At 38.2% G+C, this 144,179-nt stretch overlaps 2 protein-coding genes across 7 annotated transcripts; both read left to right on the forward strand.

Moving 5' to 3' along the window:
- The first annotated feature begins 788 nt into the window (after positions 1 to 788).
- Positions 789 to 79,985, forward strand: FAP (fibroblast activation protein alpha). Of its 5 annotated transcripts, NM_001098001.1 has the most exons (27): positions 884 to 1,093; positions 2,321 to 2,502; positions 2,834 to 2,918; positions 20,183 to 20,281; positions 21,453 to 21,547; positions 22,466 to 22,540; positions 25,010 to 25,062; positions 28,827 to 28,899; positions 29,596 to 29,716; positions 30,637 to 30,791; positions 32,885 to 32,988; positions 34,784 to 34,919; positions 39,192 to 39,236; positions 45,677 to 45,781; positions 45,880 to 45,950; positions 48,557 to 48,610; positions 50,328 to 50,452; positions 55,235 to 55,282; positions 61,083 to 61,181; positions 61,641 to 61,710; positions 62,452 to 62,646; positions 68,323 to 68,377; positions 75,960 to 76,059; positions 77,198 to 77,262; positions 77,745 to 77,817; positions 78,078 to 78,151; positions 79,586 to 79,985. In NM_001098001.1, exons 2-27 carry the CDS (start codon positions 2,497 to 2,499, stop codon positions 79,685 to 79,687), a joined length of 2,283 nt encoding a protein of 760 aa, NP_001091470.1. In that variant the 5' UTR covers positions 884 to 1,093; positions 2,321 to 2,496; the 3' UTR covers positions 79,688 to 79,985. The 5 variants fall into 5 exon arrangements, with proteins under 5 accessions (XP_010800270.1, XP_010800271.1, XP_059748643.1 ...); XM_010801968.4 differs by lacking the exons at positions 77,198 to 77,262; positions 77,745 to 77,817; positions 78,078 to 78,151; positions 79,586 to 79,985 and adding an exon at positions 76,820 to 77,191 and having other exon boundaries at positions 789 to 1,093; XM_010801969.4 differs by lacking the exons at positions 68,323 to 68,377; positions 77,198 to 77,262; positions 77,745 to 77,817; positions 78,078 to 78,151; positions 79,586 to 79,985 and adding an exon at positions 76,820 to 76,907 and having other exon boundaries at positions 790 to 1,093.
- Positions 79,986 to 101,146: 21,161 nt separating this feature from the next.
- Positions 101,147 to 111,547, forward strand: GCG (glucagon). 2 transcript variants are annotated; one of them, NM_173916.3, is made up of 6 exons: positions 101,165 to 101,244; positions 104,452 to 104,552; positions 106,013 to 106,174; positions 108,425 to 108,562; positions 110,278 to 110,421; positions 111,071 to 111,547. In NM_173916.3, the coding sequence occupies exons 2-6, from the start codon at positions 104,461 to 104,463 to the stop codon at positions 111,075 to 111,077; spliced, it is 543 nt and encodes a 180-aa protein (NP_776341.1). In that variant the 5' UTR covers positions 101,165 to 101,244; positions 104,452 to 104,460; the 3' UTR covers positions 111,078 to 111,547. The 2 variants fall into 2 exon arrangements, with proteins under 2 accessions (XP_005202460.1, NP_776341.1); XM_005202403.2 differs by lacking the exon at positions 111,071 to 111,547 and having other exon boundaries at positions 101,147 to 101,244; positions 110,278 to 110,425.
- Positions 111,548 to 144,179: the final 32,632 nt, after the last annotated feature.

Here is a 144,179-nt window from a genome sequence, read left to right on the forward strand (position 1 = left end):
CATGACTAAGCAAAAGCACACACACATACACACAGACAGTTGCCAGGCTTGTAGAAGAATGTAAGTTTCCTGAAGACACAGACCATAGCTTATTCATAATTATTTCCACCCCCTGGCTTATTCATAATTATTTTCCCCAAAAAATGTTAACTGGATGTTAACTAACTATATAAAATAAGGATATATTGAGTTTCCTTAATGTTTAAAAAATGTTAGCATTAGAATTTGCATTTTGACTCTAAAAGGAGAAAAAGTCAGTAAAGATGCTATAATATTAAAAGAATGTTAAGTTATTTTTGTGGGAGTACTTGTTTGGATGAAAATTAGAACACTTACACATTATCTCAAAGGGATGGATATGTGTAGTTCTGTTATAAGCACTGTATCCCTAACTCCCCTTTATTTCTGTAGTCAGTCTCATTTTTCTTGAAACCTTTCAAACTAGTCAGAATCTTCCAAAATTTGCAGTTTGAATTACCCAACCATCCAAGGAAAAAACAAACAAAATTAAAGAAACATGTTTTAGCCTCATATTTTCCCTTCTCACTAAAAGTTTCAATCAAAACTTTTTCTTCTTAAAGCACTCAGATTTCTTCTTAGATTCTGTCAAATGAGTTTCTTATAGACACCCACACTTAACTGAAGTCCTAAGTGGTACCCAGGCAAGTCACATGTCAGTACATTTTTAATTGCTAAAGCCAAGAGTAACCATTTTAATTATGCCCTAATCATTTACTACAGTCAGTTCCTCTTCAGGATGTAAAGTCGTGGAAATAACTCACTAAAAAGCACTTGGAGACTTTGGAGCCTTGGCAGCTGGAACAGAACTTCTGAGAATGCGCTGTGTGAACTTTCCAAAGAAGGCAATACATGTGAGAGGACCCACATGGTAGCAGCAGTTCATTTGGAACCTGGCTGGTGGCTTTTAGCTTGAATTTGAGGATTTCACAAGCACACGGAGATGCCTACATGTATATAGCACAACTTGGATGTTTATCTCAATGATTGCTCCAGTTTGCAAAGAGCTGGCCCCATCAACTGCAAAGGAGGGAGGGCCGCCTCTCCAACCTGGGGTGGCTACATCTCGCTGCCAGTAAGTGCTTCATGACTCATTTTCCTCAACAGAATTTTCATAAGGCTGGAATTCAGGGAGGGATGTCTGGAGAATGTCTGAAAGGAAGTTCACAAGCCACTGTCCTGCGCTTTGCTGGAGAAAACCTTCCATGGTAGTCAGACCGGTTGACTAAAGCAAACAGCAAATGATTTCAGAAACATTTCCTCATTACTGTTCATGAAAAATCCATGAAAGTTCACCATGAAGTTTGTTTTAGTCAGGTTGAGACCCATGAGTGGGGGAAAAAACACACAGTAGGTTAACAACTGTATTTATGAGGAACAACAGAATCTATCCAAAGGAGTTCCATTGAAGCAGCCAACATACACTAATAAACTGGTATGTGTGTGCATGTGGACGTGTGTGTGTTTTAATTCAGACTGATGTCAGATGATGTCAGGTTGACCGATTGATTGCTTGGGATTTATGCAAATTTAGCCAAAATGAAATTATACATATGACTTACTTCTTTTTTCAAATGCTTTTTATTTATTTTAAAGGCTTTATAATTACTGTTCTCTCTCAGAATATATTCTGAGAGGGAAGCAAAAATATCACTTTTGCAAAGCCATGTTCATTCTTTCAAAGGTCTGCTGGTAAATTATTCTTACTGATCTTTCCATCTTTCTGGCCTGTGCATACACACCTAACCCATACTAAATTTCACCAGATGGCATTTTAATTCTTTAAAGTAAAGCAGTCGTGGGTTTAGACAGTTGAATTTTTAAACTTCTGTATTTACTGAAAGTGCATATGGTGCTATATGGACAAAGAAATTGTGCTGAAAGAAAAACATTTCTGTCTGCAGTACCTCATAATCTCCCAGAGAAAGAAAAATTGCAGTAACATGGAGTCTGTCTTACAAAATCTTATGTGGCTTTAATCTTCTTCCTCTGCTAAAAGTTAGATATATGTATATTATACACACCTTAAAGTTATATTTTAAATTCTTCTTTTGGTTGCAAATAGAAAGGTTATCCAAAACCCCATGACTTTCCAATATGATTCATAAGTGATTTCTAGAAGAAAATGAAACATAAACCTAAACTTGTTAAAAAAATATTTTAAAAAAACCTCTGTATGTCAACGTAAGCAGATGTTGGTGTAGAATTTACAAGGATAAGAAGGCTATAAAACCTCCCTTGAGCCACTCACAGTTCATTTCAAGGCCAAGAACGCCCCCAAAATCTGTTTCTAATTTTACAGAAATCTTTTGAAATTTGGCACGGTTTTCGAAAGTCCGTGGAAAGAAAAAAAAAAAACTTGCCCCAGCTTCGACTTCCAACTACGAAGACAGACCTGCTTCTTTCAACGGTTTTCACAGATCTGTTGACCCACGCTCTGAAGTCAGAATTAGCTAACTTTCAAAAACATCTGGAAAAATGAAGGTTAGTATATGTAGCCTCAGATACTGCTAAATGATGGGGGCTGGCTGAGTTGAGCACAATCAAGAGTTTTCTGTTGTTTAGAAGGTGAGGATTTGTACATAAGTATGTACTTCCTGGAGTGAGTTAGGATAGGGGAATTGTTCTAAATATACTGTGGAAACATTTCTCCTTGCAGGGCTGGAAGAATTCCAGCAATTATAGCCAGATCAGTGGAAGACAATCAAAAGCTTTATGGGGAGGGAGAAAGCGGATTTAAATGTAAACAAAATCTTGCCATTTCTACTATTTAGCAGAAACCATTCATATGTCTAATTTTCTTTATTTTATGTAGACATGGTTAAAAATTGTATTTGGAGTTGCCACCTCTGCCGTGCTTGCTTTACTGGTGATGTGTATTGTCTTACGTCCTTCAAGAGGTAAGAATTTTCTCTATTTTGCTCGGTCTGCCTAGAACAGTTTGGAAAAAGCAGTAGTGCATGGTGACAAGAGATTGAACATTTCCTAAGTGCTTATTTTCCAAAGTAACTCTGTTATTTCTAAGAAGACATATAAGCTCCCAGGTATGTTGTTGAGCAACCAGAATCACTGAGGAATTGAAGGCATAAGTAGCAAGAGATTTCCAGTATTACTTCTGCAATAGAAAAACCCGAGCACTCTCTGTAACACCCCGACGTCTCTCCAAAATACATGCTAAATTCCAAGCTTTGACAGGCCTTTAGAGACAGTATTTTTAACTAACATTGCTTTTCATTATTGGATTGCCTCATGGAAAGTAAAGATGAGTAAGAATGGAAAAGTTAAAACAGAATCTATGGAAATTTTTATTATGAGTCTTTCCAAAAATTTAGGGAGGCAGTCAAGAATAGAGATCTCAGGAATAGCTGCATAGAAAAAGTGAAATTGTTGTTCTAGATGCAAAAGCCAAGAAAATAAAATTAGAAGACTAAATATTATTAAGCAAGCTTTATGTTTAGTTTTTAAATTGACCCTTTTTAAACAGGCTTAGATAACATTGATCTCACTTTGCTGAAATTCAGGAGACTGATGTTGGGACTAGTTTGGATTTAAATTAAGACTTTGTTTATAAACCTTTCTGTGATATCAAGGACATAGGTTTTTATGAAACTATGTAAAGAAGCTTACGATCTAAAACAGGAAAAATGTACAATAATAACATGTCTAGCTTTGGAGTCTAGGGAAAGGAAAAATGTTTGCACCAACATTAAAAGCTTATGATAGCTTGTGATAACTTATGATAGCTGAAGTGGGAAATACCTCTGGTTAAAAGCTAACTGACAATAATGGAAGAACAGTGGCAAGCCTTTAGCTGAAGAAAGTGTGAGTTCTGAATTATTTATTGCTTTAAAAATGAAATATAGGAAAATACTTTGAAAAATTAAGAATGCTCATGAGATTTTCACAGAATTGCAAAATGAGAAGGTTAACCAATAAGATAAAGGCAATATGTCTTCAGTGTAGATCTTCAATACTCATTCCTCTCTGCGAGCACAAGATTATTCTGAGGCTGTTGATTGAAAGAGATTGTGTGAGTCTGTATTTTTTGTACTTTGTCAAGTTAAAATTGTTTTCAGACCAGTGTCTCACCTCATTTTGGGCCCATATTTTCCTCAAAGCAGCAGTGGTCAGGCAGTGCATTAAGTCCTATCCTATTGATTCCTTGAATGCTAATACATGCAAAAATAACACCTAATTTTTAAAGGAAACTCCCCAATACTTGAAATGGACATTTTGCTCCATCAGAAACAAATGTGCGGGAAACACAAGTGTGTGGATTTTAGGGGGACTAAGATCCCACATGCTGCTCAGTGTGGCCTAAAAAAAAGTCAAGGAAAAGTATGTGGATTTTATGGCGAACCTGCCTCCATGTCTAGAGGCAAGGGTGAGTTGCATTTGCACTTTGGAATTTGAGTCATTATTTCCAGTAAGAAATATATGACAGTTATAGTATATAAAAGTGAGAACATTTTGAGAAACTTAAAGACCCACTTACCAGACACTCGTTCATTTGTTTGTTGTTTAGTGGCTCAGTCATGTCCGGCTCCTTGTGACCCCATGGATTGCAGCAAGCCAGGTTTCCCTATCCTTCACCATCTTCTGGAGCTTGCTCAAACTCATGTCCATTGAGTCAGTGATGCCATCCAACTATATCATCCAATGTCATCCCCTTCTCCTGCTTCAATCTTTCCCAGGATCAGGGTCTTTTCCAGTGAGTCAGCTCTTTGCATCAGGTGGCCAAAGTGTTGGAGCTTCAGCTTCATCATTGTTACATATAAACAAATGAAGTCCCACTCGTTAGTCCCACTCAGTTAATTGAGTTTCACCTCTGCCCATCATTGTGCTAGTTGGGGAAATAAGGGTACTGCATTTAGACTTTCGTCTGAAAGCATGATTAAGAACGCAGTATGGATGCTCAGTCATTACCACCAGTGTGGGATCAGGCATTCACTTAGACCACTGGGCCACTTAAATCACTAGGTCTAAGTGAAATAAGCAGAGGAAGGGCTTTTCCAAGGAGAGGGTAGGTCCCAGGAACATCAGTATGAGAATTAAAAGAGCTTTGGGGGAATTAGGCAGGATTTTAGGAACAAATAGGGTAATGGGGTGATAAAATGAGAAAGATCCATCTAGCTCACTCACATAATCATAAAAATAACAGATAACTATTTGGGGACTTCCTAATTTTCCCATTTTTTATTTTTACCCAATGAGAAACACGTGTGAGTTCCCACACCTTAGACTCAAGCTGTCCTCATTGGCCTCAGCTTACTCCCCTCCAACCAATTCCTTTTCTTTTCTCCTGTGTCTATTTTTTCTCTTGAGGTTCTTCCCAAGCATCATTCCTCTTCCTATGTGAAGATACAACCACACCAAGAGTAGAAAGTAAGCTTCTCATCTTTCCCTCATTTTCACCAACCCTGAAGACAAACACAAGACTTTTTTATTTAAGAGATATGCAGAAGTGACAAAATAAAAGCCAGACAAGCAAAAGCTAGAATTGGAAAGTAACAGAGGCTCCAGAATTTTGCAAGTAAATTCTATATGGCCTTGCTTCATGATTTACAGTTTCTGAATTCCTGAACATTTGTGAAAGGACTTAGGGGAGCTATCTGCACTTTTCTTGATTTCAATTGAGTATAGAGTTCACTACATGAGCAAACACTCAATAAACATTAACTATTTTTTTTTCTAAAATTGCTAACATTTTGTGGCAGCTTAATAAATGGTAGCAAGCATCTTATTGTGTTCTCCATCCTAGTTCACAAAGATGACAGCTCCCTCTGTGTGATGTATTTTTTTTTTTTCTCAACAACGCTCTTCTTAAGTCTGAGAGTAGGGAGCAGTTATCCCTGAGTAGCACCCATGTTCCTATCCTCCACCTTTTTGGATCAGAAACAAATTTTTTCAGGAATTTTGGTTGCAAGGCAAGGATATTGGCAGCTGTAAGGCAAAAGCAGGAGAGAAGAAATGAAGAAGAAAGGAAAAGGAAGCTGAGGTGGATGGGAGTAGAGACTAAGGCTGAGCGAGGGAGAAAGAAAAGAGAGATTATATAGTGTGGAGAAGTCGGGTTCTTCTGGGCAGGGCCTCCAGTGCCTGCATTGAAAGGAGCTCCACCTTTAGCTAGCGTAGCTTCAGATCTCCTTGAAAGCCTCTTGTCGACTTCTGCATACTTTTCCTTTTATTATTTTTTTATTGTTGGTTTTGGCCTGCAGTATTTTATACAAATTTGCATTAGTTGTCAATTTTTTTAAATCATAAGATTTCACATAAAAATATAGATTTTTTTTTTTACTTCTTTTTAAATATTAGATCTGACAACATTGGGCCCATGGGGATAGTTGACTCAGAAGCAGGTGTTGTCTTTAGGTTGGCAATGCATTCTCCAGTTTGCTATGTACCCCAATATAAAATAGAAAATGGAGAAAAACTTTCAGTTTTATTTGCATAAAGTAACATATTCACTTACAACATCTACTTGACTCCTATAAACACTTGGATTTTTAACTCGTGAGCTGAAGAAGTTATAGTGTTCCTCTTATGATTAAAAATAACCATCTACTGAATTAGAAAAAAAAAAAAAACAGAGATTAGCATCCCATAGTTATCCATTATCCACAATGCCTAGTCCACTGTGGCTTTTGGATACTTTGGTTATTTGTTCAACAGTTATTTATTGAGTACATTCCAGATACCAGGCACAGGTATATGGCATGAATGAAAATTCTCTGACCTTACAAAAGGACAGTCTGACAATAAACAAGTAAATAGTGAATTAATAGAATATTTAAAATTTGTAAAAGTGCTACAGAAGACAACTGGAGTGGGGCTGTGTTAGACATCCAGGGTTGCCATAACAAAATATCACCTGGGTGATAATAATAAAAAACAAAATAAAGCCTGGGTGGCTTGAATAACAGAAATTTCTATTCTCACAGTTCTGGAGACTGGAAGTCTCAGATCAAGGTGTAACTGGGTTTAGTTTTTCTGGGGGCTTCCCTCCTTGGCTTGTAGATGGATGCCTTAAGCTTTGTCCTCACATGACTTTTTCTCTGTGTATGTGCTTTCCTGGTATCTCTTCCTCTTTCAGTAAGGACACCACTAGCTTCATCAGATTAGGGCTCCGCTGTGTGTTCTTGTATAATCATAATTACTTTGTTAAAGCACCTATTTCCAAATACAGTTCCATTGAGGATTGGAGCTTCAATTTATGTATTTTGAGAGGACAAAATTCAGTTCATAACAAAAGTGGCTAGGGAAGGCTTCTCTGAGATGATATTTGAGCCAAGACCTAAAGGACAGGAAGGATGCAAACTGGAGGCTAGATCCTCACTGCAGAGGGAAATGCAGATACAAAGTCTCTGACGTAGGCAAGTACCTGGGAAGTTCAACCTGTGCGGCCAAAATTATGTACCCAATGAACACAGGAAAAAAAAAATGTGCATATAGACTTATGAGTATACATACACATTTATAAAATTTATAGTGATTGCTTGCTTAGGTAAGTAATAACCTTATATAATTATTTCAGAAGGTAATCTGAATTCACAGATGATTTAGACAGAATATGGATCAATATTTTATAAAGACAAGTATCATTTAGAATGCCTATATTTTCAGCAGAAATCCATTGTTATTGTTACTATTATTGTAACTATTACTAGTACTGTAATCTCAACAACAATTTTTTGTAAAGTAAGATATATGTGAGACCAAATTATCATCAAAGGAGATGTGAATTTGTTTTTAAGGCTTAAAATGTTCCCAGTATCAACATTCAGAACTGTGAAACAGAATATTCACTGTTCTTTTGGAGGAAATATGGGGAAGTCTAAAGGGCTGAATAAAAGATTCAGAAAGTTCATGGACCTAAAAGAGTTTTTAGTTGAGTGTAAATATCAGCCTTGCAGATTATATTTCTCTACTTTGCTCTTGGATTTTAAAGTCACAGAGGATGAATCTTGGCAAATTCTTTTTGAGTTTTGTCAAATTCTAAATAATTTGAAAACAATCCAAGTTTTTGGATGATTCCCATATTGCAGAGGAGTTTACCTGTCTCTGATTTCCAAAGTGAATTGTGTTACAACTACACAAGAATTTACAGTCATGCATACACCTTGAAAAAACAGGTTCTAAAGCTCTAATTTGGAATATGAAATCAAGGCCAAAGGTTTTTTTAACAACAAGAGACAGTCAAACTGAGCCTTAAAATCTAGGAACATGCTAGGGTAAATTAAAATAATATTTCCATGGGATAATCAATATTAATGAGTCTTTTATTTACTTATTGCTTATTTTATGTAAAGCAAAGAACTTACTTTTTATTTCAGTATCCTTGTGAATTAACAAAAATTATGTAGTAAAAATGGAATAGCTTACAATCCTTATTAACCTTTATCCCTGTGAATAATAAACAAATAGAGTTGCTTCATATCTAAATTAAAATTTTCTCCAACAGATTATGGTTTTTATACTTGGTAGAAAAACTGATGAGATAGTACTCCTTAAAGGAACAGGTTAGAAAGACTGTATATCAAAAAAAAATCAGACAACTTAGATGAAAAGAACAAATTCCTGTAAAGATAAAAACTACCACAATTCACTCAAGAGTAAACAGAAAACCTGAATAGAACTATAACAACTGAGAAAATTGTTTTAATGATTTTAAAACTTCCCACAAAGAAAACCCCAAGCCCAGTTGACTTCACTGGTAAACTCTAGAGAACATTTTAAGAATTATTACCAACCCTTCACAAACTCTTTCAAACTATAAAATAGAACACTTATCAATTCATCTTTAAGGCCAGATGCTGTGATACCAAAACCATACTTCTTTACATTACAAGTAAAGAAGTTACAGACCAATAGTAGTTACAGACCAATATCTATTATGAATATAAATGGAAAGACCCTCATCATCTACTAGCAAGCCAAATCCAGTAATGTATAAAAAGGATTATTCACCAAGATCAAGTGAGATTTATCCCAAGAATATAAGGTTTAACATCCAAAAATCAATTACTATAATGAGTTATATTAATAGAAAAAGAGACCAAAAAAAAATATGGTGATTTCAATAGATACAGAAAAAGGATTTAACAAAATACAGCCCCCTTTCATTATAAAAACACTCAGCAGACTGGAAATAGGAGGAATTTCCTCTATCTGATAAAGGGCATCCACACACACACACACAAAATCAGGGTTAATATCACACTGGTGAAAGTCAGTGCTCTTTCCCTAAGATCAAGAATAAGATAGCATGTTAGTTCTTATTTCTATTAAATGTCTTATTGACAGTTGTATGGGCTTCCCTTGTGGCTCAGCTGGTAAAGAATCCACTTGCGATGTGGGAGACCTGGTTTTGATCCCTGGGTTGGGAAGATCCCCTGGAGAAGGAAAAGGCTACCCATTCCAGTACTTTGGCTTGGAGAATTCCATGGGCTGTATAGTCCATGGGGTCGCAAAGAGTTGGACATGACTGAGAGATTTTCTCTTTCACTTTTTGGCAGTTGTATCCAGGGCAATTAGATAAAGAAAGAAAGAAAAAGTATCCAGATTGGGAAGGAAGAAGCAAAACTATATTTACAGATGACATGATCTTGTTTATGGAAAATCCTAAGGAATTCACTAAAAAATAGTGGAACTAACAAGCAAGTTGAGTAAATTTGCAAAACACAAGATTAATATATATAAATCATTTTCCTATACATTAGCAATAAATAATACAAAAAGATATAAATAAATGAAAATAAATCCTATATTTATAGATCACAAAACAGCATTTTAAAGAAGGCAATATTCTCTAAATATGTCTGCAAACTAAATATGACCCCTATCCAAATCCCAGACCATACTTTCTGCAGAAATTTATAAGGTGATTCCAAAATTCACATGGAAATACAAAGGGTCAAGAATAGCTATCTTGAAATGGAAGACTGAATCTGCCTGCACTACAGGTAGATTCTTTTCTCACTGAGTCATTAGAGAAGCCCACAGCTTCTGGGAAGCCAAAGGACAGACATATCCCCTAAAGAAGATATTGTGCTTGTTGCTGAGTCACTAAGCCGTGTCTCTTTGTGACCCTATGGACTCAACATGCCAGGCTTCCCTATCTCCTAGAGTTTGTTCAAACTCATGTTCATTGAGTCAGTGAGCCATCCAAATATCTCATTCCCTGTCACCCTCTTCTTCCCCTGCCGTCTTTATTTTCCAGCATCAGGGTCTTTTCCAATGAGTTGGCTCTTCCCATCAGGTGGCCAAAGTATTGGAGCTTCAGCTTCAGCATCAGTCCTTCCCATTAATTTCCTTTACGACTGGTTTGATCTCCTTGCTGTCCAAGGGACTCTCAAGAGTCTTCTCTAGCATCACAGTTCAAAGTCATCAATTCTTCAGTGCTCAACCTCCCTTATGGTCCTACTCTCATGTCCATACATAACTACTGGAAAGTAAGCAATAACTTATGAAGAGACTCAACATCATTAGTCATTAGAAAAATGTAATTCAAATTCACAATGAAGGGATTTCCCTGGTGATCCAGTGGTTAAGAATGTGGGCTTTCACTGCAAGGGGCCCAGGTTTGATCCAAGGGAATTAAGATCTTGGGTGCCAAGAGATGTGGCCAAAAAAAACAAAAAACAAAAAAACCCGCAGTGAAATACTAGAAATGAAATTGCAGGTGTAGCAAACAGATATCCATTACAGCCTACCTAGTGAGACATAGCTTGGCCTTGGAGGTTGTAGTAGAAATAGAGAGGGTAGAGAGAGATTTTGGACATAGAATTGTCAGACCTGGGTGCTACACAAAGGCGGTAAGCAAAGAGGGAAGGCAAAGATAAATCACGGGTATTTGAATTGAACAACGAAGTGGATGATAGTGCCATTGACTTGGAGAAATCTGGAGCAGCAGGATGGAATTCCTGTTTTTCTGAGCTTTAGACATACTGATTTTGAAGTGCTTGTGAAATACACAAGTGGAAATATCATCTAGGATTCAAAGAAGAAATCCAAGTAAATTCAATAAAAGTTACATCACAATTTAAAACAGAGATTAGAGGAAGATGAGATGGCAAAGGAGACCGAGTGGTCCTTCAAATATAGACCGGGTTTACTTTCATCTTCAGGGTCACCAAAACATTTGTCATTTAACACCATATGGAGCTAGTGATAAAGAACTCACCTGCCAATGGAGGAGACTTAAGAGATGAAGGTTCAATTCCTGGGTTGGGAAGATCCCCTTTAGGATGGCATGGCAACCCACTTCAGTACTTATGCCCTGAGAATCCCACATAGAGAAGAGCCTGGTGAGCTACAGTCCATAGCATTGCAGAGTCTCCCACGACTGAGGTGACTTAGCATGCACGCAAAGTAGTAAAGATCACAGGGTATGGTCAACATAAAGCATAAGAACATGGTGCATGCATATATTCTCAGTCACTTCAGTTGTGTCCAACTCTGTGACCCCATGGACTGTGGCCTGCCAGGTTCCTCTGACCATGGGATTCTCTACGCAAGGATATTAGAGTGGGTTGCCATGCCCTTCTCCAGGGGATGTTCCTGACCCAGGGATTGGACCCGCATCTGTTATATCTCCTGCATCGGGAGGTGGATTCTTTACCACTAAGCCACTTGGGAAGCCCTTACTGCTCTAGAGATCGGGGGGGGGGGGGTGGGGGGAAAGCCCCATTTAACATAGCACAAAAATAATATAATACACAAAATGAACTTTTAAAAACCTGACAATTCCTTTGAATAACTTATATTGTTTAGTGTTATCTACAGAAAGAACCTTGCAATATTCTTTCAAAACCAAGAGCTACTATATTTTTCAGTGAGACGTTAAAAGCTTTATAGCAACCTCTTTGCTAATATTTGACAAAGATCAAATTGTCTCATTTTCTCTTAATGTTCATTTTGAGGTATAATTATCCTACCTCCCCTTGTGTGCTGTTGGATTTTTGTGTTTGTTTTGTTTTGTTGGTGTTTTATTACAGTGTGCATTCACTTTAAATCAAAAGGTAGTGGTAAAGCGCCCAGTCTCTAAAATCAGATGGAGCTGGATTTAAACCCCAGCTCTGTTATATATTAGCAAGTTATTTTAACTCTCTAGTTTCCATTTCCTAATCTTCAAAATGGTGTTGATAATAGTACTTCTGTATCAGAGAGTTGCTGTGAGCGTTTCATAGGACTATACATGTAGAGTGCCCCATACATAGAACTTAGTATAACACTTTTTGTTACTGGTCTAAAGCTACCACAGTCCCATTTCTTCAAAATTGTCAGCCTTTGCCCAAATGTAATATTAGTTTTAAATAGTTTGTTCCCCACCCTTTTATTTCCAGCATTTACTCCTGTGGTGCTCACGCCAGAAATAAACATGACTTGATGCGATGGCTGGACATACTGCCTATTGAGGACAGTATCATTGTAGAGCAAGCAGAGAGACAGATGCGGTGTGCTTGGAAGTCCATGTCACTCCGCTGAGATGGCCTCATAAGCATCAGTTTCAAAATCAGTATGAAAGTGAGAACAAAAAGACCTACCAGCCATTTATGAGCCCACTATAATAAACCATGTTTTCTCATTTAGTTTATGATGAATATTAGAACTGACATCTGATGTCTCTGCTCTGACAGTTATTGTCAGTTTTTCAAGACTAGAAAATTAAATGACAAAAACAGAATCCTAATAAAGAATAAATACAAAATTTTAAGAAAGAATTAGGAGAATAGTGAATCATTACTTGTGAATTATTTCTGTGAATTGTAATTTTTTGGATTAGTAATTGAAATAATTGCCATCTTTGTTTCACTAAGTTGAAAATGCAAATAATTATTGTTAATTAGAGTGTTTAAGCAGTGTATGAGTAATTGTAAAGATGAGCCAAATTGACTCTAAGGGCACTATCAGGAATTAAGTGTTAAGCGAGTGTCAGTTACCAGTGGAAGAATGATACGCTCTCAGAATTCATTTATACTTCTGCTCAACTACTTTGAGTTTAAAAATTTCAGATGGCAAAACTAAACTTTCAAAATAATCAGGAGATTATAATTCAATATTAAAACATTATTTAGAAAAAGTAATGAAAATCCACGCATTCAATTTTTTAGGTGACTAGAACTTGTTTGGTGTGATTGATGCCATAGTGATGCATTTTATACTGATTTACACATACAAACACAAATAGAAGTCAGCAGAGAGAACGTACCTAAAGAAGAATCCATCTGGCGATGAGCAAGAGGACTGAATAGAGACATAAACATTACAAGAGACTTTGAACATTCCTTGAAAGCCATGATCAACATTAGCTGTGGGGAGTCTGTCCATGAGATGTAAATTGCTATGCAGGCCAGACCCATCCACCTACCAGGAGTTCATAGGCTGTGAGAAATTCAACTGATAGGTACAGGAGAACACTGAACCAAGTAGATTCAGTGAAATCACTAAATTTGGATTCTTTGAAGAAGACTCACCAGTGGGCCTTGAACAAAAATGAAAATCAGGGCCTTATCCCTAATTCTGAATCAGTAGATTTGAGATAAGAACTAGGAATCTGTTTTTCAAACAAGTGCTCCAGCTAACTCCAAGGACAAAATTTTGATATATTTTAAAATGATGTCCAGGTAGAAGAGTTTATATATGAAATTTACAACATGGACAGGATGGTAAAAAGTAAGGGCAGGTATATCTTTGGGGGAGGATTAGTTAAAAAAAAAAACACACACACCTAAAATAAAATCTGTACAGTTGATTTATTTTTTCATTCGACAAATATTTATTATTCTTTCACTATATGCCAAACACGGTCCTAGCTGGTACAAAGAACCAGAGATTAGATTGGAAATTCTAAGTACATGTTTTATAACTCTTAATATGTGATCTAATCCATCATCTTAGAGCAGGTACATTATTCTATTATGAACGTGTGGTCATTTTAAGCAGAAAGAAAAGAATGCCTAATGTAAATTTTCCCCCATCTGATTCAGTAGAATCAGCCCGACTTCAGGACAGGCTGACACCTTTTGACCCCTGGCTACACCCCATGCAAGGTTAGGAGTAATCACCTATCCCAAAGCTCTATTTCCCCTATTTCCACAAACCCTATTTCCAGATAAATACAGCTGGCTCCTCTTGATGTGTTCAGTATAACACCTTATCTCTTCCTGAGTGCTGGTGAGGCTTATTATCATTATGATAATTAGCAGTATAATTAATGCATATTTAAATTGTTTCACAGATATTGAGTCAATGTGACATATGTTAAGTTCTCTAGATCATTAGCATTTATAGCTACTATCAGTTCAGTTCAGTCGCTCAGTTGTGTCTGACTCTTTGTGACCCCATGGACTGCAGCATGCCAGGCTTCCCTATCCATCCCCAACTCCCGGAGCTTATTCAAACTCATGTCCATCAAGTCAGTGATGCCATCCAACCATCTCATCCTCTGTCATCCCCTTCTCCTCCCACCTTCAATCTTTCCCAGCATCAGGTTCTTTTCCAATGAGTCAGTTCTTCACATCAGGTGGCCAAAGTATTGGAGTTTCAGCTTCAGCATCAGTCCTTCCAGTGAATATTCAGGACTGATTTCCTTTAGGAATGACTGATTGGATCTCCTTGGGACTCTGAAGAGTCTTCTCCAACACCACAGTTGCATAGCTACTATGCACCCATTTAAAATAAATGACTGGCTGAGAAGTAATATGACATATACCCTTACTCTCACATAACTTTCCTGGATAATCTAAATTAGAGGTTACAAAGAGTAAATAACTAATCCTTGATATTTTCTTGAGAAATCTGATAAGAATCAGCATGATTGTTAATGTTAAAGGAAAATGAGTAGGAATTTTAAAATAATTTGAAATTCTTATTTTTTAATAAATTTTATTTATCCATATGTGTGATATCAGTACTAACTGTACTTATGATCATGATTGGACTATTTCAGTTATGGAGCCCTAGGATAACCAAGATGTTCCAAGTATAACTGATGAATTCCATTACATTAGAATAAAAATTAACCTTTATATACTAATAGCTTAATCTGAAACTACATTTCCTATATTGTCAGGGGATGTTCAACTTTAAAGAATCCAATATGTTGCACTTTTTTTCCTTTGTGTGCCATTTCTCAAGGATTCTCTGTTCCTTATCAGTTCCTATTCCAGGAACAAGTAGAGCTGGATGCAGTTCTCAGGACTGAGATCATGGGAAATGGTACCTGCCTGGATTCCTCTCAGTGGCTCCCTTCAATGACTTTTCAGTGTCAGCAACCTTGTGTGTATTAGACTATCCATTTTCATCCTTTGTAATGACTAATTACTTTACTAAAGATATATAACCTGCATTTCTGCTAATAAAATACCCTTGTTCCACTAGAGACCCCATGTCGTTCTTTCTCTCTCTCCCTCTGGCTAATTCTCTGGAGTGCAGAAACCTGCTGAGCTCACTTTCCTGCCCGGGCTTTCAAGACCTCTTCGAGAGGATGCCCTGTGCCTCCATGAGTGGTACAAGCCCTGTCCTAGGGCTTTATTGGTTCTCTGCGTAATCCAGGGAATATTAGCCTCTTTCTCTCTTTTGCTTTCTTATCAGCGACTCCAGACCACCAGGTTCCGGTCCATTAAAGGACCGCAACACTACATTGTGATTTTGTGTGTTTGTGCTTACTCAGTTGCATTCAATTCTTTGCAACCCCATGGACTGTATGTAGCCCACTGGGCTCCTCTGTCCATGGGGATTCTCCAGGCAAGAATACTGGAGTGAATTGTCATGCCCTCCTTGCTGTGATTTTAGTAGATATTTTTTTTAAATCTCAGTGACCAAATTAGTTTGTAAAACACAGATCAAAAATATTTATTTCAAGAATATGATGAGCTATAACAATAACAAAAGCTAACATTTGTTGACTGCCAAGCATAGTTAAATGTTTCACTTGAATTAGCTCATTTAATTTAACCTTCTATAAAAATGAAGACTAATTATAGCTAAGAACTTCTCAATTAAACATAATTGCAAGTAAGGAAAATTATATTCAAGGATACTTAAACAGGAAAATCTATTATATAAGTCATTAGCCATAATCAAAGCATTATTCATGCTAGACAAAAAAGATGTCACCAAGATTATATTAATTTATTGAATTAATAACTAAAAAAGTTTTTAAAAAGCAGTTACCTAAGTTTTCTTGGTATTCATAGTACAGGGATTCACTAAGGTAAATTTTTTTCATCTGTAAGTTCAGTATTGTAAAGACACAAATTAAATATATCTCAAAAGAAAATAATTTCCACTTTAAATAGTACTAGAATTTTCCCTTGATTATTTAGAAACAGATTGCAATTTACTCTTGAAAGTTAAATAAAATCAAATTAAAATACTTAGCAATTATACTAATGCTATTGTAGTAAAATGGTATTTTATTCATTGAATGGGAATTACCAAATCAGTGGTATGAATTTTGTACAAGATCATTTAATTAATTAGAAGCACTTTCATTACAAATAATTGTATAGCATGTAGAACTTTATTTAGGATACAAAGTACCTGTACAAATGTGATTATTAGAATAATCTAATTTCATTCATTAAGTTATTTAGTGTCTGGTTGCAAAAGGGTTCATTAGTCACTCATGTTCTTCTAGCTACCAGGATAATGTTTAGTAAATTAAGATAACTCATGGTCCTAATAAAAAGTTGGAGCATACTTACTTCAGTGTGAATCAGTTAAAACCTCCAAAAATGCTATTATCCAGTTGGTCCCTTGGACCTTATCATATGGCAGTTTACTTATGTGATTGTATAGTTAATAGAGCATATTTTTTCTCAAATCCCAAAATTTAAAGTGGTAGACCTGGAAAGTATTATCAACATTTTCTAGTCTGGTCCTTTACATTATAGGTGAGCAAGCTCTGATGCCAGAGATTGTCTTACCCAGTATAGGAAATTGGTAGTAGAAACATTCTGTAAAGAAGAGGGCACAGATCTCATCCATCCACCCATCAATCCTTCATTTCATGTATTCATTCATTCAACAAGTATTTATTAAATGCCTATTATGTTCTAGACCCTGGGGATATGGTGGTGATCAAAACTAGACATGGTCCCTGGCCTTACATGACTCTCTTGAGAATACAGTGGGAGGTAATGAAATGTGAATAAAATAATCACTCAAATGCATACAAGATAACAAACCAAGACAAGTATCCTTTGAAAGGGGAACCTGACCTATGGTACTGTATAACAAGGGAACCAGACCTAAACCAGGGGGTCAGGAAGGGCTTGCTAGAGGACGTGGCTCTTATTAAGCACAAAGGGCTGAAAGTAAGTTATAAGGAGAAGGGAGAAGGTGAAACGAGGTGCAATGGCTCTAGAGAAAGAAGTAAATATTTGAGGAACAGAAAGTCCAGCATGTTTGGAATCTAGAAGTAGTGAGAGAAGGGCAAGAAAGGGCTGGAGAGATAGATCATCCCAGATCAGCCAGTGCCTATTGTCCAGACTAATGGTTTTGTTCTTTATCTTGAGAGTCTTGAAAACGTTGTGGAAGAGTTTAGCAGGAAGATAAAGTTAAAGCTCATCTTTGACAGTTTTATTTTTACATGAGCAAATACCAGATTTGTATATCCTATCCAGGGCATAGGACACTTTCCTACGTTTTGGTTCTATAAGTGATGGTCTGGAGAAGGGGTAAGATAGGAGAAATGGAGGACAGGAATATGGATGTGAAGAAGGATTGGAAGTTGGTCACCATAGTTTCTGGTGTAGCAGACCGTTGCCAGGCTCTACAATGAATTTGGTCTGAGAATGGAAATCACATTTGAAACATATAATTGTCTTGGAGGGTTCAAATACACCTGAGTTTTGCTTGTGGTTTGCGAACTACTTTAGATTAGTTTTTATATGGAAAACCTCTACTCTTGGAATTTCCAAGGTCAATTGTATAGATGATGTGGTTTTCTTTTCTTCTGGTCCACTTTGTCTTTATAAAAATCCCTAGCCAGGATAAGAAATTATCTGCATTCATTAATGTCTCTCTTGAGATGTCTGAAGGTAGGGATTCTGGCTGATGTCACCTGACCAATTGGGATGCTAAAATACATCATTTATAAGTCAATAGAAATCTAAGTCAAGCATGTGTGAGGAACTACAAAGAACTGCTTAAAAGACTGAGTTTTTAGTCAAATGTGCATGGGCTTCCCCTGTGGCTCAGTGGTAGAAAAACCACCTGCAATGCAGGAGCTGCAGGAGATGTGGAGCCGATCCCTGGGTTGGAAAGATCCCCTGGAGGAGGAAATGCAACCCTACCCAGTATTCTTGCTTTGAGAACCCCATGACAGAGAAGCCTGGTGGGCTACAGTTCATGGCGTCTCCAGAGTCAGACACGACTGAAGCAACTAAGCATGCGTGGTCTGCAATCTCAGTTTTGTAAGACCTAGAGTTGTTGGAGCCTCATCTCATCTTCCTTCTTAAAAACCTCTATGACCCACCTCCCAGAATATTGGAAATAAAAGCAAAAATAAACAAATGGGACCATATTAAACTTAAAAGCTTCTGCATAACAAAGGAAACTATAAGCAAGGTGAAAAGACAGCCTTCAGAATGGGAGAAAATAATAGCAAATGAAGCAACTGACAAACAACTAATCTCAAAAATATACAAGCAACTCCTACAGCTCAATTCCAGAAAAATAAATGACCCAATCAAAAAATGGGCCAAAGAACTAAATAGACATTTCTCCAAAGAAGACATACAGATGGCTAACAAACACATGAAAAGATGCTCAACATCACTCATTATCAGAGAAATGCAAATCAAAACCACTATGAGGTACCATTTCACGCCAGTCAGAATGGCTGCGATCCAAAAGTCTACAAGTAATAAATGCTGGAGAGGATGTGGAGAAAAGGGAACCCTCTTACACTGTTGGTGGGAATGCAAACTAATACAGCCACTATGGAGAACAGTGTGGAGATTCCTTAAAAAACTGGAAATAGAACTGCCTTATGATCCAGCAATCCCACTGCTGGGCATACACACTGAGGAAACCAGAAGGAAAAGAGACACTTCTTGTGTACCCCAGTGTTCATCGCAGCACTGTTTATAATAGCCAGGACATGGAAGCAACCTAGATGTCCATCAGCAGATGAATGGATAAGAAAGCGATGGTACATATACACAATGGAGTATTACTCAGCCATTAAAAAGAATACATTTGAATCAGTTCTAATGAGGTGGATGAAACTGGAGCCTATTATACAGAGTGAAGTAAGCCAGAAAGAAAAACACCAATACAGTATACTAACGCATATATATGGAATTTAGAAAGATGGTAACAATAACCCTGTGTAAGAGACAGCAAAAGAGACACTGATGTATAGAACAATCTTTTGGACTCTGTGGGAGAGGGAGAGGGTGAGATGATTTGGGAGAATGGCATTTAAATATGTATAATATCATATAAAAAACGAGTCGCCAGTCCAGGTTCGATGCACGATACTGGATGCTTGGGGCTGGTGCACTGGGACGACCCAGAGGGATGGTGTGGGGAATGAGGAGGGAGGAGGGTTCAGGATGGGGAACACATGTATGCCTGTGGCGGATTCATTTCTATATATGGCAGAACCAATACAATATTGTAAAGTTTAAAAATAAAATAAAATAAAATAAAAAATCTCTGAAAGTTCTTCACTGCCTGAAGAATAATGTCTCTGATGTTCAGCGTGGTCTCCTTCACACTTCTCAAGTTTTTCCCACAACATGTTCCTTTCGGGCAATCAAACTACTTCTCTAAGCCTCATCATTCTCTCTATAAAAAAGGAAATAACACTGGTAGTCATTAGGACAAAAGTTAATGGTGCTGGTGGTAAAGAATCTGCCTGCCAGTACAGGAGACATGAGATGTGGGTTCAATCCCTGGGTCAGGAAGATCCCTTGAAGGAAGAAATGGCAACCTACTACAGTATTCTTGTCAGGAGAATCCCACGGACAGAGCAGCCTTAGTGGGCTACAGTCCATAGGGTCACAAAGAGTAGGACGTGACGGAGCATCTGATCAAACACACAAAAAACAAGGATTTAGCAATGGCAGATCTTTTCTTTATATGATATCTGAGAGATATCTGAGTTATTAATCTTCTTTTAAGTAATGATATGTTTCCTCCTTCCCCAAAGTTCACAACTCTGAAGAGAGTACAACACGAGCACTCACACTGAAGGATATTTTAAATGGGACATTTTCTTATAAAACATTTTTTCCAAATTGGATTTCAGGTAAGTGAATTATTTTTTACATTTTTTTAAATGTGTGATTTTAGTGTTTTTAGTGCCAGCACATCTCTATTGTAACATAAGCCACCTTAGTTGAAATGGATTAAAAGAGCAATTATTTAGATAAGTCAAGTGGCCACCAAAGCATTTTTGACAGAACTACTTAGACAGGATTTGCTCAATAATAATGATGCCAGTTGTAGTTTTAGCAGAACAGTAAAATCTGAGAATGCATTGTTAGAATAAGCTGAGCATAGGCTATAGCTTTTCAGAATGGGAAATAAGCACCTATTTAAAAGAGGTCATGAGAATTTTACAAAGAGAAATTCCATTGTTAATCTAGATAATCTAAGAAATGAACAGATCCTACCCTGAAGACAAATCCTTTAAGGGCCATAAAATTGATATTTGCATATAGTTTTTCAAAATAGTGTGTTGTTAAATGAATCTAATCAAACAAATGGTAAGAGAAACTAATTGTGTACATTATAATTTATATCCAAAATGCCACTAAAAATTGAATATTTTTTTCTCTTTAGAAAATAACATGCATATAAATAGGTTTTAAACTAAGTCAAAAACAGCCTAAATGGAATGTGTGTATATATATATATATATATATATTTGCGAAAGAAACATGCCATTTTAACTAGTTTATTCTCCTTATAATGAATAATTGAAAAAGACTCTGATGCTGGGAGGGATTGGGGGCAGGAGGAGAAGGGGACGACAGAGGATGAGATGGCTCGATGGCATCACCAACTCGACGGACATGGGTTTGGGTGAACTTCTGGAGCTGGTGATGGACAGAGAGGCCTGGTGTACTACAGTTCATGGAGTCCCAAAGAGTCGGACACAACTGAGCGACTGAACTAATTAATGCAGAGAAAATCCAAGTTTATTCCTAATCATCCTGAACTGGTAAAATAAGGCTTCTACTGGTAAATACAGTATTTTTGTATAAAGTAGAGGAAAGCATCCTTTCCTGTCTTCCACCATCAACGTACTGGTTTTTTTTTTTTCCAACTTATTTTAAATTTGACAAAGCAATGTGTAGTGGACAGAGAGGAAAAAAAATAGTCTGTCTATAAAATAAGAGAGGTGTTTCTTTGTTATAAATATATTTCTTGCTACGGGAGATCATTTCAAGTTTTGTTTTCCTTCTTGTTTAAAGGACAAGAATATCTTCATCAATCTACAGATAATAATGTAGTATTTTATAATATTGAAACAGGAGAATCATATACCATTTTGAGTAATACCACCATGGTATGTATCCACCATCATCTTCCTCCTCAAAAACCTCTGCCAGCTCTTCACTGACCAAGGAACAGAGTTCAAACTCGGAGCACTTGATCTGGACCCAACTTGCCTTCTCAGCTGTCTCCCACCATAGTTATCCTCCAATTCTCTCTTCTAGTCACACTAGGTTACTATCCTTGCCTCCTCAATTACTAGCATTTTTCTTCCTCTGTAGAACTGGTATCCCGTGAGATAAGAGGTACAAACTCAGTTCTTCTGGCCAGGCAAATTGAGTTCAGATCCTCGCTCTCATTTACTAGTTATGGGGCCTTGGGGTTCCACATTCTACCATCCTCACTGTGCCTCAGATTCTTCTTCTGCTGAGTAGGAATAATAATACCACTTTGGGTTAGTATAAGAATTAAATAAAGGAACATTTGAAAGTGCTTAGAACAGTGCTGAGTAAGAGCTCAGTGACTAGTCCTATGGTACATACGCACACACTGCTCTGTCCTAGACCCTCGGACCTCCTGCTTTCTCTACCCTCAATAGCCTAGTAATCTTTTAGTCAAGCTTGGCTGATATTTCTCCTTCTCTGGGCAACTAATGATCCTCTCATTTGCATTTAATCACTTCTTCCTCAAAATTTTTGCAGTGTTGTATTTACCTCTCTCTTATAAAACTGTCTAAATTATAATGTTATTTATTTACAAGTTTAATATTATAAGCCTCTTAAAATCACAAAGTGTATCTTATTTATCACACCGTCATCCCTTAAAGTGTAGTAAATTTCTTTGTATATGGTAGGTATTACCTAAACTTCTAAAAAATTACTTTTAATGTATATGTGGCACTATATTAATGATATAATATTCTCTTAGAACTATAAATGTATATGGCTCTGTTATTTTTTCTGTATTCTAATCAATTTCTTCATAATTTCAGAAAAGTGTGAATGCTTCAAATTATGGTTTATCACCTGATCGGCAATTTGCATACCTAGAAAGTGATTATTCAAAGGTATTGGCAATTTAATTTGGATTTGTCTGATTACATCTCCTATTAACCCACAGACTGGTCTATAAAAGAGGAAACAAAAGTCTCTTTATCTCTAAATATTTGAGAAATTAATGCAATTCTAGTTGAATCCCCAAAGCATAACAGTAACATACAAGTAATTCAGAATTTGGTATTCTTGTCTGGCTATCATCAAGTATTAAAAATTACTTTCATGCTGAGGGAAAAATTTATTTTGGGGGCACTGATATTCATCATAAAAATGTTATTTGCCATCATAAATCACTAGTCAATTCTCACTTATTTTAACCTTTTAAATATTTATTATTATTGAAAATGGAACTATCACAGTGTATCTTATTTAACTCACTTGCTCAAGCACAATAATATACAGTCAGTGGTTAGACCACAGTTTAATCTGTGTCTTTGAAAGCCTAGTGTAGTGTAGCAGTATCCATAGCTGGACTGTTTAGCCTTACTTAATTTCCCCTTCCTGGATGAGGTTGTGGAGGGAAGATAATCAACTTATTTTTTTCTACTTTTACTGGCAAAAGAATTTATTTCAAATTCAACTTCTAATAATTACTTTGAGATCAAGAACCTTTTGTTTTAACTGCCATTTTTCAAATTTAGTTGAGATGCAAAACTCCCTCAGTGCAGAGAATGAAAAGTCAAGCTTGCCCCTCCTCCACTGTTCTGACAGCTGATTATTTTCCAGTGGACCCAGGTCTTGGTCACCTGCAATCTTCAGAAAGACATGTTTCAACATGCTGGAGTTTCTTTGCCAAAAGGTTGAAAACCCTTTAAGAAATAAAATCCAAAATAATACTTGATTTGTTCACTTAACTACAGTACAGATGCATGTCAGGAAGCAACAGTTAGAACTGGACATGGAACAACAGACTGGTTCCAAATAGGAAAAGGAATACGTCAAGGCTGTATATTGTCACCCTGCTCATTTAACTTACATGCAGAGTTCATCATGAGAAACACTGGGCTGGAAGAAGCACAAGCTGGAATCAAGAGTGCTGGGAGAAATATCAATAACCTCAGATATGCATATGATATGACCCTTATGGCAGGAGGCAAAAAACTAAAAAACCTCTTGATGAAAGTGAAAGAGGAGAATGAAAAAGTTGGCTTAAAACTCAACATTCAAAAAACTAAGATCGTGGCATCTGGTCCCATCACTTCATGGCAAATAGATGGGGAAACAATGGAAACAGTGACAGACTCCAAAATCACTGCAGATGGTGATTGCAGCCATGAAATTAAAAGATGCTTGCTCCTTGGAAGAAAAGTTATGACCAATCTAGATAGCATATTAAAAAGCAGAGACATTATTTCGCCAACAAGGTCCATGTAGTCAAAGCTATAGTTTTTCCAGTCATCATGTATGGATGTGAGAGTTAAACTATAAAGAAAGTTGAGTGCCGAAGAATTGATGCTTTTGAACTGTGGTGTTGGAGAAGACTCTTGAGAGTCCCTTGGACTACAAGGAGATCCAACCAGTCATTCCTAAAGGAAATCAGTCCTGAATATTCATAGGAAGGACTGATGCTGAAGCTGAAACTCCAATACTTTGGCCACCTGATATGAAGAACTGACTCATTTGAAAGGACACTGATGCTGGAAAAGACTGAAGGTGGCAGGAGAAGAGGACCACAGAGGATGAGATGGTTGGCTGGCATCACTGACTCAATGGACATGAGTTTGAGTAAACTCTGGGAGTTGGTGGTGGCCAGGAAGGCCTGGTGTGCTGCAGTCCATGGGGTCAGACACGACTGAGAAACTGAACTGAACAGTACAGATAAACAATGAAAAAAGAGCAGTTTTCTTTTTTTCCCGGAGGAATTACAGCTGTATATCTTTTATTTATTTTTTCAATATCTATTATTAAAAAAAAAACTATGCTCAAAAAAGCAAGCATTTTACAAGAAACTATATGATGTTTAAAAATAAAATAAAATTTAAAAAGAATAAATAAATAAAGTGAGTTTGATACATTGATGACAAAAAAAAAAAAAGAAACTATATGATGGAGAAAATTAGCTTTACCCAGTTTTATGGGATATTATAATTATTACTCAGGTACAGGGTAATCCTTACAGGACTTGGGAATTGTAGTGATTTTACTTCAATCAAGGTTAAGTAGAAAGGGAACAAATTTAGAATACAGAGTGTTAGAGAAAAGCTTTTTATATTAAGAAATGTCTTTGGATATACTTTTTATGGAGTAAGGGTTGAATCACTGCTGAGATTAGTTCTGGAATTTGGATGAACAGCACAGAAGTCTACAGTAAAACTCTTTAAATGACACTCATTTGGAATTGAAACATCTCTTTCCTAGTGCTTTGTGAAAACAGTTCTTTTATAATTCTGAACCTTGAACTGAGTGATCTATGATTCTACCTTATTGACCTGAGCCTCTTGTGAATCATAATTTGTCTTTGCCTCTTTTCTTCCTGACAGCTTTGGAGATACTCTTACACAGCAACATATCACATCTACGACCTTACAAACGGGTAAAATGTCATGTCTTTTTATTAACACAACTTTAATCTCATATAGAGCCTCCAGACTCTAATTTGAGATTGACTGTGTTATCTTATTTCTAATCTTAGTTTCTTATGTCTTTATAATAAACATATACCTATGCAACTTAAGAAATTCAAAGAAATATTTCCTTGGAATATTCACCTGTTTTTATTTGACTGATATCTTACATTTTTATACAAAACATAGTTTTGTTTTTCCTACTTTTGAACACCTAATTATAAATTTCTAGTTTATGAAAGTAAACATATCTATAAAAGTACCAAAAATGCATGGGAATGATACATGGGGAGAGGGGCTCCTTCAATGGAATGAAGCAGAACAGAGGGAAATGTAGCATTTAATCTAAATTTAATTAATTTTATGCTGTTTTTAAATGTAAAATGTTAATATTTTTAATTTAGATGAGTAAATTATCATCTATTATATTCTTTTCTGTATCTCTGAGTTTAATTTTTTGAAATATTTACAGCTTAAAAAAAATTAAAAGAATGAGTAGGTAGGCAAAGGACTGAGGGAGAGAATTTCTGACAGAAGCAACAACATGAAAGACCTAAAAAGAAAGGGAGAGCACAGAGTGTTCAGGAAATTCAAAGTAGGTCAGTTGAGTTGAAATTGGAGGAGGGCATGCTTACTAATAGGAGGTGGTGTAAGGTTGGGAAGGAATTGAGGCCAGAAATCATGCGCCAAATAATAATAAGGAAACCATTAAGAAGAGTTTAGTTCTCATCCTGATGACAATAGGGAATCACTGAATGGTTTTAAATGGGAAATGACATGATCAGATTTGCACTTAAGAAAAATCACTCTAAATATGGGCAATGAATTGGTTTAGTTACTCATCTTAATGTGATATCCTATTTGCTGTTATATAAAAGGGAAAATAATTATACGGCTTGAAAAGGTATTAAAAATCTTACAGCCTATTTCCTCTTTTGTCCAGTAAAAGCACAAAAGTTTAAAGACAACTATCTTTCTACTTCTTTTAAATTCTTTCTACTTCTTTTAGAAAAGAATAACTCTGATCTTCTTAAACTGTCAAATTAAGAAATAGGATCTGCTATATAATGTAGACTCTAAATCCATCCAATACACTCTTGAGTCTTTTCCTCTGTATCCCCATTGTTACCAAAGTCAAGAAGTGTTTATTGAGCAACTCTTAGATGGGCTTCTCCAATGGCTCACTGGGTGAAGAATCTGCCTGCAATGCAGGAGACAGAGGAGTCAGTCCCTGGATAGGGAAGATCCCCTGAGTAAGGAAATGCAACCCACTCCAGTATTCTTACCTGGAAAATCCCATGGTCAGAGGAGCCTGGTGGGCTACAGTTCAAAGGGTGGAAAAGGATCAGACGCAAGTGAGCTCAAGCACAGACGGCATATGACAGGGAGACACAAATGAGTTTGAGGTGGTAACCCTATTACCAAAATCTTTAGACTAGTGAAATGGAAACCTTACCCTTTCAGTAGACTTTCTCAAGGCTTTAATCATTTCCTTGTTTTTCTTTTAATCATTTTAAAGTTCTCCAAGTCCTATCTCTGTGGAGGTTCACCGAATTAAATAACATTCCAAAAGAAGATGACAATACTAGTATTTTAATCATGGTTTCTATAAACTTCATGGCCTAGAAGCATTTTAAATATTTAGCTTTTGTGCAGTGAATTTAATCAAGCCATTGTCTGTTTGTTTTCCTGCACAACTATCTAATTTGCCAGATTGTTTTTTGGTCAGGTAAATACACCATAATTTAAGGAGTGAAGAATGACAAATTTGTTGAAATTCAAGGCAAGACTGAATATCATTCATTCCAAGTCTTCTATGTGCCTCTGAAAATTTTATTTAAAAAATCTACCTTAGAGAAGATGAGGATAGTTCTGGTTTCAAGCAAGGGAAGGGTAACTGAAGAGATGAAAGCCTTTGTAAAGAACCGTCCTCCATTTTCTCTCATACTGTAAAACAGACAATGGCTGCTGTGGTGGCTTGCCAGCTGTGAAGAGACTGTGGGCTGAGATTTTCAGCTTGTCTGCATGATTGCATAGATGATTCCATGGGATATGGAAACCTAAAGCAATGTTACGATGTTAAGGTAACATGGACACTGATTTGAGACAGAGCAGTAAATTGGGGCAAATGTCTTCTCTTCTGAGACATTCTTTTTCCTCTGCCCTCCTATGTTGATCTGTTCCGAACATTCTAGTGGCCTGGTGCTTATAAAATGCCTTCTACGATCAGGATCCCCACTGCAACACCAACATTCTTCCTCTGTGGGCATCACTTTTTCTACAGTCAAAGCTGATCTGTCCAGTGCCGTGTTCCCTCATTGTTTGCTAGGCCACAGCATACTTTATGTTTGCTAGGCCGCATCATACTTTGTGATGTAGTAAGTTAAATCAAGGTAACATGTGTTATAAGTGTTCACAAGAGTCCAAACTTTAAAATTATGGGAAAAATAGAAACAGCAAGCCTATGTCAGGTTGGAGAGATGTTTTTGGAGGGGGCAAACAAGGAGTCTTCCTTCAGATGCCTCACATTATACCTTGGAGGCAGGTCTTGTTTTGCATCTCCACACAAGCATTCTTGATGAAACTATTCATTTCAAGAAGATAATAGTCAAAATTTAAACAAGACATCCTATGACTCTAACACTTATAAAAGTCTGAACATATTCTTGCTGAAGAACTACAAAGTCTCCATGGTGCAAGTCAGTCAACTGAGTATTTGCAGGATGACTTAAGCATCAAAGTGAGATTTTGGGCCAATAGTATATTTGAAATTGGGCTTCCCAGGGGACGCTAGTGGGAAAGAACACGCCTGCCAATGCGGGAGACATAAGAGATGTGGGTTTGATCCTTGGGTTGAGAATATCCCCTGAAGGACAGCATGGAAACTCACTCCAGTATTCTTGCATGGAGAATCCCATGGACAGATGGAGGCTGGCAGGCTACAGTCCATAGGGTCACAAAGAGTCGGACATGACTAAAGCGACTTAGCGCACAAGCATGCATATTTGAAATTTCCCCATGGGTGGAGGACTTTCAAGCTTAAGGCATACTGCCCAGTATATGATCTGTTTTTCAGTTTAGCTTGAGATCAGATGTTCCTTTCCTTTTCTGATTTCAAGTCAGATCCCTGGGGAGATTGTCAAATGGCATCTTATTTTCAAAAATTTGAAATGCATATGCATTCACAGGGATGGGGGTTGTGAATGAAAATGTGGAAGAGTACATATTAAACTTTAGCACAATTATAGAATTTCAGAGCTGGAAGTCTCTTCAGCGACCATTTCAGCCTGGTGTGTACAAATTTTACAGTTCTGAGGGTTAAGAGACTTGAGTTTAATGAGGGGTCTGCCAAGAACTAGCAATGTTATTTTTTAAAAGTCCTATCATTTCTCTAATCTTAAGTTTATTTTCACAAGACTAGGGAGATTCAATTAGATAATTTCTAGAGGTATTTCCACTTAGTCTATAAACATTTAATCCATTCACCTCAGTATAAAAGGTCAGAAAACTGAGATCCAGAGACATTAAATGACCTGTGAACTAGTTAAGAACTGCAACTACTGCCCCATGTCTTCTGTCTCATGTTATATCACATTCTTTCTATAGGTTTGCAGAAGCATAGATGATGATGCATTATTTTTATTTTTTTAAATTTTTTCTTTTTATACCTATTATTTGCACTGAACAGCAAAATTCATTTATTTGTTTTTTTTCTTTCTTTCTTTTCTTCCAGGGAGTTTATAAGAAGAAATGAGCTTCCTCGTCCAATTCAGTATTTATGCTGGTCGCCTGTTGGGAGTAAATTAGTAAGTGTTTAAATTATAGAAGTGTTTAATCATTTAAATAAAAGAGGAGCCATTTGATTTTGGCCTTTGTTAAATTTCCCTGCCTGAAAAAAAATACATTTATGACTATTTTAAGTGGTTAAAAATGGGAAGAGTTTAGATAAATTGAAACCCATCTGAGAATTCCGCAAAATCTCAAGCTCATGGATAGACTTCTTTAAATATCGCAGTCAAAAACTTTATCCTCATACCCAGCCAGAATGCGTTGTGCCAGAAAGCTCAGGAAAAATATGGTTTTCACAAGTTTCCCAGACTAGCTTCAGACAACATGAAATTTTGTCCAAGCTCTTATTTAAGGACTCTAAATAAAGATTAGATCTGGCTAGCTATTAATATTCAGAGATTTATTTGACTTTCTGTTAATATACACAATTATTTATTTACTTAATAAAAGCAACTAATATAATAGCAGACATTATTCTTTATTTAATATATAGACTTTAAAATCATAACTTTTATATGTTAAAAATCATAATGTTAATGTGAGTTGGTTGGTATTTTTTGACCTGTTAAAATGGTATCTTAGTTGCAAGTCTTTTCATATCTGGATTATCACTCTTTTTAAAAGTATTAGGTGAATAATTAACACAAATATGCAAACTTTATTGTGTTTCTTATGAAATTTCTCCTTATTAACTAACTTACCACCACTTCTAGGCATATGTCTATCAAAACAATATCTATCTGAAACAAAGACCAGAAGACCCACCTTTTCAAATAACATATAATGGAAAAGAAAATAAAATATTTAATGGAATCCCAGACTGGGTTTACGAAGGTACATCGTATTCTTTTTCTTCTGCTGCGGTTAGGCTTTTAATTGAAAATAATCACACGCATTTAGTAACATTTAGATGAGTGGTATGTTACTGTGATGAGGGTGGCATTTCTGAAAGCTGTTATCAGGTTATGAACAGGACGTGCATATTCTGAAAGAACGAAATCTTGTTATCAGACTGGTGGAATTTATTTTCATGAGCATTATAAAGCAGTAGTAATAATTTATATTCTAAGAAGTATATGGTCCTTAGAAGCAGTGTGAGTATATTTTTCTCAGGTTTATTTTTTCTTGCAAAATAAACCTTTTATCCAAAACTAAAGAGCTGTCTATATTATTGTGCAGGAAAATTTTCTTAGTTCTCAATGCTGTCATGAATTTTGTCCTCTTTCTTAGTTCATGTAGGATCCAGGACTTAACTGGACTTTAAAAGGTCTTCTAGTCCTTGCCTTTATTAAAAAAAAAAAAAAAAAGATATATATATATATATATATATATAAACTAAATTAACTGGTTTTTTTTTAATATTCCTAGAACAGAAAGTTAACTTTCAAATTTATGTTGCTCTGTAGTATAAGTATGGTTTTCCTTGTCTTGGCTACTTTAGATGACTATAAAGAAGCTCCCCCCAATGGGAAAATTAATTATTGTTGAGATTTTATTTTAAAAAATACATTCCTGATTAATGTCAATTCCCTAGTACACTAATTGATGTTTGATATAGGGTATAAGGTTACACTATTCCTCTATACCCAGATTATTCATCTTTTGATAACCAAAGCATGATATATATCACATCCACATTATTAAATTATTTCAGTTAATAAATGGCTATATACAATGTATTTTGAAGTATTTACAATTATTTTGAGTAAGCCATCTTAGTAACTAATAATAATATGCTAGTATTTATTTTTCAGAGGAAATGCTTGCTACAAAATATGCTCTCTGGTGGTCTCCTAATGGAAAATTTTTGGCGTATGCAGAATTTAATGACACAGAGATACCAGTTATTGCCTATTCCTATTATGGTGATGAACAATATCCTAGAACAATAAATATTCCATACCCAAAGGTATGTGGAATACTTTTAGCAGATGCTTCCGTTTCCCTGCTGTCAAAATGAGCAACCAATACCGTGAATAGAGGTGGGATCAACAAGTTTGGAGAGCTTCTTATCCTTGTGCATTGTAAGGCAAACATTGTACTGTGCTCTATTATTTATGTGGACATCTGTTGCTTTGGACATCTGGTTGTGCTGGATGAAGTAGTCTTTGCAAAATCCATTGCAGTCTTTGAAAAACATATGGTCTAGATCATGGAGGAAAAACAAGCTTAACTTAATTTTAATTTTTTTCTTACTTCATGCTCCAAATTCAGGGTAAAGTTCTGTTTTGCAATTCCTTCTGAATTCTGATCTAAATGCAAACTAGAATGGGAAATTAAGACGTTGAATGTGATGTTCCTGTCAGGTCAAAGCAAGTAGGAGTTATGGTCTTTTCTGGACATTTATAGCGACTTCACTTTCCCTTTTCCCTTTCATGCATTGGAGAAGGAAATGGCAACCCGCTCCAGTGTTCTTGTCTGGAGGATCCGAGGGACGGGGGAACCTGGTGGGCTGCCGTCTATGGGGTCGCACAGAGTTGGACACGACTGAAGTGACTTAGCAGCAGCAGCATGGTAGTTTAAGTTTATAAGCCTAGGTTCTTCTTTGAGGGAATTAGGCATGCTGTGAGCCAATGTTTCTTACATAAACATTCTAAAATTCTTAGCTTATGTACTTCACATGCAGTCCCACCTCTCAAGAGAGGCCTCCTGAAAATAAGAGGCCTCATGAAAATAAATTCCACCAGAATGGCCATGTCACAGTGGAGAAATGTCGTAGTCTGAGTTAATTTAGAAAGGAAATCTGAAAGATCAAATCACAAATTCTCCTCTGGCATGAGAAGTAGAAGTGATTTTAGAAGGTAATTTGTTCTTAAGTCACTATTGTTTTTCCTTGCCAAAGGGAACCCTGTTATAGAGGTCCCTATATTGACAAAGATGGGAAGGACATGCATAGACACAAGTGGATTCTGAAGCAAGTCAAAGTGGCCATAGTGAGAGAAATAGAAATTCCAGATAGTCTAAAATTTATATTAAAAATCATATGAGAAAAGGAAATGAGTATGGGGGAGGGTGTCTGTTTAGGTAGAAGATCCTTCAAAGGCTGTGTATTAAATCTGAAAGCTGGAGGTATTTGGAAGTGAGAGGTATGATCCTTGGAACCCAAAAGATGGAAAAGAACTTGGATCTTTAGAAGGTTGTATGGAGCAGGAAGAGATGAAGAAACCCAGACGTCAGAGCAACTCACACTGACAGAGAAGTCAGGACCCAAATTCTCCTGTTTCTTTGAAGCTGAAGCTACTGAACATCTGACACTGGACTGAGAAGTGAGGCAACTATATATATAGCCTATATGCCTAATTTTTGTGGATTTAAATTATTTGACAATTTTAAGGATCTCTTTTTCTGTGATAAAATAACAGAACTCTAAGAAGATATGTGAACATGAACTACACTGCCATGTAAACCTAGGGCATATGCTAAGGCAAAAAGCACAAAGCAAGAACAGTGTAAACCACATGACATTTTATTTTGGGGTGGAATTTTCCTAATCTGGGGGCATTGAAAGCAGTAATAATTTAAGCAGCTACTAGACTGTTTGGTAATTGTCCTAGATCAAATTACAGAGTAAAAGCAAAAAGTATCTTTCATTATTTATTCTTTACACTCCCTTCCCCAAATCAAGCTCCCTCTGCACTCCCCTTGGCACATGGAGAAATTATTACAATTATCCTAATAACAATAATAATAGTGTGAACTATCTGTCTTAAAAGTCAGAAAAGAGAGTATCGATTATGGAACTGCATTTTTAAATCCCTAATAGTTTTCCTTATGAATTAAAGCTCCCATTAATCACTAAGAGTATGTATTTTCACTCTGGCTGCACAATATTTGTAATTACACTGCAATGAAATTTGTAAACGTTATAATTAGAATGTTTTCAACAGTAATATACCTAACAATTACTAGCTTATAAAAATACGCCTAAATTCCAAAAGTGTCTTTAAAATGTTGGTGATAATTAGAATTTTGTGAGTTTATCTATCTCCACTTTCTTTACAGGCTGGAGCTAAGAATCCTGTTGTTCGGATCTTTATCATTGATGCCACTTACCCTGAGCATATAGGTCCCAGAGAAGTGCCAGTACCAGCAATGATAGCCTCAAGGTATATTTATCTCTGATGCTCCCCACCTTTTAAACTGAATTTTAGCACTGAAATTTCTTCATCAGGGTTTACATTTCTTTTCTAGCAAGTTTGCAATGACTATTGTACAACAAAAATAAATAAATAAATTAGCATGCCAAGCTAAACACATAGCAAAATTAAAATTCACAAATAAGTTTTCTAAACTGATGTGAACATACTAACCCTTGACATACATATAAAGATGACCAGAGTACTCAGTCTAAGTGCTGCTTCCCTTGGATATGTGAGTGTAAGCTAGGGACAAACAAGGAGATAGTAAAATTTATGCATGCTCTCAGCTTGGCTTCCTTCAAGTCTGGCCTACTTTTTCCCAGTGTTTGTGGATCATGCTTATTATATGTGCACCTCAAACAGGAGAAGATAAGCCAACCCCCTCCAAATATTAGTGTTTTTCACTAGGATGCAGTCTATTTGAAGTGTCCTGGTTGTAGCATTATCTGTTTGTGGATGAACTGCAGGCAGACCTGGACAGAAGCATTTTCATTTCTGTGAAAGGTACCAGCATGGTACCCATTGAGATCTTGTCTAATTGATCCTGGTCATTCTGGTTGACATGGAAAACGGGGAGGGGTCCATAAGCCCTGTCTGGCTGGCATCCTTACTCCTTCCTATATTCTCTCAGAACAAGGCTTGACTCCTCTTCTCCTGCCTCAGCAGGTAGGTCAGCCAGGGCCAGATGATTGATTAATAGGAAAAAAACACCTCATCAGAGGCCTCTGCCGGATTTTGCCAAGGTGAATCCACTCTCGGATAATCATTCTTTTTTTTTTTTTCAATTATCCATTATTCCCCACCCTAATCTGGTTGATGAAAACTGGACTAAATATATCTGATTTTTTTATGCATCATTCTCCTCCAGAGGCAAGTGGAACAAAAGAAAGCATCATTTGTGCATCCGTAATATACTAACTATGTAATAATATCTAACATTTTTTGAGCACTCACTATGTTGTATGTATAGTTTGTAAGCACTTTAAGCATTCTTAGTAAATCTTTACAGCAACCTTTCATACTGGTAATGTTATTATTCCCATATTATATAGAAACAGAGGCACAGATATGTTAGTCAAGGTAGTATAACTAGTAGGAGATAAAGCCAGACTCTGAACCAGAGATCCCTTGTAGCTCTGTGATTCCTTTTACAACAAGGTCCAACATTTTGTGGTTTATTTACATTGTTGTTACATTCACCCTCAGAGCCAAGTAATCATTGCTTCCTTTCACCAACATCCACTTTGTGCCAAGCACTGTTTGAGTTACTTCGCATACACTATCTCTGATTATTATACTAACCCAAATTTCAACCCCTGACCTGTAGCTAAAACAGCTTCCAACACAAACCTGCCTGGAAATAAAGGTGGTCTTTTATCCACTTAGCTCTCTGTTAATTAGTTAAAAAGTGAAAACTTGAGTTCAGCTATGGAAAAATAGGCAATTTAATGCTTTTGTCCTATAAGTTGGCCAATAACTTTGGCCTTGTGTATTAATTTTTTTCCTAAGATATTAAAATCCCAACTGGGGAGAAAATTCAATTATAAAATCATTCTATTAGATCAGTGAACTCTTATATGTTCTCTAAAACTTAGCAGGTGTATTTAAATTTTTAATGTTTAAAAGAATATTTTGCCTTCCTTACCTGTGGCTTAAGTGTTTCAGAATAATAAAATATGTCCTTTAGAAAACACAAATTAAGAAATTATTTGAATGTGATATTGATTTATAGTTGTGACTTTCTGTTTTGATTTGTTTGCAGTGATTATTATTTCAGTTGGCTCACATGGGTTACTGATGATCGAATATGTTTGCAGTGGCTAAAAAGAATCCAAAATGTTTCAGTGTTGTCTACATGTGATTTCAGGGAAGACTGGCAGACATGGAACTGTCCAAAGGTATGTTGCATTAAAACCACAGAGGTATATTTCTGAAGATAAAAGTACAAGAGTGGGGACTTATCTATAGCTAATATTTTGTATTATAAAGCAGAATTACTGCATTCAACTCCTGATTGCTTTGCAAAAAACACTATTTGAAGGTTCGTTATTTTTATTAAACCAGTAAGATACTTTTTGTTTTCTTGAATGACTGTGCATTGAAACTGACTAGAGAAAAAGATTAAATGACAATGCCATACTGGGAAAATCAGGTATCTGGTTTTGAATTAGGATGGAAGTCCATCCTTTTAAGATTATAAAATTGTCAGTCCAAAAAAGCAAAATAATGATGATAAAAATAAAAGATGGGTCCATTAAAGAAGTAGATGTGTTCTATTCAAAAGAATTAGAGAAAAATGCAAATGGTGATGTTTGCATTTGCAAATGCAAACGTTCTATTCAATGTCAAAATTGAAAAATAAGAATTCCAAAGTAAACAAATATTATCAAAGGAAAGCCAAACACTTCTATTTGAAAATCAAAAGTAGGTAACTGAGAATGATATGAAACAGCTTTAATTATCCTGCTATCCTGTTATCTTTGCAGAATACTCAATACTGTGCTAATTTTAGGGAGAAAAAAACTAGGCACAGATTTATTGTTGAGTTTTAATTGTTTTTATTGCTCAAATCCAAACATAATCTGTTGAATTAATGAGTCAGAAAGCTACTTCTCCAATCGGAAAGCTTCAAAATAGGCCTGTTCTTAAGTACTCATATTAGAGACTAAGAAACACAAAATGTTTTCTTTAAATAGGAAATTTGATGGGTACATTTCATGAGACATCTAATTATGAAGAAATGTTTCATTAAACCAAATATAGAATAAACCTATTTTATAAAGTAAGAAAAAAAGCACAGAGCAATCAAAGTAAAACACTAAATTCCATCTAGAAATTAGGACATTATGTTTTGCAAGAAAAAAGTCATATGAATCTGTTTGGAAATATATCAGGACTATAATAGTCAACATTACTCAGGCTAAAAATATTTTTAAATCACTACTGTGTCTGTAAGAAGCTTGACTAATTTTGATGGAATATGCTAGAAGCTTATTTTTATCTTATTTATGTTTTGATATACAAAGCAGGAAGATTTTTGGCATTAATGCAGTGTCATAGGCAAAAAGAAAAGATAGAATAAATTTAATTTTTCTAGGTAAATAGAAACAACTGGATGAATATATTGTTAATATCTTCATTGAATCTCAATACTAGGAATTATTGATTTAATTATATTAGTTTATAAGATTGGTCATTTAGATAAAATTTTTAGCTCTTAAAACTAAGCATTTAAAACTATAATTGCTTTGGAATTTGAATTTCTAATTTATCAAATCTGAGACAACTTAATCCAAACTGACAGAACGTATAAGATGCTCATTCAATGAGATGTGGAATTCCCTGGAATATAAACTTTAGTTTTATGGCCAAAATCAATGATTAAGTTTAGAATACCAGGTTTGAATAACCTTAAAATTTCAAAACAACTGCAGTTTCGAAATAGTCTGGTAAACACATGGAACATATTTTTTAGATTTAAGAACAATAGAGTTGAATTTTCCAGTAACCATACTTATGACTGATGTGTGTGTGTGTGTTTAGTTTTGAAAACAAACAACATTTAAGGTTAAGAGACTTGGCAACACTTTATTCATGTTGGGAGTCATACCCAAAATAAGCAAAGGAAACTGGCAATAATTACTTGTAATATAACTGTATTAATAAATTTGTAGTTTGAGGGAGGAACATCCTTCATCATATTATTCTCTGCAAGAGAATTAAAATTAATTTTATCTTAATAGCTAGAAATGAATAAAACACTTCACTCTATTAAGTCTTATCTTATTTTTTCTGAAACACTGGCCTATCCCTATAAGAGAAAATCCAAACTATGCTTTCAAATTTTATTATTCTTTTGCTTTTTATGACAATACACTCTCTCATGTTTCTCTTTCTACTTTACTGTTTCTTTCTAGCTCTTCCTCTTCTGACTTTTCTAGAAATCTTATTATTCTCCAAGTTAATGCATTTAACCCCTCCAAAAGTTCAGCAGGTTAATACAATAGGTTTGCACATTCATGTAACCATCTAATAGTGAGTCCAGGTAAGTGGGTGAGGAAATGAGTGCTCTGCTCCACAGAGTCATTCAGGAACCCAGGTTGATAACATTTCTGTCTTCATCCAGTAACTTCTAAGGATATTCCAAGGTTATTCAAAGCTGGTCATCAACATCCAGCTAGGGAGTGAAAAAAGAATGGAGGATATGTATGAAAGGGTTTTGTAGGTTAGACATAGAAGTAGCATGAGTTACTTTTGCTCAAAAGCTATGGGTTAGAACTTACACATGACCACATCTAAGTGGATGGGGGCCTGGGAAATGTAGCCTACCTGAAGTTCTAGGAAAACCAGGAAGTAAATGATTGCTAATTATCTTAAGTCTCTATTCCAACACTCTGTTACTCTCCTAGGTGATTTTTATCTAATGCAAGAAAGTTTCAATTACCACTTGACCCACAAATTCATTCTGAGGATTTGAACTTTTATGTATCTCTGGCTACATCTGCTCTACTCCACCCTCACTACCACTACCCAGATTTGGGTCTTCAGCATCTTTTTTCCAAACATTACAACGTCGTTGTTTAGTCACTAAGTCGTGGCTGACTTTTTTTGTGACCCCCAAAGACTGTAACCCGCCATCTGTCTTACATCTGTCTGACAGATGTAAACTCATCTGTCCATGGGATTCTCCAGGCAAGAATACTGGAGCGGGTTGCCATTTCTTTCTCCAGGGCATCTTACTAACCCAGAGATCAAATCTACATCTCCTGTATTGCAGGCAGATTTTTTACTGCTGAGCCACCAGGGAAGCCTCCCACTATGTTACCCACTTCTCATCTATTCTCTTATCATGTTCACAATTATATTTTTCAAATTGTGATTTTGAAAACTTTCAAAGGATTTATTATCCACCGGAGAAATCCAAATTTCCTAATTGTGGCATAAAATTTTCTCCAAGATTTTGCTGATGCCCCTACATTCTCCCTTATCTTCTAATTCTTTCCCACGGTCAGCCCTCACTCAGCCATACTGAGCCACCTGTGGTTTTCTAAGCTAGCCTCATCTCTATGCTATTTATTCCATCTAGAATACTTTTCATTTAACTGTTTATAAAATTCTATTCATTTTTAGGCTTGTTAAGTATTTGTTCAATAAATTTGTTGTACTATCCTCAGTTCAGTTCAGTTCAGTCACTCAGTCGTGTCCAACTCTTTGCGACCCCATGAATCGCAGCACGCCAGGCCTCCCTGTCCATCACCAACACCCAGAGTTCACTGAGACTCACGTCCATCGAGTCAGTGATGCCATCCAGCCATCTCATCCTCTGTCGTCCCCTTCTCCTCCTGCTCCCAATCCCTCCCAGCATCAGAGTCTTTTCCAATGAGTCAACTCTTTGCGTGAGGTGGCCAAAGTACTGGACTTTCAGCTTTAGCATCATTCCTTCCAAAGAAATCCCAGGGCCGTTCTCCTTCAGAATGGACTGGTTGGATCTCCTTGCAGTCCAAGGGACTCTCAAAAGTCTTCTCCAACACCACAGTTCAAAAGCATCAATTCTTCGGCGCTCAGCCTTCTTCACAGTCCAACTCTCACATCCATACATGACCACTGGAAAAACCATAGCCTTGACTAGACGGACCTTTGTTGGCAAAGTAATGTCTCTGCTTTTGAATATGCTATCTAGGTTGGTCATAACTTTCCTTCCAAGAAGTAAGCGTCTTTTAATTTCATGGCTGCAGTCAAGTATATACCAAAAATAAGATTCAGTGCAAACTTTAAGATTTCTAGATACTTTATAAGATTGAGGAAAGAAAAAAAAATTAACCTAAATTCCACTGGGAAATGCCTTTTTACCTAAATGACAACGGTTTGGTTTGTGGTAGGTCTCCATGGATGTTGTTATAATTCCAGTCACTGACTTGTGGAAAATTTAACCAGAATTATGAATTATTTGCAATAAGACACAGCCCTCAGATCATCCTTATGTACGCAATAGTGATGTTGCATACGATTTTGAATCTAGTCATCTTCAACTCAAGTGTATAGTTGGTTGACTAACAGTAGTACACTCTGACCAGCCAGCTTAACTTGTTCAACTGTCCAGAGTAAAAAACTGTCCTCTTAATACTATGTTTCATTTGATCTTTTTTTTTTTTTTTTTTTTTGCCTCTTAGACCCAGGAGCATATAGAAGAAAGCAGAACTGGATGGGCTGGTGGAGTATGATTGCTATCTTTTCCTTATCTTTTAATTAAATTCTCAGCTATTAAAGGACTATTTGAAATGTATGCAAACTGGCACTACTTGATTTTATAGAAAAATAACAAGGTAAAAAACACAAAGGTAGTGATCCCTTCAGCAATTTTGTGCCAGACAATTTTAATGTCTATATATCTAGAATTCTATTGAGAATGAATCATATACCTCATGTTCATTTCTTAACTTTTTCAACCAACTCTCTGATATCTATAATTAGTATTGCTTCTTTAAAAATGTAATAAATATCATTTTTCAAAAGGGAACACAACCCCTGATTTACTTAAAATAATCTTGATAACTTTTAGCCATTTGAATCCAGGGAAAATAATTACATTTGGTATCCTTGGTTTAGAGACAACCCTACCTCTCATTATATTTTATATAAATAAGTGAGTAGATTAATTTCATACATACCCATATTTATTCTAGTTTTTAAGTAAAGTGGTATCAGTTAGGGAAGTGTGTGTTTTGTTACAGTTTGTAATCATATATATCTGGATTATTTTGGATAGATTTATTCAGTGATTTTTAAGGATTTTTGTGTAAAACTAAATCGTGTTTTAGGAAAACATCAATTGTATCTTATATCTTATACGAAGAACACAAAATAAGACAAATAATAAATGAATATTGTAAGGATGCTACCATTTATCACAAATATGGCATTGAATTCAACTAACATTTGGGTAAAAAAAAGAAAGACTACTTCTGAGATTTGGACACATGCAAAGAAAAAAGAAACTCTTATATAGTTTAACACATTAACCCAAGACAAGGGACAATAAAGAATTCAGAAGTAAATTCTGAGATGATAAGTCTTATAAAAATTTAAATTAAGATGGAGAGTGAAGTAAACATCTTCAGGTATTGAAAATTATTTTTTGTATACTTTCCTAGATCCAGCAATTTTAGCTTACATATATTTACTTTCTATCTTCAGTTAAAGATACTTCAGTTTTATTCATTTGGAGAATTTAGTTGTGTTAGTCGCTCAGTCTTATCCAACTCTTTGCATCCCCATGGACTGTAGCCCACCAGGTTCCTCTGTCCATGGTCTTCTCCAGGCAAGAATACTGGAGTGGATGGTCATTTCCTTCTCCAGGGGATCCTCCTGACCCAGGGATTGAACCCCAGTCTCCCATATTGCAGGCAAATTCTTACTGTCTGTGCCACCAGGGAAGCCCCTAACTAGAGAATAGTTATTACTTTATTTTTTTATGCAGGTAAATGTACATGGGTGCAGGCTAAGTCACTTCAGTTATGTCCAACCCTATGGACTGTAGCCCATCAGGCTCCTCTGCCCATGGAATTTTCCAGGCAAGAATACTGGAGTGGGTTGCCCTGCCCTCCTCAGCATGCTCATAAAATCAGCATCTCTTATGTCTTCTGCATTGGCAGGCATCATCTTTACCACTAGTACCACCTAACAAGGTAACAAGGATAAGTGTGTAATTCAGAAAAAAAAAGAAAAAGAAAATCCTATTTTATTTCACTCTTTAACATTGTATAAGTAACAGGAAAAAAGAGAAGAAGTCAGTGAAAGAACAGGATTTTCTAAATTTTTTGGATTCTAGGTCAACCAGAAGCTTGCCTTCCAGAAAGGTAATTCCTAGATCAGCATTTGAAAACTTGAGAAAAGAGAAAATTTTAATTTATGAGTTCACTGTCATTATAGAGATTTCCTATAAAGACTGAGAGAGGAAAGAATACTTGAAAATATCTTTAGTTATGTTCTCCATGATAATGATATAGCTAGAGTTTCTATAAAGTAATATGAATGATGTGATTTTACAAATAGACAAACCATGATACCAGCAATCTTATCAAAGACATGATCTTAGGAATCCATACACATTTATTCTGAAAATACTGGCACCATTCAGAACACTCTGAAATGCTTTAAAACACATCTTTTGAAATCTGTTTATAAGCAGGTTGAGAACAATTTTATCTTGTAAATTTTTATAGTCTGTATAGCATAAGTCTTGTAATCCCAGCAAACAATAGCTGAATGAATGAATGAATTGACTTCTAAAGTTTTAGAACATTGTTTAAATACCCTCAGTGGAAGCACATACATGCCCTTTGAGGGAGAATGAGGTCTCTACATTAAATCAAAAATCATGCCAAAATAAATCTAGTGAATAAATGAAATATGCATCTGCAAAATATGATTTTACACTAGATCATTATAGTATCTACAGTTTTAGAATTCTAATGGAAAAAATTAGTTTTCCTGTGTACTAATCTCAATTTCTCCAAATGTATCCAATAGTCATTAACTTTCTGAATATTAGAAGAATTGTGGAAAATTTTTTGAAGTGAGTTTTCAAGAGTAAGTTCACACTTCCCCAAGGCAGCTATTTTCAAGGGGGCCATTCATTAGATTTTATAAGTCCTGACAAGCTTTTTGGAGTCATGACTTTGTATAGTCATAACTCATATGTCATAATGTGCTGCATAGCTTCCTTTGACCCATAATCAAACCAGTGGCTTAATAAAATTACCCAGAAATAACCCAGAAATATTTGTTTTTCAGACATCTGTTCAAATAATATTTATGAGGGTTTTAGATAAAGTGTATAGGCTAGTCATATTAATATAAATTTAAAGAGCAATTTTAGACCAGTTTTTCCTTTAGTATTTGTCAAAGAGGTTTAAAATGAAAAAGGCCTTCAGAGATCACCTATGAACTAGAAAAGAGACTAAATGACAGTTAACCTATTAATTCAGGTAGAGAACTAGCAAATACTTCCTTGAGAACTTTAAGGAAGTTCTTAAAGTCACTTCCTTTTCTTCCGCATGAGATATTGTGTCTTAATTTGGGGGAAATGCTCTAATTTCTTCTTTGGTATTTTATCAGAAAAATAACAACAAATTCACTTAAAAAAATTTTTTTTTTTTGTCCTGTGGAGAGCAGACAAAAAAGGAAGATTTAATCAAAGACTCTATTAATAGTATTTAATCACTAAAATGTGAAGAACAAATACTAAACACATAATGCTTAGAATGCAAAGCCACATTTAAATCATTTAAAAATAATTAAGCCATACACCGCATCACATTTGAGTTGTTGGTGAAATCCTATGGCTTAGATAAATGGATGCTCTACTTGATGCCTGAAAGTCTGTGCCTTTGACTAAATGTGGGCTCAGTTTAGGCATCAGCCTTCCATAAGCAGGTTATTTACCATCTGTGGCAAAAAATTAACTGGTGTTACATCATCTTACCTTCCAAGAAAAAATTTTCAATGACTTTGTAAGTAGAGATGAGGAGTTTATCAGTACATCTAAGCATGATAAAGGGAGCTGTGAGGATGTCTTGTTAAACTGAGGACCACCTAGTGACATGTGGTTATCTAGGGCCCAGGCGTGACTTGCTGCCGGAGCACTTAACTCAGGATGCATTATGGATCTCACTCTGGCAGTGTGAATGCGGAAATATTTTACACTCTCTTTACCTCACCCAAGTTACCTGTTCATCTAAAGCATCTGTCTTGGATGTGTGCAATTAAAGGAGAGAAGATAACAGTCTTTGCCTAACAAAAATACTCTTCCTGTTTGCCTGATTCCACTATCTTGAAACATAATGTTCTGCCCTCTTACTTTCTGTTTTCAATGAAAATGAAGTTTTCTATTTTAATCTGGAACTAAGCCGTTTTTAGAGTTCCTTAACTCTCTGCAGATGTAAAGTGAGTACTTTTTTCACTAAGGTACCTTATAGTATTTGTGACCCCAGTTCCATTACAGTGGTTGAGAAAATGTGGAGCCAATTTTCATCTTTCATCTTGATGGGGAGAGGGAGACACTGTAAAGTATTCAGTAATAAGGAATCACTTGGCTAAGAGGGTGAAGCCTCGTTCTAAAATGAAAGAATGATTTTTCAGACCACTACTAATGAAATTCCTTCCACAAAATTGCAAATCAGAATTTCCTATTCAGGGGCCTCATGGCTTTCAATTTCAATGAGTCAATACCCAGAATCCTGCCAGAACTGGTGTTATGATTAGTGTCTCATGTAAGGAGACAGAAGTTTCTCATTATTCCATTTTTTATTTTATTAAAAACATCAATTTTATGCCAAAGAGATAAGGACACCATATTAGTTTCCTAGTGTATCTGTAAAAAAATTACCACAAACTTGGCTTAAAACAACAAAAATTCATTCTTTCATCATTCTGGAGGCTAGAAGTCCAAAGTCAAGGGGTTGATGGGGCCATACTTAGATGTCTCCAGGGAAGAATCCTTTCTCACTTCTTCCAGCTTCTGGTCTCCTGGCAATCCTTGGCCTTTCTTGGCTGGAGCTCCACCAGCTCCAACCCCTGCTTTCATCGTCACATGACCTACTCCCCTGGGTCTCTTTGACCCTCATCTCTTCTGATGAGGACACCAATCATTGGCTCTAGGGCCAACTTGGATCCACTATGATCACATCTCAGTTCTTAACCTTGATTACACCTTGAAAATGCTATTTTCAAATAGGTCATTATCCTACTCTGAGCTGTTATAACAATGTATCCTACACTGAGTGGCTTATAAACAACAGAAAATCATTTCTCACAGTTCCAGAGGCTGGAAGTCTGAGGTGAGGATGCCAGCATCGTCAGGTTCTGGTGAGAGCTCTCTTCTGTCAACTTCTTGTTGTATCCTCCATGGCGGAGAGCAGAGCAGGGGGAGGACACGCTCCGGTAATTCTTGGAAATGGGCTAATCCCATTCGTGAGAGCTGTACCCTTATGACCTCATCGAATCCTAATTACTTCCCAAGGCCCCCACGTCTTGATACCAAATACCATCTTAATAGGGGTTGAGTTTCAATATATGAATTTGGGGGAACAGAAACATTCAATCCATAGCAGTTATCTTCTGGGTTAGGTGGAAAAGAATTTGGGGGACACTAGTTAGACCCCTGGAGAAGGCAATGGCACCCCACTCCAGTACTCTTGCCTGGAAAATCCCATGGACGGAGGAGCCTGGTAGGCTGCAGTGCATGGGGTCGCTAAGAGTCGGACACGACTGAGCGACTTCACTTTCACTTTTCCCTTTCATGCATTGGAGAAGGAAATGGCACCCACTCCAGTGTTCTTGCCTGGAGAATCCCAGGGACGGGGGAGCCTGGTGGGCTGCTGTCTATGGGGTCGAACAGAGTCGGACACAACTGAAGCGACTTAGCAGCAGCAGGAGCAGCAGTTAGACCCCAGAGATACCACATCAAAAAGTTACATTTTAATATCATTCAATCATAATCATGACTTTTATTAAAAAACATTATGTCAGATTACACACAGGATCATCATTAAAAATACTTACAACTACTTCCCTTTGCTGTAAAGTGTGTCCCGGCAAGATGAGTGTCAGCAAATTAGGTGTTTGTAGCTGAAACTACTGGTAGTCTTTTGATTGTTGTTGCTTGGACAATTGTGAAGGGTCTGAATGTTTTAACACTGTCATGTGGAAGCACTCTTGCTAAGAAATCTAGTTTGGAATAACTTGCGGGAATATCTACTCTGTATGATGTAGAATAGATCTTTCCTTATGGAGCCCCTTCACCATGCTACCGTCCTTCCTCCACCCAATGACCAGGATAAAAATGGAAACCAGCAAATGTACAATGAGTCTCTTTTTCTAATGGGAGAAACTACTAGCTAAAATCTGATGTCAGGACATTTACAGGACTTTAATTATCTGTACCTTTCAGGATGCTGAGTTGTAGCTTGCTCTGTTCAGGACACACTAGACCTGTGGCAGAAACTCCTTAGGTTCTTCAGCAATTCCCTACAGGTGGTGAGCATGGGCCCTGGGAAGAGGTCAGAGGTGAACAGTGAGGTTTGGTCTGTTCCCTAAGCTCAAGGAGTACACCTTTCATTGTCTTGTTATTGGTTACATTTTTCTCTCAAGTCCAGAAGTCCCTTTCTGCCATTAAAAGCTGTGACTAGCAGTTTGTGATATTTTAATATTTAAAATGTCTTTATTGCATCATCAGTATTAGGTGCTTGATATCAAACAAATCAAGAATTAAAAGAGGCTATCAGCATTCAGAAAAGTCACATTTTGGTCAAATATAACATTTTGAAGTTTGACTTAGTTAAACATCAACATTCATTTGTGAATTTTTTTTAACTATGTCAAACCACATAACCTCAGAATACAGAAATTCAAACTAAGCAATATAAACCCAAGGATATGTAGTAGCAATTAAGCAGCAGTTGGAATGTATAAGTGCCTGTTAGAAGCACGAGAAAAGCTGTCCATTTGAAAGGAAGGAATCTAGGGTGTGAGTGTGGGAAGGAAGGGGAGGCAAGACTTTGTGGTTCCGATACTTGTAACTACACATGGCTTTTAAAAAATCAATCATTTTAGTTTGGTTTGTTTCCTGAACATAACCTCTGTTCATTTCTTTCAGTTCTTTGTTTCAACACCAGTGTTCAGCCATGATACCATTTCATACTACAAAATATTTAGTGACAAGGATGGCTACAAACATATTCACTATATCAGAGACACTGTGGTATGTTCCTTCCAAGATTTATCTCCTGAAAGATCATTCACTTGAGGTTGCTCAAATAACGCTCAGCTTCACACAACATAATGTTTGTCTTTTTATAGGAAAATGCTATTCAAATTACAAGTGGCAAGTGGGAGGCCATAAATATATTCAGAGTAACACAGGATTCACTGTAAGTATTGCATGAAGCTTGATGCACCATTCAGGTTTTAATTGGCACTGATGGATGGATGAAATCTACAGCATCACTGCTTTCAGTTAAGAGCATTTTTGTTACTTATTCTAAAGTGTAGTTCCGACAGCTGTGGTTTCATTGAATTACACATTCTTTAATAATTAGTCAACACAATTTCCTTTTTTGGAAAGAACATTTAGTAGGTGGTAATTTCTCTTCTGATAGTTGGTATATAATTACATTAAAAGTATAAAAGTTTTAAAATAGTAACTGGTCCTAAAGACAAATTTTCCCTCTAGCACTTGAAGCAATAAGCTAGATTCAGAAGTCCATGAGGGCAGCCCCTTGATAAGAAACATTCTTGCAGTGATTCATTGTTGTATACATTTGAGATTATTATCTGTAATAGCTATTATTGATTAAGTGATTGCTGTGTACCACATAATATAAAGTAGAAATGATAATCCCAGTTTTACAGATGAGAAAGCTGATACTTGGAAATTTAATTAACTTGGGCAAGGCTACATAGTTAGTGGTAGAACTAGGATTTAAACCTAAAATATATTAAATCTAAGATTCTTATTATTAACCTCAACATGGGGCTTCTTTCTTCTAGGTCTTTCCTTTTCAGTCCATCTTAAATAGATGGCTAAATAGACCATCTTAAAATAAGCATTTTTGATCAAACATTTCTAATCAAGAATGTGTAGTTTTTTTTCCCCTTTATTTCTAATAAAGTCCAAATCTAGGGCACTCTCTTGTAACTTCCCTGCCATTAGCTTGAATTCTAAGAGCAAAAGAGGAAGATTAGTCCAGCTTCACTGGATAAAATTTGTTTAGAAACCTGTTGCCAATCCATGGAATTCTTTGAACTGTCAGCAAAGGAGTTTAGCCATTACATGGAGCAGCCATTAAAACTGCCCGTGTAAGATGAGTGACAAGATAAAACCTAATGGGAGATTTCAGGAATAATATATTTAGGAGGTTGGGGAAAACTGAAGGCAGAAGAAGACCCTGGTATGGTCATAATCTAGGCCTGAGGGGACTGAAGCCTGAACTAGAATAGTGGCAATGAAATGCAGACGCTGAGAGAAAACTATGTCTCCATTTTTTTAAATCTTTGGAACATGGGATAGTGCCTGGCACAAAATAGTTAAATGAATGAGAGGAAGGGCAGACAGACAGTGAAGAGAGACAGAGGCTGAAAAGGTAAGTCAGTGGCTGTGAGGGAAAAGGGAAGGGAAAGAGGGAATGTGGACTCTGTTCTAAGTGTTAGAGACAAAGACAATTGAGAAACCTTTGACATAACAAAAAAACTATAGGAGGCAGTTTGGAAAAATCTGAGTAGTTTATTCACAGGTAGTTTGAGATGATGTGGGAAAAGCGAGTATAGTGATGTTTGGAGTCCTATGAAGTCAGTAAGACATTTAGGAGGATGCTGGTTTAGAAGGTAAAGTTAATAGTAGGAATCAGGTGTATCCTGTTGCCTTTTCCTTTTACTGGGGGTTTTCCCAGGTGACTCAGTGGTAAAGAATCCACCTGCCAACGCAGAAGACACAAGTTCTATCCATGGGCTGGAAAATCCCCTGGAAGAGGAAATGGCAACCCACTTCCGAGTTCTCACCTAGAAAATCCCATGGACAGAGAGCCTGGCAGCTACAGTCCATGGGGCCCAAAGATTCAGACACAATGACCGTGCACACTGGTGCCTTTTACTGGGAATAACAAGGTTGTTGTTTCAGTGAGGATATACAAGTACTTGGGTGAATGAAAAGTTCTGAGAATTAAAAATAAGAAACCAAACCTAAAACTTTTAACATTTTATTGTGCTCTTTCTAAAAATTAAATGTCAGTTATTTTGTTATATTCAGATGAACTCACAGAGGAGAAAATCATGCCCATTAAATTGGATTTCCCACTTTGTTAAGACAGGTTAGAACTGGGACCGAGATACTTAAGTAACAAGCATGCTCTCTTGTGACTTGTTTTGCTTCTGGGTATTTAGCATGCCCCTTTGTGTGGTATCCTTGGGTAGATGAGTTTCCTGATTTATAAAAAAGTGATCTACTGTCAGTGCTTCTGTAAACTAAATTCAAAACATTCAAAAATCATAGAAAAAATTAAATAGTATAGCACAAAGAAATCAGTAAACTGTTAATTATGGATTGGAAAGAAGTGATATTAATCAAACATCCTAGCTTAACCAAAAAAGAGTACTCAACATAATTTAATATTTTGCCTATAATTTATACATATATTTGTGTAAATATATTTTATATATGTATAAGTCAGAGTACATAAAATTCAGAAGTATGAACAGCAACAGTTTGTGTACATAAGCGCCAATTAATTGCTTCATTCCATTAAAGTTGGACTATATTGTTTACTATATATGAGGATGAGATGGCTGGACGGCATCACTGACTCGATGGATGTGAGTCTGAGTGAACTCCGGGAGTTGGTGATGGACAGGGAGGCCTGGCGTTCTACGATTCATGGGGTCGCAAAGAGTTGGACACGACTTAGAGACTGAACTAAACTGAACAATTCTATCACCATTTAGCCATCAATAATTATCTGGTAACTTCTGAATGTATTTTCAGGTTTTATTCTAGCAATGAATTTGAAGGCTACCCTGGAAGAAGAAATATCTATAGGTAACTTATGTCAATTCATTCTAATATTTTTATATATTGAAATTTGAATAAAAATCTATCAGAGTCCTCAGAATGTATAAAATATTTTTAAAAAGCTGAAATGTAATAAAATTAATTTATGAATTAAAATATTCAGAGAATGTGTATACTACATCACTATAAAAATATATGCCCTAACATACTAGCTAACCAAATGTTTTCAAAAAGAAAAATTAAGGAATTTTAATGCTGATGTAAACATGGCATTAAACATTTCAACTAAATTTAGAGGTAATTGAGAAAATTCATGTAACCCTCGTTCATCAAGTTACTGCTGTATACCATGCATTGTGTTTATTCCTGTAATGCGTGATTTCTTTTAACATGACTTGCTTTGAGACTATTATGATTAGAAGGAATTCATCTCTGTTCATATGGTGATTGGAATAGTGCCCTGAATAGTCCCTTCTGGATATGGAAGTGAAAACAATAGCTTCCATGGGTTGGTGGTCTGCTATAGGCCTTGCACATTTTTATCTGCTTGATACATGTAATTTCATTTAATCACGACAACAACTCTATGCAGTCAGTGATGTTGCTGGGCCAGGATTTATACCTGGGCATTCTGAACTTGACCCCTTATTGCTAACTGCCTACCTAATGTTTTCCAAGATCACACCAAAATATAAATGTGATTACTACTAACTGTAGTGAGAAAATAAATTTTTCCTTCTGCTGCATTCCTCTGTTCTCTTCTGGGTCATAGCTTTTCATATGTTGAGAAAAATCCCCCTCTGAGGATAGCAATGACTGATCACCCTCTACCATGCTCAAGGCAAGTCGGGGCAGCAGTAGAAGGAACACTGCAGTGGCCACAGGTACACTTACCAGCCACATCAGGACTCCACCTCTGGCTGCATCCTGGCATAAAACCACCTGGTCCTCCCCAAATGAGACTCTGAGGGTTTGGGGTAAGGTCTGGGAGTTGTATGTTAAAGCCAACTACTCAGAGAGTTTCCCCAGAGTGGTAGGTACAGGTTGGCTTGTGTAGGGCCATTTTGAGGGGGCATTTCCAAGAAGAGCTTCCATGAACCCAGATTTCCTGCCAAATAAAATGAAAGGCATGAGATCTACTGAGAACCATGTTTGTTTGGCTTTTTTCCTCCCCTTCTAGATATATGATAAGGACAAGAGATCCCCTTTTTGGTGATACTGTCAAATCTTTATTGTCTGTTTTGCCATGGGAGCACACATTATAGGAGGTATTGAGAAAATTCATGTAATACACATTCATTAAGTTAGTACTGTATACCAGCCATTGTATTTATTCCTATAATGTGTGATTTATTTTAACATGACTTGCTTTGAGCAGATGGGAGAGAGATGGTACATGGGACATGAAAGAACTATGCATTCTCAACCACTTTGTAAAGTAAGAGATTGATAGCTATGAGAAGTGACTACCTCGCTCCCATTTGAGGTGCTAGATATTTCTCCCACCGCCAGAAAACCGCCGAGGGCTTCTCCCTCAACGTCTGTGCCTATTCAGGCAAAGATGGATTGAAGATCAGATAAATCAAAATACTGTGATTCTCCCTTTACTTTAAATGATGTTGGCAACAGAAAAATAGTGAGCTTGATGTTAATATGTAAATCAGTCATTTTGCACAGAGTAGTACATTTTGATAAATACAATCTCAAAATTTCAGCTTTTAGTTTTATTTTCATTTCCCTCCAGAATTAGCATTGGAAGCCATTCTCCAAGCAAGAAGTGCATTACTTGCCATCTAAGGAAAAAAAGGTGCCAATATTACACAGCAAGTTTCAGCGACTATGCCAAGTACTACGCACTCGTCTGCTATGGTAGGTAACGGACCTAACACACGCTCTACCTCCTCTGCCTCTTTCCTTGTTCTTGTCACCATTATCTGATCAATCCTTAGCTACAGGTTATTGAGCACCTGTTATATGTGAGGACCTTATCTGCCTTATCTTATCTAATGCTTACGGGAAAAAATGTAAGGAGGTTAGGAAGGTATTATTATCTCCATTTTTTGCAGTTGAGGAAACAGACCTTTTGTAAAAGGTCCACACTGCTGGTAAGCATCAGAGCCAGATGGGAGCAAGAGTTTCTTGGCTGTAAATCCCAACCTCATACCCACCATGTACCACAGCACCATGACGTTGTATTGTGAGAGCAATATCATAAAAAGAAGCATCCTCTGATAAAATGGTTCCTGGACTTCAGCCCCATTTGCTTGGAGAAATGACAATCTCCTATAGCCAGGGAAAGAAATCTGAGCTGTTTGTCTTGGAGGCCAGCAATTCTTTGAACTATAGCTTCCATGGGTATGGAAAATAAGCTTTTGTCACCTAGTATATCCTTTCTGAATTTGAGAAACATGAAAAGTAATTCATTCAAGTATTAAAAAAAAAAAAGCCCATAAAATATACCAGATGTTTCTTGGTTGTTTAGGTTACATGTCCATTTAACAAATAATTTCTATCCAGATAATTTTATTTTATGCATAACCTTTCATCTGTATCTTGAACGCATAGCAAAGCTGGGTTAGGCAACCAATAAATCATTGAGATATGTTAGGTCCTTGCTAGTCATTATGGGGATTTTGGAAAACTGATCTGAAACGTATCTACCCCTCCATTCTTTGTTCTGACACCCCTTCCCCCACCGCTATTAATCCCTGAGTTTCCCTGAGAGTTCAGGGTGGACAGAAAACAAAAGGGAGTTATTACAAAACATAATGCCTTTCTTATTTCTGGTGTCAACTGCTGATATTCAGGTGGGCAGCTCAGAATATAAACAGAATCTCTGACTGATTTCAATCCCTGCTCAGTGTAGAGGACCCTGAGGTTCCCTTTACTTGCCAAAAGAAAGGTTACCCTGACATGCCACTTCTTCAGTCCAATCACCTGGGCCCAGACCCTCACCCCAGCTCTTTTGACTATGTGAAAATGAGTAAGCATTTTAATTCAAATGCTCCCTTCAAGATGGCACAAGATACCACTTTAATACAACACTTTCACAAAAGGTTTGGTCTGTGGCATCTCTGTAAAGTCAAAAGATTGTTGTTCATGACCATATGTGCTGATTGTGGCTACAGCATTTCAAGGTATACGTTAAATGTCCCTCTCAATTTATGTGCAACATTTTTCATCCCAAGCTACGTATTCGTGCAGCATATATTGAAGCTTACATGCCAGGCACAGGGTATCATTGAAATAACTGTCCTGAATCATCTGGTTGTCTATTTTCTCTCCTGGAGGCAGAATAAACTTTCTTTTCATCTTTATATTCATAAGGCCAAAAAAGAATGGTTAGTGCATGATAGACGTAGAATGTTTGTGGAACGAACTTAGGTAACTAGGGGAGATCAAAACATTGCTGCCTTTTGCAAAGCACACCCCAAGCCTCATTTTTATGCTGATATTTGTTGTTGTTCAGTTGCTAAGTTGTGTCTGTCTCTATGCAACCCATGGACTACAGCAACACCAGGCTCCTCTGTCCATGGGTTTTCCTGGACAAGAATACTAGAGTGGGTTGCCAATTCCTTCTCCAGGGGATCTTCCCGACCCAGGGATCAAACCTGCATCTCCTGCATTGACAGAGAGATTCTTTATTTCTGAGCCACTAGGGAAGCCCTTTATGCTGATATATTTACTGATAAAGACATCAGTGACCCTACTCATACAAACACATTTATAGTTTATGTATTCTGCATTTGTACAGTGCTTTAATGCTTTTTGAAAGCACTATACCACTTCTTAGTGTCTTCCTAAGATCTTCTTGAGCCTAAGTACCCCCTGAAGAGTAAGAAATCAAATACTAATCTCTCATCAAAAGTTGGTGAAAGACTCCTTTCTGGAACTTGAATCGCCTGACTTTTCCACACTCACTCTTCCTCGGCAGTATGGTAATTTCCCATTTAGCAAAAAATATACTGTGTGGGAAGCATCACATCGTCTGGTGTTTTTGAAGCTCCAGTAAAATGAGTCACTGCACCATCATAGGAAAAACCTTGAAATCTTCCCCTTTAGGGCTAAGAGTAAAGCTTCATTATGTAACTTCAAACTCTCTGAGAGAGATGGTGAGTAAATCCCAGATAATAGGACTGAAGTAGGTAAAATCATATTGATGATGCTAATGGAACAAAAGCAGGGCAAAGAATACTCTGCCACTAGGGCCACACCTTCAGGCCACTTGTGTCAAGGGCAGTCGGTCATTAGTTTGTCTCATAGTTTGGACAAAAGATATATGCTAGTTATCCCTACTGGAACTGCACACCTATGAACATCCCATAAGGTGGGTGCTGTTTGACTAAAGTTTAGAAATTCAGATTCATGTCTCATTTTCTTCAGTTTAGTTCAGTTCAGTCGTTCAGTCGTGTCTGACTCCTTGTGACCCCATGAATCGCAGCACACCAGGCCTCCCTGTCCATCGCCATCTCCTGGAGTTCACTCAGACTCACGTCCATCGAGTCAGTGATGCCATCCAGCCATCTCATCCTCTGTTGTCCCCTTCTCCTCCTGCCCCCAATCCCTCCCAGCACCAGAGTCTTTTCCAATGAGTCAACTCTTTGCATGAGGTGGCCAAAGTACTGGAGTTTCAGCTTTAGCATCATTCCTTCCAAAGAACACCTAGGGCTGATCTCCTTTAGAATGAACTGGTTGGATCTCCTTGCAGTCCAAGGGACTCTCAAGAGTCTTCTCCAACACACAGTTCAAAAGCATCAATTCTTCGGTGCTCAGCCTTCTTCACAGTCCAACTCTCACATCCATACATGACCTTACATGCTAACAAAAATTACAATGTGTATTTGTACATTTTAATAATGTTGAAGAAAATCTAATCAAAATGAAAATCTCTGAAATTAAATTCTATAAAATTGAGACTCCACACAGTAAGTATTGCTGGTTTTTGAGGGAGCCTAATAAATGATATCCTTTCTCCTCGCTCTCAGGTCAGATTGAGGAGTCAGGCAGGAAATCAAAATATAAAGGTTAACTGGAAAGGTTAACTGCCTATAAAGGTTAATTGGAAAATGGGACTAAGACCCCAGAATCACAATTACTCATACAAATGTGGGTGTAACCAGACAGCCTCTGGCTTCGCCCGTGGGGCCTGCCACTTTTAACACTTATAGCACACTGAGAAGCAAGTCAAAAGCATCTTCTCTGTAGGCCAAAAGATGTCAGGTGCAAGGCAGAAGAAGGAACTACTCACATCCAGGGTTTCTAATAACTTTACAAACATATTTCTAGGTATTATTTATTCTATAGTTCAAGTAATAGTTTTTTTTTTTAATATTTACAGATATTGTTAAAATGACCAATTTTTGGACTTCCCTGGCAGTCCAGTGACTGGGACTCCATGCTTCCGCTGCACTGCAGGAGAGAAAAAATTAGATCCCTGGTTGGGGAATTAAGATCAAAAAAAAAAAAAGAAAGGGGGCCAATTTCTGCACAGAGAACCTGAATTCCATGTCAAAATATATGGTGGACACTGGTTTGCCACTCAGACCTCCTACCTTCAGGACTGAGTCGTCATTTCTCCAGCTGCTGAAAGAGCTGGTGGCTAAAAGCTTACAGCTGGGCCCGCTGCACCCAAGCCAGAGATCACTTGTCTCTCAGGCCAAAACCAAGAATCACTCCATTCTGGGAGATAAAAGGCAAACTAGTTGGTTCCATTCAAGACAGCGCCAAAGGCCAGCCAGCTCCAGAGCTCCCAGTGAGGTTGGCTGAGGTCTCTGTTGTGACTGCATCCCGCCCCACTTTCCCTCAGTACCCCCCCTTTTTTTCTCTTCCCCCACAGCTGGGATCCTAATACAGCACCCCAGACGAACTTTTGGTGCACAAAACAGACCTCCTTCTAGGTCTGTTTCATAGGGAATGTGTCCTGTCACAGCATTTTGAACAGGAAATATTTTCTGTATAAATTAATTTCTGCCTATAGCAATTAAGGGGGCTTTCCTAGAGAACCAGCTGGTAAAGAATCTGCCTGAAATGCAGGAGACCCGGGTTCGATCCCTGGGTCAGGAAGATCCCCTGGAGAAGGAAATGGCAACCCACTCCAGTACTCTTGCCTGGAGAATTCCACGGACGGAGAAGCTGGACAGGCTGCAGTCCATGGAATTGCAAAGAGTCGGACACAACTGTGCGACTAATTTCATAGCAATTAAGTGAAAGCAAAAAAAAGTTGCTGAGCTCAACCTACCAAAATAAACTGAACATTGAACCAGGAAGCAAAATTGAAAATATAATCTGAGTATTGGTGAAGTTAAAGACACAGCTAAAACTGGCCCATACAGCATATCTTCCCAGAAGGCCATTTATCACTGCCGCTTCCCATTTGTGTAATTAGATACTGACTATTTAGGATCACTCTTGGAAATATATACAAGCAACTATTCTCCTATGACTGTTCTTTGACTGGGCTCTGGTCTCATGTATTGTTTGAATGTAACTTAAAAGGGAATGTTTACTTCTTTATGGGAGAAAAAAAAATAGTTGCATAATTAAAAGAGGTAACTGAGCTTGACAGCAATCATAAATACAACCAGCAATTCTTACTGAAAGCTAAATGTTATTTGAAAGCTAAGCCATGCTTTTGTTTCATCCTCTGCACAGGCCCAGGCCTCCCCATTTCCACCCTTCATGATGGCCGCACCGACCAAGGTACTGTCTCCTACATGCTGTAGTCTTAAGAAATCCTGGACTCTTGTGACACTAGAGAAAGCAAGACAGCTTTCCCACACCAGCAAGGGGAACAGTGACATATAGCTTATTGCATAGCTTTTGATTATATTGATCAACCTATTCTTTGTCAAACCTGACCAGATGAAAGTTTATTATTTGCAGTAAGAACCTGGCATAAAGCAGATGAGTTATGTAAGACGAATTAATCCTGTCTTCGCCAATCACCCTTATAAAAACACAGAAGCTTAAAATTGGAAGGAAACTGAAGATTTTTAGTACACTCTCCCTCCCAAATAAGAAGGCCTGTTTTTTTTTTTTTTTTTTTTTTTTAACATCCCGAACTGGAGATAAGTTCCGGATATAACTCCAGTTCGAAGCAGAGGGTGACTATCATGCTAGCTTTTTTGTTTTAACAGCTACATCACACTGTTGCCACGTATGAGAGCCCTGAAATTTGGAGGCTCTTTCCATTTGCAACTGCTATCAAAGCAGATCTCCTCCATCCTGTATTCGTGATATTGGTTCAAAAATAGTTCACAGCTCAAAGATGACCATTTTTACTCTCGACGGAGATATACAAGTGTATAATTGCCCTGAGACTCTTCCTGCGGTTCTCTGTTACCTTTTGATTTACTATGAGACATTGTGGGGTTGAAGTTGATGGAATCTAAGGGCAAAAAGGGACTTCAGCACTCAAGCCTGTGATTGTCCTTGGACAGCTTTGGTGACAAGTCAGGAGACTGACTGCTTTGGAATTAGTTTGGCTGCCAGCTCAATGGCCTACGCATAGGTGAAAATAAGGCAATGAGGAAAATCAGAGTCCATTCAGGAGCTCAGGACAGGACAAGCATTGAAATAATGAAACTGTGAATTTAGTTTCGTTTTGAAGTTTTGGGGGTTTTGTTGTTTTTTTTAACCTTGTGTCTAATAATGAAATACTTTAAAGAATAACAGATTGTATTTCTGAGTTTGGCTCATTTCAACCTTCAGTGAGAGAAATTTTAAAGCAAGACTAGTTTCAAATTTCTAAGTCTTTGTTTTAATGGAAATCACCATAAATGTTTAATTCTCATTTGTTCTCAAAAGAGAACAGAATCTCTGATTTGCATAAAATAATCTTGATAACTTTTAGCCATTTGAATCCAGGGAAAATAATTGCATGACTGCAAAGTAAAGGTCAGCTTCTCTTTTTTAATGAATTTCCACTTTCTTACTATTCTTCTCATATTTCTGCTAGATACCAATTTTTGTACTGATTACAAAACTTTTATCACCTCATTCAGTACTTACAAAATAGGTACAATGTTCATGTGTCTATATATGTTATACGTATTTACATGTTTTTAACTCTCAAAACCAATGAAAATTCTTTTATAGTGCAGTTCTGCAAACTTGCCCCATGATGAAATTCTCCAGAGAGGTTTATTATAAATATAGGTTCTCAGGCCCGCCTCCAAAATTCCAGTTTAATAAGTCTTATATTGGGCTAGGGAATCTGTATTTTTAATCAATTACGAGATAAGTTTTAGAGTAGCTTTTCAGAGCAGATTCTATGTCTTCTATTTATTTGTAGTTTCTCTTTGCATTTGGTGCCAAAATTTTTCATTCAATACACATTTATTAAGCACCTATTAAACCAGGCACTTTGCTAGAAAATACATCCTAAAAGTGAACAGATATTGCATTAGAGATGGTCCTGTTCTCAGGAGATTACAGGTCAGTGGGGAATGCAAAAGTGTGAACAGACAGTTACAACACAGTGGGATTAAAGTATTAAGATAGGGAAAGTAGAGATTCATGAGAGCATATTAGCAGGGCTCCTCCTCTGGAATAGGGGATTAAGAAATGTTTCCTAATGATGACTACGTCAATCTTAAGACTCATAAATATAAGGGAGAGGTTGATGCTGTTTGGATGTCTAACTTGGTCAAATGGATTCACAATGATGCTTTTTCTTGAAATACGGGACCCACACTGGAGAGAACGTATTTGGAGAGGTGATGAATTTTGTTTTGAATATTGAGTTTGAGGTGCTGATGACATGTATCCAAAAGGAGCTGTCCTGGAGTGACATACTTTTGGATCTGGATGTTGGAGGATTAGTTTGAGTTGAAGATAACTATCGGAAAGTTATTCATTTATGGAATACCTGGTTACTTTGTGGAAATGGATAAGAGAGCAGAGTGGGGAAAGTGAGGGTGGGCAAGGGTAGTAAAGAATGAGCCTAGAGTAAAATTGTGCAGAACACCAACATGAGAAATGGAAAGAGAAAATGAACCTATAAAGGAGACTGAGGGCGGAGAGAAGGAGAAGGACACCCTTGAGAGTATGGACTCATGGCATGCAGGGGAGAAGAGGATCTCAAGAAAAGGGAGTGCTCGACTGTGTCAAGCACTTCAGAGTGAAACAAGACTTGCCCTAAATCAATGAGCTTAACAAAGTAATGATGAGCATTAGCTTAGTCAGAACAGTTTCAGTGGAGCAGTGGAGGTAGAAGCAAGATTGAAGTAAATTTAGGTTTGCATAGGAGGTAAGTAAATAAAAAGAGACTATTTTCAATAGGTCTGACTGATGAGTGGAGGAAAGAGGTGAATAATCCTGGAAGAGATTGATAGAGGTTTAAATTAGCTTTTGAAAGCTGATAAACATTTGAGAATGGTTGAATGCTGATGGAAGAAATGTGGAGACCATGGTTGAAGACATAAAGGAGTGGATGTCCCTCCACTCTGGGTAAAGTGGAGTCCAGAGACAGGTGAGGAAATTAATCTCTGGCCTTGTGATGAGAGACAGTGAGGAAATTTCTGATGTAATTCTATGAAAGTTTGCAGAAAATAGGGCTTTCCTGATAGTTGAGTTGGTAAAGAATCCACCTGCCACAGTTTGTAGAAAACAGTGCAATGGCTATATTTTCTCTGCAAAGTGAAGTAAAGTCATTGGACAATAACAGATAGCACTTGACCCAGATGCTAAAAAAACATAGAAGAGTTGACACTTGACATGGAGGACCCATTTGAGGCTTAGGAACTTCAGACACAGCAGATTTTCATTAAAATTGCTCAGCTGATTGAATAGCCTTATTTATCAGGTTTCCTGAAGATTCTTCACATAATTTAATCAATGAATAATATATCATAGTTAACATGATTTTAACAAATAAATCAGATGTGATCTATCATTCTTACACCTTGATTTCATCATAATGAAGAGTCTCCAAATATACGGAGAACACAACCACATATCATGTATTTGGTACTGAGCATGCTGGGCATCGAGTATACAATGATGAGTAAAAGAAGGTAAAAGGTATAGTCTGGGCTGTATCAATCCTTGCCATATTATATACTTCCAAGGCAAAACCACATAGAGAAGTCCAATTGCAACTCCTCCCTCTCTTCACAGCCCTATGAAATTCTATTTTGCTCCATGAGGTAGGAAAATTGCTCATCTACTATCCATAAAGATGCAACTCTGGACTGTAGAAGCATTAATAATCTTTTCTATTCAACTTGTCATTTCAGTAAGTCCTTAACTGGAAACAGACTAGAGAAGGAATCAAGGTCAACCCAATCAGGCAACATCCGTGGATTGTCTCAGACTTCCAGCATCTGTTGGCAAAATGATAAACATGGTCTAAGTAAATATTACAGCCACTCTGTGTGCTTGTTCCACATAGATTCCCTTTATCCTTGACAGTTCCACAATCAGAACCCGCACACAGAGAATGAAGGACTGGCTCCATTGTACTTAAGAACTGAGTATTCATTTAACTCATTTTTTTAGTTTTGAGTTTTTAATTGAAATATAGTTCATCTACAATGCTGTGTTAGTTTCAGGTGAATAGCAAAGTGATTAAGTTATGTATGCAAGCTAAGTCACTTCCGTTGTGCCCAACTCTTTTCGACCTCGTGGATTGTAGCCTGCCAGGTTCCTCTGTGCATGGGATTCTCCAGGCAAGAGTACTGGAGTGGGTTGCCTTTTTCTCCTCCCAACCCAAGGATCAAACCCACACCTTTTACATCTCCTGCATTGGCAGGAGCATTCTTTACCCCTAGCACCACCTGGAAAGTCCTTAAAGTGAAAGTGAAATTCGCTCAGTTCTGTCTGAGTCTTTGTGACCCCAAGGACTGTAGCCCGCCAGGGTTCTCTGTTCATGGAATTTTCCAGGCAAGAATACAGGAGTAGGGGCCCATTCCCTTCTCCAGGGATCTTCCCGACCCAGGGATCAAATTTAGGTCTCCTGCATTGCAGGCAGATTCTTTACCTTCTGAGTCACCAGGGAAGTCCATATATATATATATATATATATATTCTCTTTCATATTCCTTTCCATTATAAGGTGTTACAAGATACTGAATGTATTGATAGTTCCCTGTGCCATACACTAGGTCCTTGTTATTTATCTATTTATACACAGTAGTACATATATGTAAATCCCGGCCTCCTAATTTATCTCTCCCCATCTCCTGCTATTCCCTTTTTTAGTTTTAACTTTTAAATTGCCACAACTATCTCTTTCCTGATGGATTATCCAAAGTTAAAATGAAATGTATTATGTATCTTATACAACTCATACCAAAACATCTATCCTTGTTCTAAGATTAAATGTAACACGTTGGAGCAAAATGCCATGAGTACATGAAAACTGAGAGTTAAAAGAGAAGTGGTTTGGCAAACTTAGTGTAGTTACAAGTACTCCCCCAGCTCCCCATCTTTAAGGACCACTTCTTTAAAAAAGCACAAAAACAAGGAGTCCACAGGCCTGCTGTATCTCAGAAGTCATCCAGACCCTCTTTTTAAAAATAAAGCTACAAACGTCACTTATTATTCAAAAACCTAACTTTTCTCAGGAGATCAATGGATTTGTTCAGTTAAACAGCAGTTTTTTAGGAGATCTTTTCCAGGTTCCCCCTTTGAGAGTTCTCTTTAGGAGTCTTGGGTTGGTTCAGATGGTAAAGAATCTGCCTGCAATGCAGGAGAACCAGGTTCACTCCCTGGGTTGGGAAGATCCCTTGGAGAAGGAAATGTCACTCCACTCTAGTATTCTTGCCTGGAGAATTCCATGGACAGAGGAGCCTGGAGTGCTACAATCCATGGGGTCACAAAGAATCAGACATGACTGAGTGACTAACACTTTATGATGAATGACAAAGATCATAGTGTGTATATATGGTTGTCCTACTAAGATATATAACTACCTTGAAAGAAAGGATTTGAAGGAATTGATTGCACAGTAATTTAATTACAAAAAAAAAAAAAAAAGAATATCCTATATTAAGCAAGTACAGCAGGAAGAGTTTAAGAAAGAAACAGATATGAAAAAATCACAGACTTAATATTTGATCTTGTGCACTGAAGATTTAAAAACAAACTTTATAGCTATATACTTAATTGCTTTAAATATGAAGTATCAGCAATATGGATTTTATTTCTACCACTTTTGTTTTAGTGAATATTTTTTTCAAAATGCTACCTACTCAGGGTACTTATTAAAAAAAAGGTTGAACACAGGAAAATGTGGCTGAAAAAGCATTGTTACTTCTGTGATTCTGCTCAAAATGTGTTTTGATGCCATCAGGGTCAGTTTAGGAGACAATGATTGAGGTCTTTTACAAGGTCATCCCTGCTTTAAAGCCTGTATTAAAAATCTGCTTGTCAATATGAAAATCCTTAAGCAATCCATATACCATTTCAGTTTCATGCATAGTAAATTCAAAGACATTTTAAGAAAGAAATTTTTTATAGAACTTCTATTAATTAAAAATGAACTTTTTTTTTTAAGAAATTAAAATCCTGGAAGACAACAAGGAATTGGAAAATGCTTTGAAAAATATTCAGCTGCCCAAAGAAGAAATTAAGAAACTTAAAGTGGATGATATTAGTAAGATCTTTAAAAACTTCTCATGAATAAATATGAAGCTGAGCACTTATCTTGCTTTTTAAAAACAAAATTGTAGGGTAAATATTATAGTACAACCCTATAATATTACAGGATCTTAATTTAAAAGTCTTACTGTAGCAGTAAGGTTTTATGAAATATCTTTCATATGTTTGTGAATAAGGTTGATATTTTTTCTATAGCTCCATTTCAACACTGTTTTTTTTAAAAGTTTATCTAATTTTAATTTTAGAATGCATGCTTCTAGAAAAACAATAGTTCGATATTTCTAATAACTTGTAAATTAGACAAAATACATAATAAAAATCAAGAAAAACATAGTCTTGATTCTTCACAATTTACTAATTATAAGTTGATTTTATATTATATATTATTATTAAAGAAAATAAATAATGCTGAGTATAGTGGAATGAAGATTTTTCTCTGTTTTTGTTTTTCAAGCATTGTGGTACAAGATGATTCTTCCTCCTCAGTTTGACAAATCAAAGAAGTATCCCTTGCTAATTCAAGTGTATGTAATATTTTCTTTGGTTTAAAAACTATTTATTGAAAGCATGCTGTATTAAATACACATTTGTGAGATAGAATGAACCATTCTCCTCGGTAACAGTTCCTATTGATGCTGTTTTATATATTCCCCAACTAATCAGAGTAAATAAAATATGGCTATTTAAAATAGCTTGAGAAAGTTTTGAGATTTTTAGATGGACTTGCTTGCATTTGCTGTTTTGAATTTCCTTTGTGTGGCAAATTGCCTAATGTGTCAGAATACCTTTGAGATAGAGAAATTGCAGCCAAAAAAATATTGTAAATCATCTTCACATCTTATGTAATTGAGTTAGAAATGAAATAAGGGAATGGAATACATTTTGTGGAATCACACCCCAAATCAGTGCTGACCTACACACAATTTGCTTAAAACACCATGCATTTTTTTTAGTATATCTTATGCCTGCTTTTAGCAAGTGGCAGGTGGCAGAAATGACGAAAAACCCACACATATTCCTTGAAATGCCAACCCTAGATGTATCCGTTTTGGGGAATAGGAGGGGCTGTGTCCCAGAACAACTTCCTTGTAGCAAACCTCTGGGAAAAGCCTGGTCCTCTCTTGATTCTGAGCCAGTTCTAATGCCGCTGGTATTGAAATTTTATCATACAAATGTACTGGGAAATACTAAAGGCAATTCTTGGCCCCGATGGGAAGTTGAGTTTCACAAAAACATCAGAGATTCTCTTTCTTTTTCCCCCTTAGGTATGGTGGTCCCTGCAGTCAGAGTGTAAGGTCTATATTCGCTGTTAGTTGGATATCTTATCTTGCAAGTAAGGAAGGGATAGTCATTGCCTTGGTGGATGGTCGAGGAACAGCTTTCCAAGGTGACAAACTCCTGTATGCAGTGTATCGAAAGCTGGGTGTTTATGAAGTTGAGGACCAGATCACAGCTGTCAGGTGAGCGCCTTCTCATTCAAACAGAAACTGATGTCAGCAAAAGTTATGCAATAACTTCTGGGTTTCTCCATCCTTAATGCCTTAATGCTTTTTGTCTGTTTTCCTAACATCATCTAAAGCTATCATTAATCATCAAGGGATATTTTTACCCAATATGAGAAAAAAATTATTCACGGAAAAGAGTAGAAAAATAATTCGTAGTGAAAGATGATAAATACTCTCTTTCCATGGTTTAGTCATTCTAATAGCCTTTCATTAACATGGCTCACAATTAACAGAAAAATTTGTATAACTCTAGGAATGGTCTGTAGAAAACCGGACATCTGAGTGCTCAAGCCTTGTGGATTCTACCTCATAAATTCAGAAATGGCTCAAGATTTCATCGGCACTAAGCACTTACAGATATCAGACATTCATTTGTAATTAAACTATCATATTAGCAAGAAAGTGTTTTCCTACTTTCACTTGACCAAAAAAAAATTATTTTATGTAATGGAAATTACATTATGAAAACATTTAGAGGAAATACAGATTTATAATCTTACTTCTTCCCAATTACATTCTCAACCACAATTTATGGCTCAATCATTTCTTCCTGAAAAAAAAAAAAGAAAAGAGTCACCAAAATTGTTCCTAATTTGGAAGCACTGTGCAGGATTCTTCTGGATATTTCTTATAGCTGTCAGGTTTCTGTTATTATGGTATGAGTAGGTGACATTAGAGAATAGTAGCTTGTAAATGTAAAAACTAACAGTCTGATTGCACTCTTGGTCATGGATATACGTGCATGCATGACAGCTAAAGGTCAAACAATGCTTCACAGAAAGAGCAATTTAGAAAATTAATTAGTATGTTTCTTTTATCATCTTAATATCACTAATGGTTATTGATTTCAGTGTAGCACACAGAACACAGACTGTATTTAACAAATAGGAGCCAGGCCCAGACAACACTTTTCTGTATTTTTTGTCTCTAATCAAAGCAGAAGAGTTTAGACTCACAAGTGATATTTTTTTAAAATAGAAAAGTAATCATATGCTTTTAAACTTTCATTCTGTGGACACTAATTACACACACACACACACACAAAAACCATTCAATTAAAAGCAAAGTCTATTTGGATAAAATCTAACAAATTAATAAGTAAATTATTAAATAATGTTACACAATCTGTAGGCATTATTCACACTTAACTTCTAGGAGGCTCTGTCTTTCCTACTCACCCAGATTTTTGGCCTTTCCACTGTTTCAACTTTTTTGAGAGATACTTCTGTGTGACAGAGAGTCATAGGAAAGGTAATTCAAAGAAAAATCCCAAGATACAATGTCTCATATAAGACTATGGTATGCCTTACAAATATTAACGCAGCTATCAGCATTATAGACTTAATTCTTTTTTGGCTGTGTGTCACACTTGTTTGTATTAAACCATGCAATAAAACACCAGGGACACGTAATTATGGGACAATATCAAAGGACAGAGCTGTAAACTGCGGTTTATAATTCAACTTTCCAAAGTTGGTAGAGCTAAAAAGTGATTTGTTTGGTGTTGATTAAAAACAATCATTACCATCATACATCATTGTATGTTTGTGCATTTATTTATCACCAAAAATGTGGCATTCAAATTTAAGAGGAATACCTCAAGAAACGGAAGAGATAGAATAGATAACTTCTGAAAGTTTTTCTTTGGATGAATTGAAAATTTAAACCTGATATCCATGCATTGACCTTAACATAAATTGTTATTTCTGTTCAACACATAGAACAGGAAGCCACAAATTCTATTGATTTTTCACAATAACATAAATGACGCTTAGAACTGAAATGAAGATTGGACCAGAGGCTGTAACTGTCTACCTTTACCTCCTCTGAGCCATTTTTGGATGGAACCTGAAGAAAGTTTTTGTACTGTAGATCAGACATATGTTCACTCATTGACTCAGCCATTCAAGAGCAGGTGAAGTAGTATATGCAATTACAATACTCTGTATAAAATCATGCAATTTACAATCTCAGCTTTCAGTGCACTTGCAGTTTCTGAAGAGAGAATAAACCACATGGAGCTTTCTGTATTTGCCTCAGTGAACAGGGGTGTCTGTGTGGCCCATGCAAAGTGCATCTGCAGCAGTGGAGATGCCAACTGGCCTTCACCTTGCTTGAAGCCACTATTCTGCCAAAGTACAAGGGAGGCCTGGAAGCCTGATGTTTTGAGAAGACAAAAGCTAGAGAATAGATTCATAGTGATAATTCTGGAAAGAATTCAATCACATATTTTCCAGAGAAATATTTTAGGAATCAGACCCTGAATGTCTGACCTGAAGACTTGGGATTGTAATCCCTCTATGGTAGCCCTCCAACTCTTGTTGCTGTCTTTCAGTCACTAAACTGTGTCTGATTCTGCAACCCCACCAGGACTGTAGTCCTGGTGGGGTTGCAGTCCCCAGACCGTAGTCCACCAGGCTTCTCTGTCCATGGTCCTCAAATTACCTCTTCCTGCAAAAAAAAAAAAAGAAAGAAAATGAAATTTGTTTCCTTGAATCTCTTAGCAAATGCAATCAGGCTAAATTTTTTACATAGCAAAAAAATCATATGTACATATTTGAAAATACTAGTAAATTCTAGTCAAGGTTGAGAAATAAATTCAACGAAGCAAAGCAGGGGGAAAAAAAGCCCTACAGCTGCACAAATTTTGAATGCCCCAAAGGAAATGCATTTGAGGTCAAAGCTTAAGTAAAACTGAGACCTATGTTCTTCAGTCTCCTTTGCAAGTGGTACACATGCAAAGTGGTACACATTCAGTAGTTACAGGGTCAAATCTGTTCATTTGGGGTAAGTTCGGCACTTTAGACATTCCCACAATTTTGAAACTTTATATAACTTCAGGGATAGTGGTAAGAAAGAATTATATGAGAAACAATATACTGTTATACATGATACCAATAAAAACATTTCCAAAATAGAATAATAATCAATCAATAGGGTTTCAAACTGATCTTTAGCCTAGGGTTATTTTTAAGAGAGAAAATTTGTAATGTCCAGACCAGTCTCCAAAATTAGAAAAACATGCTTTTTCCCCTGTTATTAACATTTGTTGATTTAACTACATTATTGGCAGTATTTCTGATAACCCTCCTGAAAGCTCTTCAGAATTTTGGAGGTAAATTTTATAAAGCTTGGTTGGTCTCAAAGTGCTCAGATTATCTAGCTAACCTTTAACCTAGTCTTGCCACATTAAGTGTTAATGTTTCATTTCCATGTTAACTATTGCGCTATCATTTCCTGTAAATGTCATCCTTTTGGAATAAACCTAGGAAGGGAGCTGTTAAGAATTTCCTGTTCCCATGTATCACCTGTTATTTGCTTTTACCCCAGATGCAAGGCAATATGATTGCTAGCTTCTGGGAGATCATAAAATCATGATTGATTTTATGGCTTCGAACTGGCTTCAAGCACTAGCAGCAAGATTGCTTTGTTTGGTTTTTTGTGTGTGTGTTTTTTTTTTTTGACAAAGAAAGTGAACCTTCTTTTCTTCCATTTGGCTTTTGAAGTTTGTGGGCAAATTGCCAAAATACCACAGTTGACAGCCCGTTTTCTCTACCTACTGTGAACAAGCATCCACACAGGTAGCAACTCTCCGATTGCTACTGCATTTCTCCCCTGAAGACGCCTCAGTGTCCTTCAGAATTAGTGTCGAGTAAGCTGTGACTGACGGGGCTTCTTCCCATCTGTTTGTCCCGGGCATCTGCCCAACTCCTCTGTGCAGCAGAAACGTGCATTTTGAATACATGCAACGAGCAAAATGGTTGCTGTGAAATCCCTTTAAGAAATTCCATTATTCAACTAACGCAAATCACTCCATTCTAGTTCCAGAGAAGAATGAGGAAGGACATTAATGTCACTTAAGGCAACCAAAAAAAAAAAAAGTTTTTCTGGTCATGAGTGTCACTTTGGTCTCATCCCCTTCTTTTCCTTCACTGTCCCATCCAGGCCTCTGTAATGGTTCATTCACTTTGCTTTTTTCTTCCACTGCTTCTGTTTCTTTGAGAGTTTCTTCTATCAAAACACTCCCTAAATAAATCACAATGGCTCTCGAACACCAGCCTTCAGGTAAGCATGGAGTAAATTAGCCCAAAACACTCTTGCTTTGCAGCAATGCACTTAGATTTCTGAGAGTTTCCCAGGACTTTCTGAAGGTCACCATTAAGCATGGCCCTTTGCTCCTAAGGAGAGATTTGTCTTCACACTTGATTTCAAATGGAGGGTCTTTTGTGATGGAGCTTGAATGAATCATGTTCATATTCTAAAAGATACATGTAGTTGTCCAAACCATGATAAACAGAGGGTATCTAAATATGATATGAGAGAGGGATAGATATTTTTCCATGGATGGATGTGACCAAAAATGAGACAGAGATTACAATGTGTGCGTGTGTACTAAGGCTTCAGTCGTGTCCAACTCTTTGCTACCCTATGGACTGTAGCCTGCCAGGCTCCTCTGTCCATAGGATGCTCCAGGCAAGAATATTAGAGTGGGTTGCCCTGCCCTTCTCCAATTATAATGCATGTCAACTTAAATAAAAGGTTAAAATGAGGCAAACTCAAAATTGTTTAAAAATGAGTTTATTCAGGTATAGCAGAGGAATTGCAGTTCTAGACTCACAAACTATTTTAGCAAGCTATAGGCCAGTTCATTGAGGGTTTGGGATAGGCTGTATTATAGGCAGGGAATATAAGGAGGGAAGAGTTCAGTGAGACTCTGTTAAAATCAAAAACAGAGACAAACTTTGACTACTACCTGGGCAGATAAAACTAGTCCCATCACACAAAGCTCAATTCAATGTATTTTGAGGAACTAACCTGACTTGGGTTATTTCTTGTTCTGGTCTCTGGAAACCATAAGCAAAACTTTCCAAGGTTGATATGAGGCCAACTCTCTATCATTTAAGAAAATTTCAGTAATATCAGTTTTCTGTACATCAGGCATATATGGAAATCAGTCTCTTGCAGTCCTGAGGGCACTTGTGTGTGATTTTCATTTTTATTTTTCAGTCCCATTTTAGATTGAAATTCTTTCACATTAACACGTAAGCAAACAAAATCATAAGAAATTAATAAAATTTAAAACAGGAACAACAAACCCTTTTTTTTTTTCCCCCAAAACTTGCAGATTTGGAAATTTGGTTCCACTCAAAATACTATTTCTTCTGGTGTTACTATGAGCCTGTCTCTCTCTCTTTTTTACTTATAAATAATTTAACTACATTTAATATCAAACTCAAAAACAGGTAGCTGTAGTCTGAGAACCTGAACTAACCATTTACTTCTTCAGTGCATTAAAAAATTATTTCCCCTTTTGATCAATATTCATTTGCTGACTATGAGCTTCTTCACCTGAGCCCCAAGTAACACCAGGACAATTAGGGTAGGAGGCCTTACAGCCAGGAGAGTACTACTCAATAGATGTACCAGAGAGTTTAACAGCTCCTTTTATCCTTTGCAGAAAACACAATAATATTATTTTAATTATTTGTAAATGCAACCTTATTATGCATGTGTTTAAACAAAGAAAATGTAGCATTTCTATTAAATCTTTGGATTAAATATGCTTGTGTAATGAAGTAAATGTCATGTGTACACACTTAAAATTCTAAAAATTTGTTTCTTTTACTTTAGAAAATTCATAGAAATGGGTTTCATTGATGAAAAAAGAATAGCCATATGGGGCTGGGTGAGTTGTTTTATATGTTTTATGCCTGTTATTTGGTTCAGCAATCATCATTTTCTAAAGTGTTCGCTTATAAGATTTCTCATGAAATGTTAATGTTGCAACATAATTTGATCTGTCAATGGAAACAGTCAATTTGGATAATCTGGGCTTCAAAGTGGTGGCTTTCAGCGTTTGTTCCTTTTTTAAAAATCATTTTGTTTCTCCTTTGTATAGAAAATTAACTCATAATTGATACTCTTTCACTTAATTTCTGCTATTAGAGTATATAAAACTAAATCATATTTATCAGAAGTTTAATTCCCTTTGTTTTTTTAGAGTTAACATATTTCTTTTATACCTCATCATTTCATTTTAATGAAAAGCTACAATAAAGTTGAAAATTACAGGAAATTTCAAAGTATAAATTCCTTAGGACCCAGTCTATCCTAGTCATATCTTGGCTATTTGATTCTTATTTTTGTAATCAAAATTTTCCCCTGAACTAATGTTAATTTCTGCTAACTGGAAAGAAATAATTATTTATTACTAGTTATAGGTCGTGGAGATCATTTCTCAAGTTTGAGAAACTATACTGGTTTTCTAAATACATACTGAAAAAAAGTGGCGACATTTACCAGTCTTGGGCAATAAAGTCACTGGAAAGTTCAGAGAATTATGGGAAAGAGTTTAGAATCGCCTATTATAAATTATGATAATCACCCTTCAAAGATTTCCTGTTTCACGTTTTGGTCTGAATTTGTACATTTGCAAGTCAATTTGCAGCCATTTGTGCTTGGGTTGTTTTTCTTGGCTGTTTTCTGAGAGCGGCCTGCACAAGATGGAGGGAATGAAACCCAATATTGAAGGGAATCTGCAGGATTCCTCTCAGCTCAGTGACCAGATGAAGAGCTGTTATGAATTTGTAAAAAGTTTTTACTTCGAGCCATTTGGTCCTTCTTAAAACTATCAAGTGTTAAGTATCAAAACAGAATGGAATTCAAATGGGTGGAAATAAATGAAATATTTTATACTGAAACATTTCAGATAAGACTTTTCTTACCATCCATTTTTATAAAATTTCCTAAAGTAAATTCTTGAAAGATTCACATTTTGAACTGAACCCTTACATATAATCATGAACATTTCTTTCAGAGTTTCACTTTGCTTTTACTTCAGGCTTTGAAATAACCATAAAGTGAACCTTTAATTTCATTTCTAGAACATTCTAGGTTGAAGTACTTTGGTAGAGAACCACATATGTAGATGATTTAAGAAACCCACTCATCACATAAAGGAGAGTGGGCTTTATCCATGACTCTGTAACATGTTTCTCTTCTTAGTTTTCTGTTTCTGTGATCATTATACTCTATTCCTCCTTTAAATGTTGGTGTTTTTCTGGATCTGGTCTTGATTCTCATTGTTCTTCACTTTCTTGGGGAAATCCACATGGTTTCAAAGACGAGGCCAACTGCCAGATGCCTGCCACTAGCCCCCACCTCTCTCTTCTGAGCACCACATTTCAAATGCCCGCTGATCATGTTTCCCAAATGTCTTACCGAGGCCTCAAGCTTAACTTGCTGAAGTTAAACATACTACGTTGGTGTTGTTCAGTCTCTAAGTCATGTCTGACTCTTTTGCTGCCCCTTGGACCATAACCTGCCAGGCTCCTCTCTCCATGGGATTTTCCAAGCAAGAATATTGGAATGGTTGCTATTTCCTTCTCCAGGGGATATTCCCAACCCCAGGGTTGAACCCGCATCTCCTGCATTGGTAAGTGTATTCTTTACTGCTGAGCCACCAGGGAAGCCCTAAACAGATAATAGTCTACTTTAAAACAAATCTTCATCTTTAATAAGGACCTTACCACATACCTGAGCTTCCCAGGTGGCTCAGTGGTAAGGAATCTGCCTATATACTGCCTAAATACCTGTGCAGGAAACACAGGTTTGAGAAGATCCCCTGGAAGAGGGCATGGCGACCCACTACAGTATTCTAGCCTGGAGAATCCCATGGGCAGAGTGGCCTGGTGGGTTACAGTCTATAGGGTTGCAAAGAATCAGACACGACTGAAGCCACTGAGCATGCACAGTGTATACCAAGTCACCCAAATTCATAACTCTAGAGATGCTTTCAACTTCTCCAGCTCCCGGACTCCAATATTCTATTGATTAGTGAATTCTGTCAATTCTGCCTCCAAATATCTGAGTCTATTCTCATCATCCTCACTGACATTATTTTAGTTCAAGTTTCTTTATATGTAATTTAAACCAGAGCTTCTCAAACCTTAGCTTATATAAGCATCACCTGGAGAACATGTTAAAGCAGTTCCCAGGGCCCTCACACCAGGGCATCTGATTCTGTACTCCAGAGTGGGGTATGAAAGTCCACTTGCATGGACCATAGGCTGGGAGGTACAGGTTTAAATCTTGCAGTTGTACCTTAACTAGCCTCCTTGCTTTAGTTTCGTAAGCTCCAATGTTGCTGATGAAATTATTGTTCTAAAACACAACTCTTTCCATGTTGCTTTTTCGTTTATATTGCTCATATATATTCTAGGGCTACCTGCTGACTTCAGCCTAGGGCCCAAACACATTTACTTGCATGCAAGGCCCTTGACAATCTGATTGCAACCTACTTTCTCAGTCTCATCTCCCTCTACTTTTCCCCAGACCTTATAAATAATTTGATTTGTCTGTTCCCATGAGTCAATCACGCCTGTTCAATGCACCTCAGTGGCCATCCTCTTCTTCCATGCCCCATGTCTTCCTCTCTCCAAAATGCAAAATTTCTATTTATTCTTTTAAGACCCAACTCAGATATGACCTTTGTATGCTCCAATAGCTCTTTATTACTGCTCTTATAGGAATTACCATTTTATCTTATTTGTGCATTGTTTTCTCTCACAAGGATGTAAGCTCATCAATGGAATGGACTTTGTTTTTCAACTTTGTTTCTCAAATGCTTAGCACAGTATTGGCCATCTCACATATCTATGAGGCTGTTTAAGCTGAATTTAATCCTGTAAGTTAACGTACCTCCAATGTGTCGTACCATGAAATTTGGGGGCAAACGTTCTCTGGTCTAATAATTTGGTAAATTATGAAGTCTATATAATAGTGCATATAGGTTCCATGAAGAACAGTAAAGAAATCTGTTAATTTTTTTTAATATAGTATTACCAAAAAGTATTTGATTCCATGGATACCTCTTTGAGATGTGGTCTTGAAGTCAATAGGGAGTGAAACTGGAGTCTTAGAAAGATACTTTGGCTGCAGAATGAAGAATAGCCTGATCTTGGGAGAGGGAGTGGTTCAAAGGAGTAGGAGGGATGTAATATTGGCAACAAATACCAAGGGCCTGAATTTATGCAGTGAAGAAAGGGGCAAAAATAGGTCATAGTTTTGTGTGCTCTTTTATAATATAATAAGCAGACATCTATGGGAAATTGGAGAAGGGAAAGAGAAAGATGTTGAGAATGACCATTTGGGTTTGTCTATCTATTACTGTGTTCTGTAAACATCTGTTTCCACAAAGTATTAGATACCTTTCTAAACTGAGAAATACACTAAAGCTAACTATACAATTTTTTCTTTGGCCAGTTGGTCAGTAAGTTACAAATCATACATTTCCCTCCATTATCCAGATTAAGAAGGGGAGAGAAGACATTTTCATTGTACCTTTTCATTTTTCTGGCGCACAAACCAAATTCTAGTAGCCTGGATTTTAGCTACTTAATAGATATGTACTATGCACTATGTACTCAGCCCTGTGCTTAGGAAGTGTCTGTTATGACAGTGGTTTCTGACCTGGCAATTTTGCCACTCAGGGGACATTGGCAACGTCTGGAGACACTGGGTTGTCAGAACTGGGGGAGCACTACTAGCATCTAATGAGAAGAGGCCAGAGATGCTGTCAAATGTCCCACAGTGCACAGGACAGCCTCCAACAGAAAAGAACTATCCAGCCCCCAATGTCAATAGTGCCAAGGTTGAAAAACCTTGATTTATATGAAGAAAAATTAAAGCAATTATTCTGACAATTGAAGAGCAGCAGGGGTTTTGCTAAATTATTAGAATAACAACCTCATTCATGGGCTTTGCTTTGTTAATATAGACCTAGCCAGGTGGTGTTGAATAAGCATTAGTTCGTGATTTAATCTTAGTTCCTTTCTCTTCCAGTGACTAATTATAAGCAATTTGAATTGCTATGTGTGATCAACGATGTAAAAGTAGGACAAATGCACCTCTATTGAGACTATATTAGACTGAATTTAAAACTTCCCAACAAGGTTGCTCTAATGTAGGGATATAGAGGAAGTGGCTTGTTGTCAGATGTCCTGCGGTTGAGTCTCAGCTCCGCTTACTCTAAATTTATTCTGAGCCTCAGTTTCCTCATCATGAAATGCAACAATAATTTCCCCCCAAATCACTGTGAGAGTTAGATGAGTTAATAGGAAAGTCATATATTAAACAAATATTGATTCTATTCCCAATGTGTTTCAGATTGCATCATCAGTGCTAGGGGGGACATTCATTAACAAGATGGACAAAAATCTCTACCTTTATCAAGTTGGGAATGGTTGGGGAGCAAGGCAATACGCAAGAAAAATAAATAGCACAGATAGAATGTTAAATAATGATTGATGAAATGGAGAAAAGCAAAGCAAGAAAGGAGTAAGGAGCGTCATACAAGATTGATGCAGTTTTAGATTAGAAGGACAGGTGAGACATTTATTTATTTATTTATTTGAGTTAAGACTTGAAAAAGGAAAGAAGTAAGCCATGCCAATTTTGGAGACAAGAAAATTCCAAGCAGGGGGTGGTGGCATTTGCAGAAGTCCTGGGGCTAGATCATGCTTGGAGAGTTCAAAGAACATTAAGAGAGCCAGTGAGCAAAGAGAAGTGGGATGGGGGAGAAAGGAGACAGAGCCTGTAGGACCACAAAGACTGTTGCAATGACCTTAGCCCCACAAATGTTAACTAGTTATTATTATTGCCTGTAAGCAAAATAGTCCAGTCCGATTTATAGCTCCCATCAGAATACTATTCCATAAATCCCTCAAAATTCTGTGCCGTTCTAAGAAAGTTTTTAAAGATATCCTCCATTTAAACAAAATGGCAAGGCATCTAAGTGCAAAGGACAAAATTCTAGAATTCTCATGGCCAATCTGCTCCGTGGGTTCTTTTCTTACTGCATCCACCCACTCTGCCTTGGAGCCCCACCCATGGGAGAACAGAAAAAAGTCAACTCGGGTGTTTTTTTTTTTTTCCTCTCTTTATTTCTACAATAGAAACAGCTTTTCTAAGCTGCCTGAGAATTTAAAGTACACCTTCTTTTGTTGTGCTGCTGCTATACTAGTTTTGCTTTTACAAATTTCTGGAGACAATGTGTTCATATCGAAAAGGTGACGATTTTATTCAGATACCACACTCTTATCTAATCAGTGAACAAATACAGATTAATATTTTTATAATTTCTAGGATTTGGGACAGAGATGTTCAAAACCCTTTTTACTATATGCAAATGCTCTAATTTCAAATATCATTCTGTGCTTTTTTGTGTTATGGGGCATACAAGAGGAAAAGCAGAACCCAGTATTATAATTTGCAGTGAACGTACTTTTCCAATAAAACCGTAAACAATCAAATTTCTAAAGGACTCAGGCTTACTCTACATGCATTTAAATCTAAAATTAAGAACAAAGAAGAAATCTTTCATTTCAGTAATAGTTGTTGCTAACCTACTAATCCAAACAGATTATTTTTATAAGTAAAAATTTGATCCTGATGAGAATTTTCACTTATCAAAATGATTTTAAAACCCACATTTTCCTTCTGTTTTTAAAATATATTTTTCCTCTATTAAAATACGTTTTAGTTCTCCTCCAAGTATAATGAAAGGAGGCCACGGTATAATTGGAGCTGCCTCTTTTAGTCTGTGTTTTGTAGCCAAGGGTCCTCAGTAAGATTCCCTGGAGATGGAAACATAAAACTGTAAACTAGTTAGAGCATTCTTTTTCTAACAATTGAATTCAGCAAGAGGGTTTAGCTGATCCCTGCGGACCATGTATTTCGTGGATTAAGACTAGACCCCGGCCACTGACCTGCTGCCTGATTTCACCCTGTCTGTCTGCTGTCTCTCCCTCGCTCTGTAGGGCTCTCACTCCCACCCTGTCTTAAGACTGACTTTTCTGTGACAAAAGATGATATGATCTCTCCTGACCTGAGGGCAGATCATTCCCAGAAGTTTGTGGTAATAACAGGGCACACCCTTAGTTAGAGAGCCATATTGTCCTCTTTTGATTTGTAGGGATGTCCTGTGTTGGGGCAAGAATAATCACATCCTAATCTAGCACAGACATTGGTGGGGGTGAGGGTGGGTTTTGACCAGGACACTGCTTAATCCATGTGCCAAGAGGAAGCATCTCTCTCCCAACAGGTAGACAAATTTGCCTTCTGGGGGAAGATGCAGCTTTATTATGAAGTTCTCTGTTCATTTTTTCATTTTCAGGAAAAGGTTCAAATTTCCAAGTGACACAGACACACATCTCCTTCTGTTATCAGAGTCACATTTCTGAATCACCTACTGATTCCCTGGTAAAGAAAAGTGATGAGTGCGAAACCTGCTTCAGACTCTGCAATTTGTATCTCCTTTTGTGTTTGTGTTCCCATTAAGTTGAGGTAGTAGGGGCAAGTAAGATTTGTTAAGGCACCAATGGCTTTTCCCCCTTTGAGCTGCTATGCCAGAAATCCTCAAAACAGAATACGTGTATACAAACTCTGGCCATCTCTTCAGTTCAGTTCAGTTCAGTCGCTCAGTCGTGTCCGACTCTGCGACCCCATGAATCACAGCACGCCAGGCCTCCCTGTCCATCACCAACTCCCGGAGTTCACTCAGACTCACATCCGTCGAGTCAGTGATGCCATCCAGCCATCTCATCCTCTGTCGTCCCCTTCTCCTCCTGCCCCCAATCCCTCCCAGCATCAGAGTCTTTTCCAATGAGTCAACTCTTCGCATGAGGTGGCCAAAGTACTGGAGTTTCAGCTTTAGCATCGTTCCTTCCAAAGAAATCCCAGGGCTGATCTCCTTCAGAATGGACTGGTTGGATCTCCTTCTCTTAAACTACACAAAAGGTTCTTGTGTCATTCCCTTGACGTTCTCTTTTGAAAACAAATTAAGTAAATACACAGATATAAGTTTTGCCTCACATTACTGTTGTACATTGTGGAATGTATCTTGCTTTTACATTTGGAAATGATCTTTTTTGTGTGCACTTTTTAAGAGTACAACTCTGCTTTTGCCATAGCAAGGTCCTGGTGGAAAAACACAGAGGCATGGGTAAAGAAATTTTTGCAGAAAAATTGCAATTGTATCTATCTCTTAAACTGCCCCCTCCATATTCTGATCAGCACACCAAGTCTTTGTAATTGACTAGGATGAAATTGTTGGAACTTGCTGCCAAGAGTGCAAGATAGACATTTAATCTACCCAATCCATATTCCCCAGCTCCCATCAGCACTATTGTGAGTAGAATCATTATACAAATATGTTGGAGAGTTTAGGAGAGTGAATCTGGGACTGACTCCTAACAATGTCTCCACAGTCCTATGGAGGTTATGTTTCATCGCTGGCCCTTGCTTCAGGAACTGGTCTTTTCAAATGTGGGATAGCGGTGGCTCCGGTCTCCAGCTGGGAATATTACGGTATGGAAACATTTCATAAATGTTGCTGCAAAAACATTTAACACATAATTACTCTATATTTAAGGTTGCTAGGAAAACAAATTATGCAGTAAAATTCACCCCAGCATCACTGGGAAAAATATAATCTATAAATGAGGTTGTTTATATGATTCATTATAATCATGTTGCAACAATCAAAGAAATCTTAAGACGAAAAAGGACTCTTCCAAAACCCAATGAATGTTATTCTCTCCTAGAAACCTTGTGCCCCCTGATAAACCAAATCTTTAAAAATCGGAGCTAACTCTGTTTTTGCAGACACACAGGTGTAGCCAAACTGGCTTTTAAGCAGTTCTTAGGGAAAATCAAGCCAAGCCAAGTAATTCACCACCACACAATAGTTTGCAGCTGCCTGATACATTACTCCAGAAGTCAAAGAAACAAAAAATTTGTTCGAGAAGTATACCTTCCATGTGTGCCTATTTTTATGATTAACATCAATGCAGGATGACTATTTGGAGTTAATTATAATAAACGCACAAAAATTAGCTTTCATTAGATCCTCTTCCCTGTGTTGAGGTGAAAATGAGGCAATTGTGACTTGGGAATCTTTATTCAGAGGAAACTATCCCAAATTAAGAGACCAGTGAGAGTACTAGAGGTGGCTGCATTTGTGATTTCTTTTAAAATATAATGAGGTCATTCCTAGCTCAACATTTCCCCCATCAAAGAACTTTGGGCAGAAGTGAAAAAACTGAAGAGCTGTCCTTTCTATTGTTAGGTGCTCCTGTTTCCACAATCTTCTCCTGCATCTCTTCTCCAGGCTTGTTGAGACAACTAGCAGAGCAAATGACTAGGGTGGAGCATCACAGAAAGGAAAGCAAGACCTTTCCTCAGCAGCTCCCCCTGGGAGACTAAGGAGCTGGCTCAGACAGTAAAGAATCTACCTGCGATGGAGGAGATCAGAGTTTCAATCCCTATATTGGGAGGATCCCCTGGAGTAGGGAATGGCTACCTACTCCAGTATTCTTGCCAGGAGAATTCCATTGACAGGAACCTAGCAGGGATGCAAGAAATCAGACATGACTGAGAGACTAATACATTCACTATCCAGCCTGAGTTATCACATGCAAACCTCATGCTCTTACATATTTTACAGCATCTATCTACACAGAGCGATTCATGGGCCTCCCAACAAAGGATGATAATCTCAAGCACTATAAAGTAAGCATTTTCTGTTTTATATATATATGAAGTATATATAATAATATATTTCATATGTGCTAAATAATTGTAAAGCAGTCATTCAGAGTTTACACTGCTGCTGGGTCCACAAGCAAATATGATGATCTTTTGTCAGCTGTAAAACACCTTACTAGAAGGAATTAACTCCCTTTGGATTCTACTTTTTCTTTCCTCATCCTCCTCCCCACCCCCAACCCCTACACAGCTTGAGCGGGCATCATTTATGCCTAAGGTCTCACTCATATGTAACATATGACACATAAACTTTCAGTTTTTCAAACTAAGAATCAGATGGAAGTAATGCAAATGATGATGAAAATGTGTTGCTCTGACTCTTAAATATTTATCAACCAAAGCAATACATAATTTCAGTATTGGTGCTAAGTCCATTGCACAATGATTTAGCTAGTTTTCTATTAGAACTTGCAGCAACTAAAATGTTAATTTTTCCCCTTTTCCAGAATTCAACTGTGATGGCAAGAGCAGAATATTTCAGAAATGTAGACTATCTTCTCATCCACGGAACAGCAGATGGTGAGGTTTAAGCAAGACTCTTACACATAAAAATACTGAGCCAGCATCACTTTGTTTAAGAAACATTAAGCATCCTCCTATGCCTGTGCTCAGGGTCAGTACCTAAGAGTCAGGGACATTTCCATAAGCGAGTGTGATTACTCGCTGCTGACAATGTCAACTGCATGACTAGATAATTGTTGGTGTTCATTTCCAGGCAGTACATTGTCACTCTGCTTTCTGGTATTTAACAGCACTTTAACTCTCTCTCTTTGTTGCAGATAATGTGCACTTTCAAAACTCAGCGCAGATTGCTAAAGCTCTGGTTAATGCACAAGTGGATTTCCAGGCAATGGTACATAATTTCATTTTATTCAGGTTGATGGCCTTAGACCCCTAAGCTAAAAGGAGGACTCTTCTTCTTCTTCTCTTTTTTTTTTTTTTGCTAAAACCTGACAAGAAGGCTATTCAATAGAGTAGGCAGAACATTAGCAAATGACTCTTGGATCTTCCATGAACTCCCTGAGGGACACTAGGCAAACCACGCCACCTTTGCTGACCCCAGTCGAGTCATATATTAAATAAAGGCATCCACAAGATTAGAGGCTCTTCTAGCTCAAACATCCAACAGTGCTATGGTCCTACATACTGACTGCAGCTTCGTGCTTCAAATCCCTGTAAAACCTCAAAGCAGCCAGAAGATTCTGTGTATCCAGTAAGAAGCCATCACAGAAGGCTGTCAGAGACCTCAGAGGCTCCCAGAAATCATGCGGTTCCACTCAGAGCTAGAGAATCCTTCTATCTCTGTGTTTTCTATGCCTGACATGCGCTTGGCCCACCACAGAAGCTCATATTTTCACTGACTGAATGAATGAATGAGCTAGCTGTGAAATCCAGTTGCTTGAGGAGTGGGAAATGGAGACAGAGAGGAAAATAAGGCAAAATCCAAGTCGAGGGAGACAATCCTTGATGGTTCCATCCCCCTTCTCCACTTTTCCCTCACTTGCTTATGTTGCACAAGAACCTAGAAAAGGAAACCCTCCTTCTTTCAGAAATTTGGCTTCTTAAAATAATTTACAGAGGGTGAGGTGAGACTTTTCTGGTCTTTTTTTATCCCCTTTACCATTTTTTAAACTGTGACTCCTAAAGTGCATTCAACTCATAAGAATATAGTATTACATCAATAACCACTAGCCAACTTTATTCAGTGAAAATCATCTTACTGGCATCTCTCCAGCAATAAAATTTAAATCCATAATACCATCTCCCTGTTTTTTTTTTAATAATACTATTTTTAACTCCTATGAAGGATGTTTATGGTTATACATATTATGGATTTTCTACAATAGAGAGGAATTAGATTCAGGGGCTAAAAGCCTCATGGAATTTTTTAGCTAGAAGGCGCCTTAGAGGAAGTGAAATCCAACCCCCTCATTTTTCAAATGAGGAAACCAAGCTCTGGAAATTCAAAGTAACCAACACACCACCCCAGTTCTGGAACCCAGGCCCGGAATCCCAGGGTGCTGGCTGCTGTGAGAGCTCAACCACCCCAATGCGATCTCACATATAGGTTTAAAAAATATGAAACAATGGTGAAAGTTAGTAAAAGGGCTTTAAATCTTCTTGTTCTTCACGTATACATGTAAATTATTTTATTTATGCAAGTATTCTTAGGTATTTCAATGGTAATATTAGAAAAATTACCAGGTTCTGAGAGCACAAAAAAGTCAAAGCCAGATGCACTGTGGGGTTGCAGGAATAAAATAAGTTTCTTCCCTTTGTGTTTCAGTGGTACTCGGACCAGAACCATGGCCTATCCGGCCTATCTACGAAGCACTTATACACTCACATGACCCACTTCCTAAAGCAGTGTTTTTCTTTGTCAGACTAAAACAATACAGATACAAGACTGTATCACAATCTGAACACTTCCTATAAATGCCTCAGACCGTTTACTTGTTTCACTCTTTATGCTGTTAAATGTTGGTATAAACAAACACACGAATGTTGTTCTGAAGGCTGACAGAAGATTCAGAGGACTCAGAAGTTCAACCTAAATATTGTTTACATATTCTGGCACTCTGTGAAAGAAGAGAAAAGGAGGCCCTGCCTTTTGCTTTGGACACAAACAGTGTTTTGTTACCTGTTCATTTGCAGGGAAAAGAATAAAATCAGAAGTTAAAATGCTATTATTTTCTCTGTGTTCCTTCCTTTCAGGTTCCAGTTTCTATCAGAGAAAGAAATGCTTGTGTTAAGCAAATGCTTGAATAATAGGGTGGTCATGGAGGAGAAGAATCTAGAAGCAGTTTGGGATTTTTGTAAATAGAATTCCAAATGCTGGAAAAAAATAGCTCAGAGTGTGCGAAAGCATTGTTCAGAAATCAGGTTGGCAATACATTTTGTAGAGGCACCCTGACGTTTGCTCTCTGTGCTGTCCCTCCAAGAAATGTTTATTAAATTTCTCCCAGAAGATTTCTTATTGTCAAAAGCATTTGATAAAGATAAAGTCAGAATGTTGAATCCAGGCTCCTTTTAAGAAATGCTTCAAATTTGGAAATGTTCCTATTTTAGATTCCTTTTTAGAATGAGTAATGGTAACTGTTTTCAGATTGCTACGCCACACCAAACTAAATAAAACAAAAAATTAAACAAAATGGACATCAATAGCTAGAGAAGGAAAATGTTACGTCTATGAGATTATTTTGGGGTTTTTGTTCTATAAGTTTATTTGAAAAAGAAAAAAATACCAGAAGTACCATAACGTCTGCAATCCCAAAGGCAACGCTCTGCCAGGAACTGTCCCTGTCAATTAGAAACACAGCTAGTGTGCCATCTCTGTGATGACCATAGAATTAAAAAGGTCCACACCAGGTCACCATAAGATATCTCTTATATGAATGTTGAAAGTATCCATGAAACCACCGCTGAGGGGATTTTCATTGGCATGGTTTCCAGCATTGGATTACCCTGGATGATTTCTCCCCACCCTTGGCTTGATCCTGCCCAGTGGTAGACAGGAGACCCTCAACCTCTGTCAGGCTATGTAACTATAAGAGGCATGGAAACTTACAGCTCCAAGGGCCCTCAAAGGTCATATACCATAGCATCTTCTAGAGTTTTCTGATCTTTCTTAGTCCAGAACTCTTTCTCCTATGACTTTCTGAAATCATGCTCCCATTCAGGTCACAGAGGCCCACCTCACCTGTCAGGAAGGGCACGTTGTGGATGTCAGGGGGCCTGAGCAACACCCCTACAGATTCAGGACTGGCCATAGCCCCTCTGCACATCTACGCAACAGCTGATGCTCTGAGGGTCAGAGGGAAGCTATTGCTGTTGTCTTTTCTTCCACAGGGAGCAGTCTGCAAAGCAAACCCAAGACATTTCTGCATAATTTACTCCCCATTTGCTCTCTACACCTAGGAAATGAAGAATAGCCAATAGTCATTGCCTGACACTCTATCAAGGGAGATACCAGGGCAATTACAAATAATAAGGAAGTCTTATTACCTTCACTTATTTTCTGTCTTTGTGAAATGTGTGAAGCTGACATTTAATATCAATGTGCAAAAAGTCATATCCAGTCTCAAGCCTTGGCTCCCACTACTGTAGAGGTAACTTCTATAAGACAGGTTGCCATTTTCTCCAAGTAGAAATCTCTAAGGATTCTCCATGGTCTGTGAAATAATATTGTGGATATTCGATGTAGAACATTGTCATCATCACAGAAAGTGCTATTCAGTGGTGCTGTCCTAGAGGAATCTTCACAGACCATATCTTGGAACATAGCATATTGCATAGGCTCGCCAACTGGTGAATGATTGACCAACTCAACTCTGTTCATGGGAGACTCAGGCTTTCTACATCACTGTTAATGCAACCTTCCCTAACTCCTCAGGCAGAATTATGCAGCAGCTCCTTGGGACCGTGTGTGTTTATGTACTTATCTATCCATTCAAAAAACATCTGTCCAGTTTGTCTATATACCGGACACTATGCAAGGCTTTGAGGACGTAGAGCAGAACAAGGAAGCAATGAGAGTGACAAGGTTATTTTGTAAAATTTTTTTTTTAACATTCACATTTTGTACAGATTTACCAGATTTTTCTTTTGGCTTAGAAAATAAGAGGTACATAAAGTACAAAGATTTTAGTAGAAAATACCAAACTAAAAGGGATAATTAAACATCTTATCATTTCTATTTGCAGAAAGTGAATCAAAATAACAACTATCATTTGCCACACTTTATTCTTGCATATGGGATTTGGGAAGGAGGATGTCCCACCATATTAATTCACCCTACAGGGTATAATAATCTTTCATACATTGCAAACTCGAGATTTTCCTGCATTCATTCAACAAATGCAATTGCAAGTCCCTGATTTAGGTACTATAGGTGACCTTCTCCCAAAAAAAGATATGTATGTTAAACAGTATGCATATCTTTATGCTATGCTATACTAAGTCACTTCAGTCGTGTCCGACTCTGTGCGACCCCATAGATGGCAGCCCACCAGGCTCCCCCGTCCCTGAGATTCTCCAGGCAAGAACACTGGAGTGGGTTGCCATTTCCTTCTCCAATGCATATCTTTAGGCAGAGCTTAAAGTCTGTAAAGATAAGAAATGATTGTAACTACATTGCAAGTTTAAATGAGATCAGGACTCTGGGGGTGAGATTCTTGTATGTGTTAGAGGAAAACCATGAAAAAAATGATGCCATTTCAAAATAATCTCAAATTTTAATCCTGCCATGCTGGCTTTAGAGGTATTTCAAGAGGTTTCAAAATTCTGAGTGACCATCGTATATTTGTTAGCATGAATGAGAAAGAAGCAATAAGAAAATGGGTATCTTACTAAATTTGATACAAATGAGGGAACCTTTATTGAGGCTTAATTTTTTTTCAAATCTTCTTCAAAGTATGACATGTATGATTTATTTCCTTCAATAAACATTTTTTGAGTACCTATGTTATGCACAACAGTATTCTGTGTCCTGCAGGGGTTACAAAGATGAGTTTTTGTGACAAGTTCTCAATTTCTAGACTGTTTCAGTGAAGGCGACTTAACGAATCTGATTTCCCCAACATTTGAGCATTTTTCAGAAACTGACAGATCTTTATGCAAATGTTGTTGCCAAGCTGTTTGTAATGGTGAAATTATACTTTGACAGTAACTCTTTAAAATACATTAAACCCAGCTAAGGTTTTCTTTGAAATGTTGCCAATTAAGTGACTTTAATGAGCTTCTTGATGGTAATGTAATTAAAATTCAGATGTTCTAATTGTAAAAAAAAAAAATACAGTTCTGGGAAACTTAACAGTAAAATAAGCAAATGTGAAATGAAGTAAGGCTAATTTAAATGGTGATTATGTGGTCTTCTGAGAAGATTCTACGAAAACAATGCTTTCAATTATCCTGTTTGTAAAGAAGAAAGATGGCACCTAACAGATATTTTAAATGTATCCCGTAAAGTAGATACTTTGAGTTTATCTAATAAGACAGATTAAAAAATTCTGAACACAGGCAGTCATTCCCACCTTGTGAAAGAACTGCTAAAACACTTCCTTGGTTTTAGGAACAGGTATCCTGGCAATCTGAAGTGAAATAATTTCTAATTCAGGGAGAAATTAGTGCCTGAACCTTACCAAGCTATTCACGGGGGAATAGATCTGGCTCCTAGTGAAAGTCTCTACTGACCACCTGCTCAGATTATTGGCATGCAATACTAGCATGCTGGTCACAGACACTTCTTTTTGACACACAGGTAATATCGTTGGCAAGCTAGAGCAGTATGATTTCATTCTATTGGCCTCTAATAAATACTCCATTACTTTATCCACCCACTTGAAAAATGGCCTGACAACATGTGAGTGAAGTGAAAGTTACACACTCGTGTTTGACTCTTTGCAACCCCATGAACTGGAGCCTGCCAGGCTCCTCTGTCCTTGGGGATTCTCCAGGCAAGAATAGTGGAGTGGGTTGCCATGCCCTCCTCCAGGGGATCTTTCCAACCCAGGGATCGAACCCAGATCTTCCTCACTGCAGGTGGATTCTTTACCATCTGAGCCACCAGGGAAGCCCAACTATACTGGAGTGGGTAAACTATCCCTTCTCCAGGAGATCTTCCAAACCCAGGAATCGAATCTGGGTCTCCTGCTTTGCAGGTGGATTCTTTACCAGCTGAGATACCATGATTTACAAATATTCTTTGGTGCGGCATTACATCTTTTGCTCTGTGGTTACAGAGTCCATATTATGTGCATAAGAGGGAGGGGTAATCAAGCCAAGATAATGCCACCATCGTTTGACAGTTCATCTTCCTTCTTTCGTAATTACTGTTTATAGACCAGCAAAGACAGGAGCATCTTTGCTAACCATGAATTAATAAGGTTAGGCATTTTTTTTATGTTATAGAAAGCAAATTGTTGAAAGAAATGTCTTAATGAAATATGTAAAAATATATAAAAGTTATTTCTTTGCTAAAAAGCTACTATCTATTCACTCATGATTCAATTTGTTATGGAAACATCCTTTCTGATAAAAGACATAATAGAAAATTTATATAGGTCAAAAAATTTGCTTTTATCACACTGACATTTTGCTGAATTTCCAGCTTTAAGGGACAATGTTTTACTATATGCAAGTGCTTTTTATACCAACAGGAGACAATGCTGCTCACTTTGCAAAATTGCCTTCCTTTCAAATGAATTGGCTCACATGCCAATTCTTTTAAAGATAATATGTTCATTGTAACTTATTTTAGAGGTAATTGACTGTAACAGATTAGGGCACAAATACTAAAGTTAGATTACCTGGTTTGAATCCCAGTTCAGCCACATACTAGCTGCCTAACTGTGGTCAGCTTTCACACATTCTTTCTGCTTCCTCTTCCTTACACGTGAAATGGGGGATAATAATACTTCCTACCCCATGGCATTTTGGAGATTTAATTTAGTTGCTATTGATACAGTTCATAGTGTCTGGCATATAGTAAGTATTTGGTAGGAGTCTGCCTAGATACATAAAGTAAACCACTTTTTAGTTGGCTTCTTCAGTAAATTAATTCTCAATAAATTAATAGTTTAATCAGAAACCAATAATTTCTTCCCAGTATTAGTGAGTTTAGTAGAAATATCAGAATCATTCATCAGTTAAAAATGAATTTCTGTCTTTTTCTGAATCAATACGGCCCTTTAAAAAAAACCAATATGATGGGGAAACTCATCGACCCTAATGAATCATTTGACAATAGTAATATTGTCAATATTTGACGGTAGTAACGAAAACACCTTTGGGGAAAGCAGACCACCAAGGAAAAGTGTGCTTGAAGGACACAGACAGTTCCCTCAGCCAGCTTCACACACAGCCACAAAGCACCACACCATTCCTTCCATTCTGGTTCTGTCCTCACCTGCTGCCCTCCAAACGCCACACACCAAGTCTCCTTGCTTTTATGCAGTCCAAACTCATTCCTGTTTCAGGGCCTCGAATGTGGATTTCTTGTATTTTTCATTTGGCTATGTCCTTGCCATCTAAGTCTCAGGCCAAGTATCACAACCTTAGAGAGAACTTCTCTGGATTCAACAGTCACTGGATTTAAAGTTTCTTCTTCCACAGCCAGACTTCCAATCACAACATCTAACTTTGTTGGCTTGATCGCACATATAACCATCAGAAATTTATATACATATATGTTTGGAACCTAGTTCTCCTACTCAAATATAAGCTCTCTGTTAGCAGTGACCTTATCTGTGCACCCAGGAACTTGATAGCCTTTGGAATAAGGTGGAAGGATCTTGATAAACCATTGCTGAACGAATTTCTACATTTTGCAGATAGAAAGGCCTATGAAACTAGAATCCTTATGTGTGATCTCACAGTGGAAACAGATCTCACCCTTTCTGGAAATGAGCGTGTAATAGAAACTTGTCTTTTCCCCTTCAAAGTGAAGGAAAAAAAAAAAAAAAAAATCCCTGAGTTGCAGGTGATTCACAGTCAGGAGAATGCAGGTAGGGAGGACATGAATCTTAGCCAGAGAGCTAAAGAGTTGGCCTTTGGAACAAACATTAATTGGCTTAGGAAATAGAAACCAGCCCAGTGCATTGTCCTACCTCCAACTCTCACTGCCCTTAGATGACACCACAGACCAAGTTTAGCACAAAACGTTCAGACTGAAAAAAGTCATAGAAGTCTCTGGAATGCGATCGATTATTTTAGCATCTTTCACTTTTTTTAAGTATTTTTAAGAATATATTTTACTTAATAAATATATTTTAAGTACTAGTGGTTTCTTTCACATTATAAAACAAGCATGTTTTACACTGTTTCTTTCTCCTGATCAGATAAATCATAAGTTCAAACCCAGAACGTTTGACTGGTTGGTTCTTTTAAATTCAAATTATAAACATGGAGTTATCAAAAATAAGCCAAACAAATATGTCTTTCAAAAGTTGTAAATTAAAGATCATATTTTTCTAGTTGATCATTCAACATGGGTGAATTGAACTTTCTAGGGTCCTATTGATACAGCAGAGTATGGCCTTGTATATCTGCAAAGCTGCCAAACAGAATCAAGACAACTGAATTCTAATTCTTATGATTTGAACAAGCTCCTTCTTTTCCTGAGTTTCATTTCTCTCTGTTTACCACAGTTACTGGGCTAAAGCCATGGTTTGTAAGTCCTAAGAATTAGTCTGTATTCCATTAGGTGATGGTACAAGGTAATTGCTAAGTGCTAAATCATATTCCTAAAACTGAGACCCATAAATTGGACAACTGGAGTCAATCTTGTGTTTTAATTCATTCTTCCCTCCCCTGGATCCTATCACCTTCTGGGATTAAAGTAGTTACATTTAGGATTTTTGTTTCCTCTCAATATAGATCTCTCATGGTCTCTTTTCAGGCTCTACTTGTAGATATGGGGTGAGATAATGATGCTTTATTATTTTTGGCCACATGGCACATGGGATCTCAGTTCCCCAAACAGGGATTGAACCCATGTCCCCAGCACTGGAAGCATAGAATCTTAACCACTTGACTGCTAGGGATGTCCTTTTTTTTTTTTTTTTTTTTTTTGACGAAAAATCTCATATCCCCTAGAAACACTGAGATTGAAGTGTTCTGCCTGACTTGGATGATGAAAGTGAAGTCAATGACCCAACATGGCACTTTGATTGGTGCTAATACAGTATAATGGCAGAACTAAAGAGCCTCTTGATGAGGGTGAAAGAGAAGAGTGAAAGTTGACTTAAAACTCAACATTCAAAAACTAAGATCATGGCATCTAGTCTCATCACTTCATGCAAATGGAAAAGTGGAATCAGTGACAGATTTTATTTTCTTGGGTTCCAAAATTTCTGTGGACAGTGACTGAAGTCATGAAATTAAAGGACACTTACTCCTTGGAAGGAAAGCTATGACAAACCTAGACAGTGTGTTAAAAAAGCAGATACACCATTTCACGGACAAAGGTCCATAGAGTCAAAGTTTTTCCAGTAGTCATGTATGGATGTGAGAGTTGGACCATAAAGAAGTCTGAGCACTGAAGAATTGATGCTTTCAAATTGTGGTGCTGGAGAACACTCTTGAGAGTCCCTTGGACTACAAGGAAATGAAACCAGTTAATCCTAAAGGAAATCACTCTGAATATTCATTGGAAGGACTCATGCTGAAGCTGAAGCTCCAAGAGTTTGGCCACCTGATGCGAAGAGCTGACCCACTGGAAAAGACCCTGATGCTGGGAAAGATTGAAGGCAGGAGAAGTGGGCAGCAGAGGATGAGATGGTTAGGTAGCATCACTGACTCAGGGGACAGGAATTTGAGCAAACTCTGGGAGATAGTGAAGGATAGAGGAGCCAGCATGCTACAGTCCATGGGGTCACAAATAGACATGACTTAGCAACTGAGCAACAGCAACAACAATATGGTAATATTCACAAAGGAATTGCCATGACCACTCACCATCTTCCTTAGTGAGATTGATTTTATATGAATTAAATTGATAGTTGAGAATCTTGTATTGGACAAGTGCAACAGATGCCTTGGAGTAGAGTTCTGCATCTCAACCAACTGCTGAGGTCAGCTAGGCAATCAGAATAAATGAAGCAAACCAAAGAGGGGGTGAGCAGGGTCTCAGTAACCTAAGGATGGGACTCAAACAAGCTGGTATGTGCTTCTAAAAGGATAACCAGTACTGACTCAAACTGTTGCTAGTGACAATATGGGCCTATTATTTCCCAACTTGATTTTTGTCAAGAGAAGCCAGAAAACTGAACTGTTAAGTGTAAACTCTCTCTCAATTTTGAACCCTTGATAACTAATTTATGAGTAAAGAAAATTCGTCTGTGTGCCAGATTTGGTCTATGAGTATTAATTTCTATTTAAAGTAATAATTTAGTTGCCTATTTTTGAATGTCAATTACATATCAAGTACTCCATATACATTATTCCACTTAATTCTCCGAACTGTAAAGTTATAATTTTAAATTAAAAAATTAAAATATGTGTATTTCTTATTAGGAAAATTAAATCAAGTTACAGAGTCCACTGAATATTCCTAAATTCAAATCTGCTGGGCCATGGTCTTCCTACAACTCCATGGAACAAGGACAGTGCCATTTATCAGGTATTCCAGAGGAGCAAGCGGAATACCTTTTCAGGTGGCTTTGTTACATATTACTGCCATCAATCAATGTTCAATATAGATTATCAATAAACACAACCCTAGTGGCAGGCCCTCAGTCACTGTTAGAATTTAAGTACAGTTAATGGAGTAGCCATTAAGTGACTGCTTAAATAAACATTGGTAGGGTGGCTTGGAAAATGGAGTATGGTGCCCCTCTCTATAATTCGATGATTTCTACAGTGTTTCCATCTTGTTTCTGTCCCCGGCAAAATTTTGTGTATGTAGAGGAAAGCCGTCCAATATGTAAATCCAATTCGTGACTGGACTTAAAATGTCGTTAGCATTCCAATCTCCCCATCACCTCTCCTCCACTCATCAGTATTTCTTCTGGATATCTTCTCTCTGCCGTTACCCCTGCTTTGTATCTTCCCACACCTGTCCTCCTACCAGCTCCCACACTATGGCCATGGAGCCGCAGAAGGGGGCAGAACAAGGGGGAAGCTCCTAAGAGACCACACAAGAATGGGCCCCAAATTGGAATCGGGTGTATCTTGCCAACAGCACTCAGGCTGCCAAAGCAGAGGCTCCAAAAATAAACAATGGAAGTCTAAACCTGAGATTTATTCCTTCAGATTAGGTTTTTAGAAAAAAAAAAAATGGAAACTTCAAAGTTCCATGAAAATAAGCATTTTCTCTCTCTCTTGTTTTTAGTTAGTGGCTATCAGTGTATGTTTTAAAAAAAATATATATCACATGGGCCTCCAGGTTGCCAAAGCACCTTCAACATATCCGGAGTACTTTTGTTATTTACTTTCTCAAGTTACAGTATCAGGAGCCATAAAACATTGTTTACTTAATCTTTGGTGAAAAAGCTGTGCCTAGTGAAACCTGCTACCCTAGTATCATTTCCTTGACATAGAGTCTTTTGCATAGTGTTTCCTCTTAACAAGTATTAGTAATTTGTCATCAAAGTGTTAAAGATGTGTGGTAAACCTTATATCTTAGATATTCAATATTCACATATTCCTGTGTCATAGCTCCCAGAAAATAAGTAAAGTCATGGAAACTATGTCTGCAACTGTTAATATGTATAATTTATTGAAATGCATAATCTTTTCATTGAAATTTTATTCATTTTTAAAAAAGAACTTCATATATCATATACATAGTTTGTTTATATGTTTATAAGTATAATGTACATATTTAAATATACATATGCACATATGTATATGTATATACATACATATCTATATTTTTAAGGTTCAGTATCTAGAATATATAAGGAACACTTGCAATTCAACAACACAATTTAAAAATGAGCAAAGGACTTGAATAGACATTTTTCCAAAGAAGTTATGCAAATGATCAATAAGCACATGAAAAAAAAGTTCCATATCCTTAGTCTTTAGGGAAATGTAGATCAAAACCACAATGAGATACCACTTAATACTTAGCAAGTTGGCATTAAAGAAAAGAAGTGTCAGCAAAGATATGGATACCCTAATATATCGCTGGCAGGAATGTAAAATGGTTCAGCTGCTGTGAAAAACAGTTTAGTAGCTCTCCTAAAAGTTAAACATAGAATTACCGTACAACCCAGCAATTCCACTTCTAGCTGTATAGTCAAAAGAATTGAAAACAGGTTCTCAAACAAATACTTATATAGGCATATTCTTTGCAGCACTGATTCATGATAGTCAAAGGATGGAAACAGCCCAAACATCCATCAATAGATGAACAGACAAATGAATTGTTCTATATACACATAATGAATATTATTCAGCAATAGAAAGAAATGAAGTACTGATACAGGCTACAATGTGAATGAACCTCGAAAACAAGCTACGTGAAAGAAGCCCAGACTCAAAAGGCTACTGTATGATTCCATTTTTATAAAGTATTCAGAATAGGTAAGTCCACAAGACAGAATGCAAATTAGTAGTTGCCTGAGGATGAGAAGACACTGCTTAATGAATAAGGCGTATTTTCTCTTGGAGTGATTGAAATGTTTTGGTACTAGGTGGAGTTGGTGGTTGCGCAATATTGTGAATGTACTAAATGCCACTGAATCGTTCACTTTAAACAGTTTGATTTTGTCATACAATTTAATTTCAATAAATGATTTAAAAATCTAGTTTAAGAAACTCCATTTGTAAAGATTTTCAGCATAAGTAACATAATAATTATGACATCCTTTCTAGAATCAATAGACTCAAGTTTTTCATCTAAGAGAAGAGTATATTTCAGGAAATTAGGCTCTTGGATACTTTATAAGTATTTGTTTTGATTCATCCTCTTTGCTGATAAAAGGAATATTCCGAATCTCAATTTAAAAACTTAAAATTTGTTATACTTATTTAACTGCTTGTCATTCACACTTCCATACCTCTGGACACAGAAGAGAGGAACCCATAGAATTCACTCCCTTCAGTCATACCTTACACCTTATGAGCATTCAAAACACTTAGGCTTTCCAAATACCAGATATTCGCTTCTCTGCATCTTAAATTCTGTTCTTCCAACTTCCTGCTCAACTGCACTGAGCATAGCAGTTCTTCCAAAATGACTTTTTCAAATAGCCAACCTCAAGCTGCCTCCTACTTTGCTCCTCCCATTCTGTTTTCACATCAATCTACAGAAAACTATAAGAACAAGCTCTGTTTGCCAAGACCTGTCCCATTTCCATACTCTGCTCTCAATCCTATGCTCTTTCAGTGTTCCAGCTTCTTCAGCAGAAAGTGAAATCTGTAGCTGTTGAAAAGGGTGAAAAGTCAATTGGGTGACATCTCCAAAACTCATGGAACTGATTCTTAAAAAATGAACCTCCACAGTCACTTTGGAAAGCAATTTGGCAGTCTCTCAGTAAGTTAAACATAACCCATCAATTCTACTTCTAGACTTCTTCTTTAGAATTCTAGAATTCTACTTTGCCTGAGAGAATTAAAAACAGAACCAAATAAAAACTTGCACTCAAATATTTATAGCAGCATTATTCATAATAGCTCAAAAGTGGAAACAACCCAAGTGTTCATCAATTGATGAATAGTTAAAGAAAAAGTGTTATAAACACATAATGGAATATTATGCAACCATAAAAAGCAATGATATACTGATACATGCTGCAGCATGGATGAACTTTGAAAATACTATGCTAAGTAAAAGAAATCAGATTCAAAAGTCCATGTACTGAGTGATTCTATTTATATGAGAGGTTCACAGAATAGGCAAATATACAGAGAGAAAGTAGATGAGTGGTTGTCAGGCCTTGGAAAGGGGCAATGGGGAACAACTGCTAAGGGTACAGGGATTATTTTGAGAGTAATGAAAATGTTCTGGAAGCAGACAGTGGCAATGGTTATACAACACAGTGAATAAACCAAAACTAGTGCATCAGGGAGCCTGGTGGGCTGCCGTCTATGGGGTCACACAGGGTCGGACACGACTGAAGCGACTTAGCAGCAGCAGCAGCAGTGAATCATACAGTTTTAAAATAAAAGCTAAACTATAAAATATCTGGAATTGCCAATTGTTTGTATTTTAGACCTCTTGCTGTCTTGGCCATCTGGTGGTTGTAAATGGATTCAGACAGAAGCCAAGGCAGATTCTGAGGGGGTTAGGAGATCCCGCCTGGACTCCCACCACTGCTTTGCAGAGTCTTCCTCTACAAAGGCCGTATGATCTGGATTCTTAGCAAGTGGCTTTAACCAACTTGTTTGCCTATTCTAAGCCCCTGAATCAGTATTTGTAATATAGAGGCAAAAATATTTAACTTATTGTGTATTAGGAGGATTAGACAGTGATATATTGAGAGATTTTTGCTTTTAGTAGACATTCATACATGGTAGCTATCTCTATTGTCTTAGAGGACTTGCTCCTCATCTCTAAAATATTAAAAACAATCTGTCCTTAAACAATAGAAATATTTTCAAATTATCATTATTTTCTAAATCTGTTGTCTATAATTAAGCCTATATATGAATTTCGAGTGAAAATGAAAAAAAAAAAAAGCAATCACCTAATTAGGTGGTTGGTACCCAACGAAATGAATGCCTATTACACTTTCATCCAGGTATGAAATCAAACATTGCCCTGAAATCATAATTTATACATGATTGTTTTCATTAATGTCAACTATCCTAAAGGATACATTTATGCAGGATAATTGTCCAGAAAGACATTAAATCAAATTGGTGCTTAATAAATCAAAGCAAAAGTTAAGATACTCAGCGAGTCACCTTTTTTCAATGTATTTTGCCTAGTGTTGAGAGAAAGAGGTGGAGAAAAAGGTATAAGATCCAGACTTTGACTCCTAGAGTTAGCTGATCAATGTTTATGAAAGAGGATGCTGGTGACCATGGACTAGATTTATGAGAAAGTAAGGGAGAATCAATGGCACCCCACTCCAGTACTCCTGCCTGGAAAATCCCATGGATGGAGGAGCCTGGTGGGCTGCAGTCCATGGGGTCGCTGAGGGTCGGACATGACTGTGCGACTTCACTTTCACTTTTCACTTTCATGCATTGGAGAAGGAAATGGCAACCCACTCCAGTGTTCTTGCTTGGAGAATCCCAGGGACGGGGGAGCCTGGTGGGCTGCCGTCTATGGGGTCACACAGAGTCGGACACAACTGAAGTGACTTAGCAGCAGCAGCAGCAAGGGAGAATCTATCTTTATAAAACATTAGGAAGGGGTTCACAGTTAATGCTCTGGTGTGCTCTATAAAGATTAAAAAATCTTTAATTAAAATGGAAGTGAGAAATCAGTGTTTACTTCCTTTCCTCTGACAATATGGCAACAAAGAAACAATTTACTTTTCAGCCAGAAAGAGTTAGGATGAGAACACAGTACTGAGGCCATAGATTTGTTTATGAGAGCAAAGATAAATTTGAGGGGTGATTTATTACAAAATGAAATTGTAGAAATTAATTCTGTATGTTTGAAGAATAAAATAGTGAAACAATGAATTCTTCTAAATTAGATAAAAATTCTACTTAAAAATAAGAAAATAGCCTAGAGGACTTCATAAATTAGCCTTCAGTCTATGATTATATCATTTCAATATCACCAAAAAAAAAAAAAAAACTGGGCATATCTTTACAATATATCTGATAAAATATGAGTTGGCAGCACCAGCACTGAGCAAATTTCAGGCAGGGGGCAAGAATGATTACAAGACATCATGAATAAGAAAAAGTGTTTATAACTCCATTTTGCATTTTATGCATTTTTTAGTATAGAGATTTCAAATTTTAAATATTTTAATGACTGAAGTTACTTCCTTTTACAGAAGCCTTTGAAAAATTGCAATGTTTTAATTGGTTCACATTAAACACTCTTAGAAGCTTGAGGGAAAAAAGTCTTTCCAGATGAGCAAGAGGTTGGATAAATGTAATGACATATGGTTTGTTTTTTATAGCTACAATATGCAAAAAATAGAAGCATAACACATGTATTCAATGATATATATGTATTTATACATATAAATATATATTCTGATATAAATTATGAGATATGATTATTTTGTATCAGTGTGATTTTGTTTTTCTCTTTCTTGTTCCCTTTATGAATAAAAATAACAACTGAAACTTAGAACAATTTTAAACATCTCATTATACCCAGGATCTAACGAAAGATAAAATCAACGTATGCAAAACCATGATGTTGCTTGGTCCTCTCCAACTTGTGAGCTAGGCTGTTGGAACAGGAACAGCTAGGCTGTAGGTCTTGGAACCTTGGGGTTGTAGTGGGATGGTGGGGGGCGGATACTGAGGAACTGCCTGCTGATCTTATTACAGAATTTTCTCCCACCCAGCAGGATTCCACAGAATCACTCCCGATGAATGGGTCACCAACTGTTTCTTAAATATCTCTCAGTAACAATATATCTCACATCCTTTGGCAACAACACCCCCCAACACACACTGCAGTGTTCTTCTTTTATTGCCCCTGGATCCCTGAACTCATCAAGACACTCAGGAGACTTGAAAGGCATCTGATCATTATGTGCTATATACTTAATTTCAAAAGTTTCAAAGGCTTTTGTTAAATGGCTACATTTTTTTCTTCAAAGTTAAAAAAAAATCTGAGTTAATGTAAAGTTTCCTTTCACATGCTATAGACAATTTTGGGGGGTAAGGGGGAGTGAGTTTTTTGCAGGCTCACAGACTATTTTCAGAAGATCCTTCTTATGGAGTCTGCATGCATATTGAGAGGATCACCTCTGAGAAACCAAAATGGACCTCAAACCAAAATTTTCCTCATCGGGAAAGTGTTAGCGGTCACTATTAAGCCTTTCGTGACAGGGCAGAGGCATACTCTCAAGACAGGCCTTAAAAATGGTGGAGAAGGAGCTGGGATCACTATCCCATTACCTCTGAATGGTGGTTCTCACATCCTGCCTTCATTGCAGTGGTTTTTCTGTTACCAAGACCTGGGCCTGTGCTACCTTTTTACCTTCAACTTTGAGGCCGCCATGAGTCCCTGAACTTCACTTACTTTACCCAGCTCATGTTTGATAACGAAGGGTCAAACTCTTTTACTTCCAGAGTAACTGATTGCTGCTGCTGTGCTGTGCTCAGTCACGTCCAACTCTTTGTGATCCCGTAGATTGCAGCCCACCAGGCTTCTCTGTCCATAGGGTTTTCCAGGCTAGAATACCAGAGTAGGTTTCCATTTCCTCCTCTAGGGGATCTTCCTGACCCAGGGATCCAATCGGCATCTCCTGTGTCTCCTGCATTGCAAATGAATTCTTTATCCACCGAGCCATCTGGGAAGCCCAGAGTAACTGGTGCTAATGGCCCACCCCTCCAAACTTATTTTTTTATAGTTTTGATTTAACTTTTTAGCTTGGAAACTCTGATCATGTATAAATACAATTACATAATAAAACTTCACAGTAATAACTCATCAATTTCAAAAATTATTGATATTCTGCCATGCTCTCTACCCACATATCATGCTCCTTTTTAATTTTACCATTCTTTTTCTTAGATAGAATTTTCATAAATTGAAATCACAACTCTTGGCTGTACTATTTTGACAACTGGGCATTCTTGGTAAAGCATTGGCCTTTCACAACATGGAATACTTCCACCTCCCCAGAAAGTTACCCCCAGATGATTCTCCTCTTCTGAGAGAAAACCATAATTCTGCATTTTATTTAACTTTAGTTTTGCTTCTGAACTTCTATGAATGGATTCATACTGTATGTAGTGTTTTGAGTCTAGCTTCTTTCACTCAGCATCATATCTATGACAGAGAAGGCAATGGCACCCCACTCCAGTCTCTTGCCTGGAAAATCCCATGGATGGAGGAGCCTGGTAGGCTGCAGTCCATGGGGTCCCTAAGAGTCGGACACAACTGAGCAACTTCACTTTCACTTTTCACTTTCATGCACTGGAGAAGAAAATGGCAACCCCCTCCAGTGTTCTTGCCTGGAGAATCCCAGGGACAGGGGAGCCTGGTGGGCTGCCATCTCTGGGGTCGCAGAGTTGGATACGACTGAAGTGACTTAGCAGCATATCTATGAAATTCACCCATATTGCAAACAATATCAGTTATTGTTCAGTAGAATTTCATGTTATGAATTCTGTACCACAATTTGTTCATTTTTCCTTTTGTTGATAAATAATTTGGTTCTTTCCAGCTTCTAACAGTTTTAAATAAAGCTGTTGTGAATATTTTTGTACAAGTCTTTTTGTGGATATATTTTTTCATTTCTTTTGGTTAAAACACTTAGAAGTAGGATTACTAGGTCAAAGCATAGCTGTACATTTAGCTCTAAAGCTTAACCTTTTCCCTAAGTGGGAAAATCAGTATTTAGAAGTACTATTTGTACTCTGGTCTTGTCTGGCCCACTACTCCACACTGCCTCCTACAGGTAAGCACTTTTATTAAATTCTTGTGCATGCTTCCAATTTTTAAAATTACAGTGATGAGTAAATAAATATCTATTTGTCCCTTTCTGTCTTCTAACCCACACAAAAAGGTAACCTACTATATATCCATAAACTGTCCTATTTTTACCTAACAACATATCTTAGAGTCTTTCCATATTGACTAATCATTAATAATAAACGGCTTCCTCTTTCTTTTTCTAGAAACTGCTCTATTGATGGCCCCTTATAGTACTTCCAACCTGTTTCTACTATACATATGCTGCAATAAAGAACACTGTATGCCCCCCACCCCCACCCCGCTGGCCTCCCAGCCCAGCTCCCGTTGTGGCCGAAGCCAAGAGCCAGCATGTCGATGCCCCTCCATCACTGCAATTTTGTATTTAGCTTCAAGGAAAGAGTACTTTGTGCCATTGCAGCAGCTCCCTGGGCCTGGAAGGGCCCCGCTCTCCCTCATGGCTGGGGGGACACGTGCTTGCTGCCTCTGTGCTGGCCCAGACCAAGTTGGGGAAGAGGGACTAGGCGGTGCAGTCTTTCAGTGCCAAACACAGAGCCAAGGGTCGGGGGACACCTCGTGATGCCCCAGGACTTGAGGTTGGCAGAGGTCGGGCTGGGCTGGGCAGAATCCAGTGACCTGGGCAGGAGTGCAACCCATGGAGATGTTTGGGGCAGGAACTCCAGCTCTCCGAGCCTTTGGTGGCAACACAACTGCCAAACTCATTGAGCCTATGGGCCAGGCGACCATGCACACAGACACGTGCCAGGCACACGTCTGTGCTCACGGTGAGCCCAGGCACAACTCCACCCCAGGCACGTCCAGGGAGGGATGCAGGCCCTGCACCCGGTTCCTGTGGTTCTGGGGAACCACCAGGTAGACGTGAACAGTTGACCAAAGTGGCCAAAACCTGGGCTTCCAGAAGCTCCCTGGACAGCGCACCCTTCCCAGTCCTCTGGTCTCTGTGGGCACTAATTGGGTGCACCTCAGGCTTCTGTGCCCCAGTCTTGGGGGGGGGCTTGGGGGTGGGGACAGCCCCCCAAGAACAGTTTCATTTCTCAGGATTCTCAGCTGAGAAAGAGCCAGGGACCAGAGCATAGCCCCCTCCCTCCTCGGGGGCCTGATATTTCTGGAGCTTCTAAGCTACAGAGCCCACTGGCTGTGGCAGATGGGGGTGGGGCCACCCCACCTAGACCATCTTGGGGTGGGGGTGCCCGCACCCCACCTGGCAACTGAACGAATGTTGATTGAGAGAAGGGACCGACTGCTGAGCGTGGGGTCACCAAGGCCGGGCCAGAGGCCACTGGTGGGTGATGCCGTGTGTCTGTGTCCACCCTTAACGGATGTGGAGCCCAAGGCCCAGGCGCTGTGCCCCCTCCCCGATGCTTGTGTGTGTCAGTGGGGCCTGTGCCCTGCCCCACCCACGAGTCTGCTGTGTCCACATGGAGAAGGTGCTAGTCCTGGTGCCCCCTCCCGTATGCCCCACACAGCTGTCCCCTGGAAACAAGCAGTGACCAGTCCATTCACCTCACCTGGGTCCACACCCCCACCACCACCACCTGTCCCCCGCCCCCCATGGTGATCACTGTACAACTTTTTTATTCACAAATTCGTGCTCCTCTCCCCCTTCAGCCTTCACCCTGGGGGATCGGTAACTTATTTGTCTGGATTCTTGGAGGTACCTCTGTGCATTTGTCCTCAGGTGGTCTTACGGATGTCTTTCAAAAGATGGTTATTTTATATGATTTGTCATGGAATTTATTCTAATAAATCATTCTTCTATCATGTGGCAAAAAAAAAAAAGCTTTGTACCTTCGTCATTACATATAGATGGGATAAATTTCCAGAATGGTGCTTCAGCTTTACTGGGCTGAAGGGTGAGAGGTATTTGTACTTTTGTTTACTATTGCCAAATAGTGCCTCAAACATATTGTGATGTGTTTTACTCCCATCAGCAATGCATGAGCATTCCCCTGGTCCATCCGCTTGCCACCAGAGTGCACTGTGAACCTGGATCTTTGCCATTTGCAAACATTTCAACCCAAGTTTCATGGGCAACTGATGAAACTAAACATGTGAAACCCCTGAACCCTGTGATTTTGTGAGGTGAGATCCTAAGAGGAATTTGCTACTTAATTTGTGGCATCAACTGAAAAACAAAAATGTGGAGTCTTTGTTCAAAAATTATTAAGAATTTCAAGATGGTATGAGTAGAACATTAAGCCAAGTGTGTGGCTCCATGCAATGGCCCAGGCTGAGAATCTTAAACATCATAAAAAAAAAAAAAAATCATAAAGAAAATAAGAGATCTTTGAGTAGACATTTACTTTACCTGAAAACTTGATGTATGTTTTTGCACACTGCTCCATATAATACTCATATTTTAAACGACTTACATCAAGTTAAAGGATGTTTCAGAAAGGCATATTGTAGCTATCCTGTGGCCATCCCCAGGTACTCTCCACACAGCCTGATGGGAGAACTCTAGATGACATCTCCCAGGACTTTCCTGCTCCCAGACAAGCTGTTTAATACTAGTTACATAAATATAGGGTCACCACTTTTCCTGCCTGAGTAACTGCAATGATAGGAACTGAATACCAAGTGGAGGTTGATTTTGGGACAGTCATTGGAAGAAAATCCCCTAGTCCAAGTGGCACTTGATGTTCGTCTTAATTTCTGACAATACAATGTCCATGAGGGAGCCTGAGTTCCCCTTCCAGGGGAGGAGAGCGGTGCCTTATTCAGTGGGACTCAGTGCTTCTATACTCTCAGAACGCTTGCCATTAATGGTATTGGGACCCCCAAGAATTAGTCTTGTTGGGCTGGAGATAGATGACACTAGAGGAAATTTTCTGAAAGAAGTGAGGATAGTCATTTCTGAAATAATAGAAAGCAAGTAGAGTGGAGGGCTAAAAAGGAGTTTTGTGGTGAGCTATCGGAAGAGGGGATTTATTGAGATGCCAGATGCCATGTTAAGACCCTTACGTACAGCATCACAGGGCCCCCTTCTTAGGGCTTCTCCCACAAACAAATAGCATCTGCAAAGGAAAGAGAGACAGACGGACTGACAGAGACAGAAAGAGGGTAAGAAACCTCTATTCAAAGAGGCAAATGGAAAAAAATAAAACTGAATGTCAAGCAATTCAAGAGAAATATAGCCGATATACTCATGAAGATTGAGGCCAGAGGGAAGAACAATTTGCTCCTGTGTCAACCTAATCCACAGTGTCCAGTCATTACAGTCTGTATCAGAGATAATCCAGCCGGCCCTGAGGTGAGCCACAGTTCTTTGCTCTTTCACCCCCTCTGCTGGTGAAAGGAGTCCTCAGGTCAAAACACCAGCAAGCATAGGGAGAAGGTGAAGAAAATGAGATCGGTATTTTATACAGCCGTGCTTCTCAAACTTTAACATGCACATGAATCGCTAGGAAGCTTGGTAAAATGCAACTTACTCTGTAAGTCTGGGCTTGGGCCTGAGAGTCTGCATTTTTGGTAAACTCCCAGGTTATACTGGGATGCTTGGACCACACTTCTAATAGCAAAGCTAACATTAATGATATACCACCAGCAATTACCAGCACGAATACCGCTTCCTGAGGTTACCTAATTTCACAGAGAACTGATCTCTTATGGTGTTTAAATAGCTCTACATCCAACAGTGGGTCCAATCCACAAAGGGAACTGTTTAAGTTCATTGGGAATATTTCTATAGTTGTCTCTGATTTACTCCTGTGCAAGTTTCATCATGCAGTTGATTATATTAAAGTGTTGGAATCTAGTTAGCAAAGGTTGCAAGGCTTTTGTTGAATGAAAGCACATTTTTAGTTTAGAAGATTCATTTAATCAACACTCATTTCTGAACAGGAAGCTGAGGCATAAACAGAGTATGTGACTTGACTGAAGCCACACAGCTTATTGATAGCAGCCAGACTAAAATCTAATTACACTAACACTGTCTCATGCTGTCTGTCCAGATGATTTCCCATTTTCCCGTTCCTCGAAGGGCATCAGACTCATAACTGCTAAATCCCATAGATCAATGAAGTCTTAAGTGGCAGATCACAAAGCTCAGTAATATGACATATACATAGTAACTCATTCTTTTGAAAATTAGTGTCCAGCTCTCTTATCAATAGAGTTAGCCTTTAAATATGCATTGGAAGAAAGAAGAAATATTAGACCTTGTCTTATTAGCATCACCCATCTTGGATGTTTAATCCTCACTTTGCTTTATCTTTTCTTCCTGAATCCCATTTTAAACAACAGTCTTAATTGGCATTCTTAATTGAAAAGTCTTAATTGGTATTCTTTAAAATTCCTCACGAAAATAATACAAATTAATTTCACATAACGTTGATGAGAAGATCCCTAATGTTTTGAGTGAGTGATTTATTATTTGGGTAGATGAAAGAATGAATTGATTATTCTATTAAGATAAATTCATTATCACTAAAGAGCAAAAAAGGGCTTCTAAGACCCTGAAATAAGGCTATGCTCAAAGAGGTTGGCCACGGACTATATAACTTCACATTCTTTTGTTCTGCAACCTAAAAATTCACATCAGAGTACTTAAGTGATTTTCTTTCCCGATCAAGAGTGAAGGTGAATTTCCAAACTTCCCTTTCCATTCTCAGCCAAAAAAAAAAAGCAAGAGTAAATAAAAAGTTTCCTGGTCTCTGAGTTCCCACCCAATATAAGCTTATTATGCAGATGAGCAAAGTGAGTGGGCGAGTGAAATCGTTTGTAACAAAAACCCATTATTCACAGATGAAAAATTTATATTGTCAGCGTAATATCTGCAAGGCTAAACACCACTGGAGAGTATATAAAGGCAGTGAGCTTTGGTGCACAACTACAGAGCTCAGGACACTGCACACCCAAACGAGGGCTCACTCTCTCTTCACCTGCTCTGTTCCACCTCCTGGTGTCAGAAGGTAAGGTTAATATTGAGTGATTGTAAGACTGTACATTCTGTTTAGGGTACAGTTAAGTGTTCATAAGGGGGCAAAGTATTATGAATTAAAGTGCTGTTTTTTCAACTTATACTTTGTTATTATACTACGCGAGGCAGAATTGAAATGAAAAAGTGATGTAAAATGCATTTAAATAAACTTTAACATAATAAAGCCTCAAAGCGAGTCAAAGAAATAATTCAATGAAAAGATATAAGATAGAAAGAAAAACAAAGATTCAAATCAAGGCACTTATTACAAAATTTAACTAATGAAAATTGCATTTTAAAACCAGTGGTGACATTTTGAAAAACAAATATTTTTCTTCGGATTCGATAAATGTGTATACCATTTTGAACAGAAGGCGCCTTTTAAACAGCAGAAATGTGCCCATTTAGAGAGGTTATAATAGTAATTGATCCTTACCAATGAAAACGTATGGTTTTCCAGAAAAGCAAAATCAACATCATCATTCAAATATTCAAATTTCTGATAAGGCTATCAAAAAATCAAAGTCCATGAAATCAGCTCTTTGTAGATAAGACATAGCGTATTCAGGGCAGAGAAGTAATGTCATCAGTTATTGGGAATTCTGTGGATGGAGCTGAGTAAAAGCACAGATTAATAATTACTATGTTTTGGGGACCAATAGTAATAAATAAACTATCTAAAATGTCTACATTCCAAAATGAAATTTTAGTAAATACCTTAAGAAAAAAAATCAGATGGTCTAAAGTACCTATTTAAGCTCTTAAGGACAAGGAACAATTTTACAAAGATCTTCAGGGGAGAAAATGATTTCATCGTGTTTTTTTGTGTTTGTTGGTTTTCACACCTCCCCATCAAATTCAGGATCTTAGTTTCCCGACCAGGGTCAAACCTGTGGCCCCTGTATTGGGAGCACAGTGTCTTAACCACTGGACCACCGGGGAAGTTCCATGTGGTATGTTTTCTTTCACACATACTAATTAATACCTGTGAGAAGAAATTACCTAGCCAGTTTTAAAAGAATTTATTTGGCCTATGGCCCCAGTATACTTAGGGATATACTATATAATATATGTCACCTTGCCTAGATCAAAGATTAATCTTTGCAAAAGACTTCCTATTTAGGAGGTATGATTGGTACCACATCTCCTTTGAAATTTGAGTGGAAATGTATAGGTTTTATTAAAGTGCAGACTCTCTCTGTAGGCTAAAGCAGGGGTGGGAGAGTAATTGGAAAGTCTCTCCTCACTGAATAAGATTTTGATACCAAAATGATGCAAATGTTTGCTTTCTCAAGTAGCAGTATTCAAAAATCCTTATTCTTAAATATTTCACAATTCTGTTGACTTTTACACAATGAATAAATAAAGTTTCAAAAATCAGTTATTTATTTAAATAGAAATATTCTACTGCCTGGGGAGGACTTCAAACACTGACTTCTCTATGGTTGTTTCTTATACCAGCTCTCCCAGAAACTACATGTCCCATATCTGCCATATCCATATCCTAATAGAAGACATTGTAAAACCTTTAGGGACATTACATGAAAGCAATTATAGTTTTCAGTTGACTTTCCAACAATGATGTAATCCTAAAGAGGAATGTTTGCTTTAATTTTTTATGTTTCTGAATTTTATGAATGTATAATTAAAAATTGCAGTCAAAGACCCTGCCTATATATTTGGCAAGGTTTCCCAAGTTTTCCAACTGTATAAACTGAAGCACAGAAACACACCAAATTAGTAATTGAATATTGGTGAATAAAGGGTGAACATGTAACGCCTATTGTGTTGCTTTATCTAATTGATCACTTAGTCTAAAAGGCAATATTTTAAAGGGAAAAAAAATACCACTGCAGGTATTTCCAGTCCTCATGTTTTAGTGCCAAAGAAAGATAGGAAGTATGGCTAAGATGTTAAGACAAGGTTGATAGTTTAAAAGGATAATATTTGTAAAATACTCATTTCAAACCAAATGCCATTTGCTAAAAATACTCAGTCAAATTTTTAACAAATAAGCATAATCAAACTTGGATTGAAATCCCCACTTCTCAAAGTAAATATGGTCGGATTTGAAAGAAGCAGAAAAAAGTTTACAAGAAACACTGGATTTGAGATTTTCATTCAGAAAATAGAGGTGCTTGTCCTGTGGGGTCATTCTGCCCCACACTCATGCTGGTTCCACCCCACCCCATCCACAGTACATTATCATGTCCTTGGCATCCTATGGCCTCACGGGGCATCTGCTTATGATGCAAGGTATCTTGCAACATGGTCTAGGGTGTCACTAGCAGTGAATGACACATCCTGGACTCAGTCCAATTATAAAACAACCTGGGGACTTTCAAGACTTCAGAAGCAAGCATTAATTTTCTTTATGACAGTGATCTCTTAGTTTCTTAGTTGTGATTGTTCAAGTTGCCAGAAGCATTAGTTCTTGTTGCAAATTGCTTGTCTTTAAAATGATTTTTTTCCTTTAATTTAGAATAGGTCAAAGCACCCTAAAATACCTCAAATCTGTTGGCCGCTTTATAATTACAAAGTCTAGACCAAGTTACACTATTTAAAATATAAATGAATAATACATCTGAACCGACAGCTGGTATGCCAAGTTGTAGCCTGAGGCTGCTTTAAGATGGTTGAAATGCAGTATAATGTAAACGCTTGGAAGTGAAGGACTATTAATTGAAAGCCAGACTGATAGTGGAGAGGGTGGGATCATGGATAAGGTGCCATTCAAGCTAACCATATGTAGCATATCATCTACAGTGGGTATTTGCAATGTTTATCATGGACAATTTTAATTTCAAGTCTGGAAACGAGCCTTCCAATTATTAACAGAAGTGTCCTACACTAATGAAGAAATTTCATAGTGCTGCACATCTTTTGTATTCTTTTTAGCCACCAAAAAAAAAAACTGCAAGAAAAATATATTATAATATTTTAAATTAAACTAGAAATATAATCAGAATAAAATTGATGACTAGTGTTTTCTTTCTACTCTCAATATTTACTTAGTCAAAACTGAACTGGGCACTCTTTCTGCCCCCTTCTGATGCCTATGTCAGAAGCTTTCTCCATCTCCTTTATACTTTAATAAAACTTTATTACACACACACAAAAAAAAAACTGAACTAATTCACCTGACACTTTTAATATGGTTGAGTGTCTTTATGTCTCCCCTGACTCTGTGTTTCAACAGGCAGCAAAAATGAAAAGCCTTTACTTTGTGGCTGGATTGTTTGTAATGCTGGTACAAGGCAGCTGGCAACGTTCCCTTCAGAACACAGAGGAGAAATCCAGGTATTAAATCTTTAGATTTGAGCTAACATAGCACTATGCTTATAATACAGCCCAAGATAAGTGTGACTAGTAAATAGGTCTCAGTAACTTGGAATAAATGCCCTGTACTGCTTTCAAACGTTTAAAGTATCATTGTGATAAAGGCTTTTCTGGAGTATAGATAGGAGTATGTTATTTCATAACTAAAGGAGTGGGGAATGTTGAAAAATACAATATATGGGAAATTATAGCTCTTCGAAATCTTTGACTGATCCTGTCTGTCCATTCATTACTCACACTGCATGGTAGATCATTTTAATTATTCACATCAACTTTTTCTTTTTATTTCAAAAAATAACATTGTTTCCTACTAATTGTAAAATTAGTAAGAAATTTTACATGCACATTCATGATAGACAATATGCATGTACTGTATATAAATACATCCCAGATCATTTACAGCTTTGTATTGTATTTTTTCTCTTAGCATTGTATTGTTAGATTATTTTTATAACATTACAAATATCTATTAAAAGTATGATATTTAATGACTACATACTATTTCATCTTATAAAGTACAATATTTATTTAGCTACCCCTCCTCTTTTGAATACTTAAGAGTTCTTCAAATTTTCCTACAAAAAGCCTGCCAATAACATTTTTCCTACATTTCTTACTATTTTCTGAGGATTTATTTCTAGTGGTAAAATAATTATGTCAAAGGATTTGAATGAGTTTAAATTTTTTATAATATCTTGCCAATTTGCTTTCCAGAAAACTAATACACATACACATTCCCACTGGCATTATAGAAATACTCCTCTCACAATATCCTCCCTGGTATTTAATCCTTGCTAATTTGACAGGTAAAAATAGCATCTCATTTCTATTTTGAGTCTTAATCATATTGAATATTTCCCCACATAGCCATGCCAACCAACTGTTGATTATTGGCATGTGGATTATCCACTACATAGTTTCAAATTAGCAAGTGGGCTTTTTCTTTTCTTTCTCTGAACTTTTAATTGTCTTTCCATTAGCTGCCACATAACCAGGTGATGGAGCTACTTTTTTATAGTAATATATGCAAAACAGAATTTGGAATATAAATCTGCTGCCCAAACAAAAATGATTTGGGATGCTTCACTCTTTTAAAATATTCAAGGCGTGTTGCTCTCTTCTGGCATTATTAACATAATGAGTAGATGAATTTGTTGAAAAAAGATTTATTTAATCCTATTTCAGAAAAAGAGAAGCCAGTTGAAAAATCAGTTGCTAGAGTTCCAAATCAGAGTATATTCAACTCTGGTAAAACCATGGGAATCCCATGGCAAATTAAGGTCTTTCTGAACTGCCAACTAAAATGCTGGGGGAACCTGCCTTCCAGCTTCATGTGGTTCTATATTTTGTAGAGAAGCTGCTTCTCAAGTGAATCTACTCTTGAGGAGAGATGTAGTTGCACCAATCACTGTTCTTCACAGTTCATTCCCAGCTCCCCAGACCGACCCGCTCGGCGATCCAGATCAGATCAATGAAGATAAGCGCCACTCGCAGGGCACATTCACCAGTGACTACAGCAAGTACCTGGACTCCAGGCGTGCCCAGGACTTCGTGCAGTGGTTGATGAATACCAAGAGAAACAAGTAAGAATTTAAACCTGATCGGAAATGTACACTCAAATGTATACTTAAATATGTCTAAAATTCTTCCTGACTTTCTTAAGTTATCATACATATCAAATAATGCCCATGAACTCATTTGATTCTGATGATTTTTAAGCTTGGTGTTGTTAACCTCCGTATTATGCCTCTGCATGTCCTACACGTCACCCCTTCAAAACTCTTGCTGCTAAGTCGCTTCAGTTGTGTCCGACTCTGTGCGACTCCATAGATGGCAGCCCACCAGGCTCCACCGTCCCTGGGATTCTCCAGGCAAGAATACTGGAGTGGGTTGCCATTTCCTTCTCCAATGCATAAAAGTGAAAAGTGAAAGTGAAGTTGCTCAGTCGTGTCCGACTGTTAGCGACCCCATGGACTGCAGCCCACCAGGCTCCTCCATCCGTGGGATTTTCCAGGCAAGAGTGCTGGAGTGGGTTGCCATTGCCTTCATTACCTACCCTCAAATGGGACATAGACTTTAAATAATTTTCCCAACTTTGGTCTTAGCAATATTTACTCTGTTGCCAATTTTACTTTAAAATTGAAAGCTGACTTTTGTGAAACTGCAAGGTTAGGAATCTAATTACTGACCAAAAGACAAGAGTAAATTCAACATTCTCTTGTAGGGTTCAAACTCATGACTATGATCACATTCAAAGTATCCTCTAGCCAAGTTCATCACGGTAAGAAATGGAAACAGATGCAGTCTTTTTCTTGTAGAATACAATCCAAGATACGCATTAAAATTACAGCCTAGCAGCACAGCATAAAGAGAAAAGAAGGCACATAGGAACACAAGCCTATCGTAAGGCATACATTTTAATGTTGAATTTCTTTGACAGTGTTGGGGGTTTTGCTGCATGAGGCTACTGGAGGAAATCAGCCACAAGGGTTTCACAGGGATGGTGGAATTTCACAATTTCTTTGGAGGGTGGCCCACAAAGGGAGGGAGTTATGCATGCAAAGTAGCTGAAGGAATCTAAAAATCAGGAAAAGGGAATATATTTGTCCGGATAGAATGGAGAAGGGTAGAGAGAAAGAGAGAAACCAGCAAGAAGAATTAAAGAGGGTTGTTGACCAAAAATTCGTAAAGTGGAGAATACAGGAAAGATGGTGATCATGGTCAAAGAAGACACTAGAAGTTCTTGCTAAGGATTACAGACGGGGCTTCCCAGGTGGCTCAGTGGTATTGAATCCACCTACAAATGCAGGAGACATAAGAGATGCAGGATCGGTCCCTGAGTCAGGCAGATCCCCTGGAGGAGGAAATGGCAACCCACTGTAGTATTCTAAATTCCATGGACAGAGGACCCTGGCAGGTTACAGTCCATGGGGTCACAAAGAGTCGGACATGACTGAGCTACTGAGCATGCATTGGTGAAACAGGAGAAATTACAAATTTGAAAAAATGCAAACTGTCTTCATTTCTAGAGAGACAATGCCACAACTTGGCGAATGAATGTAAAAGAATCCTAGCTCCCAGGTGGTTTCTGTTGTGTTTAAGATGAAACCTTCCAGGACTTATATATGATGGAGCAACTGACCATCTTTCTGGTCAACCCCTTCCACGGGGCATTCTGTACACATGTGAGGGTGATGTAAGGTCATTTTCTTAGCTTTCCTCACTGCTAGCCCATCATACATTTCCTTTAATTCATTATCCTGTGGTCCTTTCAATGACATTTTGTGACGCTCCTTTGCTTTCCTTTGATTCAATAAACTAACTCTGACCCCATGTGTTGGAATAGGAAATAGAAACCCACTCCAGTATTCCCGCCTGGAAAATTCCATGGACAGTGGAGCCTGGCAGGCTACAGTCCATGGGGTCACAAAGTGAGTGACCGAGCACACACACACGACCCTATATGTACAAATGACATGCTGCTGCTTTGTTTGCGAGTGGCATGGCACAGTAGATAGCCCTCACACTTTTGGACTGAAGTAAGGGCAGCGTTAAGAATTAATGATACAGACAAGCAGAAGAGGTGAAAATGGGTCACTGGGTGGAGTGAGGGAGCTTAGCCTCCCTTAATTGTCATTAGATTGCCCCCATCAATCTTCACTCCCAATAATTAATGCAGCTTTCTGATGAGTCTCCTACACACCCTCATCTCCCCAATCTCCCTCTAACCCCCCTCCACACAGAATCCAGAACCCGAAGCTGCCATTGCTTATAGGTGAGAACCATATTGCTAAAGAGACAGATCTTCAATTTAACTTTCACATTTCTTTCAGGAATAACATTGCCAAACGTCATGATGAATTTGAGAGACATGCTGAAGGGACCTTTACCAGTGATGTAAGTTCTTATTTGGAAGGCCAAGCTGCCAAGGAATTCATTGCTTGGCTGGTGAAAGGCCGAGGAAGGCGAGAGTAAGTCTGTACATTCTTATTTAATTTTTTTTTTTTTTGCTTGATGCTGAAAACTTAGATTACAGTTATCCATAAATGGATCTGCATTATGAAGCCATTAATATAGTCTCACAAAGTAAGGAAATAACTCCTGTTGGTGGGAGACAGTTTATAAAAGTCTCATCTGTTTTATCTTTGAGAGCAAGTGTTAATGATAGCATCACACAGGTTACTATTTATCCCCCATCATTAGTTGTGTTAAAATTAGATATTAATTTGCCAGTCCAGGAAACTTTTGAGGATAAACAGAGTGCTTCTGATAACTACGCCAGGAAAATATGCTTAAACTAGGACTGTCCAGGAAAACTAGGGATAAGGGAAGAGAAGAAATACTGCTGAAAACTTAGTTTCATTTTAAATATTTACATAGTTGATGTGTTAGTAAGTATTCAGGTAAAAATGTGATACAGACAGGAACTAAAGATGTTTAATGAAATGGCATTCAAAACAAAAATATGTAGAAACATTCATCTATTTAACGATGTATCCATTTTTTATGAGACTACCATAGAGATAGTCATTAAATTATTACAGTTGAAAATGAGCCTAAGACCTTTAGGTACTTCCTTGCATCTTACCACAGCCAAACAGACCCACAGACCAAACAGACCATCTCATTTTCTTGTGACCATTCTGATGACTTTGAATTATGAAAATCAAGAAATTCATGTTCCACTCTATTTTTTCTTTAGTTGTTTTGGCTGTACCTTATGGCATGTGGGTTTCCCACCCATGGATCAACCCAGGCTCCCTGAAGTTGGAAAGACAGAGTATTAACCACTGGACCATCAGGGATGTCTTTAGCAAGATTTTCAATAAGCGTATTGAGATTTTAAGGAGCTCTCAAGACAAAAAGGAGCTAGTATTGTCACTGATTTTTAAAACAGCAGCAATAAAATTTATAAAATCAATGCAAAAATAGTCACACGAGATTATTTTATAGTGTTTTAAAGAGATACCAAAAATTCTGTTAAATAAACCAGTCAGAGAAAATATCTAATATAGACTAAGGTTTAATCCCTTAAGACTGTACTTGGCAAGGCTGTTTTGATCATCATTAGTTTTATAGGATATACTATATTTTTCTGAATATGCTGCTGCTGCTGTTGCTGCTGCTAAGTCGCCTCAGTCGTGTCCGACTCTGTGCGACCCCAGAGAGGGCAGCCCACCAGGCTCCCCCGTCCCTGGGATTCTCCAGGCAAGAACACTGGAGTGGGTTGCCATTTCCTTCTCCAATGCATAAAAGTGAAAAGTGAAAGTGAAGTCGTGCAGTCATGTCCGACTCTTAGTGACCCCATGGACTGCAGCCCACCAGGCTCCTCCTTCCATGGGATTTTCCAGGCAAGAGTACTGGAGTGGGGTGCCATTTCCGTCTCCATTTTCTAAATACAGACAAATCAATAGTTTCAATAATAAGTTCTATGTTGACAATACACTAAAATCTTAGAAGCAGCTGGAATACAGAAAAGGGCTTTGTTTCAGGTTCTGGCTCTGCACTTGTCTACCTAATTCCCTTTCTGACATTCAAGTTATGAGGCTTTTTGTGGTAAGCCCTCTGTAAATAGAAACATATGGTTTTCTCAGTGACCCTTACACAGGTTACCAGTGACAGGCAACCAATAAGCATTTCTTTGAAACGTTTAACCAAGTGCTGATTTTACCCCTCCATTTCTCAGTTTCCCAGAAGAAGTCAACATCGTTGAAGAACTCCGCCGCAGACACGCCGATGGCTCTTTCTCTGATGAGATGAACACTGTTCTCGATAGTCTTGCCACCCGAGACTTTATAAACTGGTTGCTTCAGACGAAAATTACTGACAGGTGATTGTATTTTAGTTCATCCCTGAAACCATCAAAACTTTCATAAATATTATCATACTGCTATAGGTTGTTCCTACATGAAGGAGAGAGTCTTTACTTTCTTGGTATACAATGAAAATTATGAATCATTCAAGAGTATATTATTATATTTGTTTCTGATCATTACAATTTTATCCTTTCACTCATTGATTCCAAACACTTTTCCTGAGTGTTGGTAAGGGACAAGTCATTAGGAATACAGGTATGGAGATGTTAAGCTGGTCATATATTAATAATATCGCAAATTGCTGTATATGTTGAAATTATAGCACAAAGTAAAATACCAGTATATATGATATTTAAATACTTAATGCAATAAGTATAGCAGTAAAATTTAAAAGCCAAGATTAACAGGCATGTAATAGGTTGGTTGTAATTACTTTTTATAATTATCTATACACTTTATATTTCTTGCTGGGGACAAGTTAGGATAAGCCATCTGTGAAGGTAAATATTTGAAGAGTTCAAAACACAAACGGATGTATAAAATGAGAAGATGAACAGCCTTTATCAAAATAAATCATTGAAACATTTTCTGGCTAAGTTAACTATCATCTATGTATTATACTATGTTAAATAATTGTCTCTCTCTTTTTTTTTTAATTTCTAGGAAGTAAGTGTGTCATTCATTACTCAAGATCATCTTCACAATATCACCTGCCAGCCATGTGGGATGTTTGAAATTTTAAGTTCTGTAAATTTAACAGCTGTATTCTAAAGCCATATTGCTTGCATGCAAATAAATAAATTTCCTTTTAATATTGTATAACCAAAAGATTATAAATTGAATACACCATTGTCAAAATAGTGCTAAAATATCAGCTTTAAAATATGTTAATTCAGAATTCTCTTTCTTTTCTTCTGCTAACCTGCTTAGCAATGAAATTATTTCTCTGTGATATAATTTGTATATATAAATTACTCCAATCACAACATATTTGCATTATAATAAGATAAGGGGAAGGACTGGTAGCCACAGTTGTGAAATGGGAAAGAGAATTTTCTTCTTGAAACTTTTGTCATAAAAATGCTCAACTTTCAGTATATAAAAGATAAACTAAATAAAAATTTCAAGCTTCTTCATCAATGCCTGTATTCTCTCTTCTTTATGGTCCCACTCTTTCCAAATAATCCTGCTTCCTAAGTTGGTAAGCCATAAGCCAAATCCGATGCACAGATATGGCTTCATGTTTTAAATTGCTGCACAGTACTTTAATGCTTTCAGCCAACATCAAAAAACCAAGGTATTTTATATCAAAATGTTGATTTCTCATGTTTCTTGAAAAATTAGATCATCAGGCAATATTAGACCCACAAATCAAATCTCTTCTAAAGACCAGTACCAGTTGCCTCCTTCTGAAAAGTCACATGATTTTCAACTCACTATTGTGTCCCCTACACACACACACACACACCGCGCACACACACACACCGCACACACACACACCGCACACACACACACCGCACACACACACACCACACACACACACATCTGTGTATGTTACACATTTACATTCAGGTAATACACATAAGTAGCCACTTTCCCCGGCCCAGTTTATTTTTGTGTCTTATTTGCCTGGCGCCTGCAGACATTTAAGCTTGTCTATCATACCTTGTACCTTCATCTCCCTGTCCTGCAATGTCCAGTATTTTGGGCCAGTCTGGTGCTCATTGCCATGTTAGGGGTATTTTTTTGCTGTATACAGACAACATTGCCAACTCTCTTTCTCTCTTGTATTACATAGATATAATAATCACATAACATTGTATATACTTATGGTGAACAACTTGTCAATCTGATAGGGTTGCACTCTTTACACCAAAAGTTAAAACTCAAGCAAAAAATTACTAAGGAAAAGAAGGGCACTTTAAAATGCCAAGTGTTCTGAATCATAACGAAGACCTATAACAGCTGTTAATTTTTATGCACCCAATAACACACCAACCGCTTTCATAAAGCAGAAACTACATGAGGTTCAAGAAGCAATAGAGATAAACTGATAAAAGGAAATCTAAACTCTTTTCCCTTAACACAGGATAGAGTCAGGAAAGCAACAGAGACCTAAATAGCATAATCAATAGGATAGATCTCATAGGCCTAAACTGAACTATAAATTCTGATGAAAGAGGATCCACATTCTCCAAAATGCAATGGAAAAGTCACAAAAATTGACCACATAGTTGGCCACAAAGAAAACCTTAGTTATACAAAAGTTGTATAAATCTCTAAGTTTGGAATCATTCAGACCATAATGAAATTAAGCTAGAAATCAACAACAAAAGAGAGCTTAAAAATTTACAATGACTTGAAACTGGGCAATCACTTATAAATAAACCATGGATCAAAGACACCATAAAGGAAATTTAAAAAATACTTTTGTATTCTATTATAATGAAAACACAATAAATACAAATGATAGCTATAACTAAAACAGTATTTAGGAATAAAACATAGCTTTAAATGTATTTGTTAGGAAAGAGTAAAATTTGAAACTCAATAGCCTCAGTTTTTAACCTCAAAAAGTTGAAGGAAGAAAAGGACAGCAAATTTCAAAATGTAAAAGAATTATTTTTAAAAATATAGGAGAAAATAATAAAATGGAGAAAATTTGGCACTGAAAATTAGCAAAGCCAAGATTAATTCTTTGACTAGATTAATAAAATTAGGAAACCCCCAGCAAGACTAGGCGAGGAAAAAAAAGGAGGAAAAATTACAAATATCTGAAAGTGGGCCTCTCTAAAGAGCTCTCAAACAATAAAAGAATAATAAGTATATGGTACATAAAAATTATATGCCTGGTAAATTTGACAACTGGATAAAAAGAACAAATTCCTTTGAAAAATGTTACTTAAATAGACATAAATAGGAAGAAAATCTTAATTGTCCTCTGTTATGGAAATTGAATCTGTTATTTTAAAAACTTTTCCAGAAAAGAACCCCAGGCCCAAATGGTTTAACAGGTGAATTCTTCTAAACATTTAAGGAAGAAAAACACCAATATTACCTAAGTTCTTCAAAATAAGGAGCAAATAAAAAATATTTCCAGGTCACTTTATAGGACGAGTATAACCTTGATGAAAAATCTGACAAAGATTTTATAGAAACGGAACACAACAGATCAATCTGACTCATGGACATAGGTAAAAAAAATTCTATACAAAACATTAATGAATCAAATCTAGCAATATATAAAAAAAATACTACAGTACAAACAAATAAGGAGTAAGAGAAAACAGCAATATATAAAAATGAATTGGGAAACAACCATCGAAACAGATGAAATTGAAACATGTTAGACTGTTGAGAATGTCTATGGTATATCAACATAAAATATATTTGAAAACCTAGAAAAGATAGATAAAATTGAAAAGAAAGTATAATTTGTAAAAATTGACACTAGTGCAAATACAAGAGCTTAAATAAACCAATTTCATAGAAGAAATGGAAAAAGAAATCAAAGAACCATCTCGTAAAAAGTCACCAGGTCCAGATGGTTTTGCATGGAAATTTTATCAAAGTTCCAAAGAAGCTGGTAGTCACAATACTTCATAACTTATTCCAGAGGCTAAGGGGAGAAAAGAAGAAAAAAGAATTTTCAAAGTCTTTTTATAAAGAGAACATAAAATTGATACCTAAACTTGATAAAGATAGAAGAAGAAAAAAGCAGAAAATTATAAGCTAATTTCACATATGAGGCTGATTTAAAAATCCTAAAAATCCCAGAAAATAGAATTCAACAGCATATTAAAAATATTAGATAGCTAGTTGGAAGTTGCTATACAGCAACCAACACAATATTGTAAAGGAATTATCCTCCAATTAAAAATACATTAAAAAATAATACACAAGGCTATGGTTTTTCCTGTGGTCATGTATGGATGTGAGAGTTGGACTGTGAAGAAGGCTGAGCACCCAAGAATTGATGCTTTTGAACTGCGTTGTTGGAGAAGACTCTTGAGAGTCCCTTGGACTGCAAGGGGATCCAACCAGTCCATTCTGAAGGAGATCAGCCCTGGGATTTCTTTGGAAAGAATGATGCTAAAGCTGAAACTCCAATACTTTGGCCACCTCATGCTAAGAGTTGACTCATTGGAAAAGACTCTGATTCTGGGAGGGATTGGGGGCAGGAGGAGAAGCGGACGACAGAGGATGAGATGGCTGGATGGCATCACTGACTCGATGGACGTGAGTCTGAGTGAACTCCAGGAATTGGGATGGACAGGGAGGCCTGGCGTGCTTTGATTCACGGGGTCACAAAGAGTCAGACACGACTGAGCGACTGATCTGATCTGATGCTTGAATTTAGTTTATTCCAAAATTATCCAGGGTGGTTCCATATTAGAAAACCAATTAATGTAATATACCATATTAAGAGATCTGAAAAGAAAAAAATTATCATTTATCTCCACACAGGCTGCATATAAAAATATAATAATATAGAATTAAAGTGTTGGGCTTCCCTGGTGGCTCAGACAATGAAAAATCTACCTGCAATGCAGGAGACCTGGGTTCAATCCCTGAGTCAAGAAGATCCCCTGGAGAAGGAAATGGCAACCCACTCCAGTATACTTGCCTGGAGAATCCATTCCATGGACAGAGGAACCTGGTGGGCTTTAGTCCATGGGGTTGCAAAGAGTTGGACACGATGGAGTGACTACCACTTTCACTTACTGCATTACCTGTTTATAACAAATTTGTGAAAGCCAGCTGCCTAAATGGTGGCGAAGATGTGGCACTGGAAGTCTCATATATTCTGAGCGATAGTAAAAATGAGATGGTCACGTGGGAAAATTGGCAATTCGTTATAAAGTTTATATACACATGTTATATATATTACCTAAAGAAACAGATTCTTATAAACAACCTAAATACTCATCCATCCATAGGATACTGGTTGAATGAATCAAGTTGCTTCAACAAATGGACAAACTGCACAGCCACTGAAAAATGTGTGTGTGTGTGTGTGTGTATGACTTGAACAAGGTTGTTCTAGTAACTTCCATAATAGCCAAAATATTGGAAATCCAAATGTCCATAAACAGAAGAATGGACAGAGAAACTGGCATGTTCATCCAATAAAACATTACACAGCAATAAAAGGATAAATTATTATAATGCTAGCAACAATACGAATAAACCTCGCAAATGATATGTTATACAAAATTATCCAGACACAAAATAGACCATACTGCTTGATTCTATTTTATGAAGCTTAAGAACAGCACAAACTAAGCAATGATGGTAGAACAGCTCAGTAGGTGCTTCTGGGGAGGGAAGTATGGAGTTCTGAGTAGAATGGACACTGGAGAGCTTCCTAGAATGATGGAAATGCTCTATTTCATGATTAACACGGGGGTTACAGGGATGTGAACATTTATCAGATATCAGCAAAATGTGCACTCAAGATCTGTGCATGTGTGCCTAAATTATGCCTTGATAAATAAATTTAAAAGTGCAAAAGTCTATGTGAACAAAACTGTATTGAGATATTATTTCTAATTTGAAAGCTTAAAAATACACTCTGTTGACAAGGATGTGGGTACATAGAACCTTTCAAACACTGCATGCTGCTGCTGCTGCTAAGTTGCTTCAGTTGTGTCCGACTCTGTGCAACCCCATAGATGGCAGCCCACCAGGCTCCCCCATCCCTGGGATTCTCCAGGCAAGAACACTGGAGTGGGTTGCCATTTCCTTCTCCAATGCATGAAAGTGAAAAGTGAAAGTGAAGTTGCTCAGTCGTGTTCGACTCCTAGCGACCCCATGGACTGCAGCCTACCAGGCTCCTCCGTCCATGGGATTTTCCAGGCAAGAGTACTGGAGTGAGGTGCCATTGCCTTCTCCGATATGAGCATACAAATATTATTACCCCTTCTGCAGGAGTATTTGACAATATATGCAAAAATACTTACGCATTTACGCTTTTCTTCAGCAGCCCCAGTTCCAGAAATTTATCCTAATGATACATACTTAGAATAAAAATCTACCTATGTACAAGGTTATTCTTTGTTATTACTAATTATTCATTGTAAAAAATTAAAAACAACCTGAATACCCACAAAATACCCTTTGAATGAATCAAGATACATCCACGAAATGGAACTGTACAGCCACGGAATAAAGAAAAAATTTTCAATTCATAAACATAGGTTTGTTTCCAGAAGTATTAGTGTAATTGTTGGGGAGGAAAAGTGCTATCCTGTACCATTCTAAGTTCTCCTGGCTTCCCAGATCTAGGGGCTTTCCACATGGCTGAATGGTAAATGATCCACCTGCCAATGTAAGAGATGCAGGTTTGATCTCCAGGTCAGGAAGATCCCCTGGAGAAGGAAATGGCAACCCACTCCAGTATTCTTGCCTGGGAAATCCCATGGTCAGAGGAGCCTGGTGGGCTGCATGGGGTGGCAAAGTGTAGCACACCACAATTAAATTAACAGGATTAACAGGAGAAAATCAAATGTCACTTCATACATTCAGGAACCCCACATATATAAGAGGGTCAGAGACTCCCACATACATGAGAGATTCTTGGTAATAATTCTTTTACTGGAGAAAATCTCCAATCTAAATTCTTCTAGGTAGTTAAGGAAGGGACAATAGTTTCTCTTGAAGGGTCTCTATTGCCTGTAGCTCAAAATAACCCACATGCTAAAGTAGCACATGTTGGGGAGTCCTGCTCTGAATCCTTATGTAATAATTTTGAGACTGCTAGGAGAGAGACTCTTTAAGGGAATGCATCTTTATTGACTCCTGGGCTATTGTCAGTAGACTCCAAGCCTGGACTGGACAATGGCAAAAGGGTTGTTTCATGATTCGGGGAAAGCCTCTCTGGGATGCCTCCACTTAGAGATAACCAGGTCACATATGTTGATGATGGTCACTTAACATGCCTCTGCACACACACACACACACACACACACACACACACACACACACATGCACACACACATACACACTAACACCAAAAATATACTGTAATACCGTAACAACATTGCAGACGCTTTATCCAAATTGCACACTTGTTCCAAGTCCCCATGAGCTACATCTCAGAGCATCAGACACAGCCCCAGAAACAACTATTCCTCCAGAGACAACACACCCACTAGTAGAGTTAGCCCACATCATATCAGGCCTTTGGGGAGTGACTCAGGGGGCAAACAGGCACAGCATCTTCCTCACCCTGCTTCTAGCCAAAATGGTAGCAGATAAAGGCCCCCTTTGCTCCCAAACAAAACTGGAAGGCTCCCAGGTGGGGACACATGCCCTGGCGGGACAGACCTTACTGCTTTGGCAAGAGATTTTTATCACAGGGCCGCTGCCCTCTTCTGGAACTAGAAGGTACGAAACCATTCTGGTGGGTAATTTCACTAGACTCCCACTGGCTTCTCCCTCCAGAAACACTGCTTCCCGTCATGTAATCTCCCTCTTCAGCAGGGATGTGCTCATTCTGTTTGGCCTACCAGACATTGTAGAGTCAAATCAAGGTACTATTTTGCTTCCCAAGCTGTTCAGTCATATCCTACATCTAGCTAACATCCATCCAGAATGTGGAATCTTACGGAATTTCCACCTTACTGATCCCAAGTGGCCAGACTTATAGAGAGGTGGCTTACCCAGAGACATGTTCCTCAAGCTTTTAAACAATAAATGATCTCCCTAAAGGACAAATATTTTACCCCAAGTTCTAATACTGCTTAATTCCTGGCCAGTCAGTCAGTCACTCCTGGTCTCTAAATCCCTCATATCACTGACAGTCTTCTCCAAAGACTTCCCCGATGGTACCTCCAGGGAACATTCACTTCCTTCATCTTAGAGAGGATGTCACTCATGTCCAATCACAGATAAATGTTTCCCTTAACATTTTGACTTTGCCATAATCTCGCCATCTTCCACATACTGGCAACCCTACTGAGGGCGGATTGTGCAGTATGACTCTGTAATTACAGAAAAACTAAGGGAATGAAATTGTTTAGAAATCATGATTATACAGCTATAATTGGCCCACATGATGGCCCAGTACAAGCCACCAACCTCAGGTCACTGACTATACCTCACTATTCAGGTTATAAAAGCTGATTAATTAAACAAAATTCATCAAAAATCTTACAAGAAGTGGAAATTATAGCTCCAGAAGCCACTAGCGGAAAAATGTGGGGATCTCAGAGAGAGGGACACAGGCCCTCTGCCTTGTGAGTGTCAGTCACATTCAGTTCAGTTCAGTTCAGTTCAGTTCAGTCGCTCAGTCCTGTCCGACTCTTTGTGACCCCATGAATCACACGCCAGGCCCCCTGTCCATCACCAACTCCCGGAGTTTACCCAAACTCATGTCCATCGAGTCAGTGATGCCATCCAGCAATCTCATCCTCTATCGTCCCCTTCTCCTCCTGCCCCTAATCCCTCCCAGCATCGGGGTCTTTTCCAATGAGTCAGCTCTTCAAATCAGGTGGCCAAAGTATTGGAGTTTCAGCTTTAGCATCAGTGCTTCCAAAGAACACCCAGGACTGATCTCCTTTAGAATGGACTGGTTGGATCTCCTTACAGTCCAAGGGACTCTCAAGAGTCTTCTCCAACACCACAGTTCAAAAGCATCAATTCTTCAGCACTCAGTTTTCTTCACAGTCCAACTCTCACATCCATACATGACCACTGGAAAAACCATAGCCTTGACTAAACGGACCTTTGTTGGCAAAGTAATGTCTCTGCTTTTGAATATGTTATTTTGGTTGGTCATAACTTCCCTTCCAAGGAGTAAGTGTCTTTTAATTTCATGGCTGCAATCACCATCTGTAGTGATTTTGGAGCCCAGAAAAATAAAGTTTTTTATTTTTCCACTGTTTCCCCATCTATTTCCCATGAAGTGATGGGGCCAGTTGCCAGTCACATTAGGAAGTGAAATCCACATTGGAACCCAGGAATCCAGGTTACTAAGGCATCTTGGGGGTTGAGGGAACAACCTGCTGGGCTAAAGTGACTCCATCTTTGATGGTATCTAGATGCTGTGAAAGTGCTGCACTCAATATGCCAGCAAATTTGGAAAACTCAGCAGTGGCCACAGCACTGGAAAAGGTCAGTTTGCATTCCAATCCCAAAGAAAGGCAATGCCAAAGAATGCTCAAACTACCGCACAATTGCACTCATCTCACACGCTAGTAAAGTAATGCTCAAAATTCTCCAAGCCAGGCTTCAGCAATATGTGAACCATGAACTTCCTGATGTTCAAGCTGGTTTTAGAAAAGGCAGAGGAACCAGAGATCAAATTGCCAGCATCCACTGGATCATCGAAAAAGCAAGAGAGTTCCAGAAAAACATCTATTTCTGCTTTATTGACTATGCCAAAGCCTTTGACTGTGTGGATCACAATAAACTGTGGAAAATTCTGAAAGAGATGGGAATACCAGACCACCTGATCTACCTCTTGAGAAATTTGTATGCAGGTCAGGAAGCAACAGTCAGAATTGGACATGGGACAACAGACTGGTTCCAAATAGGAAAAGGAGTGCGTCAAGGCTGTATATTGTCATCCTGCTTATTTAATTTATATGCAGAGTACATCATGAGAAACGCTAGACTGGAAGAAGCACAAGCTGGAATCAAGATTGCCAGGAGAAATATCAATAACCTCAGATATGCAGATGACACCACCCTTGTGGCAGAAAGTGAAGAGGAACTAAAAAGCCTCTTGATGAAAGTGAAAGTGGAGAGGGAAAAAGTTGGCTTAAAGCTCAACATTCAGAAAACGAAGATCATGGCATCCGGTCCCATCACTTCATGGGAAATAGATGGGGAAACAGTGTCAGACTTTATTTTTTTGGGCTCCAAAATCACTGCAGATGGTGATTGCAGCCATGAAATTGAAAGACGCTTACTTCTTGGAAGGAAAGTTATGACCAACCTAGATAGCATATTCAAAAGCAGAGACATTACTTTGCCAACAAAGGTCCGTCTAGTCAAGGCTATGGTTTTTCCTGTGGTCATGTATGGATGTGAGAGTTGGACTGTGAAGAAGGCTGAGTGCCAAAGAATTGATGCTTTTGAACTGTGGTGTTGGAGAAGACTCTTGAGAGTCCCTTGGACTGCAAGGAGATCCAACCAGTCCATTCTGAAGGAGATCAGCCCTGGGATTTCTTTGGAAGGAATGATGCTAAAGCTGAAACTCCAGTACTTTGGCCACCTCATGCGAAGAGCTGATTCATTGGAAAAGACTCTGATGCTGGAGGGACTGGAGGCAGGAGGAAAAGGGGATGGCAGAGGATGAGATGGCTGGATGGCATCACTGACTCAATGGACGTGAGTCTGGGTGAACTCTGGGAGTTGGTGATGGACAGGGAGGCCTGGCATGCTGCGATTCATGGGGTCGGGAAGAGTCAGACACAACTGAGCGACTGAACTGAACTGAACTGAGACTGCTTGCCCTGAAGGAGGCGCTAGCAAGCTGCTGCTGCTACTGCTGCTAAGTCACTTCAGTCGTGCCAGACTCTGTGCGACCCCATGGACAGCAGCCCACCAGGCTCCCCTGTCCCTGGGCTTCTCCAGGCAAGAACACTGGAGTGGGTTGCCATTTCCTTCTCCAATGCATGGAAGTGAAAAGTGAAAGTGAAGTCACTCAGTCGTGTCCGACTCTAGCGACCCCATGGACTGCAGCCTACCAGGCTCCTCTGTCCATGGGATTTTCTAGGCAAAAGTACTGGAGTGGGGTGCCATTGCCTTCTCCAGTAGACCCCTGAGACCTGTGGAAATCAGCCAGGTAAACAGCTGCAGGGAGGGTGGCTGAGCATCAAGCCCTGTGAGAAGAGTTTCAGCCAGTGAGCTACCAGGTGTGGATTCTGACCCAGAGCTCACCTCCCTCTACATTGAATGGCGCCAATGGAAGTGATATATAAGGAGCTGTTCCGTCCTTATTGTTGCTGTTCAGTCGTTCAGTGGTGTCCGACTCCTTTGTGATCCCACAGACTGTAGTCCACCAGGCTCTTTCGGAGAAGGGGATGGCACCCCACTCCAGTACTCTTGCCTGGAGAATCCCATGGACAGAGGAGCCTGGTGGGCTGCAGTCCATGGGGCCGCTAAGAGTTGGACACGACTGAGCGACTCCACTTTCACTTTTCACTTTCATGCATTGGAGAAGGAAATGGCCACCCACTCCAGTGTTCTTGCCTGGAGAATCCTAGGGACAGAGGAGCCTGTTGGGCTGCTGTCTATGGGGTCGCACAGAGTCGGACACAACTGACGCAGATTAGCAGCAGCAGCAGCAGACTCTTTTATCTATGGTATTTCTCAGGCAGGTATACTGGAGCAGGTTGCCATTTCCTTCTCCAGGGTATCTTCCCAACCCAGGGACTGAACCCATATCTCCTGGATTGGCAGGCAGATTCTTTACCACTGAGCCACCTGGGAAGCCCGTTCTCTCCTTATACCATGCCTCAGATTATATCCCAGGCAGAATGGCCTCCCAGTGTAATCAAACGAGACCCATCTGGCTGGCAGGTTTGTGTCCTAATGATCCTGCTGCTGCTGCTGCTGCTGCTAAGTCGCTTCAGTCATGTCCGACTCTGTGGGACCCCATAGACGGCAGCCCACCAGGCTCCCCCGTCCCTGGAATTCTCCAGGCAAGAACACTGGAGTGGGTTGCCATTTCCTTCTCCAATGCATGAAAGTAAAAAGTGAAAGTGAAGTCGCTCAGTCCTGTCCGATCCTTAGTGACCCCATGGACTGCAGCCTACCAGGCTCCTCCGCCCATGGGATTTTCCAGGCAAGAGTACTGGAGTGGGGTGTCATTGCCTTCTCCACCTAATGATCCTACTATATATATAATCTCAGTGGGACACTCTCTGGATTGTGAAGTTGCCATTCACAAAATGTTCCTACAGTTAACCCATCAGTGTGCCCAGAAGCTACACATTACGGAGGAACTCTCCACAGAGCTGAGTCACAGATATCACACTCTCCTTTGCAAGGTACCCGTGATGATCCTATAGAGCTCACTGAGATGTGCTCAACTAGCATTAGATCCTGCACTTGTGATTTCACTCTGAGACAGGCCTCTAGCATACACACTCGGAACATGACACCAGCCAGCCAGTCCATGAGTCTCTCCCCAGGGAGGTCATCTTCCCTGGAGCTGGCCGCCACCATCCCCAAGACCCCAGAGACTCAGAGGACATAGCCCCAGCCCAGGAGCTTGCTATTGGAGATGCCAGCACCTCAGCCAACACACCTCAACTCCACTAGATATTTGGATGCCCCCTTTCTTGCATCCTCCCTGCCAGGTGGGAGATGGCTGGGTGACTATCAGCCTGGAGGATGAGTTGCAAAAACAGGTCCTGTTGGTCAGCTCAGATCAGATAGGCTTCCCCAGTGGCTCAGTGGTAAAGAATCTGCTTATGATGCAGGAGCATCAGGAGATGCGGGTTTGATCCTTGGGTGGGGAAAATCCCCCGGAGAAGGGAATAGCAACACACTCCAGCATTCTTGCCTGGAGAATCCCATGGACAGAGGAGCCTGGTGGACAATAGTCCATAGGGTCACAAAGAGCCAGACACGACTCAAGCAACTGAGCATGTGCTGTCAGCTCAGAAGACATAGATATTTTCTGAAATATCTATCTGCTTGCCTCAAGAACCATGCCTCTATCAGAACATTTGCAAAACCTAAGTTCCCCACCAACTGTCTGGCTGCACTAGACATTTTCACCTCAATGTTGTCAACCACGATTTGGCACTTGCCATCTACTTCTACAAGGATTAAATCATGTGCTGCTACAGCTTTTGACCCTCAACACCCCCTTGAAAGGAGCTCAGGGTGGAGCGCAGAAATGAGGCACTCTGTGCTCTGGGAAAAACTGGCAGAACAGGTCTTCAGACAGGATTTTTCAGGAGCTGATTTTATAAGCCCAATTCTTACATCTCTTCATATCTAGAAAAACACTAAATTCCTTCATGGTGACATCTGCTCCTCATGACTAGCAGAAACGTTCTGCAAAAATGTGCTTGATTGCCTGTGCTCCCCCTTCAACAAAATCACTCATAGATTAAACCTCCTCCCTATCTCTTTGGAGAAGTTTTCTTAGAACTCTCTGAAATGCTGTCTAACAAGCTGTAGCCTTCATTTTTCCCCAAATAAAACTTAACTTGCAACTCTCACTTGGTGTGTTTTAAGTTGGCAATGTCAAGTCAAACAATGTATTTGAAATCACGTTAATCTGAAATAAGGCACTTCCTCAAAACATCTCTAGCTTGACCTGCTTGGAGCCCAAGGTCAGGAACTTCTGGGTACTGTGTTCCTGCTCAATGTCCTATTAATAGATTACAGCCTTTCTTCCCTCCTGAGGCATCCATGAGAGACCTTGCTTCCTCATTATTCCCTCCCCCCACTTTCAGCAATACCTCCACACCCGAAATTGCCACTTCTGAGTTGAACAGTAATGTGTTGGTAAATGTTCACTGGCTCATCATCAAGGGGTTGGAGGGGGATAATGAGGAAATGCTTGATTATGCTATCTTTGTATAATGTTTTATGCAGAATGGAACATGCATGCATTCTTAGTTACTCAGTTGTATTTGACTCTTTGGGATCCTGTGAATGTAGCCCACTGGGCTCTTCTGTCCATGAGATTCTTTAGGCAAGAATACTGGAGTTGGTTGCCATTTCCTCCTCCAAGGAAACTTCCCCCAGAGATTGACCCAGCGTCTCTTCTGTCCCCTGCATGAGCAGGCAGATTCTTTTACCACTGAGCCACCTGGGAAGCCCCAGAGAACAGAGAAAATTTACTAATTGTTCAGATGGTAAAAGGAGGAAAGAGACGACTAATTAGTAGAACCAAAGAGTGGTTGTTGTTGTTCAGTCGCTAAGTCATGTTTGACTCTTTGCGACCCCTGGACTACAGCATGCTAAGATTCCTTGTCCTTCAAGTCGTTTGTTGACTGAATATTTGTTGGTTGGTTTGTTAAGATGCGATGACTTTAGAACAAATTTGTATCTCCTCCCTCCCAGCCTGTGCAGATCACATGGAAAGCAGAATTGGGAAAGGTTGGTATTCAAAAGTAGTTGCACTCTCTTCTCTTTTAAACAGAGAGAAGTGGGAGAAGGAAGCAGACACAGAGATAAAATAGCACCCTTCCTAACCTAACTGGTCAAATTATACAGGTAACCAAAAAATGACTGAAGAACAAACAACATGGGTTCAGAGACTTACCTTCACAGGGCAGAACATAAGTTTAAACAATACATTTTCTGGAAACTAATTCTAAAGTTTTGCTGTTTAGAAATGCTGTTTCCCCTAGGAAATCACAAGTTCTTGCCAAGGCAGAGTTCTCACTTTCCCCCTAATGTTTTTGAATGCTCTCTCACTTTTCCAACAATTATCATTGCATTTTGATGTTTGAAATCATTTCTATCTGACATCTGGAACAAATGCATGGCATTTCTAGGAAACTAACTTTTCATTTTTTTTTTTTCCAAAAAAAGTTACATTTAGAGTAACACATCTTCCTCGAAAATTCATGTGCTTCACATTCTTAACATTTTTATATCCCAGTGAGAGAAATAGAGCAGAGAGCAGTGGCAGGTCAAGTTGAAAGGAGATGAGCTCTAAAATCAGGCAGACTGGGACTTGCATGACAACTCTGTTGGTGAATAAAGTGGTATAATAACCCCTACTTCATGGTTATGTCTTGGCACTTAACTGAGATAGCACATTCCAAGCTCATGGTGCTGTCCCCGGCACACAGTTCAGTTCAGTTCACTCACTCAGTCATGGCCGACTCTCTGCAACCCCATGGACTGCAGCACGCCAGGCTTCCCTGTCCATCATCAACTCCTGCTGCTGCTGCTGCTAAGTCGCTTCAGTCGTGTCCGACTCTGTGCGACCCCATAGATGGAAGCCAACTAGGCTCCCCCATCCCTGGGATCCTCCAAGCAAGAGTACTGGAGAATACCAACTCCTAGAGCTTACTTAAACTCATGTGCATCATGTGGGTGATGCCATTCAACAATCTCATCCTCTGTCGTCCCCTTCTTCTCCTCCCTTCAATCTTTCCCAGTATCAGGGTCTTTTCCAATGAGTTGATTCGTAGCATCAGATGGCCAAAGTATTGGAGTTTCAGCTTCAGCATCAGTCCTTCCAATGAACATTCAGGACTGATTTCCTTTAGGATGGACTCTTCTATTACTTAAATTATTTCAAAACAGTTGATAAGAAGTTAAGGTTACCAATAGTCTAATAAATACCCACTGGTATTGTTGTGGCTTTGGATGGTGAGAACATAATACTAAACAACCTTGATAAGTCCAAAACTGGTCTATTGTATAAAATCATGAATTTGAAGACAAGCACAGATATATAAATAAAGCTGTGTTAGTTTCTTATTCCTGCTGTAACAAATTACCACAAATTTCGTGGCTTATTACAACATGAATTTATTATCTTACACTTCTACAGGTCAGAAGCCCAAAGTACTGGCAGCACCACACTCCTTCCAGTGGCCCTGGGGAAATTTTGGTTCCCTCCTTCTTCCAATTTCTTGGAAATTGACTGTCTGCATTCCTCTGCATTCCTGCCTCTTTCTCCATCTTCCAAGTGCCTCTCTCTAATCTCTACTCTTGTCATCATATCTCTTTTGCTGCTGAGCCTTAATCTCTCATCTCCTTTTTGTAAGTACACTTGTGACTACATTCAGTTGAGTTCAGTCGCTCCATCGTGTCTGACTCTTTAGGACCCCATGAAACGCAGCATGCCAGGCCTCCCTGTCCATCACCAACTCCTGGAGTTTACCCAAACTCATGTGCATTGAGTCGGTGATGCCATCTAATCATCTCATCCTCTGTCGTCCCTTTCTCCTCCTGCCCCCAATCTTTCCCGGCATCAGGGTCTTTTCAAATGAGTCAGCTCTTCGCATCAGGTGGCCAAAGTATTGGAGTTTCAGCTTCAACATCAGTCCTTCCAATGAACACCCAGGACTGATCTCCTTTAGGATGGACTGGTTGGATCTCCTTGATTACATTGGGTCCACCTAGATAATCCAGATAACTTCTGCTTTTCAAGATCTTTAATTCAATATCATCTGCAAAGTCCCCTGTTCCGTGTAAGGTTATATAGTCACTGGTTTTGGGGATTGGGATGTGACATTTTGAGGGGGCCATTCATCAGTCTACAGCAAGACCCAAGACATGTTACACAGATATGACATATAGAAAATAGCAGTTTGACAGTAAAAGGCTTGGGATTTATTGTGGAACATAATATGTGCCAGAAACAGAAAGGAAATGCTGTAATTTAAACAGCAAATATGATACTGGGGTAAGATAAGAAGAAAACTATGCTGTTTATTTACAGCTGATTTGGACTTAGGAAGAAATGCCATTACCAGTTTTATATAGCAAAGTATAGAATAGACTCCAAGGAGAAAAATTCTTAATTACAAAAATCGTCATATATAGAGGAGAAAAATGTCTTCTGAAAAATAAGTGATTTTCAACCGTTGTAGCTTGTGGGGGAGGGGGAAGGTACAGCATACATCTTAATAATTAATTGTGAAAGTAAGAGTGTCAGCCAGAGATAATTAACAGAAAAGGTTGATCGTGTATTCTCCATACTCACAGAGAACTGAGAAAAAGGAAATGGGCCAAACTGCAAAGAGAAGCTGGGCTTTTAAAAAAGGAAGTTCTTGACCATGAAGATCAGACTACCAAGGGAAGCTGTGTAATCTCCATCCTTAAAGAGCTTTAAAAATAGTATAAACAGCCATCTGCACAAGATGATTTATGCATTGACCTTCAGGAGGCGGGCCCAGATCATCTCATGAAGTCCCTTCCAAGTGTGGGATTCTATGATTTAATCAGTATGTGATTTTTCTCAGCTCCACATTTTGTGAGATAACCAGCAGATGGAAGCCACGAATTCCCCAACATCATACCAAAATCATGGTTCCTCGTACTGGTAGGGCCCGGTCAAGCTTGCCAAATTGGCATCGGTTGTAAAAATCATTGAAGGACCCACCTCAAACATTTATTTATCTCCTCATGGGTGTCTGGACCACCCATGTCCACAAAATACAGATAATCTTTATATTGATTCATGTGCATTTAGCTTTCACTTAGCATAAGAGAAAATTGCATATGTTAGAAGTATTTGTCTGGTTTTAAAATCTGAGGCAATAGCTCTTAAAAATGTTATGAAAGATTCACAGACCCCCATCTGAGCAGAAATTGGACCAATTGAACACTTTGCTCTGAAAAGACTGGTGACTCACTTGGACCTCAGTGTTTGTCACTTAAGTAACAGATACAGTTCTCTGTGTATGTTTATTTGTTCATTCAACAAATATCTGAGTGCTGACTGCATTCTAGGTTATGTACAAAACATTAGAATGCAACAGTGAGGCAGACTCCCCTCATGGATCTTTGAGTCTTCTGGGAGAAACAAATAAACAGCCCATTTTGCTGCAGAGGGATAAAAGCTATAATGGGGTTAGGAACATGGTGCTAACTTCAAAGGAGTAACCAACCCAACTTGAGGAGACTTTTAGGTCCCTTAGGATGAGATGGTTGGATGGCATCACCAACTCAATGGACATGAGTTTGAGTAAACTCTGGGAGTTGGTGATGGACAGGGAGGCTGTCCTGGTGTGCAGTCAGGTGTGCTGCAGTTCATGGGGTCAAAAAGAGTTGGACACAACTGAGCGATTGAACTGAACTGAACTGAAGAGGATTTCTGGGCTTCTCCAGTGGCTCAGTGGTGAAGAATCTGCCTGCAATGCAGGCACTGCAGGAGACACAGGTTCGATCCGTGAGTCAGGAAGATCCCCTGGAGAAGGGCAAAGTAACCCACTCCAGTATTCTTGCTTGGAGAATCCCATGGACAGAAAGACCTGGCATACTACGGTCCATGGGGTTGCAAAGAGTCGTACACAATTGAATCAACTTAGCATGCAAGAGGATTTCTGGAGAAATGAAGCCTAAGCTGGGATCTGAAGGATGAATGGGGGTTACTAGGGGAGAAGGTGGTGGAAACATATTTCATGGAAAGGGAACAGCCTGGCTGGGAAGCTTGCTGTGCCATGGTATGGGAATTGAGTGTCTTAGCATATGGCTGGGGCTTGGAGGGTAAAGGGAAGGTTGAAAGTGAATGGGAGGAAGGAGACAGCAAGAGAAAGTCAGCAATAAAGCTTGAGAGATCATGAGAACTCTAATGCTAAAGAATTGGGACTTTAACATAAAAGTAATGAGCTTCCATTCAAAGGTATAGATCAGGTTTGTCCTTTCAAAAGATATATTATGGTACAGTTTTGAATCCAAGGACAGGAAAACACTGACATTTGTTTTAGCAAAAGGAAGAGTTTCTCAGAAGAATATTGGGAATATAAGGAATCCAGGTAGGAACTGAACGTCGGAGCTGAGTGCAGGGCAGAGAGGTTAGCTGGGAGCCACAGAGCTTGGTGTGGGAGCAACGTGGTACTTCATTCATCTCCTATAGTTGCTTCTTGGAGCTTTGTCCCTTCCAAATGCTTTCTGTTCCTCCAGTTCTGTTAATGGTCACCAAAGTCTCCTAAATTGTAAGCTCTCAGACTTAGCCAGTTCTTTCTAGTATAAATCCTACTTGTCAATGGAGGGGACTGCCAGGCTCATCTTTAATCTAGGAGCTCACCTCTTGACCACAGAACTGTGACAGGGAGCAGAGTTGCATGATAATGAGGCAGCTGCGCTTCAGCCACTTGGATGGCAAAGGAGGGCTTGCTCCTAGATATGCAAGTGCTGCATTGCAGATTTATCCGAGTTGCTTTGCTACAACTTAGATGGAGTAATGGAAAGCCTGGAGGCACAGCCATTGTGGACTTGGTTACATACATGTCCTTGCATACAAGGTGGAGCTTGTATCTAAGATCCATGAGGAGAGCTGAAGCCTCCATTAATTCCAGGAACTACATAGCCACACAAGCCACAAGCCCAGAGCAAGCTTGGAACCTCCATCAAGCTCCACAACCCAGAGAACAGGTTTCTGGGAATGTGTTCATATTCAAAGATATAACTACTGGCAGGTTCTACTCTCACATGTGAATTTCTAACCAGCATGCTTTTACTCAAATTGTTCTTTTGTTTCATCGTGTTACTAAAAAAAAGTATGACAGGTTGGCATGCTTGTTCATGAATGTCTGCAACTGTAATTTCTTACAACTTAGCTTATGATCACTATATAGGCTACCATTTATAATATCCTCTGAAACAGTTAAAATCATCTTATCAGTACTGACAAAACTTTCCTTAAATTTGTGAAGTATGAACTATAAGCCTTTTTATTAATTTACCTCCCTCGTGTTTCCATTTGTTTTCAATTTCTGTCAATAGATGTTACATTAAGCAATATATATGCAGTTACCTATTTCACCACTAGATGGCATCATACATCTTTCCTTCTAATTTGATCTCAAACCAGCATTTTAGAAAAAGGATTTGCTTTTGTTTTTCCCTGTTGTTTTTCAAAGAGTTAATCGAATTATTGCATCATTTATTGAGCGTTCATTAATGTCACTATTTATTTGTAATACTATCTTTAATCATATACTAAATTTCTATATATGCTACACGTTTCCAGGCAATTTTATTATTTCCTCTGTCAATTCTTATTACAACACCATGCTGTTTTAATTACTTTAGTTTTACAATGCATTTTAATATATTTTATCACCATCATTACTCCTCAACTGTGTCTTCAACTTCAAAATCTTTTTAATCCATTAATTTATCCACATGAAATTTGGAATGATTTCATTCCCTTAAAAATTTTACTAGCATTTTTATTGGAATTGACAATAATTTGACAATAATTGTATAGGCTAATTTTTGAGGAGGTTACATCCTTGCAGTATTTATTCCTTTACACGTAATAAATGCTTCTGAACCGGAGATGCAGATAAGAACATACTCAGAATTCTTGGCATATGCATGAGTGTGTGTGTATGTGTACAGAATAAATGATTAAATAGAGAGGGACGCATTCAAATATTCTTTTTAAAAGGAGAAAAATAACTCCTCATGTCCAACTGTAGCAGATGGGCTAAGTAAATTACTGTATAATCTCAATGGAATACTTTGCTCTACCACATACAGTGATTTCAAATGATTGTCAAATGAGAAAATGCTCATAATAAAAGGTTAAGTAAATATAGTAGATGTGAAATTATACATACAACAATTTAAAAATAGAGACAGAAGGAAATAGAATCTATGCTAACTCATCCCATCTAGGAGGTAGAATTGCAACTAATTCATATTTTATTAACACTTTCCAGACTTTTCTGTATTTCCTATAGTGAACATGTATTGATTTCGTAATCAGAAAAAGAAACCTTCTAAATCTTTAAAGCAAATAGATTTCATGGAGATTTCAAAGGTATATCATTTTCTTTTATATCTATATACAGATTGATTTATTGACCAGTTTTTAGTAAAAATACTCTTGTGTTATTCAAAGTCAGGAAGTTTCCCATAGCTCAAAAAGTTGCTTTCTGTTGATTTTTTCCCATATGTTTCCCTGCCATCCCCTTAGAGACATAATCTCAAGTTGTAGGTTCACTGTCTCCAGAAAGTCCCTCCACTTCGATTTCTTTTGCACAGGTCTGACCTTTCAATCATTCCCTGAGAGCAGGTCTTCACCTTCCAGTAAGCAGTAGAAATCGGTGGGTCTCAAACTTTCTGATCTCAAGGCCTCTATATTTTAAAAAATTATTGACTATGCCAAAGAGATTTTTTTAGATTATATTTATCAATATTTAACATATTCAAAATTGAAACAAATTTCTATATATTTATTTTAATTTATTTAAATAAAAAAAATAAGGAGGAGGTTGACCAAGATGATGACATTGGGGGCTCCTTGATGCCCCTCCTCCCACGAACATGAAGAATGTATAGCTGCACACAGAGAAATCATCTCTGAATGAAATTCGAAAGCCCTGCACACTGAGTGAATTAGAAAATGCCTACATTGGATTGGGTGGGAAATGCTGAGACAAACTCTTGCCAAAAAACCTCACCCTTGGTACAGTGCATACAATCCTGAGGGAACACTCAACTCTCAACTTCTCTCTGAAGAGTGAAGAGTTTGGACCCCACAGCTAGTGCTCCAACTTTTCAGACTCTCACTTGAGAGATGGGCCTCCCAAAACTTAGCTCTGAAGGCTAATGAGGCTTGTGTTCTTGAGATGCTTGAGACTATAGCTAACAAAGAGTTCTTAAGGGACAGGCACTCACTCACTGTAGCTACCTCCCCAGGGGTCAGCACGTAAGGAGCAAGGAAAAAACACCCATTTCCCAGTCTTTTTGTAAAAGGGGTCCATCTGCAGACTTTGAAAGTTGCTGCTTGAAGGTCAGGCTTCTAATGTAACACACATCTAGGGGCTGGTGGCGATTGTCGTCAGAAGATGCATACTCTTACCACTTTTATTCAACATAGTATTGGAGATAATGATCAAGGCAGTTATTCAAGAAAAAAAATTGAAGTCATTCAAACTGAAAAGAAAAGTAAAAGCATCTCTATTTGCAGATGACATAATACTGCATATAGAAAATCCTAAAGACTTAACCAAAATATTAGAATGAGAAAAACAAATTTAGTAAAATTGCATGACATGAAACTAAATATACAAAATCAGCTGCATTTCTATACACTAACAACAAACAACAGAAATAAAATTAAGAAACAATCTCATTTACTATAGCATGAAAAAGAGTAAAATACTTAAGAATAATTTAACAAGGAGGTGAAAGTTCTATAACTTTAAGATGTTCATGAACAAAGTTGAAGAAAACACAAATAAATTGAAAGAAATTCCATGTTCATAGACTGGAAGAATTGATAATGTTAAAATGTCTATATGATACAATGTGATCTACAGATTCAGTGTAACCCCTATAAAAATGACAATGCCATTTTTCACACAAATGAAAAAAAGCAATTCTAAAATTTCTATGGAGTCACAGAAGACCTCAAATAGCTAAGGCAATCTTGAGAAAGAAGAATAAAGCTGGACACATCACATTCCTAATTTTAAGTTACATTACAAATTTATAGTAATGAAAAGAGTGTGGTGCTGAAACAGAAACAGACACATAAATCAATACGGAACAGAATACCGAGCCCAGAAATAAACACATACATATATGTTCAATTAATTTTTCACCAAGGAGCCAAAAGCATACAGTGGATAAAGAACAGTCTCTGCAATAAGTGATGTTGACAAAGCTGAATTGTCACATGTGAAAGAGTGAAACTGGATCCCTGTCTTGGACCATGCACAAAAACCAACTCAAAATGGACTGAAGACTTGAATGTAAGATCTGAAACAGTGAAATTCCTGTAAGAAAATACAGAAGGCAAGCTTCTTGACATTGGTCCTGATCGTAATTTTTTGGGTTTGACAGTAAAAGCAAAAATAACAAGTGAAGCTGCATCAAACTAAAATGTTTTTGCTCAGCAAGGTAAACCACCAACAAGAGGAAAATACTTGCAAATTACATATTCAATAAGGGGCTAATATCCAAAGTAGATTGGAACTCATACAACTCGATCACACAAAAAAACAAATAACCCAATATAAAAATGGGCAAAGGACCTCAATAGGTATTTTTCCAAAGAAGACACACCAGTGGCCAACAGGCTGCATGAAGAGGTGTTCAATATCACTACTCATCAGGGAAATGCAAATCAAAACCACAATGAGCTGTCACCTCACACCTGTTAGGATGACTTTTATTAAATAGAAATCACAAATGTTGTCAAGGTTGTGAAGAAAAGGAAATATTTTTACACTCTTGGTAGGAAAACAAACTACAATGGAAAATGCTATTAAGTTCCCTCAAAAAAATGAAAAATAGAAATACCATGTGACAAAAGGAAATTCCACTTCTGGAATATATATCCAAAGTAAACAAAACCATATCTCAAAAAGATATATGTACTCCCAAGTTCACTGAAGCATTAGTTGCAATAGCCAAGATATGGACACATTTAAATGTCTGTCAAGGGATGAATTAATCAAGAAAATGTGTGTGTGTGTGTGTATCTTGTGGTTTGTGACATGTATGAACCTGGAGGATATTATGTGAAATAAACCAGGCACAGAAAGACAAATACTGCATGTTATCACTTACATGTGGAATTTTTAAAAAGCACAAAGTCATAGGAACAGAAAGTAGAGAAGTGGTTGCGTGGGCTGGGGTGTGACCAGAATAAGGAGAGACTGGTAAAATGGCACAAAGTTTCAGTTATAAAATGAATAAAAGATGAATAAGATCTGAGAATCTAATGTATAACTTGGTGAATATAGTTGATAACACTGTGATTGTATAATTCAAATATTCTCACCAAAAAAGGTAAACATGTGAATTTATGGATATGATAACTTGATGAGGGAATCCTTTTACGATGTCTACATGTATCAGATACCCACATTGTAGACTTACAATTTTATTTGTTAATTACACCACAAGAAATTTGAACAAAAAAAGATTGTGACTGAGACTTTAGCCTCATCTGAAGTTCTGCTGGGGAAGGATGTGTTTCCCGTCTCACCTGGGTTGTTGGCAGAACTGTTTCTTGCTGGCTGTGGGTTTGGGGCCGTCCTCAGCTCCCTGAGGCATCTACAGTTCCTTGACACCTGGGGTTCCCCAAATGGCCACTTGCTTCCTCACGGGAGAGATGGAGCACGTCCAGCAAAATGAGCTTGTTTAAGAGAATCACAAATCACCTATTCCCCATTACGCTTGGCATAGTTGGTTAGTGTCTCAGATGTATGTATGGAGCATTCCTGGCTGTAGGATACATCAAATAATTTACCTGAGAGAATGAGGCAAAGTCTTCATGTTCCCTAAGACCCCAGATAATAACGAACCAGCCATGAGAAGATGGAGGTTAGGAGCATTCTGCAAAAAGGAACAGAAAATGGGAAATGTAGTTATACCTACAGAGAGACCATATTATCATGACATTATAACTTTGAGTTTTGCTTCTGTGTCTATTTTCTCTATCATCCAATGCTCTGTACAAGATATCTCAGAATCAGCACATATCCCTGGTGGTCCAGTGGTTAAGAAAACACCTTCCAATCAGGGAGCACAGGTTTGATCCCTGGTGGGGAAATTAAGATCCCACATGCGGTGAGACAACGAAGCCTACATGCCCCAGCTAGATAGAAGTCCACATGCCACAACAAAAGATTTCACGTGACGCAAGAGATCTTGCTGCAACTAAGACCCAAAGCAGCCTAACAAATAAATATTTTTAAGCAATAACAACAACAGAAAACTAATTATCTCAGAATCTTCAACATGTATTATACAGTAGACAATCAGCAAATTTACTTAACAAAAGGGTGAACTTTTAAATAAATAAATAAAAATTTAAACTAAACTCATTGCAAGTTAACATAAATAACACATTTTTATGGGGGAAAAAATCCTTTATTTTCCAAAACAACAAAAATATAGTTACCAAAATGTTGTCATTTTCCATGTTTTGAAATTTATTTCATTTCTAGCTTAATATAAACCAGCTGGATTCTCATGTCTGCTTCTGAACTCAATCTGTTGTGCTCTCATACATCACATAGCCTCTGGAAAACTCCACTGTAGAGTCACAAGACAAAAAGGAAAAATGGTTAGTGATTTCTTAGTATCCTTAAGCATAAAGTTATGACTTGATAAAGTTCTGGAGGAATTCCAGGGCCCCCCCACCCCAGTCTATACTTTGAAATTCATTACTTAGTTGGATTAAAACAATCATCAAATTCTTTCCTCTCTCTGTTATAATACTCAGGTACTCAGCTGAAACTGAAAAATGATGATGATGAGAGTAAAAACACTAACATAAAATCTGGTCCCTCATTGTCCATGTGATTACATGGAACGACAATGGGACTATTTTTAAGCTAGACCTGTATGTCACTCCAGAGGTGACTGGGTTTGTTGATGTCATCTCCCACACCTAAATCCACCACTGCTCTCACCACTATGTGGTTACTCCTTATTCCTCTTGGGAGATAGTTTAAGATTCACTCTTTTTAATTCTACTCCTCTTATACTTCCCGATGAGTTCATTATCATAAAAGTGATGTTTTCCATGCCTGCCCTCTCAATTCCTAGCTCTCCCTTCTTTCATTGATGTTGCCCGCCCCTTCACCCTGGCTACTCATTCCCATGAATATACCCTTAAATAACTGCAAACTCTTCACAGTCTCAACTTTAAACAACCTAGTTTCTGGCCAATAGCTACTGTTTTGTTGTGGTTTTTTTTTCCTCCAGTTCACTTCCTATACCCCAGTTTCAACAATCTCTCAACTCCACAAACACTTCTAGTCCATTGAGCCTACAAACTTTTCACTGGTTCTCCTTGTAGCCTCACTCGCTTTCCCATTATCCAGGTTAAGTTCCATGGTCACTTATTATAATCACTCCCGTAAATTTGCTCCTAATTTCTTTGCCTTGCTCTTGCTTCATCACACTTTCTTGGATTAAAGCCCTATTCTAATTAAATACAATGTCTGCCTACTCTATACCTACACCTTCCTGGGTTGAACATGGCTAGAGAAAAATCCACTGATGACATCAATCGAAATTCATAATTACCAAAATGTTCACAAGTGAGTCTTTCTTTAATGGACACTTTCATAGGTCTCCAGTAGGATCGCTCCTGAATGCCTCCCCTGAGATTCCCTTGTCTCAGACAGGCAGATGCAGCCTATTATGGATTGTCAAGCGAAGGGTGACCAACCATCCTAGTTTGTTTGGTAGTACCCCTGTTTCAGCATTTACAGTCCTATGTCCTAGGAAACCCTTCAGTCCTGGAAAAACAAGAATGGTGGAGCATCCTAGTCATAGGTGCCCTGTACCCCTTCATTAATCTGATATCAACGCCAACTGCTGGCTTCTGGTCCTTCGCTCATTTAGGGCATTAGATAAAATCAATGATAATCATACATTGATTCACCCACACAAGTGATTCACATCTCTGGTCCATAGCAAATATTCTCTGGCTGTTTTGAAATCTGGAGGTATAAACCCTCCATCCTGCCTGAATCCAAATATTTGCAGTGGTCATCTCCAAAAGCAGCTTCTTGTACTTCCCCTCCTTTTCCTAAGAGGAATTAAGTGTGTCTTGGGCCCATTGGAACAGATTCCTCCCCATGGCCTCTGGGAGGGTTTGGTGATGGCCAAGAGTCCTCAGCGGGGGTTGGGTTTGGGCTTCTCAAAAAGATACATGTTCCTCACAGATGTTGGTCATGTCTGTATATAACCGTTATGATAAGTATGGTGAGCCCATAAATAACCCTATCCTGGGCCTACCTACCTTGCTTACTCTATGGTGGAATAATAAAAACTTTAATTACTATTACGTTTTAAAAATAGTAGCAATTTTAGTAGAATAATAAATAAAATAAAAATGTTATTTTCAGCAAAATAATAATAACCAATACAAAATTTTAATATAATAAGATTTTTAATAAAACAAATAACACTTTGTCTTGTTGCCATTGCTCTAAGTCTTCTGAGAATTGGGCACTAGTCTACTGAGAATCGCAACTGCATGAAACATGTTTCAAAACTCTCCAAACAGACACACTGAAGTCTCTTCTTACTTAAGTTGCAGTAAAAGAAATAATGATGGCTCAGACGGTAAAGAACCTGCCTGAAATACAGGAGACCTGTGTTTGATCCCTGGGTCGGAAAGATCCCCTGGAGAAGGGGATGGCTACCCATCCCAGTAGTCTTGCCTGGAGGACTCCGTGGAGAGAGGATCCTGGTGGGCTACAGTCTATGGGGTCACAAAGCATCAGGCTAGACTGAGTGACTAACACTTTCATCATTTTCTATAATGGAGCAACTTCTCTTCCCAAAGAAATCATTTCAAAATTCTCCTCCATATCAGCTCTCTCCATATGAAAGTGATTGAGGAGTTTCAGACACGGAATGTAAACTTTTCACATCGTGATCTGGCTACCGAATATTATCTCAAGTCTATATTGGAGTTTTGGTCTCTAACTTTAATTTGAGCATTCTAGTATACAAGATTATCCAAAATAAAAACTGTACCCAGTAAGTGGCACCTGCAGAAATATGTGCAGAATATTTGTAGCAGATTGTATTTTCCACCAAATGTGATAGCAATATTTATGTTCTCATATAACCTTGACATCCTTCCATCAAGCAGTGGTATCTATCCTTCTCTCTCCAAATATGGGAAACCTCAGTGACTCACTTCTAAAAAATGCAATGTCACGGGAGCCTGACTTCCTAGATGAGGTCAGAAAGGGCCATATAGCCTCTGGCAACTTCTCTTTCTCTGGCTCTCAATCAAGACCAGCTAGATAATTGGTGGGACCCAATACAAAATGGGACTTCCCTGGTGGCTCAGATGGTAAAGCATCTGCCTACAATGCGGGAGACCCGGGTTCGATCCCTGGGTCAGGAAGATCCTCTGGAGAAGGAAATGGCAATCCACTCTAGTACTATTGCCTGGAAAATCCCATGGACAGAGGAGCCTGGTAGACTACAGTCTGAGGGGTGGCAAAGAGTCAGACATGACTGAGTGACTTCACTTTCACTTTCAATACAAAATGAAAATGAGCAGACCCTTTTGCAAAACTTAAAAATTTCAAGACAAGTACCACAGAACACTACACCAAGCATGAGATGAGTGTGGGACCTTGTGTGATGCACAGGTCACCAGCCAGATTTGCTGAAGATGCTTACCCTTGAAAACCAGCCACCATGTGGAGAGAAAATCTAGGCTAAACAGAGCAGTCATGTGTACCACTTCTAGCTGACAGCCCTAGAAAGATCCTCAGCCAATAGCCACGTCGACCACCTGACATGTGAATAAAGGAGCATTCAGACAATTCCAGCCACCAGGCCTCTAATCTTCTGGATGAAACTCCAGACCTAATAAAAACAAGCTGCCTTCATTGTTAATATAACTATAGATTTTTTTTAATGCCACTATATCTTGAGATTGTCACACAGCCATGTAAGTACAACAACCTGATTAACAGACACAATACGTGAAAGACGTGCAGCCAGCCACACCTGCCCTTTCTCTGCTCTTCAAGCGTCTGCACACAACCTGTCTCCTCAGACACCAGAGTCCTCCTGTATTCTGCTGAAAAAGCTTCAACCACTGCAACAGCACAGTAATGGAACAAGTGCAAATCTCCCCTCTTCCTAAAGCAGCTCCTGCCTTTTAGCACCTTTGCCAGCATCAAAGTGTAATCTCCTTGAACTTCCTTGTCCAGCAGTTAAGACTCTGCACTTACAATGCAGGAGGCATGGGTTCGATCCCTGGTCAGGGAATTAAGATCCCACATGCTGCATGGAGCGGCCAAAAAAAAAAAAAAAGCTTAATCATCTTTCACACTAGAGCTCCCTTTACAGGGTTTCAACCTCAAGACAAGAGGGCCACTCAGAATATCCAGCCCTGAGTCCACAGGCACCCTTTGAGGTACACTCACCAATGGGACAAGCTTCCCGGCTGTAGTTTTGGGGTTACTGTATATCCAGCAACCATGTATATTAAACTGGCCCAAGGGAGTGGCTTTAGAACTTAGACCAGGGATTTTTATTTATATTTATATCAGGGTTTCTATGAAAATGAGGATCTACCTTTTTGTTAGTTAAAAACAACAATCCAGTCTGTAATCACATACAATCCATCATTTGACTTAAACAGCTGTTGGAGGCCAGTGACTTCGTCTTTCCGCCTGTTTGTTTAGTGACTTTGGAAGTCATATCTCTCAGAATTTAAAACACTCAACCCAAAGCAATTTAATGTCATTGCACTCTAGAAAAGAACTACAAAAACCAAAGATTCCAACTAAGAAGTTTAGGTTTTACAAATTATGAAACCATGACCACAGAAAGAAGCTCATCTATTATACAAAATGATGTCATGAGTTATTTTGAAAAATATAGGAATGTTCTCAAAGTAAATGTTGTTTTTACCATAGTAAGTTATTCGGTGCAACAAGTCCCTGAAGTATCTGTCTGCTCTACTCTTGATAATTCCCAAATTTAGTCATTCCTAAGTGAAGATGTCTTTTATCCCCTGACTTTTCATGTCAGTCATATATTAGTGCATGTACCATTTCAACGCCATGTAAGCTTTAACTTAGATAAATACACACTTTAAAAAAATCTAAATAATCTCCAACTTTGAAAAGATTTCTTGGACTTCCCTGGTGGTCCCGTGGTTAAGAATCCACCTGCCAATGCAGAGGACACGTGTTCGATCCCTGGCTCAGGAAGATTCCACATGCCTCAGGGCATCTAAGCCCATGCGCCACAGTTACTGAAGCCCACACACAGCTATAAAGACTCAGAGCAGTCAAAAAATAAATTTTTAAAAAAGAAAAGATTTCTTACATTTCTCTTTGGTATCCAGTTGCCAAACAAACATAAATTCAGATTTTATCAAACTTGTTTTCCATACTGAAAATGTAATTATTTGGGACACACCAAGCATAATAACACTGAAGAACTGTTGCTTTGAACTGTGGTGTTGGAGAAGACTCTTGAGAGTCCCTTGGACTGCAAGGAGATCCAACCAGTCCATTCTGAAGGAGATCAGCCCTGGGATTTCTTTGGAAGGAATGATGCTAAAGCTGAAACTCTAGTACTTTGGCCACCTCATGTGAAGAGTTGACTCATTGGAAAAGACTCTGATGCTGGGAAGGATTAGGGGCAGGAGGAGAAGGGGACGACAGAGGATGAGATGGCTGGATGGCATCACTGACTCGATGGACTTGAGTCTGAGTGAACTCCAGGAGTTGGTGATGGACAGGGAGGCCTGGCGTGCTGCGATTCATGGGGTCGCAAAGAGTTGGACACAACTGAGCGACTGAACTGAACTGAAGCATAATAAAAATTAAAATTGAAATAAAATGGCACTGTATCCTTAAGGGATTAAATTTCATTATTAAAAAATAAATTTGTGAATTTCTTTTTTCTGTTTTCTTTTTCTTTTTCCTGGACCAATCCAAATTGAACCAAGCAGGATCATAAATTGGGATATCAAAATACTCACAGTCCAGATTCTCTAAGGGACCACCCATATCACCGTAGCACTACAAAGTAGAAGTGTCAGTAAACTATGAGGAAATGTGAACTCCTTCCTGGGAAATCCAAAAACAGGATGTTCAAGAACAATGAAAATCTGCCCTGCCTACTGGTGTATGAATGATGAGAGTAACTGGCCAACCAAATTCTGTCATGATATAAATGGAAACAGTATCATTTGGTTAAGGACTGGGAATGTTTTCACAATATTTAGCTCCAGATTAACTCACTGTTATAAGCTTGCTAAATAAAATCATCTTGCTTATCTCATTTTTTTCCTCTCTACAACCTCTCAAGATGAGTAATACTATCCACCATTACTGGAAAGAAGTCCTGTGTTCAAGAGCTACTGGCTATGTACAACATTCTTTCAATATGACAGTCAATCAGATACTGCACTCATCCATCCATCTGCTCATTCACTTACTCCTCAAAGCCAAACTTGTGGTTAGTACATATGAAGAGCACACAGTCCCGATGGGAACAGATGGGGAACTTGAACACTGCATTCCAGACTGAGTGGTGCAATACAGGAACACGGTTGTGGAGGCATTCAGGGCTCCCTGGAAGAGGTGATACACTGCTGAACGCTGAGTAGAGATAATCTAGTGAAACTGTTTTAATCCACATATTGTCTAACTCAGCACTTCTCAAGCTTTGTTCAAAGGAACACTAATGTTTGGCTTGATATCAATAAATATCCTGTGGATGATGGAATATCCCTATTAGCAGCAGTTACCCTGTGGTCTGACCTAGCATTTCATTCATTGTAAATAATTAAAGTTGACCCACTGTTTCACCAATGAACCTGCTGGATCTGATCATTCAGAATTAGCCCAACATGAACTGGCTGATTTATGCAATAAGACTCCACAGATGGGCTCATAGCTGACTATTCTGACCTGGTGGGATGAAGACATACCCCAGAACAAGTGTGGTATCATTGCACCTGACCACAATTCTCAGCTTTCCTGGAGCTAACACTCTGGGTAGCTTTTCTTATTTGCTTAAGGTGATACTGGACATTCTTTGGATGAATTTAGTGGATGTGGTTAAAAGATAATTTATTTAAAAACAAGCCAGAAGTGATAAAAGATTATTGCTGAACCATGCAAAGATGCCAGGATTCTTGGCCTCCGGAGAAGAATTCAATCCAGGGCCAGAGACAAGGCTTGATCACTCAGAGCTTTTATGTAAAAAGTTTTAATTAAGTATTAAGGAGATAGAGAAAGCTTCTTACATAGGCATCAGAAGGGGCAGAAAGAGTACCCCCTTGCTAGTGTTAGCCATGAAGTTATATACTCTCTAATTAGTTATTACAGTGAATCAAAAGAATGTCTGGAGGTTGTAAATACCTCACTAGACCTACTCCCATAATTTACACCTTAAGATAACAGGATCAGCCAGAAAGTTTTTTTCCAGAGACTGTCCTCAAGCAGGATACATTATTGTTATATAATCCTAAGGATTTAAAGGGACAAAAAAGTTTGTCCTTTATTCCTCCTTGAGAATTCCAGACCCTTCTCTCCTTGGGGACCCCTAGACTTCTTATCAACCTACCTAGGAAATGACTCTTTCATTCCCCCCTTTTCTTTTAGGAGAATTATGTTGCCAAGGGAAAGGGGCATTGTTTTCATTCCATAACTACTTCCTGCTGTTTAGGGGCATGGTCCCTGAATTGTTGAGGCAACATATTCTCCTAACCCTCATTTTGAGGGTCTCTGATCCAGGGCCCCCAAGTAATAGTTGGAGGAGGCTGTGGCACTCATAGGAGCTTGAACAACCATTTGTAACTTTAAAGCTTTTAGACAGTTAGAAAACTCCATTATACAGTTACAGACGTAAGGCAAAATAGTCATTAAACCAAGTTAAAATCAAAATGGAAAGTCACATTATGTCCATAGTTATATCAGTCCATCTTAATGTTGTTAGATGTCATCAGTTTAAGAAGAGGCATTGCATATGATTGTTGTGGAAGGTATTCGCAGACTTGGAGAAAGTATTTTCCTTGAAGTGGAGAAGCCTTTCACTGATGAAGAGCGGAGTGCTCCACAGACCCAGCAGCTAGACTGATTGTGAAATGCTGCGTAGGAGTGAGCCCAGGACAGGAAGGCATTGTCTTGAGGATAAAACAGCAGACACAGGATTTTTGGAGTCAACAGAAGTAGGCTCACATAGATTATCAGGCCCATCTGAAAAGTACAAAGTCAGAGCATAGAAAGTAAAGACATAAAATGAAGTCACTTAGTTATGGTCAGGGTGCCACCTCTTAACTTGAGTGTGATGTACCCATGAATCAATTCCTGGCACTTTGACAGCTGTAGGAGAAGAAAGAATAACCTGGTAAGGACCTTCCCAGAGGGGCTCAAGGGATGCGCCCCCAGGCCCCAGTGTTTTTATGAGGACCTCGGTTCCTGGCTCAAATAGAGGCTTGCTTGACTCAGAGGCTGGGTCAGGAGTCATCTCCCAGAGTTCTGTTAATGTCTGTTGAAAAGCTGAGAGCTGAGTTACATAACTAGTTAATTTCAAGGCTTTAGGGTCTATAACAATGTCTGTGCATAAGAAAGGCCTTCCATAAATACATTCAAAGGGGGACAGTCCCTCCTTTTTGGGGGCAGTTCGAGCCCTCATTAAAGCTATGGGTAGGACTTTAATCCAGTTGTCCTGTGTCTCTTGAGTTAATTTGCTCAGATGTCTTTTGATAATGTCATTAGCTTTTTCAACCTTTCCTGAGGATTGGGGTCTCTAGGAACAGTGTAAGTGATATACTATTCCTAGAGCTTTAGACACCCCCTGAGTTACAGCAGCTTTAAAGGCGGAGCCATTGTCACTCTGAAGGCTCCGTGGCAGCCCAAACCTGGGAATAATTTCATGGATTAAAATCTTTCTAACCTCCTTAGCCTGTTTACTACGACAGGGTAAAGCCTCAATCCATCCAGTAAAAGCATCTATCCAAACTTGTAAGCAAGAATATCCATTAGCTTTTGGCATATGAGTAAAATCAATTTCCCAGTCCTCTCAAGGATACTTTCCACTTCGTTGTAATCCAGATTTTGCTAGCTTTTCAGTCTTTGGGTCTTTCTAATTCTTCCTCAGCATATTGTGGTTTTTCCTGTTCCACAGGACCTGTCCAGATCGAAGGCGTCTGTAGTGAAGGGGTTTCGCAAAGTGCCGCTTTTCTGGCTTGACAGTCAGCCAGCTGATTACCTTCAGCTACTTTACTCCCATCTCTGTTGTGTCCTTTGCAATGCATAACAGCTACTTCTTTAGGACAATATATCACAGTTAGAAGTCTCTTGATCTCTCTGAAATGTTTAATAGGTTCTCCTGTTGCTGTTTTAAACTGTCTTTCTTTCCATATTACAGCATGAGCATGTAAAGTCAAATAAGCGTACTTAGAATCAGTGTAGATATTTACCCGGTGCCCTTTGCTTAACTCTAGAGCTCGGGTCAGGGCCATAAGCTCCACTAACTGAGCACTGGTTCCCTGGGGGAGAGATTTTGCTTCTAAAACCTGTTCAGCAGTCACCACGGTGTAACCTGCTTTACACTTTCTGTCCCAAACAAAAGAACTGCCATCTGTAAATATTTCCATGTCAGGATTGTCTAATGGGGTATCCATTAGATC

This window comes from Bos taurus, chromosome 2 (assembly GCF_002263795.3).
Source record: "Bos taurus isolate L1 Dominette 01449 registration number 42190680 breed Hereford chromosome 2, ARS-UCD2.0, whole genome shotgun sequence".
NCBI lineage: Eukaryota > Metazoa > Chordata > Mammalia > Artiodactyla > Bovidae > Bos > Bos taurus.

Excerpts from the sequence above, each read along its gene's own strand:
- FAP (NM_001098001.1), top strand. Across the intron at positions 62,647-68,322 it reads GACCAGATCACAGCTGTCAG|AAAATTCATAGAAATGGGTT; the intron begins GTGAGCGCCTTC and ends CTTTTACTTTAG. Across the intron at positions 78,152-79,585 it reads AAGTGGATTTCCAGGCAATG|TGGTACTCGGACCAGAACCA; the intron begins GTACATAATTTC and ends TTTGTGTTTCAG.
- GCG (NM_173916.3), top strand. The coding sequence starts at position 104,461 with ATGAAAAGCCTTTACTTTGTGGCTGGATTGTTTGTAATGCTGGTACAA. Across the intron at positions 104,553-106,012 it reads AACACAGAGGAGAAATCCAG|TTCATTCCCAGCTCCCCAGA; the intron begins GTATTAAATCTT and ends TGTTCTTCACAG. Across the intron at positions 106,175-108,424 it reads ATGAATACCAAGAGAAACAA|GAATAACATTGCCAAACGTC; the intron begins GTAAGAATTTAA and ends CATTTCTTTCAG.